This window comes from Tiliqua scincoides, chromosome 2 (genome assembly GCF_035046505.1).
Source record: "Tiliqua scincoides isolate rTilSci1 chromosome 2, rTilSci1.hap2, whole genome shotgun sequence".
In the NCBI taxonomy this organism is placed as follows: Eukaryota; Metazoa; Chordata; class Lepidosauria; order Squamata; family Scincidae; genus Tiliqua; species Tiliqua scincoides.
Genome location: NC_089822.1, coordinates 58,352,401 through 58,496,579, shown reverse-complemented (window position 1 = coordinate 58,496,579; position 144,179 = coordinate 58,352,401). Strand labels below are relative to the sequence as shown.

At 43.2% G+C, this 144,179-nt stretch overlaps 1 protein-coding gene across 2 annotated transcripts; it reads right to left on the bottom strand.

Moving 5' to 3' along the window:
• Positions 1 to 26,066: 26,066 nt before the first annotated feature.
• On the bottom strand, positions 26,067 to 136,653 carry CDC42SE2 (CDC42 small effector 2). Of its 2 annotated transcripts, none has more exons than XM_066615919.1 (5): positions 136,557 to 136,653; positions 61,954 to 62,279; positions 34,572 to 34,673; positions 30,045 to 30,161; positions 26,067 to 28,616 (listed from the first exon to the last, which is right to left on the bottom strand). In XM_066615919.1, exons 2-4 carry the CDS (start codon positions 62,005 to 62,007, stop codon positions 30,063 to 30,065), a joined length of 255 nt encoding a protein of 84 aa, XP_066472016.1. In that variant the 5' UTR covers positions 62,008 to 62,279; positions 136,557 to 136,653; the 3' UTR covers positions 26,067 to 28,616; positions 30,045 to 30,062. The 2 variants fall into 2 exon arrangements, with proteins under 2 accessions (XP_066472016.1, XP_066472015.1); XM_066615918.1 differs by lacking the exon at positions 136,557 to 136,653 and adding an exon at positions 74,482 to 74,591.
• Between the last annotated feature and the right edge of the window lie 7,526 nt (positions 136,654 to 144,179).

The following is a 144,179-nucleotide window of genomic DNA, read 5'->3' as shown; positions in this document are numbered from 1 at the left end:
AAACTGCATTAGGGTAGGCTAAGGGTGTCATCAAGTGTGACAGCTCTCCAGGATGTCCCCTAGAGCAGGAGCAGAGAAGTTGTCAAAATTTTATATTGCTCTGGGATGTGTTTGAATTTCATTTTTTCAGGATTTATGTATTTTATTTAAACCATTGCAATCTATTCTGAGAGTCTGGAATGCAAGGAGCTAGATCTTTAAATGAAGAATAATAAGTTTTAAAGTAGGACTATGTGTCGGGAGATGAAAACATCCTAATGAGGACGTTTAAAGTTGATTTTTGTGGTTGTTGGGCATAGTCATGAGAGTGTCCTGCACCTCAACATTTACCACTTACCATTTAAAACATTTTACCATTTACCACATTGGGGGGGGGGGGAACGATGAAGGACATGTGCAATGACGCAATAAGAGCGCAATCCTATCCTGCGCTGTGACAAGTAAGCCAGGAGGCTTGTGCTGTATCCAGCGCAGGATAGGGGCCAGAAGCAGCTCAGCCAGAGGCAAGGGGAAACATTTCTCCTTACCTCTGGGTAAGGGCTGCTGGCCCCAATGGGTCTCCTCAGACTTGTGCCACCTCTGGCTCAAGTCCAAGGAGAGCGGAGTGAGTTGAAGCTGCTCTGTTCACCCCGGGAACGGGGTTGGGATCCACCATAACTGCTGGATCCTGCTCCCCGCCTGCCCACCCCTGAGGCTGCCCACCACCTGCCCTTCCCCCATCCAGGAATGCCTCCCTCCTCCTCCTTCCTGCCTCCCCACTGCCTACCTTTTGTCCTTGCGTGGGCTCATGAGAGCCAATGCAAGGCGCTGGGAGGAAGCTAGTGCAGACGCTTCCATCAACCTCAGCAGGCTGGCACTTCTGAGAGCGCTGGCCTGGCTTCCTCCTGAGGAGGCGCAAACGTGGGACTTGGGCCGGCATAGGGCGCAGTTTGGATTGTGCCTTAAATGACAAGGGTCATCCAGAAAATTTTGGTAAAAGCTGCAGAGTCTTGTTGTGAGCCCATTTTATTTCACCATATGTTTCTGTGGACTACAATGCTCCACTTTTGTGCATCTGATAAAGTGGACTGTAGTTCACAAGCGTTCATGCTGATATTAAGGAGTAAGCACCCAATCCTATCCAATTTTCCAGTGCTGGGGTAGTTGTGCCAATAAGGAGTGCACTGCATCCTGTGGTGGGGAGGCAGTCACAGAGGTCTCCTTGAGGTATGGGAACACTCTTCCCTCACCTTGGGACTGCATTGTGTCTGCACCAGTGCTGAAATGTTGGATAGGATTGGGCCCCAAGTCTTTCTGTTGCGGCACAACTCTTTCTTGCTTTTTCTGCACACAGATTAACACAGCTACTCCTCTGGGGAGAAAGGGAAGGGATGGGAAGGAAGAGATGGCTTAACCAATTCCCTACCAGTCACTTTTCTCCTGAAACTTCAACCTCACCCCTGCAACTGCTTTTTTGCCTGATTCTTGCTCACAAATTAACACGTTTCTGGAACACTGATGAGGTAGAAACAGTCAGGATTTAAGTTTTGGGGAAACTGTGCAAATAAAGGATCAGCACTCCTGGTCCTTCTCCAGTGCAAATCACCTCTCCCAAGGGGTGCTGTGGAATAAAGAAGGGACATTCCAAGCTTTCTAACACCCAGTTAAGTGTAATGTGTTGCCCAAATAGGTGCCGCTCTTGACTGTCTTATGTATACAGACTTTTGGAGTTAAACAGATACTATGGAGAATTTTTTGGTCTTTCAGGGGAAGTCAGAGGAGAAATGATGGTGACCTCATCATATAGTGCAACCCCCAAGAAACACTTGTGCCTGAACACTTCAGTGCAGGGGTTCCCAAACTGTGGGTCGGGACTCACTGGTAGGTTGCAACCTGATTTTTGGTGGGTCACCAAAGGGTAATGGAAAGATCAGATAACTAATTGCCTTAAGCCCTATTGAAAAATCAGATACTGTAGCTTCTAATTACCCTGCAAAGAGCTCAACTCCTGAAGTTTGCAAGATAGCTGCTAACTGCCCTGCAAGAAGCTGAGCCCCTACAGTTTGCAAGCATGTGTAAATATAGAGAGATAAAGACTGAGGGTCTTTTTCTGGTTATCATTACTTATAAATAAACAAATTATAGATCTCCTTTTTAAAAAGTCTGGTAAATCTAGGTGGAGCCAATAGAGTGGGCCCTGGTGCTAAAAAGCTTGGGAATCACTGCTTTAGAGCCCAATCTTATGCCTATCTACTCAGAAGTAAGTCCCACTATAGTCAATGGGGCTTACTCCCAGGAAAATGTGGATAGGATTGTAGCCTTAGTGGCTCACAGTGAAGTAGTTGTGGATTGATTGGACTAAAGTTTCCCATTTCTCTCTGGTGTTGGTTGCAGTCTGTGGTCATGATCAAAAACAGCAACATGACCCAGTAAGAGTCACAAAGTATTTTGTATGCCGAATAGCACCTTGCAAAGAATGTGGATCTTGTTCTGCTGTTGCCATTCATCTTACCTGCATGTAAGCACAGACACTGCAGCACTTTGAAGAGCAGATTGTAGAGAAGGAGAGAATTCCAACTGAAGATATTCTTTGAGAAGAAAATGAGGTTAACATAATCAGACCAATTATCTTATTTGAGTTTTCCCCATTAACTTTCCCCCTAGTAGAGGGAGATCCTGCTGAATCTGCTGAATGAACACATTAATTTACTGCAGCTTGTCTAATTTGGAATAATGGGGGAGAAATGCAAATTAATTTGAGAGACTGTGCCAAAGTGTTTAACTAATGAGCAAATCAAGTTAAACTTATTTGAAGATCTGCCTTTTCCACACTCTGCCTCCCCTCATCATATGGCCACCATAATGAATATATTTCAGAACTCTTTCCTTAGTTTTTTATTTGTTCTTAAGGTAGAACTCTCACCAGTTCCACCTCTCTCCCATGCTACTATGTAAGCCCCCCATTCAAAAGCAAATAGGGCCCCAATCCTAACTAAACCCCCTTCCTACTGATGGAAGTGCACCAAGGAAGCAAGTGCTTAATTCTGTGGTGAAGAGGGAACAGTCTCAGAGTTCTCCTCAAGGCAAGGGAGCTTTCATTCCTTTACCATGGGGAGAGCTTCATTTTGCTGGCACAAAATGAGAATAAGGGAGAGAGAGGATAGGATATAGCCACATGTCAGTACCACCAATCCTGCTCCCTCCCTCCCCCACTTCCCTTCCCACCCAGAAACAACCCCATTCCTCCACCTCCCTTTCTTGTCCCTCCCACCACCAACTCACCTGGTGCCAGTGGATTTTGGCCTTGCTGCCTGCCCTGCTGAGTGCAATTGCCAGCAATTGCCCTAGTGGCCTTGTTGCGCTCACCAACTGCATCAGTGAGCTCATAGATACATACGCACCAAATTCAGGCACATCCTCCTTGATCCTGCCACTTCTGCCAGCGGAATGTCCACCAGTGGAACTGGTGGGGCAGTTAGGAGAAGATCGGGCAGTAGAGAAATGTCCACCAGTCACTACAAAACACACAAAAAAATCACAAAACAAATGCTGGTCTGCACATCAAACCAAGACACCAATGCAGCAAACCAAGGTCAAAATGAACCAAATATTAAGTGGCAGAAACGAACTGAGCAATGAATGAAATGAAAATATTGCACTCCCTTATTGGTCATCTAGTTCAATATTGTCTGCAGCTGACCAGCATTAACTTTCTGGGGTTCACACAGAGGTCTTTCCTGCCCCTGCTTGGAAATGCCAGAATTGAAATGGGGACCTTCTACGTGCAAATGTATTGTTGTTGTGTTAATATAGTCCCCCTTCCTCACCCATATCTTCTGCATACATTTCAGCTTATTTTTCCTGCTTATCTTGGTGTGTGTAAGGAAATATCCTAGACAAGGGAAAATAAGGTCTTGCTTTGCAGTACAATGCAAATTGTACATGTGTAAGCAATGATGCTAATTACCAGGAGGTACTGCAGTATTCCAAGCCAGAAATTATTCTAATTAAAGTCTGTCACTGTGAACATTTTGGGGCCCATTCAACATCTTGAATATGAAAGAGTTCAGATTTTAATCATCGTTTACCTCTCTGTACATACTATTCCAGGACTCCTTTGGGCAACTTGAAGGTGAAATGAAATTGTGCATCTCAGCTGCATGAGCTGGCTGCCCATGTGCTACCCACACTCTTCCTCATTCTTTGCTAGCAGAAAGAGCTGTTTCCTAAGTGTAGAAGTGTGATGGGAAGTATTTCAAGGTGAGAGGTGGCCTGAAGGAAGCATTGCTCTAAACACCTATCTGAAGAGTCCAGGACAAAGGGGATGGGTGAGAGCTGAGTTGGCTTCAGCCCCCTCAGCTGCACACCAGAATACAGGTTCTCTGCTAATGAATATGTAAGCTTCAAAGTCCTTTGATATTTCAAATCATCACCCTGTCATGGTATTAATTAGCAACTTCCTTTCAACTGGGGTGGGAGGGAATCAGAGGCATCCTTGAGGCATGCCAGCATCTGAGAGCATCAATTAGTCATAGGGGACCACAGCAGTTCAGAGGAGGAAAATGGGGGAAGATTGTGGCATGACAAGAAGATCAAAAATTTCCTTTACTGGTTAGTGTTGCAAGGGGGGAGGGAACACTGTTGATTTGTGGTGTTTCTGATCCTTGGAAGACAGTGTGTCCCTGGGGTTTATATACTGTATATATTTCACATTAAAGCATACACAAATGAAAACCAAATCCATACATTTTTAAAAAATAAATCTATAGCCAAAGTGAAAAGTGACAAAATTAAATGCTAATTTATAATCATGAGGAAAATAAGAAAGGGGCATCCCTACCCTGCTAGCCTGAGAAAGTCTGGTGGTGTTCAATCAGTGTGACTGTTCTCTTTAACTGTAAAACATCCTGCTGCTCTTTGTAGAAGGGAAGACGTTAAGAATGCTTAACATTTGCAGGCACTTTCTGACTGCTCAGCGTGCTTCACATGTCATCTCTTGACATAGTCCTTACAAAAGTCCTAAAAGGTTAACAAGTATTATTATCTCCATAGAGCAGCTGGGCCTGACTTGCCTCAGACCACTTGATGAGTTGATGGCAGGGGAAGATTCAAAGTGGGGAAGGCCTGCTTTGCAGCGCAGGCTCTTACAGCGCAATCCTTTGCATGTCTACTCAGAAGCAAGTCCCATTATGTTAAGTGGGGCTTACTCCTAGGAAGTATCACAATGGTTCTCAAACTTTTAGCACCAGGACAAACTTTTTAGAATGAGAATCTGTCAGGACCCACAAGCAGGAAAATTTTTAGCAATTCTAGGCTGCAATCCTACCCACAGTTACCCAGGAGTAAGCCCCATTGACTAACATTGTTAAAAGTACAGATCTGTAACATTTCTCCAAATGTAGTCACATATCATAGCAGCATCAAATCTAATATATTAAAAAGAAATATTGAAATGAATGGAGACCCACCTAAAATTGATTCGCGACCCACCTAGTGGGTCCCGACCCACAGTTTGAGAAACACAAGTGTATCGGATTGCTGCCTTGGTTCTTTTGCCACATCAGCCCATGTAGCAGAACTCTACTAGCAACTTATGCCACATCAGGTATATCTGCAAAGCCACCACCCATACATTTAGTATGGCTTTGCAATCATTATTTTATGCTGCTACCTGTATAATGTGTTTAGAGCTCTTCTCTGATTTGTTTTAATTTATTTTAGGCTTATTTTGTCATTAGCCATCTTAGGCTAACATTTGGAATGGAGGGATAGAAATCTCTAATGCGAGCAAGCAAACAAACAAATGAGTGGAATGGTAGAAACTGTCTCCAGAGAAGACAGGTACATTTTTCTTCCCAGGTTACCTCTGGGTCATTTATTATTTATTTATTTATTTGAGAAATGTATATCCCGCCTTTCCCATGCCGAAGCAAATGCCCAAGTGGCTTACCAAGCTCCATAATATATGTACACAGTGGCGTCGGTAGTGGGGGTGCAGGCTGCACTGGGTTCTAATCTAGGAATCAGAACCACTTGTGTGCTAGTAGCAGAGATCTAGCAAAAGGAGTTACGCACATTGAACTGAATGTAGAAGGGACGCTACATGCACAAGGCAGCATCCATAGGCAGATCACCATTGCTGGATAAGGTCATGTTTGTAAGCACACGCAGCAGATGCATTTGGTCTCTAGGAAAACGTGTGTAGCAACCCCTGTTTTTGCCAAGATCTTGTTATTTACCCTGCTCCCAGACTTGGTCTGGAGAAGTAGGCACTTCTGGCGAGGGCTTGATCTTTGTCCCACTGCCAAGGCCTAGCCCTAGACAGCTAGGATCACTGCTAGTTCTAAGGGGGGAGGGCATTCCATGAATAGTCGACAAGTGTATGGTGGGGCTGTGCTGGTTAGTCCTAGCATGGAAAAGCTATCTGTGGAAGCCTTCCTCTGAACAACTTTATTCACATAAATTTATAAGTTGGTTTGAAGAATACCTAATTGGTAGACCAACAAACTTAATCAGTAGACTATTGTAAATGCAGTACATATACTGTATTCTATTTCTGTAGTGCTCTCATACCACCAGCAGAGGGAGATCTAAAGACATTAGGAAGTCCTGAGCCAGCACTGTATGAACTTCCCAGTCTCCAGGCTTACATGAGCTAGAATCTAGGTGAGAGGAGAGGCTTTTGGGTTAATTGTAGGACTGTGGTGAAAAGAGTTAGTTAATGCAGTTGCCCAGTAAGTTAAGGTATATCGCCTTTGCAAAACAATACTTGATGTTAATATAGTTATATGCATTCTTACTTTTGTAGGTTACACTGGAACTTTTGGGCTTTAGACTTATGCAAGTTAACCTTTGGAGATTTCTCACTTTAAATGTACTCCTGAAATATTTAGGAATTAAAGTAATGGCTTAAGCCATTTCTGGCCAATGTTGCATATACACAACAGGGATCAAATGTGGGCTGGACTGAAATGGGTTAAACAGAATTCTCTCTCTCTCTCTCTCTCTCTCTGTGTGTGTGTGTGTGTGTGTGTGTGTGTGTGAAGCAGCAGTCAGCTGGAGATAAAGTTGTAGATTTCATGGGAAACAAACTACCCTTACACTATAGTATTTCCATTGTGTCCCTTGTTGAACAAATGTTCCCATCACAGAATAATCACTGTAGCTGACCCAAAATGAGGCTGGTGGGGAGCTGGTATCACAATTTGGTGAACTATGTAGACTGCTTCTTGTGCATTTTCCAGTTCCACTTTGGTGATTGCCTCCTTTCTCCCAGTACTTCTATAATTAAAGTGATTAGCAACTTAGAAGTTTAACTACATTTCCTGTCAAGGCACATCTCTTGTTTACATGTTTTGTCTGGCTTTCAAACATGATTCAGCATAAGTCTCCACTGTTCACCTGTGTTTCCACTCTGCTTAGGATGCTGAGGGTTTGTGGAAGAGCATGTCCAAACTTGGTACCATCCCGTAGTGGGGATGGGGGTGAGGCTTAGGTACTGCAGTCCTATGTCTTCCAGAGCCCAGTCCTCTGCATCAGCTGATTCTTGCAGTGTGCACATCTGGGAGGCTTGGCAAACAACCCAGGATGAGGGCATTCATCATCGCAGCCTGGAGCTTCAGAAGGGCTGTATTGTTCACAGAGAAGAAAATATCAGACTGTGCTTTCTAGACTACTGTTTGTTTAACCACACAACCATCTTCCGGGCGAGGAAAGGCACTAGCTCTCTGGAACCTATTAGGAAATACTTAGCGACTTGGGGGAGGAATAGCCATTGGGGGGCCATTTTGACACAAAAATGGTGCAGGAGAACAGTAGTAAACAACACTGCACCATGTGGCACAGTGCTAAGCCCCTCAGCTGACATTGTGATATGAGAGGACCACTTCCTAGTTGAACTCATTGACCAATGACAAGTGTACTTTGACTTCTTGGTAACACACAATAAGGAACATGGGAAACAGTTGTCTTGTTTTTTGTGCTATTGTTCACTTGGGCAATTCCTGGATTTTTTTTTCCAGTGAAGCAAATAAGCCTTACGTCCAGCATTGGGTGTGTGCGCACATATGACTTTTCATGCAAATTTGAATACATTCCTTGAGAATGTTTTCCTCAAATTTGATGGTCTGCTACCTTTTCCACAGTCCATAACATTGCAGTACACAACATTGCATAACTTGGCATTCAGCACCCATATTTTAAGTCAGAAATCTCCAAATCATCCAAGTCTATTTTGTGTAGCAGAGTCAGGCTCTATCTGTGCCTTACAGGGGAGGTGAATTATCACCAACACCTACAAGTGGTTTCACAAGAAAACTATCCAGCTATTTGAGACAAAGCCTGTGCTATCTGATCACTTTTGTATGCTCTATCTGCAAGTGCCGGTCAACAAGTTAAATGGCAGTTTGTGACAGACTGGGCTAAACAACATTATTGTCTCAGTTTGTATTTGAAAACCAGAAATATGTAGAGGTCAGGAAGTCAAAGGACTTGGGGAAACCGAATTTATTTCAATGCTTTTGTCAACAGAGCACTGGAAGTGTTTGGCCACTGAAGATTTATTATCACCCAGAAACTATTATAAGCTAGCAACCCAGGAGCTAGAGACCATCTCATCTGAAATGTGCAGCATTCTCAGTATGTCTGGCTATTTCCTGCATCTCTCATTACCCTGATCCAGTCCACACATGCTTCCTCCTCTTCCTATTGTAGGCTGTTTTGTTGATGATAGCGTTACTTTATTGAAAATCTTTTAACTATATACATATCTCTGTGCACCAAAATCAATTTTCAATGGGACTTAATGGAAAATGCCAGAAGGTATTGTACAAGTCCATGAGGTTCTGAAGTATTTAGATTTGAGGGAGTCAGCCGGAATAGTCTTTAGAGCCCAAGTCTACTGGCTCCCCATGCAGACCCACGTCTACCAGCCCGCACATCGGTAGCTAGATACAGTAATATGGAAAATCAATCACACTCCTAAATCTCTTTAAAAAGTAGAAAAGCATTGCAGAAAATGAGCACCAATGTATTTAGGCTCACACTAGATTGGAAAGTGTCCTGTGTGTATTAAAACGTATTTCTGTAGCAGCTGTAGTCCCGCAGCTGTATCCTTGCACTCCTATACAGGCATACCCCTGTATCCACGTGGGTTCCGATATGAGAACCTGCGGGTATGGAGGATACCTTCCCCCACCCTGAGAGAAGCCCCCCCACACACACACATAGAGGGCTTCCCTGGCCCCCATAATGCCTTTTAAATGCCTAAAGACATTTTTTTCTGCAAATGTTTAAATGTTTTAAAACATTTGCAGAAAAAAATCAGAAGTGACTTTTTTTCCTCTATTTTCAATAATTCTGAACCTAGCAGATGCTGTGGGTGGCCTTTGCTGGGCTCAGAAGACCCTCTGGAAAACCCTGTGCTCAGAAGACTCTTTGGAAGCCAAGGGAGCAGAGCTCCCCTTGCCTCCGGAGAGGGCGGGGTGCATGGGGGGCACAGATTCCCAATTTGCAGATAAATGAAATGACAGATACAGGATCTGCCGATATGGACCCCCTCTGTACATTCTTTCATGGTAAGCAGACCCACAAGCCAAAGAGCTGTTTTAGCAGGCCAGTTTACTCCCAGATGTGACACTGTGAAGGAATGTATGCATTCCTGGGCCCGATGTGTATGGCTTGTGGCAGTAGTCACTGCCATGTGCCCATGGTAGTGCCCCCAACATCCTGCGTGGGTAGCATGTCTGGGTGAGATCAGAAAATGTAAGTCTCCAGGAAATTTCTGGGTGCGTCCTTTGGCTCCTGGGCCCTTTTTAGACCCTGGGCCCAGGTACAAACTACCTTCTTTATCCCCCTCTCATAGGCCCTGATCCCAAGCTCTGTATGCACTCCCCTTTTTCCTAGTTCCCTCTCAAGGATGACACTGATTGTATGAGGTAAGAAAGTAAACCCCAAATAGCAGCATTCACCTGTGAATCTTGTTCAAACTTTTTTGCTGCTTAATGGGATAGTAACTTTTACATGAAGAGAATCAGCTCCAAACTAAAGTGCTCATCTGGAGAGATGATCTGATCAAGAGGAACTCTTGCAAACCATTTCCTGGCAGAAGCAACACACACACACACCAGCCAGTTTGAGCAAGCCGTAAGGATACAGTATCAGCATCAGTTTGACTCTTGAAAGTTTCCAGAAAACATAGAGCACAGGCAGCTGGTAATAAGAGAATGAAGCATAAAACAGGAAAAGCTCTCTCTTTTACAGACTTCTTCAGTACTTTAGATGTATGCAAAACTTTGGCGTTTCATTGAACACTTCATCAGGGAGTAAGTGTAACATGAAAATGTGCATATCCCTTCAGAGGCTGGCTACACTTAGACAGTGTTAGATGTGCTCAGTCTTAATGGGCCAGAGTGTGCCTAACTCCAAGCTACTTTTTAAACCATCTTCTTTTCCAGTTGTGGCAAAGATTTCCAGCTTTCTCACAGCTTTTTGTTAATCCAAAAATGAAGCACTGCTACTATAGAATTATGTGATTAAAAATACCCACCATGGAAGGAATGCGGTTTAGACTGATGAGCCATGAAGCAGACATTTTAAAGATAAGTACCTTGGAGGGACCTGGGCAATGTCTATTGCCCATTGTTGAACTAGGAGTCGTCTTATCCCATCTTGAGGAACAAGTCCTAGCCTGCTCAGCGACTCATTGCTTTGGCATGTCAGAAGAATTCCACCTTGTCAGCATCTCTGTTGATTCTTGTCAGGGTATCCCCAAGCCCTGCCTGGAATTTTGATAAAATACACTGACTTGAATCGGTTTTCTTTTGGACCTGTTGAGAAGGATGGCAAAACAACACATTTGCCAAAATGCATTTTTCAAGGGAACTTGCTTCAGACTGGAAGTGCCTCTTTCATACAAAGCATGCCCTCCCCTTCCAGTTCAGCCTGGGACCATGGAGTACAGGTTGGGAGAAGGTCAACTATTTGCTCTCATGTCCTTTTCCCACCCAAAATTGCCCCCCCCCCAGGCAGCTGTTTGCTGCAAAAACATTTTTACATCTCATTCCTGTACTACACGAGATGTAATTTGGCCAGAATAGTTGGTTTTGTTAAAAATAAAAATGAAAGTGTAAACACATACATCGAAGGGTGTATGCTACCTTTGCACTGACCTGTTTCTTCACACATCCACAAGTGGAGCCAGCACGACATGATAGAGAAGTAACTGCCCAGTCCTACCCCCTCCCCTCCCCTCCCCTCCCCTCCCCATGCTGACAGGGTGTTCACTGCATTCAATGGTGGATGGACAATTGGACAGCCAGCAGGAGGTAAGTAAAAATATTCTTTTACTTAGCACCTGATAGGCTGCCCAATTGCTTATATGTCTTCTTGGACATATACCAACCATATTGCTGGCATATGTCCATAGGGAGAAAAGGGGGAGGCAGCTTGAGAAAGAGGGGAAAAGGTCTGGTGCATGCCAGTGCTACTGAGATCCACCTCACTCTCCCCCTTCCCACTACATGACCTCCCCCAATCCTTTTCAAAACTCCTCCTGCCCCCCCTCCCCACTCATTACAAACCTTGGCTGCCAATTCACCAGTGCCAACAGAGGCCTCTGGAGCCACTGCAGTGCCCATTTGCAGGAGTGGCCTGCAAGCACATGAGAGCAGCCCAACATTTGCCCTACAGAAAGCAGCCTGCAGTGCTGGAACATGAGCTGACCATAGGATTGGGCCCCAAGTCTACAATAAGTTGTGGAAGATACTGCCTTGGGGTGTGGTGATGGCTGCTTCCCCAGTCAGGCTCTGAAAAATATAAAACAAAACTACAAATCCCAGACTTGGAAACTGGGTGCATCCATCGTTGCAGTCATGGTAGGGCTCAGCTTCAGGGAGGGGAGGAGCACGAGAGAACTGACCCTCTCTTCCAGTGCTTGCAAACCTATGAGTGGGAGGGGTGGGTGCTGGCAGCTGGCTGGATAGGATACTCAGCTTATTGACTAGGCAGCAACTGTTGACTCCATGTTAAAACCTAAAGCAAGTGTCGCTTTGTACAGTACAGGCATCCGCCGCTTAACAACAGTTCGCTTAATGATGGACCGCATATATGATGGTGGTCAAAGCACAATAAAGATGCTCTTAATGAGGCAATTGCGTCTCCCATAGCCTGCACCAGAGTGTCTGTTTACACAACAGAGAGGCTCTTAATGCAAAGAAGAGGCCATCTATCTCCAATAGCCTGTGCAGCCAGCTAGTGTCTGTTTACACAACAAAGGCAATAGATTGGACTGAATGCTCACTTAATGACCTAATTGCATAACAATGGGGATGGGAGAAAGTATCACAGTATCACAGTTGTTAAGTGGTGCACACCTGTGCTTGCTTACACCATCTAGATTTCAGAGCAAACCAGGGAAATCAACCCTCAGCTGTAAATTGAAACTGCTGAAGGAAATCTGTGGAACAGTTCCCTTTAATTTGTCTTTACCTTTCTTGTTCCCCAAAAACAGATTTGCTGTCTTATGTGGCTACTATTGTACTGAGATTTACAATTCAGACTACAATTCCCTTCCAGAGAGGAAACCATCTTCTCACTTTCAGATATTGTGGGTTTCTTTTAATTCCTAAGTGGGGGTTTGGATGTGTCCAGTGCAAACCAAAACAGGATAGCCTCACAATCCTCAGATTTGCAATGCCAGCAAATAAGTACTCCGGGCATTCACACAGACGCCTATGTCAGCTTGTACACTTAACTGCCCATTGCCCACAAACCACAAGGTTTCATTGGCACTGCAGAAAGTTAAGGGTTGCCCGGCAGGTCTCCTCATTCAAACACTCGGTATCGAGTTCTCCAAGCTTACCACATTGTAACTAGACATTTGTAACACTACTGAGCCTGTGTTTTGGTTTCGGGAGCTTTATTTTTGTAAGGATAAATGTGGTATTTTGACATTGTTAACAGGCTAGAGTGGTGCTGTCTGATCTGATTCAGACACAGATCTTCAGGCGGCAGAAACTAAACAAAGCATTAAAATAAAGGGTTGCTGTTTTTTCCACTTCCTGCACAAAATTCCACACCCTGATTTCTGCTCCTTAACTCAGTGTGATCATTTTCATGCAGCTGCTCCAAGACATGATGTGCTGCATGCTATGGGGGCAGTAATTGAGAGGGTAGGGAAAACATTTTCACCTTCACTAAGCCCTACGATCACCAAATGGGTTTCCTCTGACTTGCACCACCTCTTTAGCTGGCACAAGTCCGAGAAGAAAAAGGGGGCATGTTGGCTGGCTTGAGAGGATAGCATCCTGCACAAGTAGCTTGCATTAGATGCCACCCCCTCCAATCTCTGACCCCCCCCATTCTCCCCTGATTTGCCTTGATCCATCCCACTGACTTATCAATATCGATTGGGCTCTTTTTTGCTTCTGCCATGCACAGAATCCTCCTGTACCTGCAGCAGCAACCTGGAAGCAGACAGCTCTAGCCATTTCCAGAACCTCATTTACACCACTGTAAGAGCAGTCTCCCACTGGAATGCAAGTTGTGGCAGCAGAGCTCATGGTTAGGATTGGACCATAAGCCTATCCTTAGTTTTCAATCTGTCTCATAAATCTTCAATGACAATAGAAATTTGGGATGCCCTGCAGGTTAGCACTTAGTCACCAAGGCACACCTGATTGTCTGTAAGTGCTCTCCAAGTGAACAGTCCACGTTCCTTCCTAGCCCTTCACACAACACACGTAAGTACCCAATTTCAAAATAGGCCAGTTCAAATAAAACCTTTTTTTATTGTTTTATAAACAGGCAGGAGGTCTGGTCCAGAGGGTAGAGCCTCCATTAGCCCGAAGATGACATCAGAAGGTCGCCAGTTCGAGGACACCGGCAGCTCCCTGAACGGCTGAGAATGGCGAGACCTTGAAGCAGCTGACAAGCCCAGCTGAGTGATTCCACCTGCTCTTGGTGTGAGCAAGAAGCGTCTTGGCTGCCCTCCATGTGAGAGATGGAGCTGCTTGTCAGCCTGTGTGGGAGAACTGGAGGCCAGAAGTGAGAAATGTTGTTGGTTCTTGAAAGAGAGAACCTCTGTGATTGTAAAAATCCCCTTGAGTGATTTAGAAATGCCTGCCTATGTAAACCGTCTTGAAAAAAGTCAGAGGAGCAATCCGATGACCAGAAAAGTGGTATATACGTAAATACCTAGTTATTATTATTATTATTATTATTATTATTATTATTATTATTATTACCATCCCCTTGGTCCTATGTGTTAAAAGACATGCTCATCATGTCACACACATGCCCTGGTCTTTTCCCTCACACTACCTCCACTTCTCTGATAAATTATCCTAATCAGGTATGGTGGTGTATCAGCAGCAGTTGAATTTCGTTGAATTTAGGACCTTAGGGTCCTGACGGTGACACGACCCTGTCTACAGCATGCTGCATCCTGTGGTGGGGGGAGCAGTCATGGAAGCCTCCTTAAGGGGAGCTGAATTGCTGTTGCATTGGTGCTGGAAGGTTGGGTAGGACTGGGCCCTTAAGAACTTAAAAGTCCTAAGTACATGCTAGCTGTTTTCTGGAATGTGGCTTTGGCAATTATTTATTTCAAGTTCTATCCCTATCTAGCTCTTCAGGACTGGGGCATGTGAGCACAGCTATGAAAAAAAAAAAAACTACACAATTAACAAAAATGGCATGGCAACTAAATGTGAAAAATGTATTATATAGGAGCTCATTAGGATACCACAACCTAGCTCAATTATAGCTTCTAATCAGGCCCATCAAGATAGTCAGAAAGGAAAAACAAGTGTTCAGGCCTGAGGGAGTTTGTAACACCACTTCCTATAGAGATCAGCACTGGCTAGAGAGATTTATGACTGATTTGAACTTTTTCAAAATGTTGTAAACTACTTTGGAGGCCTCTTCAGAAGTAGGCAGAATATAAACATCTGGATGGATAAATAAAGGTCTTCTCACTCTTCCAGGAAGTAATGACTTTAGTAAACCTCGAGGGAGCATTTGGGGCCAACTACCCAAAATGTATCTCTACATAACTCTGAGTGTTTGAAGTTGGTGCCTGGATGATATCATCTCTAGAAGATACTCTTGTCTGAACTTGATACAACACAAGATAACATAGCAGGCTGGCAAAGTAATAGGAAACCGGTGGAGGTGGCTCTGACTTTTCCCCTGTGAATCTGATTGTAAGCCTGTGGGAAGAACTCTGTTGTCCTTTTTTCACATTTCTGACCCCAAACTGGGTCAGAAGTCAGACTGAAAGTGATCGAGACTATGATCAAATCCAAGAAATCCTGGAGCTGAACTGCCACTAGTCATCCCAACAACTTGCATACCTTTGGAAGACTGGTCAAAAGTGTTACAATCAGTTGAATTTTATTTTAAGAAATAGCTTCTTTAGGTGTGATCTGCCTGCATGCAAATACAACATGTGAAAATGCTTGTGCACCATGGGTTAGGAACCTTTTCAAAAAGATCCTGGGTGATGCATAATCAGGCACAGGAAGGAGTTTCTTATGCACTCTGCCTGCCTTACAAATCCACTACATGGTCCTGGACAAATCACCATGTATCAGCAAAGGTCCGGCCAACATGTTAAGGAACCATGTGAAAGCCACTTGCAATAACCTCCATGTGAGTGTTATAACAAGTGCAGTAGTTCACCATGCATCACCTCCATAGCATGGAGAGTTTCCATGGTACCAGCTGCCATCAGCAACATCTGACAGTGGCTAGATATGGCTAAGAGATCCATACGGTGAATTGTTTTGTACATTGTCGCCAATGCATGGAGCAGCAATACAGGCCAGCCTTGAATCTATCATCTGCCTTGAATCTACCAGCCTTGAATCTATCATTGAGGGAAAAAGAGTTTGGGACCTGTTCTGCCAAATTCTCAACTCCTGCCGACCACGGCAATTTGTCCCGTCCAAATATCTCAACTCCCTTCTAATGCCCGCTTTTTGGCTAATTAACACCCTCCTTTTCCAAGAAGCACAGCTGTGGTGTGCAAAGGAATAAACACAGAACTTCTTATCTATAGCAATTAACAAGAATTTATTGCTACAAACACAGACATTCCCTGCAAGTCCTCTTGTCCAGAGGCTTTCCCTCCCCAAAACTCCACTTAACTCCGGGGGTAACGTCTGAAGCCTCCAAGTCCAATCCGTCTCCAAAACACAGTCCAGTCTTCTGCAGTAGAGTTCCTCCTCTCCAGCAGTGTGTCTCCTCCAGCAGGGTCCTAGCAGTCCTCTCTTCCTGTAGGTCTGGGTCAGGTAGCCCTCTTGGTCAGCGTCCGGCTTCCGGCTGGGTCAGCGTCCTGCTTGGTCAGCCCTTTGCTCCTTCTGAAGTGGCCTTTTATCCTGCAGCCCCTTGTTAAATCCAAATCCAGCTCAGCTGTGAGAAGTCCAAGTTAGGCTCAGCTGAGCCATCTCTTCAGTCCACTCAAAGTCTCATCAAGGTCAAATGAAGCTCAGGTGTCCATCAGAGTCTCCATTGGCCTTGATTGATTACAGCTGTGGAGCCAGCCCTGCCCTTCCCAGAGCTGTCAAACAGCTGTCAAAACATGGGATCACTGTCAACACCACATCATCCACCTGATGATCTTCTGATCTTCCATTACAATCCACCCCTTGGTGTTCCAGTGATTCCTCTTGTTTTGGTCCATCGCCATTTTCCTTTTCCGAGGATGGTTTCCCTTCAGTCCTGCAAGAAAAAAAACTCACAAGTGGAGCATCACCAGTGTAATTTTCAGCACCCTGTCTGGAATGTGCCTCACAGATCCAGACCATACCACCCCTAGGAACTGGACTTTGATGAGCCAGTCCCTGAATCTTTGCAGGAGTAATTTCCCACCCTTGGGCCTTCATGTGCCTCACTAGGGTGACTAGCCCCTGCTGCACATCTTCCTCGGTGGGGCCCAAGATCAATCCCCAAGTTAATGCGATCCTCCTCCAGAGGGGTTAATGAGGTCTCATCTTCCATATCTGACCCTACACCAGTATTGGTGGGCATGGTTTGCCTCACCTGGGCCTTCCTCTTCCCTTCCCCCTCTTCCCAGAGTTTATACAACTCTGGAGTAGGGAGCCCATCTATCTTTTCCCTGGGCACCCCTCTATCTATCAGGTCTGCCCAGATCTTCCACCTGGGAACCTTCTGTCCAGGTGCATGCAGAGGTTTCTTAACCAGGGTCTTTCCTGCAGGCACCCTCTCCCCCGTCCTGGGGGTACCCATCCCTTCCTTACCATTCTGGGCTTTAGGCTTCAGGGTACCTTCACTGGGCATATCCTCCAGTTGCCCTAGTCCTCTTCCCTTTTTTGTTACAAGGGGGTGTGCCTGAACTACAGGCTGTGCCCCTTCACCTTTCCCTTGTCTGGCTGGAGCTTTCATACTAGCGTCCAGACCAGTGCTACTATCAGCCTGTAAGAGGCCTGCATACCGGCTAGGATGCTTGCGCTCCTCCCTTACCTCTGCCTTAAGTTCTTCCTTGAGCTCTGCCAACCAGGCTAAGAGAGCCTCATTAAGACAGTCCGCTACCCTTATCTGCTTTTGGGCATTTGCCAAGGCTTCAGCATAAGCTGAATTCTGTTCCTTTAAACAACAGATTAACCCATTCAGCCTATGCAATTCCCGTTTTAGATACTGCATCTCCGCCGAACAATCCCCACCTGGCACCCAGTGTTTCCTCAAATAGGAAAAAACAAACTTACCAAACTTACAGATATGGACAAGTGCCATTATTAATGTCCATATCATTCCCAGCAAACTCCATGCATTCAAAAACACAGCAGAAGTGTACATGTCTTTTACTAGGGGCTCTATATCCCAGACCCAAAAGAAGTTCATTCCTTTGCACACACCTGTGTCCTGTAGTATTAATTGCCTCAGGCTTCACACCCCACTTCTGGTACCAATTTGTTCTGCCAAATTCTCAACTCCTGCCGACCATGGCAATTTGTCCCGTCCAAATATCTCAACTCCCTTCTAATGCCCGCTTTTTGGCTAATTAACACCCTCCTTTTCCAAGAAGCACAGCTGTGGTGTGCAAAGGAATAAACACAGAACTTCTTATCTATAGCAATTAACAAGAATTTATTGCTACAAACACAGACATTCCCTGCAAGTCCTCTTGTCCAGAGGCTTTCCCTCCCCAAAACTCCACTTAACTCCGGGGGTAACGTCTGAAGCCTCCAAGTCCAAGCCGTCTCCAAAACACAGTCCAGTCTTCTGCAGTAGAGTTCCTCCTCTCCAACAGTGTGTCTCCTCCAGCAGGGTCCTAGCAGTCCTCTCTTCCTGTAGGTCTGGGTCAGGTAGCCCTCTTGGTCAGCGTCCGGCTTCCAGCTGGGTCAGCGTCCTGCTTGGTCAGCCCTTTGCTCCTTCTGAAGCTGCCTTTTATCCTGCAGCCCCTTGTTAAATCCAAATCCAGCTCAGCTGTGAGAAGTCCAAGTTAGGCTCAGCTGAGCCATCTCTTCAGTCCACTCAAAGTCTCATCAAGGTCAAATGAAGCTCAGGTGTCCATCAGAGTCTCCATTGGCCTTGATTGATTACAGCTGTGGAGCCAGCCCTGCCCTTCCCAGAGCTGTCAAACAGCTGTCAAAACATGGGATCACTGTCAACACCACATCATCCACCTGATGATCTTCTGATCTTCCATTACAGGACCAACTACCAAAAATGTATCTCTACATAACCCTTTAAGTGTTTGAAATTGGTGCCTGGATGATCTCATCTCTAGAAGATGATCTCTAGAAGATGTTATTGTCTGAACTTGATACAACTTGATAAAGTGAGAGTTGTGATGATCTCTCTCAGATTTATCATGAAAATGAAAAAAATAAGATTTAAGGGCCAGTAGTGTTGGGGGGGGGGGGAGAGTACAGAGCTAAGTTTTACAGGGCACCTCAACATGCCATGGAAACGGGCCCCCCCTCACCTTTGCAGCTATTTTGGACAGCAAAAGCAGAGGAGATGCTTCCGCATTGCTCTCATCACCCAGAATGACTCTGATAGTGAGGAGGAGGAAATGCTTCCATGGCATGTTGAAGTACCCTTCAAAACTTACTGCTGTGCCCCCCCCCCCCGGGAATGCTACAGTTAAGGGCTGTCGTTCCATAGAACTATGTATCTGCACAGTTCTATTCTGTGTTCTGTTTCTTGGCTGGTGAAACGTTCAGAGCTACCAGGTACAGATAGATTTATCTGATCTATCATATCAGATAAATATAGATATTTATAGATCTCTGTCACGTTCTCTTGTTCATAGCATCAAAGCCAAAACATATTCTTTTTTAATCTTCTGGAAAAAAAAAAACTTCAGGCACTTACACATAATTGACACACTCAAAGGTTTTAGAGATATCAAACAAAACATGTTGAGTAGGAAAAAATAGTATTGGAATGACATATCATGCAGGATCATCTTTCTATGGATGTCACATAAAAGAGGTTATCCATTTGATGAACTTGGCCTATTTGAGTGAGTTAGGGAAGAACAAGCTATAATACTAATTGAAAGTTGAACTCACACATTTTTTTTTCACTGAGTTGAATTTCATTCCTTTCCCTGCATTCAGGATGGCGGAGCTCATTTGCATGAAAAAAGGATCCTGAATCTTTAAATTCATTAGTTTCCCACTGCTTATTCCCTATAATCCCTTGTGAATATGATGCTGGTGGCATTCAGCATGAAAGGATTAGAGTAACCTCAGGTGGGAAACACAGTAGCAATGAACTTCTAAGGGAACCCTCCCTCCCCTCTCCCAGGCAGCTTTCACAAGGAATTAAATAAATAAATAAAACCAGGGGCCTAAAGACAGATAATGTGACACATCAGCAGAAATGACTGAGGCAAAAAAAAAAAAAAAAGCAGCTTTGCAGAATTTCCCATCTGTGTTAAAGCAGGCTACATTTCACAGGCTACTGTGAAATGCAGATTCAGAATAATGAATCAAAACTTTAATATCTTTTTTTTTTTTTTTGCAGCCTTCTCCTCCCACCTCTTTCCCCAAAACACATAAAAGCTTGACCTGGTTTTTCCCTCCTGCTAACTTCAACCCATATAATCTACTCTGTTGTGAGCATTGTCTCATACCAATGCCAGTTTATTCATGTTACTTCAATCATCAGAAAAAACACAAAAGAATTCAATGTTTTTACTGAACTGGAAACAGGAAGGGGACAAGTGGCATCTACTGAATCCTAACCCCCTACCCAGCCTTGATCCCCCAAGCCGGATCCATGTGGACTTGCTCTAGATAAATTTGTTGGTGCAGGTCTGAGTAGACCCAGTGGCCTGGCACAGGCTTATACCAGGGCAAGAAAACAAATATTGTGACCTACTCTTACACACTGTAGAAAATCCACTAGGATTGGTAGTATGATATAGGATTACATGGGAAGATGGTAGAAACCCCTAAAATAACTGTGAATAGACTGATGCATGCATGCAGTGGCAACCGCCTGTTTTCTTCCTCTCTTCTCTCAGTAGTATTAAATCTATCACAGGGGAACAATTCCAGGCACCTCAGGCTGCATAGATTTGCTAAACTCTCTCTTTCTTGTGGTAGCTGATACAGGTTGTCAGAAGTAGGCCAAGAGTCATGAAAATAGGCCAGAAATTTGCATTAGCCACAGATGCCTGCTGCGAATGTCAGTTAGGCAGATGATGTTCATATTATTAACAGTGAAAGTAGAAGTGACAGAGCCATTTCTTTCCTGCTTCTGATTGGATAGTTCTTATCAGAGCACCTGAGGAAAGAACCACAAAGAGTGTGCTGACCTTGGCCATGCTCAGGCACATAACCTGCCTGGCTGATGGTCAAAGCAGGTTCACACACACACAGAGGACATCATCCCATGCTTTATTTGTCACCTATATATATTGTGGAAACCTCCTAATGCTGGCATATTTTTCAGATGAACAGTGTACTTCTCTTCTAGTGGATGAAATATAGGTACAGCTCTTTAGGAACTTAGCAGTAAGCCTACAGGTTGATCTTTCTTTCTTTCTTTCTTTCTTTCTTTCTTTCTTTCTTTCTTTCTTTCTTTCTTTCTTTCTTTTACTTAAAAACCAAATAGCATAATATTAGACAAAGGTTTCTTCTGACATTGATGCCCACAAGAGAATTAAATCACAAATCTGTATCCTCATGATATTGCCTTGTTTTGAAAGAGGAGAAAACAATGAGAAATGGTTGTATGCCATCTTAACATCTTCCATTCCAATATAACTCATTTTTCTACAATTTGTCCAATACAGCAAATGTTCTAAATTAAATTTGACATAAAGGCAATCAGCCACATCATACAAAACCACTCATGTATGGCAGGCTCAAGCAAACCTGTTTACCTTTCCTTCTGTAGCCAAGGGAAGGGACTCTCTGATGAGTGACCTGCTGCTGTACAGGGTTATACTTTCCAGATTATTTTTTGGAAAGGAAGGACCCTGTGTCATGCAGAAGCCTAGGCAGAAGGATAGAGAAACCACCTCTTTTTTCCTTCTTGTACAACTTGGGGCTTCTCTTCCTCCGTAAGATTTTTTTGCTCCATTTGTTCAAACATCACATCAGCCTTCGCATGATTTGAGCACCAAGGCATGACCCAATTAGTCTCTCTCCAGCTTGTGCTGTTTCAGCATAGGGATAGCATATCAGCAGGAAACTTGCTCCATGATGTGCAAGTAGGTATAATGCTTTATTTTCCACCTCTCTTTTTCACCCTGATGTGGTCAGGCAATCCTAATATCTGCCTACCCCCAATTCTATTCCAAATGAACCACATTAGAGCAGTGGTTCTCAACCTTTTAGCACAGGATCCACTTTACAGAATAAGAATCAGTCAGGACCCACCGGAAGTGATATCATGATTGGAAGTGACATCATCAAGCAGGAAATTTTTTTTAACAATCCTATGCTGCAATTCTATCCACACTTACCCAGGAGTAAGTCCCATTACTTACTTAGTTAAAAGCATATACATAGTAGCCTGTTGTGACCAATGTACAGGTCTGTCACATTTCCCCAAATGCAGTCATATACCATGGCAGCATCAAGGCTAATATATTCAAAATAAAATATTGAATGGGGACCCACCAGAAATTGGCTCACGACCCACCTGGTGGGTCCCGACCCACAGTTTGATAAAAACTGCATTAAAGCAGTGGTTCTAAAACTGTAGGGCTGGGACCCAATTTTTGGTGGTTTGCAAAACTGACAGAGCAGAGTAGGTTGTATGCATCAAGGGTTAAACAGGCTGCTACTGTGGGAGGAGCACTGCTGCTCAATCACAGTTATAGCCACACCTCTGGGCATTTATAAATCAGGCAGCAGTCTCTTAGATGTGTGAGAACTACTCCACTAGAGAACATGTATGAAAGCAAAGCCAGTCAATAAAATGCCCTCATAGAAAGCCAAACTTAATTGCATAGCAAGAATTTTCTGTGAACTGGATCATATGAACCTCTCCAATTTAATTGTGAAATGCTGCAGAATGGGAGTTGGATAAAAAATCAGGTATAACTGTTATTGTGCAGGGACTAAGGCTTGCAGAAGAGCACTGCTTTCTGTTCTATAAGCCCTTCTCAAATCCATGTTAGATGGGCCAAGTTGCACATGCTCAGTGGAAACAAAATGGCATTTTCAGAACAGTAGTGTTGTTTATGCAGCATTTTGTGAGTGGGTTTGATAGATTCCAAGATCCTTGTAAGTGAGGACTGAGGACACTGTGGAGAAACCATGGCTCAAATCCACCTTCAGAAATGTCACTTTATATTTCTTATTTTTTTTTAGAAGAAACTATGATGTTGCTTCAACAAGTCCAAACACTAATATAAGAATGTATAAAAATTATGTCAGCCACTGCTAAGACAAGAGTGGCCAGTGTGTAGCATTCCTTAAGACTCTAATGAGAATTATATGATTGCATCATTCATCATCCTAAACATGCTTGCAGTTGTCATGGTTGCAGAATTCCCCATATTCCTATGTTAATGTCAGCTCTAAGATGTGTATCCAAGTGGCTGTCGGGAACATGAGCTGCAGGCAGACTTGAAATGCTGGTTTTTCAGGTGTCTGGTTGAAGCACAGCTCCTTGCACCATAGCATCACGGCTGAAAACCATATTAGTAGGCCTCTTTGGAGTCCAAGTAGCTTTTTAAACTTTGCCTTGCTTTATGCTTTCCCCTGGGGGCTGGGGATAAGAATAGGCCCTCAGTTTGGCTGTACTTGTCATAAGAGGCAACTAAACAGCCACCGGGTAGATGGGACTTGTTAGCCTGGGAAGGCAGCTCATCTGAGAGAAGGAAAACTCTGATCCCAAACCTCCACTGTCTTGTGGCTACATCCAGTTATGGAAAAGGCTTCAGGAGTCAACCTCGAGGCAAAATCCGGAGCCGGAGTCCCTGAGGCAGTTCATGGCTGAACACAGTCACGTTCTGGCAACTCCTGCGACGCCGCTGGAACCAACCGTATTGGCTTCTGCCTTTCCATTGGACCATTTCAGCGATGTGGAGAGGGGGGATTTGCTGCATGGGTAACAGTCTATCCTCCATATCTACTTTACCCAGGCTTCGCACACTGGAGAGGACACTCTGTTCCAGAACCACCATTCAGAGCACGATACCATAGTCTTCCGAGACTGAAGGATACCAACACAATGCTTCTACCAATAGAGTACTTGCTCACACAGCTATTTCATGTGCACTCCATCACTAATTAATGTACTTACCATGTGAAGATGGGCTAGTTGCATATGGAATTTGCATGCTAGCAAATGGTGGCACCACTGGGGTGCTAACTCTGCACAAACAATGGGTAACTCACATGGCAAGTGCATTTAAACATAGGGAATCCACATAGATTTTGTTCCTGCCCGTTCGTGCCTTAAACCATGCCTCTGTAAGCTTTTCCCTAGATTCCTGTTCCTACCAGTCTCATTTCCTGCTTGTCCGTCCCCCCCATACCTGCCTCATCTGCTTGGACTGCCTTTTTAGAATTGATCTTAGTTTGCCTCTTTGCTCTATTATTTTGTGTTGCTTCTTTGTTGAATGCTTTAGACAGGGTAAAGGCATCCCCGGTGCGGATGGAGCATACTGTTGCACCCAGGAGCCTCTCTGTCGCAGCACAGATTGCTCCTGACCTTTGCACTGGTCAGCCACGCATGCCTGGAAACCTGGGCACAAAGCCTGCTGGGGTGACAGCCCCCAGAAGCGGCTGGCCAGCATGAAGGTTGAGGTAATCTGCAACATGATAGAGAGGTCCCCGGGAGAAATGATAAGCTCTGTTTACCCAGGGAAGGAGCATGACGGGCACTGAATCCAGTCCATGGGCTGTGGTTTGGTACCCACTGCTTTAGACAGACTCTCTAGCTCTGTGATGATGCAGGTTGGAGCTCCCAATGCAACCCCCTGTGGAGTGGGCGGTATAAAGCCAATTCAGTTTATGCCATCATAAATGTGCAGCTTCTGATGTGGTATAATAGGAAGAATGCATGCATTGGTTTTATAGTTCATTCATGGGCTTTTCTGGCAAAAGAATCTCAGGTAGCAAGATTCAGAAAGATTTCTAAGCCCCTGCAAAGCAACTATCAGTCAAATACAATAGACAACATTAAGTTAGGGGATCCAATAGTCTGACTCATTAAGCAAGGGCCTTGTAAGGACAAGATGATATGCAACTACTGATGCAATCACCACTCCTAACTGCCCACAATTTGACCCAGGGATCAGTAGGGGGCAACAGGGGTGCAGCTCATGCAGTTGATTTGCATATCTCTGCAAATAAAGCTTTGGATGATTTCATACGCCTCACTGATAAACATTTGGATCTGCCTGAAATGCTGGTGTAAAATGAAGGTTGGTTTAGGATGACAGGCTGACAAAACTGCCAGCAAACCCTGTTTCTCCGCACTTACTTACATACATCCAAGTTCTACAATTTGGCTGTTATTGCTTAACAAGTTGGAGTTCCTGGAATAAATTTTACTTTGAATTAGAAATACTTCCAAGAAACATGTGCAAATTATCACTGAAGACAAATATTAGAATACTAAGTACCATGATCACCACTGAGGTGAGAGAGACCAACATTTTAAGGTGAAGACAGAAGAATTTTAATGCCAGTGGGAGCAGGTTTGTCAAATAGCCTATAATGTGCACACATAGGCTGAGAATAAGCATTATAGCAGTGTTTCTCAAACTGTGGGTTGGGACCCACGAGGAGAGCCAATTTCAGGTGGGTCCCCATTTATTTCAATATTTTATTTTTAATATGTTAGACTTGATGCTACCATGGTACGTGACTGCATTTGGGGAAATGTTACAGACCTGTACTTTTTACAAACTTCTATGTATATTCTTTTAACAATGATAGTAAATGGGACTTTCTCCTGGGTAAGTGCGGGCAGGATTGCAGCCCAGGATTGCTAAAAAAATTTCCTGCTTGATATCACTTCCAGTCATGATATCACTTCCGGTGGGTCCTGACAGATTCTCATTCTAAAAAGTGGGTCCTGGTGCAAAAAGTCTGAGAATTCCAACAAAATAGTATTCCAACAAAATCCTGACATGGGAACACTTATCCATTTTTAACCTAATGAAATTGTAATAGGATTAATGAAGTTCTGTACTAGATACTCTAAGAGCTGAGCCCAAGTGAATTTTGCCTCCACTTGTAATGGCCCTTCTTCTGCTGGTCCTTCTTCATTTACTAAACTTAGTCAATGAAGGAAATATGAGACTGCAGCTGAAACTAAGGTGAAGTCTGCTTCTAAGATGTTCCTGTAGACAAGGGCTTTGGATTGGTTTGTTTTAAATTACCCCTAGCAGAGTCCACAGATATAACCATGGAATCCGTTCTGAATGATAGAACTGTGCAGGTGTGTGTAAGAATTTAACAATGATGATATTCGAGAATCTAGAGATCTGCCCAAATATGGTTCCCTCCTTTGCAGTCAAATGTGCTAGAACTGCAAAGATGAAATGGTTCTTTACACCTGTTAAGTGTTTCCAAAGAAAACAGGTGAACAATAGTGTTATAACAGGTTTATAATATTAACAATAAAGAAATAGGTAAATCAGCAACTGAAAGAAAACATTTATTGAATCAAAAGTCAGTACTCTGTTTTTAATATCTACAAGACAACATTGAACTTACATTATTTAAGAATGAACACAATGTACAAAAAAAAGTATGTTTGTTATAAAAATATGTCTCTCTTCTCTGGCGACTGAGCTAGACTTCTTCTGGACAAAAAAAAAAGCTCCCTAAAATTGATTTTCAGTCAGTGAGGACAAAGGTAAAAGTAAGTTGGAAATCCTAGAACAATTTGAAAACTTACATATTTAAAATTCTGTCCTTAAATGACCACCATATTGCCCATGTATTTATACATCCCAGACAGTCAAAGATAGCTTGAGCTACATGTCAGAAGAACTTCCATTCATTGAAGGCATCTGAATGGATCCCCAAACCTGGTATTTTCTAATCAAGTTCATATAACAGTCATTACCCTGCTCCGTCCGGAAAGTCAATGGAAGAGGTGGTGTCAGGGATCAGACAGGTCAGGTTCAGGTCAAGGGCCCATGTTTATCGGAGTGTCTACTTGGCCAGGTAAGCCCACTACTGATGGCAATGGCAGTTCTTGAGTGTGTCATCAAGGTGGGAGGGGTTCCATGGAAAGCCCAGTGCAGAGCTTTACCCCAGTGCCAACACTCGCCAGTGGGCACAACAAACCAGATGCTTTTCATGAACTCAGTTTATAGAAAGCTATAGGAGTGAAAAAAACACTGTGCCCAGATGAGGTCAACCACTTGCTTATACTAATTTCAGAGATGTCTACCCAGATAAAATCCTCAGAGGACTGTGCCCAGCGATGGTCTTGGATAAGGATGTAATCTCATTACCTTTGGAAACACATTAATTTGAGAAGTATCAGGGAATTACTAAAAATTGCATACATGGGATTATCCCTCAACTCTGGTGTCTGTTCCTTACAAATCTTGAATGGGAGTGAAGAAAATACCAATAGGCATTAAGCTCCAAGCAATACTGCTGTGCAATCCCTATTAGCTTCAGTGAGGTTCCTGCACAATCCCCACTGAAATGGATGGAGCTTGCATAGCAAAATGGGTTTCCCCTTGCATGCTTGTAACTTTTGAGAACTTCTCCAATTAGCCTCAGTCACGCCACTTGCCAGTTAAGGTGTTAAAAAAATACAAGAGGAGGATTCTGAATGTGTTTTGAAAAAATATTTTGCTAGCATTCAATCGATTGACTTCCATATCTTGTGACCAAAAGGGTGGGTTGATGAGGGTGGGAAAGAGCAAAAGAAGAAAAGAAAAAAAAGGACCACTTACAGAAATGTTTCAGAAACAGTGCAATATTAAAAACACAATTTTCACACTTTGTGAAAGAGGAACATGCTTTGGAACCTGAGCAAAAGGCTTCTTTACCAATACAGCAAAAAAGCCACCCTGTATGTTGTTTTGGCTGGCACCCATTTCTGCCAGGTTACGACGCTGCTCTTAGCAACTTACATGGCCCCTAAATATTTAGTATGCGGAAACTGCCAACTACTTAGAGAGGTCAACTAAATTCCAGCTATAATATTGCAGGCAGTTCAACATGCTGCTACTGGAAATGCCGATATGGCCTAAAATTAAGCTTTAAAAAAAAAAAAAAAAAAAAGCAGCCAACATAACAATGACTCATTAACCAGACAAAAGCGCCACCACAACATTAAGTATGTACGTTACTACACTGGCTTACAATCTTGAGGTCAGCTCTTTTAAAATAAATATACTGAACATTTACAACAAAATGCCTTATGAATGCAAGCTCTCTGTTTATTATTTTAAGACCAGTTGAATCAAAACCTGACCATATATTTCCAAAGCAGCTAAAATGTTACAAGACATTTTTTTGTTTTTTTTTCCAGAGAGGTCGGCATGATCCGGTGCCATTGCAATCCTTTTAAAATCAGCAATAGTATCATCCATCTGCAAGAACAAGCATTAAAATTTTTTTTTTAAATTATTTTGGCACCACACAGGCCACCATACCAAGCAAATTCACGAAGCATGCGGTCAATATACTCTGCTGATTTGACTGTGTGAAATGATAATTGTGCTTGCAGGTCCCAGTTCTTTAAAAAAAAAAAATCTAGATTAGCAACGACAGGTTCAGTGTACAGGTATTAAGAGGAACTTGCTTGCTTCTAATTCACAGAGAAGAAAATAAAAATGATTTTTAAAAAACCCACAGATGAGAATGCCATAAACTAGGCCTTGCAGAAGAAGTTAAACAAAAATTCAATGTTGAACGGTATGTTTATGTCATTTAAAATGTTTTTAAAATGTTGAGAGCAGAAAGAAAAAGAAAAAAAAAATCCTCAACCAATACTATGTCCACAGATGTTTTGGTAGCAGGGAGATGTATGCATGCCACTGGAACGACATGACAAAACCAGTCTAATTAATGTCAGCCTCACAGCCGAACAGGAATGTTTCACCGGTGTAATCACAGGGGGTGGACGATGAGCCGTCACGTCTCTCGTCATGAGCACAGAAAGCAGTCACCAAGGCATAGAGGGGGGGACACAGGAAAGAAGATACAGAAATTCACAAGGACCTATGGAAAACAGAACGACGAATTAGTAAAGCATGCAAACAATATTATCAGAGATACGTGTTACAAGAAGCATGAGATTCCCAAAAAATATTATCTGAAGTTCTCTGACTTTGTAACTTCTAGTACAACTTACCTCGTGTACTGATATCGTTACAGTTGGTTTTGCCCCCTCCCCTGCAGCAGCCAATGATTTCTGGCATGGTGGCTAGAAGAATGAGGACATCTCTGCTCCAAAGTACACCTTTGAAGGTTTGCATTCAGCCATGAATTCTCTAGGCTAGTGTTTCTCAAACTGTGGGTTGGGACCCACTAGGTGGATTGTGAACCAATTTTAGGTGAGTCTAATTTTATTGTTAATACATTCAATTTGATGCTACCATGGTATGTGACTGCATTTGGGGAAATGTTACAGACTCGTTCTTTTAATAGGCTACTATATATATGCTTTTAACAATGATAAGTCAATGGAACTCACTGCTTGATGATGCCACTTCTGGTCATGACATCACTGCTGGTGGGTTCTGACAGATTCACATTCTAAACAGTGGGTCCTGGTGGTAAAAGTTTGAGAACCGCTGCTCTAGGCAGATTGAGGGCCCAATCCTATCCAACTGTCCAGCGATGAAGCAGCCATGCTAATGGGATATGCACTGCATCCTGTGGTGGGATGGCACTAACGGAGGCATCCTCAAGGTAAGAGAACATTTGTTCCCTCACCTAGGGGCTGCATCGGTACTGGAAAGCTGGAATAGGATTGGGGCAAGCCATTCTCTCTCAGCATCAACTACCCCAATTATAACATTGTTACAGGGAGAATTCTTACTTCCCTTACAGAGCTGTTGCCAGGATTACTTCAAAATAAAACATATGATATCTTTGCACAGAACTGCTATACAAATGTGGAGTGAGGGTGGGAATTATATTGCCTAACAGCATCTTAGTGGCCACAAGATAAAACCATTTGCTATTATCAGAGTGAATAAAGGCTGTCAAGTCCAGTTTACGCAACGGTGCAACACCAAAACCACCGTTAAGTGTTTACTTTTCCGACTGTGACATTGCTGAAAAATTCATGTGTAAATATCCCTCACAAGGATGACATGCCAAAGGTGCAAACATGCGTAAAGTGAACTCTTGATAGATGAGCGTGAGAAATCAGTTTAGGAAAAAATTCTTTCTGTAATTGGCACTGGAAAGTCTCATCACTGGGTGAATAATACAGAACAAATCACATCTCCACACATGTCTCTCTTGTATTCAGCTCCTTTCCTAGGAGAGCCAATGACTCAAAAGAGTTAGCTATTTGTAGAGAACTATTTAAAAGGTGCAAGTTTTAAACCCTTTAAATCCTATAAGGGAGAAAACAGAAATTCCCCTATCTGGGAATAGAAATAGTACACACTGATTGCAATCCTTACTCATACTCACTGGAAATATGCCCCATGGTTATCCTGCCTTTGTATCTACAAGCTGCATTTGGACATTTGCAGACATGCCTCCACCGTAGCCTCCTTTGGATTGCATTTGGTTCTGAATTGAGCTCACCTAAACAAACAGGAACAGAAAATGTCAGTTGCATTTATTTATTGATGTTGTTCAACATTTGGTATAAGCTTCTGCGCAGAAGTCTTTATTAGCTGAGTCTAGATTAATTGCACCTGTTTATTGCTTCAGTACTGTTGCCGAAAAGCCAGAGGCTCTTGCAGGGTGTCTCAGAGTCACTGTTGTGCACACAGTGAGTGCCTCTAACCATTTGCGTCAGTGGCCCTGCAACATACAACAGTGGTGTGGCTTTTGCTTCAGAGTCCTGGGTTTCATAGTTGGATTGTGAGATAGCAAAGATCTGCCACCATAAAGGCCCCCAAGGATCGGGCCAACAGTTTTCTGAGTTTAGATAAAATGAGAAGTTGTAGTTTATTCTAAACTGAAAATTGAAAGCTTCCATCTCCTGTCCTTACACACAAAGGATAGGGGAGGGGGAAGTGTGTGGGATCAGTGCTGGGCTTTCCTCAAGCATGAGCACGTAACGCTAACATATGATTCACTGTTATATCTGCAAGAAGCTATAAATACGGCTTTAAGGCAGGGAAGGATACTTTGTGCTAACAAGAGGCAAAAACACTCCCCCATGAAAGAGAGACCCAGACTATATTATACAATATACATGTACTGAAGTTAGGTCTAAGAAACAGTTTTGTAAAACTAAGCTGACGTACAAAACACCACATGAATGAATTGCTCCCTGAACAGATAGGCGAGATTCATTTTGTTAACGGGTAGTCTGGTGCAGAGATTTATTTTTCCTTCAGCTGATCCAGCTCCTTTTCCCAACAGGGGATTTATTTAAGTGGAACGTTAACATATCAATTCTACAGGATTTATTTGAAAGTACTTCTAGGACAAAATAAATAAATAAAACACAAAAGGTTTTGCGGCTTTTATCCATAAAAACCTAGCATGGCTACATTTCTTACTGAGGCTCACACACCATGAATCAAAACAGCTATTTCTTTTGGAGCGGTAGGGAGGACAACTGTGATATTAAAAAAAAACCTGGGAAAAAACTCTCTCTATGCAATAAGAATGCAAAAAAGCTAGAGAATGAAGTTGCTTTGTTATGCCAGGATAACATGGTTCAAAAAACACCCCCCCCCCTCTTCTTCACCAAATGACAATGCAGCTTTATTACTCCGGCCTTAGAATCTCACCTTAGCAACGTTGTCTTCTATGAATAGTGAACTTTGAAATTCTGTATAATTTTGTAATTTTTAATTCAAATGTATATTCTGGACCTACTACATACAGCAGACAGACAAGGAGATTGCTATTTATTTCAGCTATTTTTATTACATCTGTTGTGTTCTACACTGCTTTGCATACTTTTTAAAAGGAGTGGCTTTAAAGTATCTTACATAAATAGAAATAAACCTCCCAATGTCTACATGTAAACTTGCACATGATCGTCTTGTGTTTATATACTTGTCCATACACACATACTGGGTAGCAGCTCATGTGCTCTTCATGCAGAAGGCCCCAGATTCAACACCCCCCCCCCCACATCACCAGGTAAGGACGGGACTGGGAAAGACCTCTGCCTGAAACTCTAGAGAACTTCAGCTGGTCACTGTGGATGCTGTTAGTGCTAGATGGCAACCTGATCCTTTGCCAGGGCAGTGCTGGCAGCATATGTGGTTTCCTGGCAATGGTTGTCGCAAATGTGCCATGGGGCATATTGTGGTAGCCAGAAGGGGAAAGGTGCTGGTGTGGAGGACAGAGCCAATTGATGCTGGGCCTTTGCGCTGGTGGGAAGAGCAGCAGGAGCCGCAGACAGTGAGCTCTCTGCTAGCTGGCGGAGAGGTGTTCCTGAGTGGGGGCAAGGGCAGGGAGAAGGTGGGGAGAGACAAACTGGGCGGGGGAGGGTAGCCGTGGTTCAGGCCCTGGTCAGGGATGGCGGCAGAGGCTGTTGCTGGATCATAACCCTGTGCGTGAAAGTCCTACATGGGTTATTCAGCTTTGTGCCAGCAATTGTGCTGCGGGTGTTCTACACAGAACCAGTTCCCTTACCCCAAGGAGACCTCTGGCTGCTTCTCCCGCTCTGCAGGATACAGCGGCGGCTGTTTCAGCATCGCTGTACCACTTGGCAGGTAAGCAGCAAAGGACTGGGTCCTAAAAATCTCACTTGCTATGAGGCAGCTTTATATGTTCATCAATGTCTTTATAGAAAACAAGAGTAATGTGAGGGCTTGGTCAATCACCCCACAAAACCTCAGACCAGGAAGCCCAGATCTACCTCAACCCTGAACCAGCTGTTTCTTTTCAAAGGTTGCATTTTGGTCATGATGATGCTGTGGAACAATGGAAAGAACAGGTAACTTGCTTACCCTGCTCCCTCTGCAACAAGGTCACCTCCAAGCTGCTCTTAGGTATATGCAATCAAAGTGTAGCTTAAGAAATTTTATCTTCAAAAATGACAGTCACATATATATATGCATATACATTCACTCTCTCCTACGCCAATGAAGATATGCAGCATTTTGCATTCTTTCTTTCAGCAAACTACCTTGACATAGGAATGTGTGCTTTTGGGCTTTTCCACCTTAAGGCTATATAAATTCTCAGAAGGGTTCAAAGGTCATTTCATTAAATGGAATACTAGATTGCAACTATAGGATTCATTCACTCTTCTTTTCAAGGGTTTAAAAAAAACTCCTTCCTTTCTGAGAAGCACCTGTGTTCTCTTTTTATCTGGTAGCTCTAGGCAATTGTGCCTTTTGGACTTTCTGCTCAGGTTTATACAAGTTCCTAGGGTCACTGTATCAGATAATCCAGTGTAAAACGACTTAAGTACTCCTCTGATGAAAAAGTTCAGATTCTTTTGTTTTTACATATTGGATGATTTTAATGGACTCATGAGAGTTTTCTAATTAAAGGGATATAAAGAAAGAGGATTCAGACAAAGGAGAAGCCAGAGTTTATTAACATTATTGTTATTATTTTTAATTATAAATCAGGGTGGTCCAACTTTCACTGCTAAGGGGGGCGCAGTACCCTGGCCCCACCACTAGTTGAGCAAATGTGATGACATCACTGCCAATTACATTTGGGTTCTGAACTCCCCGAAGTCATTCCAGGGGCAGCAAGAGAAGCAGATGGAGGAGAAGGAAGAGGTTGGCGCAGCAGGGTTTTTCAGTCTCCCTGCTGCGCTGTTCTTCTGTCTCCTTCAAAGAAGAAGCCAGAATGGTGTGGCAGGGAGATTGAAAACCTGCTGAAACAGGAGGGGTGGGTGCAGCAGGGTTCTTGAGGGCTGCCAAAAGAGGCCTCACAGGCTCCATGCGGCCCATGGGCCTCATGTTGGACTACCTATTACAGACTATAATGTATGTGTCTTTCAAAAGAAAAGTGCTCTATATTATCTGTTTACTGGTACATACAGAGCAAGAGAAATAAGACCACAAGCCCAATCCTATTCATGTTTACTTAGAACTAAGTCCCAATATAGTCAATGCAGCTTACTCCCAGGTAAGTGTGGATAGTGTGCACCCTACTTCATACAGTGTTTTTCCTTAACTTTGCAACAATTTATATGCTGTTTAGTTTGCCCAGTGGCTCTGTTATATTACTCATCTGAATGAACCATATACAACAAGTTGACTTGAGGAATCTCTTGTTACTATCATCAAAATATTTTGAATAGCGCCCCAACTAGCACTTCCGCACTGGACACTCAACTTGGTGAATGGAAGGAGTGTTCCTCTTGTACAAGAGGACATTGCATGAGAGGAATTCCCCATCCATACCCCTTCATTTCATGAAGGGAGCTCCTGATGGCAAAAGCATTACTCAGAATGCTGCTCAATACTGATCCCATTTTCATGTTAAAATATGTAAAGTGGTTTGCAACTTTTTAAAAATCATAGAAGTGTAAATTACACAACTAAAAAAGCAACAGCATTAAATAGTTTCATCATCGGGAGGAGTCTGAAATTAGACACAAGGCCCTGAGGCACAATCTCATTACTACATACGTGTTTTGGGCCTCTGTATCTTTGGCTTACCTTTTTTTTTTTTTTTTTTTGTACTAGTCTATTCCCTCTCTCCACCTCTTCATTTTAAAGAAATACAAACTGGCTTGTTCTTCAGTTCACAATTAGAACCACAGAATTACCCAGCCAAAAACAATCACAGAAAGCATCTAACCTAACCTAATCTTGGCTCCATCACAATAAAACTCTTGATGATTTATGGCACCAGTAAATAAAACTATTTTAACTTTAGAATGTGAGCCATTCTGTTTTGGGGTCTTTTAAAAACAATGTAAAGTCATAAATATTGGGCACTTGCCTCTGACCTTTGGGATACAGTAAGCTATAAATTGAAAATGTTTGTGCTTTGAAATACAGGCCTATTGAGGGATACAGTTTAAGATGCTACAGGATTCCTGGCAAAAACACTTACCGAATTCATTCCACTAAAGAGGTCTCCTGAACCTACATGAGCTGTGTGAACAAAGTTTGTTGGCTCACCAATCATACTTCGATCAATCCGCCGCCTTCTTTTCTGTAAAGGAAAAAATGAGACATTAGTTCCATCTAATTGGAAACAAGGTTTAAAATGGTAACAATGCATTAGATATAAAATACACTTGGAAAGCTGACTGCATTTTTAGTCCATACCAAAAATCTTGGTTAAAAGGACAATCTCTGTGTTAACCTTCTTCTTTAAACCTTCTGTGTTAGCCTTCTTTAAAAAGCACACATCAGGTCATTTTGCATGTATGGGCAATCTAAGGATGCAAAATCCTTACTGACGGTTCCATTCCTCAGGTTTTGTTTGAATAATTGACCTTTCTTTCATCCAAAGTCTGTAGCTTTAGAAGCATGTTAATGGATATAAGTGCAGCTAAAACAGGGGTGTACAGGACAGCAGAAACACTTTTAGGAGAAGTCAGTTTTGAACATATTGTAACATGCTTGTACCCCACTTCAATGAGCGATTAAAAATTCAGGGGTGCAGATGGGCCATTCCTAGAAGTATACAGTGTCTGGGTGACTCAACCAGTGCAGCCCCTCCATTATGGTTGTGTGGGTGGGTGTGAGTGAGGCATAAAAATATAAACAAGTTTTTAATTAAGATTAACTTTAACAATAAATTTGAGCTCATTAATTCCCTAATAATAATTAAACCACTCTTTTATTGAAATTTTAAATATATATTCAAATAATTAACCTAGCCAATAAAACAAACAAACAAACAAACAAAACTAAAAATGGAACTATAAAATGCCGATTAAAACATTCTAAATTAAACTCAACTCACTCCCAAAAAGGGGGGGGGGTTCCCTCTTCTCTCTCTCTCTTATGTATATCCTGTATTCTGCATGGAAGAAAGCTGCTGGTCAGCTAACAGTCATTATCACAAGCCCAACCCATTACTTAGTTCCATTAAGTAGGAATACAATATAATAGTGGTTCTCACACATTTAGTACTGGGACCCACTTGATGTCATGACCGGAAGTGACATCATCAAGCAGGGAATTTTTTTTACAATAATAGGCTGCAATCCTGCCCACACTTACCCAGTAGTAAGTCCCATTGACTATCATTGTTAAAAGAATATACATAGTAGCTTGTTAAAAGTACAGGTCTGTAACATTTCCCCAAATGCAGTAACATACCATGGGAGCATCAAGTCTAATATATTAAAAATAAAATATTGAAATGAATGGGGACCCACCTGAAATTGGCTCGTGACCCACCTAGTGGGTACCGACCCACAGCTTGAGAAACACTGCAGTATAACAAAGCTACCTTTTATTGAAACAGATCATTGGTCTGTCCAACTCCTTACTGCCTCCTTTGACTGGCAAGGGCTCTCCTGGTTTTCAGAGAGAGATCTTTCCCAGCCCTATCTGGACAAGCTGGGAACTGAACCTGGCATTTTCTAAATCAAAAGAATATGTTCTAGCATTGAATGATGGCCCCATCATCCTCCACCTCCCTGCTTGTATCTGTTCATAATCTAGCTGATGCGTTTCCTCTTGCCTAGTCACTCTCTTCTCTCTTCAATACATATCCCTATTCAAAAGGAACAATGAAAAGAAGTCCACAATCACTTAGTACAGAGTTGTTTTTCAAATTTATTTAATCATACGTTTCTATGCATGCATGTAATGAATCGTATGTATCTTGCAAGCACTTGTTTGGAAAAGGTTGCTGTGTATGTTTACATTTGCTTTCACTGCATTTAATCATTTGTTCCTCACTGTAATATCCTTATCTAATACACCTGTTTGAACAGCTTGTCCTCTCATACTCTATGGGAGAACATGGCATATTAGCCCTTCAGTTCCTGTCATGCTCAAGAGATTAAGAGCGGTTATAGAGTGTCCTAACCTATGATATCTTGGTGTGGTACGGAAATTGCTCTGCAGAGGACAAAAAAGCTCTGCAGAGAATTATTAAGATCGTGCAGCACATCATCAACCTTCATCTACCAGCTTTGGAGGACATCTATACATCTCACTGTCTGCAGAAGTCACATAGTATTCTGAGAGACCCCTTCCATCCAGCTGATAAGTTCTTTGAACTGTTGCCTTCGGGTAGACGATACAGAACTATTAGAACAGCACCACACGATTCCTGAACAGTTTTTATCCCACAGCCTTAATTACGTTGAATAAGGCGATATAGTTGTTACCATGCTCCTGGGCATTATGGTCTGTTACACTGTTTTTATATTATGATGCATGTTGTATAGAATGTGTGAGTGAGTGTGTAGAGTGTGATTGTTGGAACTGTAGTACATATTTATGCTTGTATCCCAAAGGTGCATAAATTTCATTGTGCTGTAGCACAATGACAATAAAGTTACTACTACTTCATTTTTCTTAAGTTGGAATCAAACACTGCTATGGCCATCTCTAAATAGATAGATAGCAAATTCAGACTCATGCTGCTTTGTATAGGGCCACCCTCCTGATTTAAAACACAGAAGGGAGCCAGACACTGGACTTCAACTAAAGAGACATGCCCAAATGAAATAGAATATTACACAATTGCCCTGGAGAGGTTATGCAACCCCAGTCACTGCTATCCCTATAAAATGTTCGCTATCATCTATCTTAAAGGGATCAGCATCCTCCTACTCATGGTATGCAATGAGATGGTAAGACCACCTAGAGTTCTGAGTGGGAGTTTATACGCATCTCATCAGCAGGACTTCTGCTGTCCAAATACTGACCCAGTTGAGTCACAGCAAATCAAAGCTGCAGCTGAGAATACATCATGGGCCACAGCCTATAAAAGCACGAAATGTTTGGAATGAACTCAAGCCCACAACAGACATGTCCTTGTCATAGACCTCCTGCTTTTCTGGATAACTAACACACCAGGATTGCTGAACTCTATTACAAAAATGCTAAATATCTAAAAGTATGCCATGCCCATGAAAAAAAAAACTGCTGACACAATATTCCTATGCACTTGGATGCAGGCTCCATTGATTCAAATGGTATTTGCTTCTACAAGTGCTTATACAGTAGTTACAGACCAGTCCTATCATCCACTTTAGCCACTGCAGTAGAATGCTGTCAAGAAACAGCTGTTAATGTGGGGTAGGTTGGTGGTGGAGGAAACATGGCTTATTACAAAACTAACACAGTTCTGTATTAGACAAACAAGGTTAAATTCCTGAGAACAAGTCTTGAAACATCAACGAAACCAATAGGTGCAAGGGAGACAAGACTGGAGACTTTTATAGCATCATGAAGGACAAACACAAACCTCGTTATTATAACACCTGCAGCGCAATCCAACCTCCCGCCCCAGCCATTTCAAGTCCCTTGTGCCTGCTCCCAGCCGTCGCGAATGTGCCATAAAGAATGTTCCTTGACAACTCGAGAGTAGGATAGACCAGTTCATGGATGTCCATTGGCATCACGGAGCCAGCCCTGCACCCAAAGCCGGCAGGTTTGTGCTGGCTCAGGCAGACCAGTACAGGGGGTGGGAGAAGTTGGTGGGAGGAAGGAACGGAGAAGGGAGAGGGCTGCCTAAGTTGGGGGGTGGTGGTGGCAGGCGGTGCAGGCCAGATTCCAACCCCCATCCCTAGCAGCCTTACTTCCGCCACTTGGATTTGTGCTGCAGAAGTGCTAGTGCAGATTCTAATAGCCCCGTAGGGCAGCCTGGGGGGTTTCTCAGGGTAAGGGGAAAGAAATCCCCTAACTCCGATTTGCGGCCCAGGCTACACCAAACCTGCACTGGAAACAGTGTAAGCCAGTCAGCCTGCCTGTTCCAGTACAGGTTAGGATTGCGCCTTTAATGACCTTCGCTGGAGGGGTCCCCTGGATCTTTTTCTTATGAAAAATCCCTGGACATTTCACCAACAATAACCACTAACTTACTGGGAAGAAAGATTTCATATACAACCTGTCTCCTAATTGGAGTAGGTTATCATTAGGATCCTATAGAATCTAGTTCACATGTTAGAAGCCTGTTCCTTCTACCACCACTGAATGTTGTAATTTTAAATTCTTACTCGAGTCATTTCCTTCATGTCATGGAGACCTTATGTATTATCTCAGTGGTCTCAGACAGCTAGATTTTATTTCTTCAGTATTGTTCCATCTCTCAGAGGTGGATTTCTACTTCATACAATGGCTCTTTTGCACCACATTAGTGAAAACCTGGTCCTTCAGCCACTCATTCTCAATCACTAGAACGCTTGAGTAAATGCACTGCTGTTGAAAGACTGCTTCTCAGAGTGATCTTGGACTAGTAATTTAAAACACATCAACATTCTAAACAACACGCAGAACATGGATAATGGGCAGCTATGCTAGTAATTGTGTGTGTGTGAAACCATAATCTTGAATGGTATTATGCAGATGGAATGATGAAAAGGAGACTTACCTACTGCTTATAGACCCAAATCAGACAGATAGTTAAATACTGTACATATATTTGCTTAATGATATTAATTAGCAGACAGGAAGGAGGTCACCAGAGAAAATGTATTATCTTTAATGCAGGCATTAACCCAGTAACACATTATTTTTACAAAGAATTATTCATTACTCTAAGAATTACTCCTGGAATAAGAACATACTGGTTCACTATATGGTTTTCCATATAAAAAGGGTCATTAAGGGTTTAGATGAGAATATGAATGAGCTGTACCTAGTATAGACCAAGAGTATCCTTAGCATCTATCTGTGGACAAGCAAGTATTCACTGTTAGATGTCTAAGGGCGCAATCCTAGAAAGGACTTCGGCCGGCGCAAGTCCCTTGTGTCGGCCCAGGAGGGTCGCAAACATGCTCTAAGGCACACTTGTGCCTCTTCAGGAGGAAGCCGCATCGGCGCATGGCAGTGCACCAACACAAGGAGGCTGAATCCAGCCTCCGTGGCAGCTTCCCCACGGAATCCTGTGATGGCCTGGCTGGGCCGATACAAGCAGCAAAGGTAGGTGGGGCAGAGGCGGGGAGGAGGTGGGACGGAGGCGTTCCTGGGCAGCGAGAGGGAGGCGGGTTCCTGAGGAGACCCGTAGGCGCCAATGGCCCTTACCCAGGGGTAAGGGGGAAAAGTTTACCTTTGCCTCTGGCTAAGCCATTGTGGCCACAATCCTGCGCTGGTTACAGCGCAAGCCTCTTGGCTTGCCTATTCCAGCGCAGGATAGGATTGCGCCCTAAAAATCATACCATTGGCTCACATGGAGGCAGCTTGTAGGGAGACCTGCAGAGAATATCACACCTTTAATCCTCCTCTGTCTCCCCTATGATCCCTATGTAAAAACTATTCATATAGTCAGTTGTCTGGGATCAACTCTGGCCAAACAAACAAAAGAGGTTGTCCACATGAAAAGTCTTTTTTTTTTTTTAAATGAAATGAAAGCACACTGCAGGCATTTTTTTTTCCATTTCCCTGCACATTCACAGGTTCATCTCTTGAAAACAGCACACTCCCATTGCCATGGCAACTGAGACACTAGTTGAAATTGTTTTTGTTTTAAAGCTGCTAAGCACAAACTTCACACCCACACACTAACAGTATATGTATAGGATCTGTATTTTTTCAAATGTGCCTCTGTGTCCTCTCCATCCATAAGCTGTTCCTTTTCCTCCAGGGCTGGCTCTTAGAAAACAAATTGCCTGCCCACAGATCTTTCATACCTATAAGAAACTACAAGTGCCACCAAGACAGATCATTCTTCCTACCTATGTAGGGAATTCACCACGTATGTGCAACTTTCAGAGTGGTAGTGCACTGTGATGTGAAAGGGAAAACTCACCACCTTGTGAGTCATACTGCGCCTTTATCAAAAAATAAGATATTTTTCATGTCAGTGTGGCAAACACCAACCCAGGGCTTTTCAGCCTTAGCCTTCCTCAAGTACCACCATTTCATGTACCACTTCTTCAAGTACCACTGTCACTAGAAGTGGCTGCTGCAGCCCACAAGTGAGCAGCTTGCCCCATTGTTGTCTCTGCAGCAAGGGTAAGTCTCCTGTGGATGCTGATGCTTCCTGATCTTTCCTTGCCCCACAACCACAACCTGCTGCCAGTACTCCATTTCCAGCATCCTCAGGCCAGGCAGAGCCATGTTATGTGGTCCATACAGCAGCAAGTCCAACTACTGCCTGACAAACTGTGCAGTACCACCACCAGCAGTCATACTATTGGTTAAACAGCATTGCGAACTAACAAAGCCAAGTCTTCTGGCTTCCCCAAATGCGTACTGAGTGGAACAGTCTGGAAATATCAAATATAAGTGTTTAGTGATTCGTCAAGAAACAAGTTACAAACAACTGAAAGAAATATATCCCATAATCCTAGATACTGATCAAAGAGAAGTGGAACAAACTAAATAGGCTGCCAAGCAGCAGGCAATAGGAGAAAGAAAGGGTGAGAGAAGGAAGAGAAATTCAAGGTTCAGCCACAGTGGCGACCAAATGAAATTGAGGCATGCGTTACATCAGTGGTTCTCAAACTTTTAGAACCAAGACCCACTTTTTAGAATGAGAATCTGTGAGGACCCACCAGAAGTGATGTCATGACCAGAAGTGACATCATCAAGCAGGGAAATTTTTAACCATCCTAGGCTGCAATCCTTCCCAAACTTATCCAGGAATAAGTCCCATTTACTACCATTTTTAGGGCGCAATCCTAACCAGCTGTGTCCATGTGGTGTGCACTGCATCCTGCAGTGGAGAGGCAGTCAAGGGGGCCTCCTCAAGGTAAGGGTATGCTTGTCATCCTACCTTGGGGCTGCATTGCTGCTAGGTCAGTGCTGGAAAGTTGATTAAGATTGTGCCCTTAAAAGCATATACATAGGAGCTTGTTAAAAGCACAGATATGTAACATTTCCCCAAATGCTGTCACATACCATGGTAATATCAAGGCTACTATAATAAAAATAAAATATTGAAATGAATGGGAACCCACCTGAAATGGGCTCATGACCCACCTAGTGGATCCCAATCCATAGTTTGAGAAACACTGCATTACATCATAGCACAAACAACCAAATCCTAACCAGCACTGGTGCAGTGGGGCTGCTCAGCCCACACTGTATCCAGTGCTGGGAAAGGGCAAGCTGCAGGTCTCCATGAGGTAAGGGGACATTCATTCCTTATCCCGTGTAAAGCTCCAGTCTGCGCAATGGGGCTACTCGGAACTGCGTCTTTCAAATGGCCAATGCAGGTCTGAGAAGCCCCGTGGCTGGCTTTCAAGCCCAGAAGGGGGAATAGGATTTAGCATCTGCCAGCACCACCAATCTTGACCCTTCTTGGGCCTGATTTGCCCCAACTCTGCTCCACCCGGTTACACCCCCTGCACACCCTCCAAACAGGCAGGTGTTGACCTGCTTTGTCGGGTGCTCCTTTAGGATCCAGAGCCAGCAGGATGGTGCATGCCTTCCACTGGTGCTGCTCATTTGCTGGGTGTTGCAGTGTGCTTTACAGCACTTTTGCAACATGTCAGGCCAGCACAGTAGTCACTGCACTGGTATACCTCAAGCTTAGAATTGTGCCAAAAGATATACAGAAAGTGAAATGGAAGTGATTGTTTTAGAAGTGTCCCTTCTGTTATATTTTTTTGTCTGAATTTTTTTTATTAAACAGATTAAAAATCAAGGTTATTGATCATGGGAAAGATACACCAGATTTTTCCTGGTTTAAAACCTGGTTTAATTCTCAGGCTGCAACGCAGCCTTTTACAGCCAGGCCCTTTTCACCTCCCACTCAGGTTGCACTGACCCCAGTTTTATATCAAATCAATCACTGTATCTTAGAAGCGAAGCCCTCACACAGTGATGATGTTGCACTTCTAGGTTGGGAAGTTCCTTTCTTTTTAGTTAGCTCAGCAAACCTTCACCTCAGCATCTTCAAAGTAAGCAGCCTTTAAACTGTTTACACAATATGCCATTATATTATGGTGGTGTTACTCATTTCATGAGTAAACTGGCAATTTAAGGCCATGCTTCTAAAACAAACAGGAACATTTGTCAGATGATCCCCCAAAACAATCGTTCTTTCAAGAAACATTTTTCGATTAGATGGGAAGGGGAGACGCTTCTTCCATTCTAAACTTTGCACAAATAGAGAAGCAACAGCTATTGTTATTATATGCAGAAGAGAAGTTAAAAAGCTTGTCTCAGCATGAGGCACAGTGTTTTGCCATTATTACAACCAATAAGGACCAACTCTGTACTGTGCAGAGTGCCCCATTCATGTGTTACTGGGGCTCTCAGGTCTGCCTGGGGTAAAATCAGGAAAAGTCTCTGACTTATTCTCTACTTCCTTCACTGCAAATAAAAGATTTCGGCTGAAATGGGAGATCCCATATTCTGAATGCAGATTTTCCCTGATCCTGGCCCAGCCCAAAAGGAAATGGCATCTGAGGGAATATGGAAATTTTGCTTCCCCCATACCTGCCAACTGGGTAAGAGGCACTTTTTCAAGTGGGTGCTCCTCTTTTATTTAGCAGGGGGAGAGTAACTGGCCCTCCACACCCCTGCAGTGTCTTTTCTAGTGGCTGTCTGCTGGTGTTCTTTTGCATCTTTTTAGATTGTGAGCCCTAATGGGACAGGGAGTCATTAGTTATCTGATTTTTCTCTGTAAACTTTGTGAACTGTTTGTTGAAAAGCAGTATATAAATGCTATTGTAATAATAATAATAGCCCCCATCTCTGCTGCCATCATTGCTGCCAACCCACCCAAAGAGGAAAGCAATTCTCTTTGCCTGCCACCACAACACCTCCAGAGGAAGCAATCATATCTGCTTCATTACCCCCCCCCCGCCCACTGCTATATGGTTTTAAACCAAGCAGCAAAGTCAGAACAAGAAAGCAAGGCAAGTAGATGTCAGGTGGAGATTATCCTGACTTTCTTGTTTTGCTCCCCTCTGCTTCTCTATTTAATGATGCATATCCTCAGTGTACGGTAAAATAGGAAGAGATAGCAGGAAAATGGGGGGGGAGAGAGGTGGGGTCCCAGCATGCATCCTGTAGCCTGGCCTCATGGCTGGGTCGGACCAAGGCAGATCTTGACAGAAAAGCCTGAGGCCTTCTCCTGATCACATCCCAAGTAGAATCTTGGAGACCAACTCACAAATGAAAAAGCCCACAAGTGACTGCTACTAGAAAAATATTCTACATTCCTGTGCTTAAAATTGTACTTAAAAACAAAACATATTATCTTAAGAGAAATAAAAGAACAGGAGTAGTTTGGTAGTTGCTAAATTGATAACTACTTAGATAGCAAGCAAGCAAGTGGGGGAAGTCTATTTTCACTTTCGGAGTCTCTTGAAACTAACACAGGAAATATTTGAAGAGAGGTCAACTAACATGATGAAACATTACAGCTCCATGACAGGATGTGTGTCAGTAGGTACAACATGAAACCCTTCCTATTCAACCAAATAAATGTCACATCCAATTGAGAAGGAAAAAAGCAGAAAGTTATTCTTCAGAAAACTGACCTAAAGAAAAAAAATTCTCAGCTGGAACCTGTAGTCTACCGGAGAGAATGTCAAAATAGGCTTTGCTTTAATTTTCACGTAATTTCCTTTTGTTGGGATAATCAAACCTGCAATTTGGTGGTTGCATAATCAGCTGCCCATATTATTTTCAGTTAATAGATACAGTACATATGCACAGAAAATAGGGATATATAACTTACAGGAAATGGAATAGCCAAAATGTAATGCATTATGTGTGTCCTATATGTCTTCAAAATGAAACAACCCCAGGCAGTTCGACTTGCAGGTTCTACCTGCAGGCAGTTCTACTAGATAGGGAGTATTCAAAAGTGGTATCTCCCATTTTGGGAGCCTAAAGGTACAGTACTTTCTTACCACTTCATTCTGCTGCATGCATAGATCAGGGTTTATCTCCTGAACCAGTCCTAAGCATGGTCAAAATAGACGGCAAACATGGTACAGTGCTGAACTGAAAATCTGCATCATTCAGACTACAGGCATGGGATTTTGCTTTTAAACATTTCCCTGTAAAAAGCTCCATGCAAGTAGAACACTAATACAGCAAGGAAAAATATTCTAACCTGCTTTTTCCTCTGTTGTACTACATATTTTTTAGCCTTAGAATTTTTTTAAAAATGTAGATCATTCAGGGCGCAATCCTAACCAACTTTTCAGCACTGACATAGCTGCTCCAGTGTGGCGTGCACTGCATCCTGCAGTGGGGAAGCAGTCAAGGGGGCCTCCTCAAGGTAAGGGCATGATTGTTACCTTACCTTGGGGCTGCAATGCAGCTAAGTCAGTGCTGGAAAGTTGGTTAGGATTGCTCCCTTAAAATATGATTGCCTACCTGTTGTCTCAAGCAGTATAGTCCACTATCACTTCAATGTTTTGTCAGAGCATCTTGACCAGGTCTTAGGGCTGGTTCAAACAGTACTGTACTGCCTTATTACACGAGGCACATGTTTCTTCACCCACCCATCACCATCACATGTGTGGGGAACCTGAGTGTCATATAAACTGGCCCTCATTGTTACTTGAATACTAAGAGGTATCTAAATTGTGCATGGAGGGAAGGTTTAGAGCAGACCCCCCAAGATTGTATGGTGGCTGGAAAGTGCAGTGGGACACAGGATAGCATGCACACATGCCTCATCATGTGATTAGATGGACATCAGGTAATACTGCCCAATCTTTTCCACACCACCTGAGAGGGGAAGAATTTGCCCTTTCTTTAAGTCTTTTGCTGCACATCTTTTAAAGAAAGTGGTCCAGTTTAATGTTCTCAGTACACTACAGAGAACAGTAATACTTTTTTATCTTTTCTAAGAAAAATAACAAACATATTTCACAGGAAAATATCAGACACTGTATCTACCAAAGAAAACATATGGTTGCCCAATAGCCTCATATAGCAGCCATGAAACACAGATGTTTTTTCTCCTTCAAACAAATCAAAATAAATTGTTTTCAGACTGACAACCACAATCCTATTATTTTCAGTTGTGATCTGACACTTCACAAGATATTAAGCTCCATAAATCTGTGGCTGTTTTCAGCTGACTGAAGCACTGAAAGAGAAACACAATAATGTACCAAGTTGAAAACTGGCTTTGAGAGAGCTCTTTTTCATTCCTGGATGACACACTGCAAGGGTGCAATTCCTGCAAGGGACACACTGGTATGCCTCTTCTGGCACTGTAGTCATAGCTATATGCCCTTTACTGGAAATCACACATGGCTTTCTGAATGAGCCCCACAGAAGAATACACACCAGATTTGGTAAGTTATATTTATGTGCAAATCCATTCCAAACTAGAATGGAGCTAGATGGATGGACTGCTTCTCAGGTAAATCTGTTGACCAACACACTGATTTGCGAATTTAAATAGACAAGTTATATTTTTTACAAACATTTAGGTCACTTCATGAACCAGACTTCAAATCAGAATAAGTAAAATGGGAAACCACGCTTTGTGAAGAACATTCACTCTCATATCCCGTGATGAGCACATAAGGAAATGTTAAGGAATCAAGGCCACTTTGAGCTGATAATTTTTAATTTACCTCTGGAAAGACTCCTTCCGTAATGGACTCTTACAAAGTCCATTACAAGTCCCTTGTTAATACCTGCCAACAAATGATGCAGACTTCTGTGAGCAGAGAGGTAGAAGTGGACAACTTTCTCCATGATGAACAACAAAGAATATAAAGCGTCATTATACGATTTGACTAGTTAGTTGGCAACCTTCAGTCTCGAAAGACTATGGGATCGTGCTCTGAATGGTGGTTATGGAACAGCGTCTAGTGTGGCTGAAAAGGCCGATTCGGGAGTGACAATCCCTTCCACACCGGGAGCAAGTGCAGTCTGTCCCTGGTCTGTCTCCCTGGCTACGGGTCTTCCTTCTTTGCCTCAGTCTGTTGGCCAAGTGTCTCTTCAAACTGGGAAAGGCCATGCTGCACAGCCTGCCTCCAAGCGGGCTGCTCAGAGGCCAGGGTTTCCCACTTGTTGAGGTCCACTCCTAAGGCCTTCAGATCCCTCTTGCAGATGTCCTTGTATCGCAGCTGTGGTCTACCTGTAGGGTGCTTTCTTTGCATGAGTTCTCCATAGAGGAGATCCTTTGGGATCCGGCCATCATCCATTCTCACGACATGACCGAGCCGACGCAGTCGTCTCTGTTTCAGCAGTGCATACATGCTAGGGATTCCAGCACGTTCCAGGACTGTGTTGTTTGGAACTTTGTCCTGCCAGGTGATGCCAAGGATGCGTCGGAGGCAGCGCATGTGGAAAACATTCAGTTTCATCTCCTGTTGTGAGCGAAGAGTCCATGACTTGCTGCAGTAAAGAAGTGTACTCAGGACGCAAGTTCTGTAGACCTGGATCTTGGTATGTTCCGTCAGCTTCTTGTTGGACCAGACTCTCTTTGTGAGTTTGGAAAATATGGTAGCTGCTTTACCGATGGGTTTGTTTAGCTCAGTATTGAGAGAAAGAGTGTCAGAGATCATTGAGCCAAGGTACACAAAGTCATGGACAACCCCCAGTTCATGCGCAGAGATTGTGATGCAGGGAGGTGAGTCCACATCCTGAACCATGACCTGTGTTTTCTTCAGGCTGATCGTCAGTCCAAAATCTTGGCAGGCCTTGCTAAAATGATCCATGAGCTGCTGGAGATCTTTGGCAGAGTGGGTAGTGACAGATGCATCATCGGCAAAGAGGAAGTCATGCAGACATTTCAGCTGGACTTTGGACTTTGCTGTCAGACTGGAGAGGTTGAAGAGCTTTCCGTCTGATCTGGTCCGGAGATAGATGCCTTCTGTTGCAGTTCCAAAGGCATGCTTCAGCAGGACGGTGAAGAAAATCCCAAACAAGGCTGGCACAAGAACACAGCCCTGCTTCACTCCGCTTCGGATGTCAAAGGGGTCTGATGTGGAGCCATCGAAGACAACAGTGCCCTTCATGTCCTTGTGGAAAGATCTGATGATGCTGATTATAGTCAAATCATAGCACAATAGTACAATTGTGTTTCAATTTTCAACATACTGTGCTTAGTGTACTGTGCACATACTGTGTATTACGCTATAAGCAAAAATGTTCCTATTGGTTTAAATGATTCATTGTGGATCTGTGAGATTTTAGCTATCTAGAAAGAAATCTTCAATTTTTCAAAATGGTGGCCTTCTCTTCCCCTCCTCATTGAGTTTTTGGGAACTTTTGGTATCTGTGTCACTGCTATCAAGTGAACACATTCTGAAATAGTCAGTTTTTTTTATTCTAAGTGTCTGTGTTTGCTCTGCACTAGATACAAGGTGTACTCCAGGAATCATTTTACTAGCTGACTAAAAAAAGATGAAATGAGAACTTGAGACACTGACAGACAGTACCCAAGAACTCATATTTCTTCACTGCTAGCACAATGCCCAAGTACTGGTGTCAGCTGCTAAGTAAGACTCAAGAAATGTTGCCTATCTAGAGCAGTCTTGGAAATCGATTTTGTGGTCTGTGCCTAAGGGGGCTTTAATGCTCCACTTTAGAACTGGTTTATCACTCACATCATTTTAGCAGACAAGGAATTGCTTTAATTTGCTAGAAAGGTGGGTACAACACATTTAGAACATCATTTGTTCAAAGTGACTGGCTAGATGACATATACTTGTCTATTTTAATTCTACAGAAAGGATATCAAACACAATAGTTCCCATGACTGGGGAATTCCTTCTCCCCTTAGGGAAGAGCAGCAAGTTAGAAAGCTTTGTAATGCATGGTGGAACAGCAACACATCTGTGAAGTGGCTTTGTCTACATGAATTCACATTGCTTTTGGTCTCTAGTACAGAAGTCAACTCTCTTCTGGCTTTGACTTTTAATGATGAAGAGATCTAAACAACAAAGTATATGGATGCTCCCAGGAAGGGGGTTAAGAGACAAGAAAGATTTCAATGAGCAGTTTTGAGGTCCAGCCTGGTGCACCCACAAAAGATTTTCAGTTTTGCTTCCTGAAATGTGTTGCAGTGCCTTTCTTGGTCTACTTAGCCATCTCCCATGTTACCTATCCTACTTGATAGATCTGTCTGGAGACGTTTAGATGCCAATGCCCTAATTAGCACATTTCTAATCAGCTCATTCCACTGTCAAGTGGCCTAGATGATTCTAGAAATAAATATAATGAACAGGAATAAATTCAATGAATAGGGTTTATTTTAAAAATTGCATATGAACTGTATGATAAAATAGCAATTTAAGCTGTAGTCAAGAATGCATCTGGCATATCATATGGCATCATTCAAAGCTGTTGATTCTCAAGAAAACCTGTGATATTCAACACTTCTCACATGAAATTTTGTTCTTGAATGCAACGTCCTGAAAATGTCTCTCACATATTTAAATAGCTAGCATCTCTGAGCAAATGACATTGAAAACGGTGCTATTTACTTTACTCAGAAGTAAGCCCACTGTGTTCAGTAAGACTTGGGAAGTAAACCTATCCTACTCACCAGAAACAAAACACCTCTAATTATTATTATTAAGAATACTTATATACAACCAAAAAAGGTCCCAAAGCAGTGAACAAAGTCAAATAATTAAATGGCTCCCTGTCTCAAAAGAGCTCACAACACAATCTAAAAATATGCAGAACACCACCAATAAATAGCCACTAGAAAAGACACTTTGCTGGGTTGAAGAGGGACAGTTACTTTTCTCCTTCTAATATGAGGGGCACCACTTTGCCACACTTTGCCCCATTACTAGGATCCTTTTCTAGATTCAGTTTTTCTAGATTGCTACTTTGTATATTTTTCTCAAAATAGTATCAATACAGGCATGCGTACACTATGCAGAAATAATGTGAAAGCTCTCTATTAGTCCGCTTGTTATGTTCTCTCTTTACTTCTCAGGTCCAGGCATTGCTGTGAAAACACTTTTGATCAAGCAAGGTGCCTAAAGTGTGACAATCCTACCATTTTGGTTACTCTGCACCTGCAGGGAATACAAGGACTCCTTCTCTCTATAGAATGATCATATGTATTTTATTATTTTACATTGCTAATTATTTCAAAATGAATCAAAGGTGAATTAAAAATCTCAAATTATTTGGGCTATTCTTGCTCTGTTGCACTACCCACCTAACCCTGTCTTGTTTACCATCATGGTAGAGAAGGAAGTTCTCTGTCGACAATTTGGGGGGCACTGAAATGGCCTCAGACAGAAGGCAAGGGGTTACAATCACTCTTATACTACCGCTTCCCCTTCCCCTTTGTGATACCCTGCTGAGTAATGCAGAAACATTTTTCCTAACCTGCAGTTTCCCAGTCCTTATGGCAGACAGAGGGCAAACTTTGAGTCATGGCTCCCTAGGGAGCTGTGAAAACCAGCCAGGGGAGCTGCGGAATCCTCAAGAAAAACCTGCCACCCTATATAATGTATAGGATTATAGCTCTATTAGGGAGCTACAGCCAATGGCCCAGTCAGTCAAGGGAGCCACCAAAGTTTGGGAACCACTGCCTCAAGGGCAGGTACAAGGGCTTGTCATGAATACGTACAGTTTAGGCCTAGTAGCATGTAGGGCTTGAACCAAAGTAAACCAGTAACAGTGGTTTGCAGTTCCTAGCTGCAAGGATGTGAGTAACAACAGCCAACAGAAATAACAACTCAATGGAAGGTGATAATGTAGCACCTAAGGTGCCCATCAAAGATGGAATGCAGCTGTAGATCTCCAGTGGGGAGGGGAAGAACTAAGAGGACTAGCATCCAGCCCCACTTCAGGAAGATTCTGTCCCCAAGAGTTCTGATTGGACAGTTTAAATGAGTACAGAGTCACCCGAGTCCTGTCAGCATGAGAAGTATAAGAACAAAGCCCAAAGGGGGTGTTGGGTCTTTGTCTGTTTGGTGGAAAAGGTTGTAGGTGTAACATCCTGCAGGGAGAGCCTGGTCCACCAGGGCCATGCGGCCTCATAGGTAAAGGAGCTGAAAGATCTACAAAAGGAAGCTGATCAGGTGAGAGTTAGGGAATAAGAGAGATAGCCAGCTAGCTTTGTTATTTTAATGCTGAGATGTTTCCTATAAGTTTTATGCCTCTAGCATTTGCTGCCTTTTGTAACTTTATGTAACCCTATGCATTTATTAAAGTAAAAATCCTTTTACTAAGTTGTTCATTTTCTGTTGGGGACAAAGATTCAGAATCCTGCCTAGCCGTTCAGCAAGCTACCAAATACTCATTGAGTACTAGTAACTTGAGGACTGAGGCTTTGCTCAGTGCCTGCAAGGGATAGAATTAAGCCTAGAGGGTCTCAATGTCCCTGGACTGAGACACTGGCACATACAGGGCGGTGGCAGTACTACCGAACAGGGGTCCTTGAGGGCTCTAGGGTTTGAGAACCAAGAACTCTGAGCACCCCAAAACCCTGGGAGTGTACGACAGGGCTGTGCATGTTTTCTCTTCCTTCCTGAAAGTCCAAGAGACATCTAGATCTGGGACCAGATCTCCATTGCAAGACCAATTGGGTTACCATGTCCCAGCCCTGCCTGCAGTTTACTTCAAACCGAAATTAGAGCTTTTGCTTTTTTTGTCCTGTGCACAGAGAGAAGGGGTAGTGCAGGAGCCCATGGTTTTCTTCAGCTTATTCTCATAGTGGAAATTCATGGTTTCCCACTACATCAAACCCAGCCTAAGCCCTAGTTAAGACATAAGAGAATGGGAAACTTTCTATCAATGGCTAGAAATTGTCAACGCCTTGTGGGTTTATACTGTGCTCCCCAACAACTAGATAATTCTTTCTCTCTTCCCTGTCAGCATTCAACCATAGAACAGCGTTACACTGAGGTTACATTAACGATTTAAAGAAAAGCTTTGGGCTATAGTCTTCTGCAAATCTCTGGCTTCATAGTGACTCAAAGAACTCATTGGACAATCACATTTAATGAAGGCAGATATTCCTCTAATTGCAAGCAGGCTTTAGGTCTCAACAATGTGTTTTGGTGATAAATAATTTATGATGAAGAATAATTAGGAGGATTTAAAAAAACTCTAGAAGTTATTTATGAAAGACATCAGTGTCCAATAAATTAGTTGTTTGCTTTTTTTTTAAAGACATTGTTTATTTAAGACAGAACTTAATGCAACTCAGCCAATTTGCCTGTTTGCAATTACAGAACTCCACATAGACTGCATGCAGTTTTCAGTGGATAGATAAATTTTTCCTGTAAACAGAGCAGTATATGATTACCAATTTCCCCATCTACCTATTCATAGTCTAATAATAAAAAGAAATTTTCAAGACTATTTCAGGGCTGTGTGAAGACTGATAAATACAGTTTGTGTGAGGCATTTTCAGTTTGAGTCCTCAAGAAACATCATATTTACATAGCTTTGCAGCCCATATCGCACGCATTAGAAATCTTTACAACTAATCTATAGGGTAGGTTAGTATTATCCCCAAATTTCAATGGAGAGCTGTTACAAAGAGACACTGTCAGCCCAGTTCTAACTGAATCCCCATGCTACAATGCAGTGGCACCAGTGTAGGTTACACTGTATCCATGGGGGAATTTTGGGTGCTTGGGTCTTCTTGGGGGGAAGGGAACATGTTGCCCCTTGCCCCTTTGTAAGCCGCAGCAGCTGCAATGGGTCAACTTGGACCTACACCAGTGATATTGCAGGGACGTCCACCGGCATGTCTTCCAGGAGCGCTGTCACAAAGCGCATTACAGATTCCAGTGGTGACACTTTACTTGACATAGTACTTGGCCCAGCTGCCACAGGGACCATATGACACTGCACTGCCTGGACTGATCCTGATGGAAGGGGAGTGACAATGCATCAGTAGCAAGGTGTGGCTGTGTGGCAGCCTCGTATTTCAAAAGAGGTGCAGACTGGACAAGCAGAATGCAAAGCAGAGGCCAGATCAGGCAACAGCAGCAATTACAGAAGTATCTTCTTACTGCAGAGTCCCTTGTGCAGCAAGTCACCCACTTCTGGTGTATGCAAAGGTGATATTCAGGAAAGTGGTACTTGCACACATAAGCATGTGTGCACATGAAAACAGCTACACCAACAAATCTTAAAAAGGTCTGATAAGTACATTTTTTAAAACTCAAACAATATATTTTAAAAGACCTTGCACAAGAAACGTTTAATGTAAAATCAACATAATCTTACTTTAAAAAACAAAACACAAAATGTGTATTCACATGTTGGGCAGCATTTACCCATTAATTATTGGCCACTAAAGGACAGACACTTGAGAAAGGAAATACCTTTAATCAACTGACATCGCGATGAATAAAATCACAGTTTAAAAATTGAGAAGCTACATGTACAAACATGCTCCTTTAATGATCTCACTAAATACAGTAGTCAAACTGAATTACTGGAAGGTGTAGTTTCAACTAACTGAACTGCAGTGGCCTCAGAGGAGTAAAAAAAAACACATTATCTGACTCTACATAAAGAAAGAAAGAGCAAGCAAGCACACATTTCTCAGCAGAAACACATAACTGCAAATTTTTATTCTGTAGTGTAAAAGTGTAGTTCAGATCTATAGTTGAAAATCTCTCAGTTCTATCAGTTGAAAATGGTCTCAGGAACTCATCTTTTGAGACCTTGATTTGTTAGAAGACTGGATGTCCAAGTACTAGAACTGTATCTAAATGGAACAATGGTCAAATTGTAGTACAGATGAATGGAATAGATACATTAAAATGATTCAGTGCATTCTTTGCCTGATGGTGAAAGTAGCAATTCAACCTTCCTTCTCGGAGTCATAGCCACCTAGAAACACAAATCATTCAGAGGAATCTTAATGCCATTTCAATCACTGACAGGGACAGGCGGTCATCAGATGCCCTTGGACACCCCCCCCCCCAAGAAGAGGACCCAGCAAGTCAGGTCTGGAGGCATTCTGATGGCCAGAGAGGCCATGAGCAGCCTCTCCAGCCCTCAGAAGGCCTCCAGAGCACCTCAGAAAGGTACTTCTAGTTTTTTATAAAACTGGAAGTACCTTTAAAAGACCTTCTGGAGGGCCTCCTGAAGGCCAGAGAGGCTATGTGAGGCTTTTCTGGCCCTCAAGAACAACTCTGGACACAACCAGAGGGATTGCAACCGGAGGTGAACCGAAAGTGACGTCACTTCTAGGTAACAGGGGCCATGACGTTCTGTGCCTCATGAGCGCATCCCTGTGATGCAATCATTATAATTCAGAATGATTACAACATATGAACAACTGTTTCTAACACAAACATTAGACTTCTTGACATTAGTGTGTCAGGCTACAATCCTAGTTTCCAGGGAGTAAGCTCCATTAAACACAATGGGACTGCCTTCTAAGTAGACGTGCATAGGATTGACCTGTTATTTAAAAGTTATTTATTCGTACTGGCTAGCATAAACTATTCCTATAGCTACATGTGTGCACAGCATACATTTTATAAAAGAGTTAAGAACTCCTACACCTCTGCTATAGTGTATGTATAGGAACTCCTTTGAATAAACCATATAACTGCTAAGTGTAAATACAAATAGAGGCAAACACAAAATGCATATCTCAATTCAGTAAACATGACCCTACTTAACTGACTTATGTGCACCTGCACTGTGCATGCCTCGCTAAGAAGCTATCACTGCTGCTGACTTTATACTTAAAAAAAATTGCACCTGCTTCACTTTATAAAAAATAACTAAAAACAATTTGCAATTCAATTGACAAGCAAGGATTAAAACACACACAGAAGCAACCACAATGCATTAAACAAAAGAACACATTTCAGCAGGATAAAAAACAACCCTGGTAGATCAAAACCAGGGGGTACTACTTGCACAGGTCAATAGTACTTGTGGCCAAAGGCCTTCTTGACATGGAGCAAGGTCTTAGGTGCAGTGTGAAAGGGTACATGAGTGTGAATGGGCTTTAAAGATCAAGATGAGCACCTTGAACAGACAACCAGTTCAGATCAAGTGAAACAGATGTTAAAATGCTCTGATTATCAGCTTTGTTCAAAGCAACAAGTCAGCGGTGACATTTTTCACTAACTGAAGTTCCTGAAAGCAATTCAAGGGCAGCCCCGTGTAGTGTGTGTTACAGTGGTCATGTTTAGAGGCCACCAAAGCATGTATGAATGAGGCAAGGTCTGGCAACTTTGACAGTGCCCATCAGTTGCTAGGCAGAGGGGGAAAAAACCAAATGTCAGACTCTCAGTCTAATCTCAAGCACCTGTCCATCATCTTGAACACACAAATAAGTCAGAGAACTATGCTCACTGAACTGAAATTTCATTGGGATGAGGTACACAGGGGTGGGGGGAGGCTCTTCCTGATGTTTTCTCCTTTCTGGATCACTAAAATTCCAGAGTCTGCTTACATCTTGCAAGATGATTAAAGAACAAAAGGCGAATCAATGTCAGGAAAGCAGAGCACTGAGATGAAGTTCTGCCACTTTCTTCCTATCCTAAGATGCATTCTAATGGTGGCCATCACATAAATTTTTAGAAATATCGTAATCCTATATTTAGAGGTGAGAGAAAACTTTTCTTTTTGGTTTTGGTAGATTTTGGTGTTTTCCAAAAGTTAGGAGTACAGAAAGTGGTGGTATGCATTTTGATTCAACATTTACATTATAATTATAAATTAGTAGTAGTAGTTGGCAACCTTCAGTCTCGAAAGACTATGGTATCGCGCTCTGAAAGGTGGTTCTGGAACAGCGTCTAGTGTGGCTGAAAAGGCCGATTCGGGAGTGACAATCCCTTCCACACTGGGAGCAAGTGCAGTCTGTCCCTGGCCTGTCTCCCTGGCTATGGGCCTTCCTTCTTTGCCTGTTTGCCTCAGACTGTTGGCCAAGTGTCTCTTCAAACTGGGAAAGGCCATGTTGCACAGCCTGCCTCCAAGCGGGCCGCTCAGAGGCCAGGGTTTCCCACTTGTTGAGGTCCACTCCTAAGGCCTTCAGATCCCTCTTGCAGATGTCCTTGTATCTCAATTATAAATTATAATCACTTTAAAAGTGTACTAGTTAGGTCAGCAGATGCAGCCACAGTCATTACCCATGCACCTTCTGTTAAATAATAAATAACCAAATAAAACGGTTCTATTTTTTAACAGATTTTGGGGATTTGTTTTCTTTACAAAAATGAGAAGTACAGAAAGCGGTGTTATGCTTTTTTATTTTATCACATTTTTCTCCCACCTCTACCTATATTATAGGATTACAGTATGTCTTGCATTCCTGTAATTACATCTTGCATTCCCAAGCAAGGGCATTCATTTTACTGAGTTATAATCCAAGGCACAAACTATGGAATCAGGGAAAACATTTTCAACATTCCTTTGTGTGAATTACTTTGGATTTTTCTCAAGAAATCTCCATGAGTTTACCTTTATTCTTACATCAAAAAACTTTGCTTCAAAGCTTCAGGTGCTAATTTATCACCAAGTCATCTAGGAATTGATTCAAGCATGAAAATGATACAAGGAATTGGTTCAAGCTCAAGCATGAAATACTACCACAATAGGGCAAATATGGCTGCAGAAAAAAGCATGTGGCATTGCCCTCCCGAAACCAAACCACTTCATACTGCAGACACAGAAGAGTCTTTTTTTTTGTTTTGTTACTCTGGTTAAAATGATTTCCTCCTATCACTGTCCTATTTACTGGTTGGGACCTTTATAGCACCTCATCCTAAATGGTCTGCAGAGTCATTTGAAGACAGCAGCCATAATTGTGCTATGGGTGGTGTTTCATGCTTGAACATCTTTCTTCCTTAATTGACAAAAAAGGTCCTGGGTTTAAGCCAGCTCATTCACTGTGAAGTCAACCAAATTTCCAGCAGTGGGAAATTCAAGTAGCTTAGGTGCTTGAACTAGTATCCTTTAAATGCCTTGTAACAAGGAAAAAAGCACCAGAATCAAATCTCCCACCTTTGTGCTGTTAAATAATTATAATTTCATTACACTAGATTCTATTACTCATCCCATCTAGTGACTGAATGCAGTATAGCACCTATAGCAATGCATTCTGGGGCAAAAATGGAGAAGTAAGTGTCATGAATATGTACAGTTCAGGCCTAGTAGCATTGCAAGGCCTGAACCAAGCTAAAACAGTAACACAGAAGTGGCTTGCATTTCCTAGCTGCTAGGATTTACAACTCAATGGAAGGTGATTATGTAGCACCTAGGCAGCCAGAAAGACGCCCATCAAGGATGGAATGCAGCTGCAGATCTCCAGGGGGGAGGGAAGAGCTGAGAGGGCGAGCTTCCAGCCCCACTTCTGGAGGACAGGGGCTTTTGTTCCTTGTCTCTTGGTGAGAGAGGTGGTGGGTGCACATCCTGCCCCACCAGGACCATGTGGCCTCTTAGGTAACTGAGGATCTACAAAAGAAGCTGACCCAGGTGAGAGTCAGAGATTAATAGAGTTAGCCAGTTAGCTTTGTTGTTTTATGCTGATATGTTTCCTAGAAGTTTTATGCCTCTAGCAATTACTGCCTTTTGTAACTTTTAGTAACCCTATGTACTTAATAAAGTAGAAAATCCTTTTAACATGTTGGTTCATTGTCTGTTGGGAACAAAGGTTCAGAATCCTGCCTAGCCGTTCAGCAAGCTACCAAAAATCCTCATTGTGGACTAGTAACTTGAGGACTGAGACTTTAAGTAAAGAAAGTGCTCAGTGCCTACAAGGGATACAAGGGTTAAGCCTAGAGGGTCTCGGTTTCCCTGGGAGTGTGAGACCAAGTGTACAACAGTAAGAAACTTGGAAGTGGGTCTTTAAAGCTATTTTTCCACTGATTTGGTACACACTGATTTCTTTTTTTAATCCACTGAGGGTTCTGGAACGGAACCCCAATGGATAACGAGGCACGACCTGTATTGCACCACTATTTAAATAAACTTCTGGCCTTTTTACAGTTCCTCCTGAGTGAGTGAAGACTGAACAAGAGAAAGTGGGTTGCCACATCTCTCAGACTATATCACATTCTGCTATTTTTTGGTTTTAAGAGAGTTCTTGGCTTTTGGGGTTCTCAGTCCTACTGGGTGGGAGGCTTTTCCCAGGATGCCACCTGCTGCCTGACTTTCTAACCTGAGGTGGTGACAGCAATAAACCTCTTTCAGTTATTCCCATATTGTTCCCGCTCAAGGTCTAACGCAGGGGTCCGCAACCTTAAACACTCAAAGAGCCATTTGGACCCATTTTCTGGAGGAAAAAAAACCTCAGGAGCCACAAAACCCTTTTGACATCTAAAATGAAGATAATACTGCATATATAGTTTTTTTTCACCTTTATGCTCTTATAGGTCCCATTTTTATAATGTAGCCCCCTCTTGTAGCTTTTAGTTAGTTTTGTCATACATTCTTGTCCTGTGTTTTCAGACACCTGGTCCTCTATGGTGTTTTGCCTGATTCCAAGGCCATTCTCTGCCTGGAGAATTAGGTCCACTTTAAGCAAATTAGCTCCCCTTCTTTCCCCCAACAAATGACCCTGGTTCTGCCCTGCAGTCCTGCTGGACCCCACCTCCAGGGTAGCTCCCCTGTTCAACCTGAAGAGGTCCTCTCTCCTGCCAGCAGCCTCCCACCACTACAGCAGACCCTGGGTCCTCAGCAGGTCTTGGGCACAGCAGCCACACACCAAACTCCAGTGTCCAGCAGTCCATTAGTCACAAAGTCAGTCAGAGCATCCAGGGCAGAGTCCAAAGTCAATAAGCCAAGTCAGTCTCCTCTTCTCTCCTACCTCCAACCTGCACTCCTTCTACAACCCACACCCCCTTTCTCAGGTACTCCTTATATCCCTGAGGGCCCTACTGCCTTCAAGTGGCTGCAGCTGTGCAGCACACTCTGCTGGTTGCCCAGGCCTTACCCTTAAAGGGGCCACTGCTGACACCACATCTACCTCCTCACCAGATCTTCCAGGATTCCAATATATATGGTGGTTATGACATCTGCTTATCTTACATGGATACTAAAGAACTCCCCCCACCTTCCAGAGGCACCCTGCTGGAAGGAAAAAAGGACACAGACTCCAGAGGTGGGGAAGAGAAGAAGCCAGAGCTGGGGGGGGGGAAGGTGGGGGGGCAACCACAGGCCAGCTTCTGCCCTGCCTGCCTGCCCTCCCTCCCTCCCTCAGGCTGCAACCCTCTCCACACTATCCTGGGAGTAAGCCCCATTTGCTACAATGGGACTTCTTAGCAGACAAGTTGGTTGGAGCTCTCAGGCTGCAGTCCTCTCCACACTTTCCTGGGAGGACGCCTCACTGGCTACTTGTGAGTAGATCTGCATCAGAGGGGGCTGAGGCTGCAGCCCTCCACACCTTCCTGGGTGGAAGCCCCACTGACTACAGTGGGGCTTACTTGTAAGTAGACCTGCACAGGAGGAGGCTGAGGATACAGCCCTCCACACCTTCCTGGTGTGTAGCCCAGGGACTACAACGGGGCTTACTCTGGACCAGACCTTCACGGGCTCCCACTCACCAGTCCTTGCGCTTGGCCTTGAGCAGGCTTCAAGGCTGCAATCCCAGGCACCCTTTCCTGGGAGCAAGCTTCATCCACTGTAATGGGGCTTACTACTGATTAGACACACAGGCTGTCTCCTCTACTGTAGAGGAAAAGCCTCTCCTTGCACTGAGTGGGGACCTGCTCTAGAGCCGCAGGTTGCCGACCCCTGGTCTAACGCAAGAGCAGGGAGGCAGGTGCTAGTCACTAACAGCTAAGCACTGCGCCTGGTCTGCCCTTTGTCTTCCCTTACAGTTATGTCAAGGATCTGCATGAGTTCAGTTATAACAATTCCCCACCTTATCTGAAACAGCCCAGTTCAAGATGACTACTCTATAGCAGCGTTTCTCAAACTATGGGTTGGGACCCACTAGCTGGGTCGCGAGTCAATTTCAGGTGGGTCCCAATTCATTTCAATATTTTATTTTTAATATAATAGACTTGATGCTACCATGGTATGTTATTGCATTTGGGGAAATGTCACAGATCTGTACTTTTAACAACCTACTATGTATATTCTTTTAACAATGATAGTATATGGGACTTACTCCTGGGTAAGTGTGGGTAGGACTGCAGCCTAGGATTGTTAAAAATTTTCCTGCTTGATGATGTCACTTCTGGTCATGACATCACTTCTGGTGGGTCCTGACAAATTCTCATTCTAAAAAAGTGGGTCCTGGTGCTAAATGTGTGAGAACTGCTGCTCTATAGTACTGTACAGTTATTCTAGAATGGACTACTTCAGATACTTTACAAGCATTAAATCAAATTTCAAAACATGCACTCTACTTTAAAAGTATTAACTCCCCACTCAACTACCCACAATACCAAATCCTCCCAAACTCTGTTAATCAAAGCTGGCATTTGGTCACCCTACACTGTGAACTGTGGAGGAGTATTTAATGGGCACCAAATACTCCTATCATTTTTAGAATATTTTTTTTTTGAAGCTTCAAAATTACATTCTTTGGCAGTCACAGCAGTGTAACTAAGCTTTGAGTTTTCAAATGTTTGGGACTTCCCTAACAACTGTTCATAGTCATTTTGATATGGCACTGTATATCACACCACTCAGTTTGTGATTATGTACTACTTTACAGCCTTGACTTGGTCTACATGAGTGGCAAATACTTCAGGGGTGGCAAATACTTCAAAGCTTCCAGTGACCTATTTAACTCTTACATTTAAAGAGAGTTGTTTAAAAAACAGATGCTTCTCAAATATCACACAGTAACCACCTCTGGTCTAGAAATGAAATATATGAACCTGCATGTTATGCAAATTTTCCCTTCCTGTCACTAAAAGAGATGGGTGTATACCTATTGTCATATTGAGACCTAGTTGACAATGTTGGGAGTGTGTTGTGCACTAAGCAAATCAAGTATCTATAGCAGCCATTTTTAACCACTGTGCCATGGCACACTGGTGTGCCGCGAATGGTCCCCAGGTGTGCCGCGGGAGTTTGGTGGAGGGTCATTTATTTATTTATAGGACTATTGGGGATATGCACCCCCCACCAACAGAAATGTGTGCCTTGACAATTGTCCAAAAACTAATGGTGTGCCTTGACAATTTTAGTACCTTGTCGGTGTGCCATGAGACGAAAAAGGTTGAAAATCACTGATCTACAGTATTAAGTGTTCAGAACTCAAGCATCCAACGACAGAAAAAACAATTTCAGCTACACCTACCAGGCTGATAACATGTGTACTCGATTACTATGCAGAATTCTCATAAACAAGAGACAAAGGGAGCAATCCTAACCCCTTATGTCAGCACAGACATAAGGGCAATGCAGCTCTGAGGTAAGGGAACAAACATTCCCTTACTTTGAGGAGGCCTCCATGAGTGACACCCAACTGCAGGATGCAGCACATGTCCCATTGGTACTGCTACGCCAGTGCTGGAAAGCACTGACATAAGAGGTTAGGATTGTGCCCTAAATGGCATAATGAAAAATTAGGTATTGTAACTTATGGGGCCCAACAATTGGGCCCCAACACCAGCAGAACATGTGTTATGCTGGCAGTGACTGATGAAATGTGCCCATAAAGCACGCTCTGGCAGAGCACTGAGTAGTGCACTGCCTGAGCGCTGGCAGGAAGACCAGAGCCTTCCCACCAGTGTCAGAAGACCCTGGCTCCCCTTTGGTGCAGGTAGGCCAATGGGGGAGGTAGAAGGGGTGGGAGAGGGCAGAATGAGGTGGGGAGGCTGCAGGAGGAGGTGGGTCCAGCAACAATGGTGCACACCAGATCCTATCCCTTCTGTGGTCAGCCTCCCAGCCCCTCTTTCTCCTTGGACTTGTGCCAGCAAGATCGCTGGCATAGGTTCGAGGAAACTCATTGTGAAGTTGGAGGCTTACGGAGGTGTGTGGGGATTTAAATCTCTTTCCATTCTGAAGCCTCCAGTTACATTCCCCCCACTGATACAGTATGCCCATTTTTTAGTGCAGCTGCACCAGTGCGGGGGGGAGGGGGAGGGGGAAGGATAAGATTGGGTTGTTAAATGGTTAAAGTTGGAAGATATGAGTTTATAATACATTAAAGGTGAAACATATGAACACACTAACTTGATAGTATATTTTCAAACTGAAAGTACACGACAAACTGAAAGAGGTGTGAGCAAACTTCTGTCAGCTCCTGAAAGCTGAGAGGGCAAGTGTCACTTGCTTCATCTCAGATGGCTGCCTTAAGGTCAACCAGCTTAATCAAAAGGGATCTCTTTCATAGCATTTGCAGAAACAAGGCATAACAGATGACGAGGACCTATAACACGCAGAGCAGAAGACAGACTACTTCTGACTTCTGCAAGTCAACAGTTTGATAACATGTCCAGTAAAATACAAGAGTTCCCATGCTAAATATAGTAAACATTATTACTCGATTGTAAAACAAAACTCATACTTACAGGCTGAGGTTGTTCTGCAATACAGCAGTTGAAACACAACCAGAATTCACTCATGTTGGTTTACAGTTCAAAGTGCAAACACCAAGATCAGGAGCAAGGATAATGCTCCCAAACTGTGCGTAAGTAACTCCTCCAGGAACTTAGTCAATGAGCAGGAGTCCTACAGTGAAGAAACACAATGTGTCCTTTATGCTTTCCCCTCCACAACACAAATTCAAGCTGGCATCAAAGTAGCTGTCTTCTTTTTTCCCCTCCTTTCTCAACGCATTAGCCCCAGCATCACAAAAAGAGGTCTTCTTTCCACTTGTAAGTTTGCAGGTAGTCACCTGGAAAATAAAAGAAAAACATGCATTACATTGCTTGCTAGGTAACCTCAGAAATAATTGGTCCAAATCCTGGTGCTTAATATTCAGGATCTTGAGAAGAACTCTACTTTCAGATATTCTAGGTTGCACATTATTATATACCCAACAGAACTGAAAATAAAGGGCTTCCTTTTTACCTAAATCAGGAAAACAGGAATAAATTTCAATTTTGTGGAGAACGACACATGTGAATTACCTTCCTTTCCCTTTTCTCTCTTAAGCATTTCACGTTCGGTAATAACCCCTTTGTACAGTATTCCATTTGCACATTTCCTATATAGTATTGGTAGGGAAATGAAGTCACTCCAGTGCTTTAAAATCAACCACTGATGCAAACAAGGAGCTTAGAGGGTCCCCCTCAACATCACTGTTTGTTCATATTGCAAGCTTATTAAATAACACAGCCCCACTTAAGTACGTTTCAACAACCTGGGGTGTTCAAAGCATGCTTGTTGCCAGAGTAAAATAATTTACTACTGTTGCCCTGCTGCTCCAAGTAATATCGTTTTCAAAGCAAAAAACAGTATTTGAAGTAAGAAATGTTACCTTAAAAGGTTTTAGGCTCCTGGAGTGGAAAAACTGACACATGCAAGATTCCATCCATTCTTTTGCCAGACTGAAGGGCTAGTTAATCTCTAACTAGAAGCTATATAACTGTTATACTTTGAAAGGGTAATGAAGCACTGTCCTGGTGTATTTTCAGTTTGCTCATTTGGCATATCACCTATTTTCTCAGTCTTAACTTCTAAAACAAGGCCAAAGTATACTAGCAAGATATACAGAACACTATCACACAAAAGCAGAAGCCCTTTGTGAAAGTAAGTAAAAGTGTTACTCTGACTCCAGAATCCTCAAGTATGAGGGGTCCCAGGGCTAACTAATGACTGAGGGCTCAATCCTATCCAATGTTTCAGCACTGGTGCAACTGCAATGCAGCCCTGAGATAAGGGAACAAAGGTTCCCATACCTTGAGCAGGCCTCTGTTACTGTCTCCCCACCACAGGATGGTACACGCCCCATTGGCACAGCTGCATCAGCATAGGAAAATTGGATAGGATTGGACCCTAAAGTAATTGACTGTGGCCGAGACAGTGGGTTGTTGGGGCTGGGCAGGTGGTGGCAGCAACAGCACTACAAAGAGCCATTATACGTTATCTTTCATCTCCTCAGCATACTGGGTTGGAAAAAAGAGAACGGGAACAGAGCTGAAGAGGAACTGTGGAGGTGGTCAGAATGTTGGGGTAAAGCATCTTTCTGTATCTCTCTTTGAAACACAGCATACCAAGGAGGGCTCAGACCAGCTCTTTGCACTTTCACGAAACAGCAGTGGATGCAGACAAGTATAGTGGCAGAAGCATTTTGTATTTTGCGTCAGGGTTGCCCCTGAGGAGTGCTTCCTTAAACCACCTTCCTTCATCCTCCTTCTCCCCAAAGTTATGATTATAGGTGACTACAGAGCACCACTGAACAAGCAACAGCCTATGGCAATGGCATACAATCAAGTGAGGTGCCATTTGCCTGTAGCATCTACCCACGAGGAACGGACATTTTTAAAAAATTCATATTCACACCTGAGAATCGGGAGAGTGAAACCATCTTCTTCACACAGATGGGGAAAACTTTTTTGTGTGAGGAGGAAACTATGAAAATCTTTTATATGAGGAGGAGCAAGGTTGGAGAAAGAAGCTACACAAACGTCCCGCTCGCTAGATATACAGTACTGTACTTGCAATTCTGAAGGCTGTAAAAGTTTCTGCCTCCTTTCCTTGCCCAGGAGTGACAACCAAGTCAGTCTGTTGACACTGGATGGTAAAGAAAGTCTGTTTCTGTCTTCCAATCGGCTTCGTACCATTCACACGTCAGATGGCTGAAGTACCCACAACTACTGAGTGTGCAACCAGTCACTTTTTTTCCTGGCCCAGCCTGCAGTTTGCTTTCAGTGGATGGATTGAAAACTGTGAAATCTCATGCAAGAGCTGAAAATCCGGTCTACCCTGTATGTTTTTCCATCTTCAGGTCCTAACATCTGACAGTTGGGCACTCCAATTTCTTTCTAAAATTTCCTGTATAAATACTGCTATAAAAACATGAGTTTATTGCATGGAGTATAATTAAGCTAGGTCAGGTATAAAATTATTACTGGATTTTGAACAAGGGATCATATGACAGTACAGCAAGTTCTGCTAGTTAAAAATTAATCTTTATTGTTTCGGGGAATTCAAAAAGCAATAACTTGAAATTTTCTGGTTATGAGAAAGCAAAAAATTATGGTGGCTGCAAAGAGAGAAGAAGAGGAGGTGGCAACACATTTAGGGAACAATTTCTAAAGGTCATACTTATCCAGTGCTATGTCAAGTCTAAAGCAACTGATGACTGTACTGTACTTTTCTATGGCATGTTTTGATCTCTCTGAAATAATGTAGTAGGGCCATTAAACCTGCATTACAGAAAAGGAGCTGGTTGGGTTGCAGCTGCCCTTTCTATATTATCTCCTTAATATTCAGGTATATTTCTCCACAATATCTTCTTACAGTTGTGGGGGGGGGGGAGAGGAAACCCCCTTGCCAAAAGTAAGTCCATCCAATAAAAATTTACAAGTAACATAAAATAAAAAAAGATTTTTTCCGCTTGAAACAAAGATGCATTGATAACTTCTTAAAGGTTGTTAAATGCAGTATATTATCTAGTTTGGCATTTATTTTGAGGTAGAAGTAGCAGCAGGATGTGGGCCCTGTCTCAAACAGGACCACAGTGCAGTGGTAGGGGTGTTTTAACTGCTTACCTCTGCTCCAATTTCTCCCTGCCATGCCCACAGATCTTCAAAAGGTGTCATTTATCTCTATTTTTCAGTGGTCAATTTCACTGAGGCTCATTCACAGAGGGGGCCATGGTGGCTTGCTTTGCCCTAGAGCTCCAGAAGCTTGGAGCTAGCACTGTTGTGGCGAGTACAAATATAATTCAGAAAGGCAGTAAAAAAAGACACCAGCTGTATAAACAGCAATCCTATTGGGCTGTACTCTTTGGGTGTCTTCCAGGCTGTTCAGATAAATGAGGTGGCAATGGACTCTGGTACACAATTCCATTGTTCCTTTTGTCCTGCCTTTCATGACAGAGCAGTATTTCACCCAGACCTCTTCATCAGCTATAGTCAAGTGTGCCACAAGTCCAAAGTTTCTCACTGGTCAATTTCACTGAGGCTTGTTCACACAGGGGTCTACGATGGCTCAGTGCAGGACAGGTATGACATCTGGCACATAATATAGTACAATTACAGCCCCTCATATGCCTAGAAAGGATTTTGTCATAAGTTCACCAAGCTGTGGATAACAGAGCAGACAACACTGGAAATGTGGGCAGGCCTAAATCTTTGTCTTACTTCAGGCACATGAATGTCAGGCACAGAAATGTCACACTGTTGCTGCTCTGCCGTTCATTCCACACACTGTTCAATCTTAAGAAGTTTAACACACTATTTTTTTTCTCTTGACAGCAGTTATAGTATATGAAATACCATAAGATAGACATATGCAAGGTAGTGTTCCACACCAAGAATGTTCTGGCCATAACCCACCCCCAGTTGGGAAAGATGGTTCATTTTACTGAGTTAAATATCCTATTGCATAGCTGAAGATTACATGTATGGCTCATCTTTGCTGCTTAGTTTATCTGAGCAACAACTGCATACAGAGTGAAGGGATTGTGTTCTAAAAGCGTAGAAAGCAGCAGTCACCAGGGCTTGGTACAGTCAGCAGCATCATTGCTCCGGCAGCTGTACCATTCAAATCCGAGCCCAATTTAGTCAGAGTGTTGGTAATGATTTTTAAAGCATTATAAAGCATAGGACCGGAATATCTTAGGGACCACCCTCTTACATGTCTCCTAGGATAGTCAGATAAGGTTACAGGTAGGTTAATAGGCACAATGCTCCTAGAGACCACTTTTTAAATCAGCATGTATAGGCTTTATTATGTGCTTTTTAATGTTTATCGCTGTTTATATAATCTGCTCCTATATTGTTCTTAATTGTTTTTATTTATTTTATTGTTTTTATGTATTTTATTGTTATTGTTTTTATTTAATTTTTGTTATATTGTTCACCATTTTGAGCTCTGGGAAAAATGGCATATGAAACTTTTAAATAAATACTTTATATAATAAAATGGCTATCCTGGGCTTTCTTTAGAAGCATGATTCAAAAAGTTAAACAGGAGAGCAAAAACAGGCAAGGACCTATGCTCATTACATAAAATTTATTCCAATGCATTCATTCATCTCTCTCTCTCTCATAGCTCAGCATTTGAAAAGTACAATGCTGAAGTCTTCTCACCATTTGTCAGTTTCGACCTGCCCACACACACACAGGCTCTATGTCTTTAATAACTGCATGGTAGGAGAAATTAAGGCAGAATCTGATGGAAATACTCCTTAAAAATAACTAAATACATCTGAACACAGCAGACAAGTGGAACTTAAATGACACATGGCTTCAGTCTTACTCCTCTTCCCCCCCCCTCCATTACCTTGGGCAGCAGCCTAACACAGAGGAAATTTAGCAGCTGAAGTTTTTCCTAGCAGAAAGAGAAGTGGAGGGATGAAATATTGCCTGTTATGCATTGCATCAGGCTGCTTTTAAAGGCATAGGAGCAGGACCCTTTAAGAAGATGGCAACTACAGTTTCAAGTGATAGGACATGTTGCTGGGGAAAGAGTACATAATCCAGTGATACAGGTGGGGATTCTGGAGGGGGGGCGGAGAGGGAGTGAATAGTCATCAAAGAAAAGAATGAAGCATGAGGAAGATGTTCTGAAATGCTGGCACATTACAGCAGGAAATCAACTTTGCTCTAGTTCAACTTGCTTTTGCTTTAAAGGGTTATATGCTTCAGTAGAGCAGACAAGTGTGCAGCCCAGGAAGCACTAACTCCTCCCCATCTCTCAAATAAAGAATAGCTGAAATCTTTTTACTAAGTCACAAATTTGCACTCTGAAAGTGTTGCGTGTCATCAGTTATGTCAGAAGCAAAACTGCCAGCAGATGTCCATGACATTGATGTCAGAGACAGCATTGCAGCCACACTATCCGATAGTCACCCATGACAGTCGCACAATTCACATATCAACAATGATGTTTGTGAGGGAGGAAAGGCAACTGCATTCCATCAGCAGACTCTACGCACAATTACTGTACAGAGAAAATCTTCAGACAAAAGACTTACACCACAATCTCTTAAAATAAGTGAATCTACAGAAGTCCCCATACTGACTGGGACAAATACTTTTGAAGCAGATCTTGTTTTAGTACATTAATATGGTTTTCTCCTGCATGAAATTTTTGAAAGGACTCCAGTTTTTTAACCATGGAAGTGCCAATGCATAGCTCTAACAGGGCTATGCTAAACAAAGAGTATAATTTTGTTGATCCTAAGGTAAAAATATAATTAATGTGTTTTTCACATTTTTATACCACCCTTCCTCCAAGGAGCACAGCATGATGTAGAATAGTTCCTCTCCAACTTTTATCCTCACAACAACCCTGCAGGGTAGGCGAAACTCAGCGATTTATTTATTTACTTTTATTTGTATCCTGCCTTTCTCCCAAAGGGTCAAAGGCGGCTTACAACATAAGTAAAAATACAAAAACATAAACACAATTAAAACAGATTAAAAACACTTCACAAATATATTTAAAAACAGCACTCAGAATATTAAAAGAATAAAAAGGGCAACAGCAGCAATTTTATAAAAGCTTGTGAAACAGATGTTAAAACACCATGGCCAAGGTGAGCTTCATGGTTCAACAGGGTTCATCCAGTGAGCTTCATGGTTCAACAGGGATTTGAACCTGGATCTTCCAGGTCTAAGTCCAACACTAGAACCACTACACTAGTGCTTCCCAACTTTTTAGTACCAGGACCCACTTATTAAAATGACAGTCTATTGGGATCCACCTAGCTTTATGAGACTAAGAAAAAAGTTTCACTTTACCAGCCACTAAAGCCTCTGCTTTTATCCTTTTTACTATGATGGGGGGGGGGGCAACCATCTGGAGTATTTGTTGCTTTCCACATTCATTGGATTGGGACTTTTCTGGTGGTCCTTTGCAGTGGACTGAGGCATGGCTGCTTACTCATGAATAGCATGTGGCTCGGTTTCACTTTCCATAGGGCTTAATACATTTCCTCGTCAGTTATCAGCTTGTCAGTTTTGCAGCCCACCAAAAATAAGATCTTGACCCACCAGTGGGTCTCGACTCACAGTTTGGGAACCACTATACTACACCATCCTGGCTTTCAGCAATAAGAATTTTGAGAAGCACAGTAATGAAAGAAAAAGGTACAAGTATTTAACACTGCATTATAAGAAACCATTTTACACATAGTAAAATGTGTAATATCGCCTGTCTAGACTTTGTAAATTAATGAGGGTCCACTGGATTATCCTCTTAAACAAGACTTTAGCATAGTTGCAGACAACCAATTTTTTCTTATTGGCTAAATTTTACTGTTACATAATTCAGTCATAGAATTCAAAGTAAAGGAGACCCGTATAATGCATTTCTAATCATATTATATCCCTAACCTTATCAGGCTGAGTGGGGAATTTATTAACTTAGATTTATAGCCAATACTAAAAGCACTTGGTGGGAGAATTTTTAATCTTCTTTACCCACCACCATAAGCAGAAGAATGTTATTCTTATTTTATAAATAGGAACCCAAGGCTGAAGTGCATGCTAATTCCCTACTATTTACTTCTGCTTGCCATTATTTGTGACTGCCACCAAACCCCTATCTTCAAGATCTTTTGTTTCATGCGCAGAGACCTTGGGAGAGTGATAGGGTCTTCTTATTTGTGCTCATATGGACAGAATAAAACACAGTAGGAGCCTTTCCCACTTCTGATGAAGGACTCCTGTGATTGTCAACAATGGCAGTGAAAAATAAGGGCCCAATCCTACGCAATGTGTGCTGGCACACCACCTGCGTGCACCTGCAGGCCCTAGTGCTGGTGGAGCGCTGGCCAGAGCTCTGCTGCTCAGCGGTCACATGGACCACTGGGCAGTGGAGAGGTAGATGGGGGCTTGGGGGGAGACAGGGAGCTCCACCACTCAGTAGTCGTGTGGACCACTGGGCAGTGAAGAGGTAGGTGGGGGCATGGGCAGAGGTGGGGAAGGGGCATTCCGGGGTGGGGAGGACAAGGAGAGGGTGGGGAAGAGTGCTGGGGGAGGGATGGAGCGAGGCGGGACCGGTGGAGCTTTGCTCCACTGGATCCTGAGTCTCCGTGTTGGGCTGTCCGCCCGGCACGGAGACTCTGAATTCTACGCCAATCCTCGGGTCGTCGTAGAATCGAGTAGCTCCATTGCAGGGTTACTCACTTCACCCAAGAAAGTGGTGGTGACGGCTGCCTGTGGCACGCTAGATGCAGCAGCAGCCATTTTTGGCGCTGCTGCAGCCCCACGTGCCAGGCAGCTCAGGATTGGGCTTTAAGTGCTCTGAGGAGGGAATCTGTGTGATTCTGGGTGTCTTGCTCACCACACGGCAGGGTGGTAAATGCATCTGTGGATATCTCCTAGCTGTGGCCAATAAAATAACTTGGTTCACTTGGGAAATGCACAGCACAGCTAATCAATGCTATAAAATGCTCAAAAGAATAGGGTGACTGGCACCAAAAAGATAGCAATGAGTGCGCCCAGTGCACCTATCTCAGGAGGGACTTCCACAATTTAGGAACCATTACTAAAGAAGTCCCAACTAAGCACAGATTTGAAGGAAACAAAAGGAGAGCAAATATTCCTAGAGCAGTCTTATTATAAATTATAATATTATAAATTATAATCACTTTAAAAGTGTACTAAGTAGGTAATATAGTGTCAGCAGATGCAACCACAATCATTACCCACGCACCCTCCCATTAAATAAAAAATGGGTTTCATTTTTTCACAGATTTCAGGGTTTTTTGTTTAAAAAAATGAGAAGCACAGAAAGTGGTGTTATGTATTTTTTTTAATCATCTCTAGTCATGATGTCTATGTGGACCTTCCACATTCAGATGCAGTATAGTTCTGAATACCAGATGCTGGGGAGGGGGAGAGACAACTACCTTCATGCCCTTATTCTTAGCTTTTCAGAGGTGTGGCTGGCCACTGCAAGAAACAGAATTCTGAACGTAATGAAACTTTGGCCTAATCCAAGAAGATTCTTCTCACTGTTCTTAAGTGGGGATGTTCATTGACATAAACAGCAAGCAGAGGTCACCCAGGAGTAGACATAAAATATGCACAAGCTAAGAATTGTAACTAACTATGCAGTTGCATAGCCATTTATCTTTAAATTCTAACTGTGCTGCCACCAGCAGAAGTGAAGGAGATAATGGTGAGAAACAGGGCCTTCTTGGTCATGGTGCCCCACCTGTGAAAGTCCCTCTCCCTGGAACTGAGAACAGCTCCCTCTCTGGAGTCCTTGCAGCACAATCTTAAGAACTTTTTATTCAGGGAAGCTTTTGTATGCTAACACTGGGGGGCTGATACTTTAAAATATGTTTCATAAAATGTTTCATAATCATGATCTGAGTTTTTTTCTGTTTAATTGTTTTAGGCCACAATCCTAACCACACTTTCCTGAGAGTAAGCCCCATTGAACAAAATAGTACTTACTTCTGAGTAGACCTGGTTAGGATTGTGCCCTTAATTGTATTTATATCAGCATTTTAGTATTATTTGTAAGCTGCCTTTAGTGCCCATTGCACTATACATGCTAGAAAAAAATTAAATGTAGAATGTAACATTTTAATTGAAACTCCCATGCAGAGATAACCCCCAGGCGTCCTTCCCATAAGGAAGGATGGGAATACTGCCTCTCAAGAAATGCAATTTTTCACTCTTAATCAAAACCCTCAATGAAATACCAGAATACAGAGAGCCAAGTTACTAACTGATAAATGACCATTTTTCAATTACCCACCTGAAGCAGGAGAAAGTAAAAGCAATGAATGAACTAGGGTAGAGTGGAATTTTTTTATCATGAATGCTTTTAAACCCAAAATAAGAAGCTTAGAAAATAAGCTTTTTTCTCAGAATCTAGGTCTCTTTCATAGCTTGGATCCGACAATGAAGTACACATTTGGATGAATTTAAAGTGCTTAGTAGTTACAATCCAAGGGTAGCATTCTTCATTTAAAAATATTTAACAGGCTCTCTTGAAGGGTCATCCTTACTGTTTTCTAGCTGCCTGGATCTTTGCTGCAACTTCAGAAAGGTCAAGGTAAGGAGGCTGTTCAACTATTGTGCATAGCGGATAAGAACACAGGAAGCCACCAGAAGACAAATGACCGCAGGTGCTAAGACATCATTTGAACTTAACTGCTCCATCTCCAGAGTTCTACTTGTCTAGACTCAGAATATTGTTTTTCAGAAGAAAAAAATGTGTGTTTGGTAGGGAGAGGAGGAGGTGGTGTTATGTGTAAAATTGCTAACTGGATTTTAGTAGCTATTTCATAGCCAAACTCATATTTCTAACTGTTTGCTTCGACAGCACATATACAAACTCAAATTTCTGATAGGAAATTATGTTATAGAAAGTACTGAGTTTATTTCAGATAAACAGAGGGAGAATCTTTGAAAATGGAACATGCTAAATGCAAGTGCTTCTGCCACAAGTCATTGTGCATCAACATCTCTGGTTGGATAGTGGATCTGGATTTCACAATTCTCACAATCATCCTAGCAAATGCCACATAGCCATTTTGAAAGTCCCAGGCAAGAACAGGGTGTGCTAGAAAGTACTTCTGAAACACAGATGTATTTTGAGTGCAAATGCTTAGGACGGGGTGCCCAAACCCCGGCCTGAGGGCCATCGTGGCCCGAGGGGACTCCTAAATTGACCCGTGGGGAGCCCCAGTCTCAATGAGCTTCTGGTCCTCCAGAGACTTGCTGGAGCCCGTGCTGGCCTGACGCAACAGCTCCCAGTATGAGGGTGACTGCTCGACCTCTGGTGTGAACTGTGGGACAAGGGCTCCTCCACTGCTTGCTGTTTCATGTCTGTGATGCAGCAGTGGTAGCAAAGGAAAGGCCAGCCTTGCTTTGTGCAAGGCCTTTTATAGGCCTTGAGCTATTGCAGACCTTTATTCATTCATATAAGTCCCATCTCTAATATATTCATTTATGTAAATTTATTCAAATTTGAATTGTAAATTAATTCTATTTTTCCTAGCCCCTGACACAATGTCAGAGAGATGATGTAGACCTCCTGCCAAAAAGTTTGGACATCCCTGGTAGGAGCAATGCTGCCACAACTTCAGAGAAAGTTATAGTGTGCTTCACTATGTATCTTGATCCATGCAGGTAGCAGGCTGGGCAATTTTTATCTATCCAAAACAGAAGCACAACTGACAGCAGAATCCTGGTAGCAGGTCATAACCCCAGACAACTCTGAAGAGAACTAAAGGAATGCAGTTGGATGTGTGATGTGAAGGGCTTAGATGTTGTTCCAGCAAGAACTGAAGGGCTCAAGATCTTAGTCTATGTGCCCGCTACTTAGGCAGACTGGCTCTGTCCAAGGAGCCTTTAGTCTCAGAGGGCCCTCACCTGACTGTGGAAGTGCTAGCTCTAATGGCATGGTGGGGATATTGATTCCACACAGGGCCCTCAAAGTCTGAGGAGAGGAGTACAACAACATCCTCAGAGCAGAAGGGGGGGTGGGCTTTTGGGATTCCTCCCCTACAGAAAATTCAGGCAGGCTGAGGAGGACACCAGGGCTTGCTCCAAGGGAATTCCCTTTTCCCAATTTGTCTTCTTCTTTGGATCCTTCACCCCCATCCTTGGACTGAGGTTCTTAGGTCATGACCCAATGAGGTACAGTACCTGGTATACAGGGTTATGCAAATTTTCATCAGTATCATTCGCATTTTTTTCATTTCTGCATATGTAAATAAAGCTCTGTTTACCATCTACAAGATATATTCTACTCTATTTTTAATGATTCTGTTCTGCTATTGCTCTCATTCACATCCAAATGCACCACATTCCAGACTTTAAAAAGCCTTGTGAAAATGTCCTATATTTTGCTATCAATCTGAAAGGTCAAAGAGTTGAGCAAACAGGCCACTACCAACCATCATGGTGTTGCAGAAATGTATGAGTTACCCCTGCATTTTAATGGAAGTCCCTCTCCCATTCTTTTCTCGATGAGGCTGAGCAGTCTGCAAAAACAGGTGGTTTATCAAATAGTTGACAAGCTGCAGTACATAGTCTGTCTGGCTGCCTGTGGCTGTTTCCACCCACATCGTACACTGCACAGGTCTGCTCTAGTTCCCACTGCAGTACCAAAAGTTCTACCTACACAATTGTGAGCCATTACTCTCATATGGGGGCAGGGGCGGAAGAGGTGAATGTGCCTTTGCATACATAATACAACATGCTTCAGTCCAAATCTCATTTAAAATAGATTAGAAACATTTCTAGGTACAACTGACTATTAACAATACAATTATGTTGCACAGCTGGTTTATCACTACTGGCTGTACAAGACTAGCTCCTGAACTTTAGTGTATAATAAACTGAACTCTTAATACCCCACATTGTTATTTAGAAGTATACATTTAATTTGTGTGCGCACGCATATGTGTGAGAATATATTCTCTTTTACAAAGTACATCAAGCCGCAGTTACTCCCACACAACTTCCTCTTACAGCTGAGAGGGCAGATGACTATTTAAGGTCTTGTAAGTAATGCAGTTATTTTTGGATTTTAGTTGCTTTGCAAGCTTTAAAACACTAGCTGAGGTCTGACAATATAGAGAGTTGGTCTGATAGGCACAGACTAAAATGATTTTACTTTTTTCTCCTTCTGGCCCTAGCCTAGTTTAAAATTTGTGCCAGAACACAGAATATGATTTCAATGTCATAATGAAAGAAAACTCCCCCACCCACACACATATTTTGAAAAATATAAAAACTTTAAAAGAAATGCATCAATTGATACAAACTTTGCACTAGTTTTTACTTCTCAAGTTTTTCTTCTCTACCTTATAATCTTCTTACAACAGCTCCTCACTGGTAACTGTGCATAATTTATTTAGATTAAGGCAATGTTAAGTCAGTCCCATCCCACCTCCTGAACACTGTTCACCCAAGCAGCTCAACACACCTATTCTTGTCTTACAGACTCACCAAATGCCATCAGCACAAGTGAACAGGAAAAAATAATTCTTTGCTTTAAAGTGAAGTTAAAATATGGGTGAAAAAAAGCTGAAATTTATACTGGAGAAGGAATAGCAAGAGAAGCTGCTGGTGCTATGTGAAGCATGGCACACAGAAGTGGGTGGTAGTGATGTGATGATGTCATTGCCAACTGTTTCTGGGTAGCCTGTTTTTGCCAATCAGATCCTCAGGCAGGCAAGCTTCAATTGTAGCAGCTGGAGCTCCACTTGCTGCTCCAGTGAGAGACCCTGACACACACAAGGCCCAATTGAGCGAAATTGGTTGAATCACCCTAAGGCCAGCCCTGAATGCAAGAACCCATTTTCTTTGTACAAATTAATTTCAGCTCTAATTTTCATAAGCCAACATTTCTTTCAAAGAGCAGGGTATGAGTGAAGTCCTAAATTCAGGTCTGTGGGAATTTTATTAAGACAACTAACAGATAACCAATAGGTTCCTACAGCTGTATGTCTTACAGGTGAACAATTGGTAAAGATATTCTTATAAATCATAAGGTTTATGGTCCTATCCTACTGAGCCCAGCTATTGACAAAATGCATGTTCCAATGTTGGTAACTGCTAAAAAGCAGCTGTAAAGAGCTCTCTGGCAGTAAGGAGAGTAGCATGCTGCAGGAGCACCAGCAGTAAGTCAGGAACCTACCTGCCTGCTTCAGTGGATCCCAGAGGATTCACCAAGGCAGGTAAGACGGCAGGGTAAAGTGGAACAGGGGAGGGAAGGGGCATAACTGGGCAAAGAGGAAATGGAATGGGGGTGGGGAGCCTGTGGGGGTATAGATTGGGCAGCAACGGCATGCACTGGATCCTATCCATCCCCTTTGTCTCCGTGGACTTACACCAGCAAAATTGGTGGTGCAGTGTCTCCAGGATCCAAGGAAAACCACTGTACAGTGGGAGGCTTAGGGAAGTGTAAGGGGATTTAAATCCCCTTTCCCCTCCAAAACCTCCTGGTCCTCCATCACCAACACCCCTGATGGATACAGCACACTCCATTTAGGCATGGCAGCACCAGCGGGGGGGGGGGGTAGAACTGAGCTGTAAATGGGTAACAAAAGAACCCTGCAAGTGGTTTTTCACTCAGAAGTCACACATTATAGCAGTACTCAAAGTTAGAGTAAGACAACAACTAAACCCTACATAAAAAGTAAAACAATATTATCAGAAAGACACTATAAAAAGTGCAATAAACAAATGAAACAATGTGATCTGCTTCAGTTGTCTGTACCTAATTTCATTGTCTGCAACTTTCCCAATTGGACAGAAAAGGGTTAAAGAGAACAAAGAAAAATGCTTTTACATCTAGACACCTTGCACCCATGCAGCGTTTTTTCTTCTATGAGATCAATTTCATTGTTGAGTTCCATGCAGCCCCTGTATTCTGCATGAACTATGTCTATGGAAAACAGATTAGTTTCAAAGGATTTATTGCTCTGCAAATAATCAATTTATATAGCAACTTGTTTATTATTTCACATTTGTATGCTCTTCCTTTTTCTAAGGTCTGTCTAGAAGTATTACAAGGCCCCAAACAGGCCAACTGGTGGTTTCAAACTGGCACAGGAAAGGAGTCTCATGTCCTAGACTTATAAAAGCAATATAACTGTGCTAACATTTGCATTTAAAAACCCACTGCAAGAGTATTCTCAGAGGAATGGGCAACCCAAACCTTTAACTTAGAAACGTCATTCTGAGCAGCACAGGATGTGGCACATGCCTTTGGAAGCTGGTGAAATGACAACTCTGTCAGCGCTGCTGCAGTTCTGCTATTGTAGCCCCCATGCCCCACAGATGTCCCACAAACACCAGCATAACACAACATACTTCCAACACTGCTGCAGCTACAGCCACATAAACCTAAAAACAGGGTTGTGACATGGGCAAAATGTGGAGGAATAGACTTATGACATATCCTAAACTCCTTTCTGACACACCAGAAACATCAGGGCAACATTACACCAGTGTTGGAGCTGTTGTAGAAATCAAAAATCCTATGGGCGGGGAAAACACTAGAAAATCTTAACTCCCTCCAACCCCTTTCCTAGACCAGAACTCAGATGACTGAGTGGCCAGCTGTGACTTGCTCCAGTGTGGGGGGGGGAGCAGATTGCTGGGCACAAGTTGGTCTGCTGCCATGATGTACAAAGGCAGGCAGTTGGGAGGGAGAGACAGAAGTCTGCACAATGACAGCTACGGCAGGGCTACTGTGCAACAGGCACCAGCACTGATGCAAAGGGAACAGTGTGTGCGTGCGCTGTCGCAATAGGGTGCCTAAGGCTGCAATCCTATCTACACCTTCCTGGGAGTAAGTCCCACTGAACGCAACAGGGCTTACTTCTCAGTAGACATGCATAGGATTGTGCCCCAAGTCACCTCCAAGCGATTGGCCCTTCAAGTGCTCTTTCTGTCTGCTCAATATGCTACAGACTCATAGCCAAGTGTACCACTTTGTGGTGCTGCAGGAAGCTCAATGTCCCATGAGGTACTCTTTGGATATCTCCTGTTGTGGGTGAATGGTTACAGAGCAGCTCTATAGACTGGCCAGTGTGGGTTCTGGAACTATTGCCACCACTCTCTGCCATGACTGATCTTGAGAAAGATGAATGTGATGTTCCAGTAATCCCTGTGGTTGCAGTTGAATGTGTCAGCAGGTGCCATGAATGCTATTTGGTCTGCTCTACGAAACAAGTTTGACATCCCTACTCCAGGAGAATTTCCTGCTACAGGCAAAGGTTGGATTGGATGACCTTGTGGGTATCTTCCAACTCTGATTCTATAAGATGTGGGCTGCCTATAATGGAAAACAACATGGTATACATTTTTATGGCATTATAGTCTTGTTACAATGAAGTAACAGAACACCATAATAATTCTTTATTAGAATATTTTGCCTTTTAAACAATTAAACCAGTTGTTTTTTATTCATATCTATAATAGATAATTCCATAACAGAAAGAAGCATCAGGCAAATCTGAACAGCTTATAACAAAGTGTCCTTTATGTTCTATAATAGAGAACACAAAGCACACAATGAAGGAACTACAGCCAAATATCTTTAGTAAAGCAATACTGTATTACATTCACTGTCTACTTTCGGAATCTAAAAGCCATCTCAACAAATCACTAGGTAAAGGACCCCCCCCCCCCCCGGCGTTAAGCCTAGTCATGTCCAAATCTAGGGGTGGTGCTAATCTTGTTTTTAAGCCAAAGAGCCAGAAAGTTTCCATGGTCATGTGGCCAGCATGACTAGACACCTAAGTGCACAGAACGCTGTTACCTTCCCACCGAGGTGGTACCTATTTATCTACTCACATTTTTACATGCTTTCGAATGCTAGGCTGGCAGGAGATGGGACAAGCAATGGAAGCTCACCCTGTCTCACGGTTTGGAACTGCCAACCTTGCAGTCAACAGGCTCGTTGGCTCAGTGGTTTAACCCACCATGCAGTGCCACCACATCCCTCTACACCAGTGTTTCTCACACACTTAGCACCAGGATCCACTTTTTAGAAAGAGAATCTGTGAGGACCCACCAGAAGTGATATCATGACCAGAAATGACACCATCAAGCAGGAAAATTTAACAGTCCTACCCACACTTACCCAGGAGTAAGTCCCATGGACTAACATTGTAAAAAAAAAAAAAATACATATCAGCTTCTTAAAAGCACAGGTCTGTAACATTTCCCCAAATGTCATTTTTACCACGGGTTACATCAGGGGTGTCCAAAGTTTTTGGCAGGAGGGCCACATTGTCTCTCAGACACTGTGTCAGGGGCCGGGGGGGAAAAATTCATTTACATTTAAAATTTGAATAAATTTACATAAGTTTACATAAATGAATGTATTAAAGATGAACTTGTATGAATGAATGAAAGTCTTGCAATAGCTCAAGGCCTATAAAAGGCCTTGCACAAAGCAAGGCTGGCCTTTCCTTTGGTGCCGCTACTGCATCACAGATGTGAAACAGCAAGCAGTGGAAGGAGCCCTCATCCCACAGCTCACGTGAGAGGTCAAACTGTCTCCCTCAAACTGAGAGCAGTTGCGTCAGGCCAGTGTGGGCTCCAACAAATCTCTGGAGGGCCAGAGGCTCACTGGAGACTGGGAGCTCCCTGAGGGCCGCATTGAGAGGCCTTGAGGGCCGCAAGTGGCCCCAGGGCCAGGGCCAGGCCCCAGGTTGGGCACTCCTGGGTTACATGAAAGGCTACGGCATTTTTTTACACTAATACATTATTCTAATCATAAGTACATTAGCTGGGAAGCTCACTTAATTCATGGAATTTGTTTAAGACTTAGGGCTGTGATCCAAATGTAAACTTGAGGGCTCTGTCTTCATGCAGTGGGATTTTTCTCCTAGTACAGAAGACACAAATCATGTCATATCACAAACTGCACTTGAAATATCACTCAGAGAGAACCACTGATTAAGAAACACAATTCTAGGGCTCACACACCTGAAAGTTATCCCCACCGAAATTGAAGGGACTCACTCCCATTAGGATCAGGGTGCAAGCCAGGCAAAACGTCTAATTAGTATTGACAGTGTGCACAACCTGCTCTAACAATAGTTCTCTGGCACGGTGCTTCCAATGTACGAGGGTCGCCCAGAAAGTAATGCACCACATTTTTTTTCTCAGCCTACAGTAATGGTACGAATGCGAAACTTTAGATATACATTATTTGAATTTTCAGGAGTGCACACACAAATTTTTGGTTTCTTCAGACAGATAGCGTAGCTGCAGCAGTGTTTCGAAATGGCGTCTGTAAGTGATGTACGTTACAAGCAGCGTGTCGTCATTGAATTTCTCACTGCGGAGAAAGAAACTGTTGGGAACATTCCCAAACGTTTGTGTACAGTTTATGGAGAATCTGCAGTCGACAGAAGTACGCTTAGTCGCTGGGCACAGAGGGTGAGGCCATTAGAAGGCGGTTCGGCAGAGCTCCAAGATTTGCAGCGTTCGGGGAGGCCATCCACGGCTGTCACACCTGACAAGATGCAGCTTGCTGATGTGCTCATTCGCGAGGACCGACGCATAATGACTAGGCAGTTGGCGCTGAAGCTGTCAATCAGCAAAGGAAGTGTGGATGCAATCATCCGTGCTCTTGATTACTCAAAAGTGTGTGCACGATGGGTTCCGCGCTGTCTTACGGTGGACCACAAATCTCTCAGAAAAAACATTTCTTCTGAGTTGCTGAAACATTTTGAAGATGAGGGGGAAGCGTTCTTGTCCAGGATTGTGACAGGTGATGAAACCTGGGTTCACCATTTTGAGCCCGAAACAAAACGACAGTCGATGGAATGGCGTCATCCTCAATCTCCACAGAAGAAAAAATTCAAAGCAACTGCTTCCGCCGGTAAGGTCATGATCACTGGTTTTGGGACTGTGAGGGCATCATACTCATTGATGTGATGCCAAGAGGCAGCACCATTAATTCTGAAGCTTATGTGAAGACATTAACCAAACTCAAGAAACGCTTCCAGCGACTTTGGCGCCATAACAACCCAGGTGAATGTTTGATTCAACATGATAACACTCGGCCTCACACAAGTTTGAGGACTTCGGAATACATCACTAAACAGGGTTGGACTGTGTTACCCCATCCACCCTACAGCCCTGACCTAGCTCCCTCAGACTTCCACTTGTTTGGGCCATTAAAGGATGCCATTCGCGGAAGACATTTTGAGGATGATGAAGAGGTGATTCGCACAGTGCAGAAATGGCTTCGTGACCAGAACAAGGAGTGGTACCGACAGGGCATACATGCCCTTGTGTCTCGCTGGAGGAAGGCCATAGAACTGGACGGAGATTACGTGGAAAAATAGGGAGTGTAGAAGAAACATCATTCTTTCTTGTGTGTAAGTTTCATTGTGTTCAATAAATAATTGTTGAAGAGAAAAAATGTGGTGCATTACTTTCTGGGCGTCCCTCGTAATCTAAGCTTTTTTTTTTGTCGGCATCCTTCAGTCTCAGAAGACTATGGTATCGCACTCTGAGTAGTGTTCTGGAACAGAATGTCCTCTCCAGTGCGCGAAGCCTGGGTAAAGTAGATATGGAGGATAGACTGTTACCCATGCAGCAAATCCCCCCTCTCCACGTCACTGAAATGGTCCAATGGAAAGGCAGAAGCCAATATGGTTGGTTCCAGCGGCGTCGCAGGAGTTGCCAGAACGTGACTGTGTTCAGCCATGAACTGCCTCAGGGACTCCGGCTCCGGATTTTGCCTCGAGGTTGACTCCTGAAACCTTTTCCATAACTGGATGTAGCCGCAAGGCAGCGGAGGTTTGGGATCAGAGTTTTCCTTCTCTCAGATGAGCTGCCTTCCCAGGCTAACGAGTCCCATCTACCCGGTGGCTGTTCAGTCGCCTCTTACGACAAGTACAGCCAAGCTGATTCCAATGTAAATTCTAAATTGATTCCAATGTAATCAAATGAACACATACTGAGGATGGCTTCAGACACTGCCTAAAGAACCAAAAGAGGAAGAGTGAGTGATCCTTGCTTCTAAAGTAATGCTTTGTCTGCAGCCCCAGGTACAGAAGAAAATTCTCATATGTCTCCCTGCAGGATTCTCCCTTAACATCATGCCTCAGCACAAAAAGAGGAAGCACAACCCACTTCCTTTTGGCACTTTCTGATAATGTGCAGATTCATCCTCAGATTGATTCATACTGCAGGGGAAAAAAAAAAAGACCAGAACAAAACAGCAAGAGCAGGTTCCTTTCACTAGCACACTTGGGACTCTATCTTTCCCTTCTTCCAAGTTGGTTGCTAGAAAATTTAGTGGGTACCTAAGTTCTGCACCACTGTCTTTAATAAAAAGAGACACTGACTAGTTTTAAGCATACAAGAAGCCCTCAATTTAATGGACTAATGGGGAGAAGGGACATCCATTAATGCCAAAATCCATCAAATCAGAATGTATTGAAGTCAATGGAGATGTGCAAGTCAATGGAGATGTGCAAGTGCAAAATGTATGTGGTTAATTTTTAATGAAACAGAAAGTGTCTATTGCTTCCAAAGTCTCTTAAATTGAGGGTTCACTGTACAAGTCATGCCTTGTTATCCACTGCCTTGTTCCAGAATGGAACCCCAGAGGATAAAAAAAAAAATCAGTGGATACCAAATCAGTGGAAAAATAGCTTTAAAGACCTATTTCTAGGTTGCTTGCTCCTCCATTGCCACTCCAAAATCAATGGTATAGATGCTATACCACATTCAGTCACTAGATTGGGTGAATAATAGAATCTAATGGAATGAAATTATAATTATTTAACAGTGCAAAGGTAGGAAATGGGATTTTGGTGCTTTTTCCCCCTTGCTACAAGGCATTTAAAGGTGGACTCCAACAGTGGTGAGTCAAATCAGTGGATATTGATGTCCTATCTGTAATTGAAAACCAAGGTTTGTGTTAACCAGTTAAGAACTCACATCAGTTGAGTTTCCAGCTGTGTAACAGGCAACCCATGGTTTAAATGTGCTGGTCTGCTTTACTTTCCCATCTGCTCAGGCTTCAGGAGAGGATCAAATCCTATCTAACTTTCCAGTGCTGGTGGAGTCACAACGCAGCCCTGAGGTAAGGGAACAAATGTTTCCTTTCCATGGAGTAGGAGGCCTGTGTGACTTTCCCTCCCCCACAGCAAAGCATTCCCTGGGCACAGCTGTATCAGCACTGGAAAGTTGGATAGGACTGGGCACCACTTCTATAGTGCCCACTCAAGAGGTGGGGCAGTGGCCATGGATCTGGTTGATCCATGGTTTGCAAATTCAGACATAATGGGAAATTGCACAAAACAAACTTGTGGTTTACAGTCCAACTTCCAATCATAGTTTCAGCTCCTGCTTTTTTTGGCATGAAATAAACCACTATTTATGGTAGGCTGCGGTTCAGATATTAGTTAAACCATGACTTAATGTTAACCATACAGTCAGTTCACTATATATGAGAATTTGATTATCTGTGAATGGCAGAACTGCCACCTATTTCTTGTTATCTGCAACTCTGTTCTCATTATCTGTGAATACTGTACCAGTGTAAGCTAAAAGCTGTCTGGATAGGGTCAATTTTTCCACATCAAATGGGCACTGGTATTGGCACATGGAGAATGTTGGACACATTTGTGTCCACTTCCAGACTTGTACCACCATCTTGGGGACTCCAGTTGAACCTTCACAATCCTAATGATGATGACAGGTCAATGATAGGTAGTCTGGAAGACCACCTGAGGGCTGCCCTGGGGCTGGGACAAGCCCAGAGAAGGAGCCAAGAAACAGGTGGAGGAGGAGAATGGGTGAAGCAATCTCCTCCCCACAGCTGAACTCTGAGGCCTTGTTGTTTGGCCAGCAACCTTCAACCTTGCAGTTTTTGAGGGATAGCTAGCAGGGAGAAATCACCATTGCCACAACCTTCAAGGCATCAAGGAATATCCAAAACAGAGGAAGAAGCACCAGATGTTGATGAGCCCTTGCTATCATCCAGGGCCATAAACTTTGACTTAAGATTCAGGTTCATAAAGTTCATAGAATGTATGGTGAAGAGGATCCCCTGGAACCTAACCCCATTTTCCCCTTAGGCTCAATAATTCAGCATCCACTAGGTTTTCCAGGAACCTAACCCTAGCAGATACTGAGGTTGCAGTTTCACATTATGTCTGAACACAGTCTGTTAAAGGAACCATAACAGAATTTCTATAAACCAACCACGGCTGCAGTGCATGCGGTTCTTCACTGCATTAATTCCAGTTATCGCAATAGCATTTTCATATGCTGTAGTGTTGACATGTTTTCAGCATTTGACCTCAGCATGTACATGGGAGTCCAAATTCCTAGAAAGCCCTTCTGATTTATAAAAAAGTAAATGTGTCAGTGTGAGATTAGCAGGCTCACACTAGGTGCTATTCTATCAAATGTAAGTAAGATTGAGCTCTTCACTTCCACTATCAGTACAACTCACACACAGCACTGCCAGTCATCATTTACTTTTAAAAACTGTTTCTTTTCTATGCATGCTGCCATTTTCCTCAGATACACAATCAATCACTGAAAGAGTCTACTGTCATACCTACTGCTTCCAAAGAAGCAAAACCACAGGATCATCCAGAAACATTATTGAATTCTCAGATTCTGGCGTTTGTTTCTGTTGTATATTGTTTCAGCATTAAATAAAAAAATTGTTTCAAACAATACACACAGTAACATTTCATGCTTCTGTTTTAGCTTTCAGCTCCACTGCCTACAAAACCATCATACAAAAAACAGATCACCTGCCCATGAAGGAACAGCAATATCACATGAGCAGATTTTTCTTATCTTGGCTTTCCATCCACCAGAACATCTTATATTTTCTTCCTGCTCTTTCAATCAGTCTTGTCTATTAGTAATTGCTTCAAGTGTTTCAAAAAATTCAGAAAAAAACAGCCAAGAAAGCTGTATGTCAAGTTTCAGTTGGACATAATGTAACCAATTCGAAAGTTCATATTTTCCAACTCCAAACTGCGACATCTTAAAAGGAGTTCTATATTATCCCAATCCTGAAACATATTTAAAAACCTTTCTACAAGAGCTTACACAATTTCTCTCTTTCTTCAGAGGTTGTAACTTTACTGGAGAGATGATAAAGCTGCAATGGTTTTCCTTGCACACTCTGCCTTATAACATCCTAGCACCTACTGCAAGAGATGATTACAATTTTGTCCACAGTCATACACAGGAACATTTACAATATAGGCCTCAATTATGAACTAAGGGCCCACTCCTATCCAACTTTCCAGTGCTGGTGCAGCTGCAATGTAGCCCTGAGGTACGAGAACAAACATTCCCTTACCTTGAAGAGGCTTCCATGACTGCCTCTCCACCGCAGGATGCTGTGTATGCCCCACTGGCACAGCTGCATCAGTGCTGGCAGGTTGGATACTATGGGGCCCTAGCGTAGACCCCACTGAAGTTAAACAATCTTGCAGGATTTTCTGTCTTTGGATTTAAAATACTTTTGTCCAGAACTCACCACTCTGGACTAGCATTCTGAAAACCACAAGGCTATCAAGGTGTACATTTTACATGTACATCAGTAATACCGACAGTTGCGCTTTTATGCTGTTTACCAATTGCAGTATTTATCCGGGCAAGACACCTTGAGTCAACAGATAAAAGAGTACCAAACTCATACTTAGAAATATTCACTCTCTAAAAGTATGGCATCCATTTATAAGGGCACATATGGAATGCATGCTTAATTCAGTAAGCACAGAAAGCAAAAAAGACTAAACTTACACACTGTGTTCAGGTACAGTGAATAATGTATGGAAAGAGAACACACATTTAAACCTTCAAAAGGTTGGCAACCCAATCCTATGGTTTTTCCCACCACAGCATGCAGCTGCGCCAAAAAAGGTTGTGCTGCATGCTGCAGTGGTGGGGAGAGACTGATCAGGAGACATATTTTCCCTTACCTGCACATAAGCCTCCTAATCACCAGTAGGTCTCCTTGGAGCAACTTGCACTTACGCCAGCTCTTTAGCTAGAGCAAGTCCAGAGAGACAAAAGAGATATATCAGCTTCCACCAGAGGTGATAGAATTTGGTGCAAGTCACTCATGCTGGGTGCTGGGTGCCATCCCCTCCTTCCTTCCATCCTTCCCCCATTCCACCCTCCCACCCACCACATTATGCCCCTGTCACCAACTCATCTTCATCAGCAAGTGCTCTGCTTCCTGTCATTGCAGGCTGAGTCGCCATGGACTATCTGGCAGGGGTCCAGAAGCTCGAGGCTATGTGCATTTCCAGATTGCAGTTTATGATGGCTATAAAGCGGACCAGCTGCTGGATTGCTAGTTGCAGTGGTAGCCCACATTACTAGGATTGGCCTGCTAATGGGATATACTGACATCCCAATCCTATCTATATGGTATGCTGTTGTGGCAGCCTCTCTGCCAGTCTGTGGAGTGCTGCCAGTACAAAGGCTGGAAGACTGTGTGCCACTAGTGGTGCCCTGCAGACTAGTCACCAGCATGGTTTTGCTAACAGTGGGGTAGAGATTGGGCTTGGGATTGGGCCAGGATGGCGTAATCTTGGTGGTACTAGTAGCCACTGAATCCTACATCCCTGTCCCGAGCCTGTCATACATCCTGCAGTGGTACAGATCTATGCCAGAAAAAGAGCTCATGTAGATCTGAATAGGACCATAGGGGACCCTGCACTGGCTGTAGAGGTAAATAAAATTTCTTTTTACTTACCTCTCCTGGCTGGCCTGGTCCCCTTCTGGTACACAGGATGCAGCAGGCACTGCACCAGCAGTCCTGCATCTTGTGCACCAGAAAATGATAGGTTTGGGCCATAAGATTCATAAGGAAAAACATGTTAAGAGTGCACTTTTGGATTAATGTAAATTGAGTGATTGTGGGTGAGAATTAAAGCAACGTTCTGCTGTTTGTTGTTTGCACGCAATTCTTTCACTTCCCCGTTTGACTCTTAAATCCATGTGAAACTGCTTTTTTAAAGAAAAAGTTGAACCAAAAAAAAAAAGTACAGACTTGCCTATAAGACATGCAAAAATAATAAGAAAGGGAACGGTATTCCACTCCTACATCTTGTAATGAACACATTCATTTCTAAGGTACTGATAATTTCTGTCCCTGGAATTATTTGGTGTAAATTCTTAAACTTTTCAGTTAAACTCTCCTCCACAGCACGTCAACCCACAGTTTGGGTCTGTAGGAACAAAAAGTGGATTACTACCCCTATTTGGTATTTTTATGGTTTGTACATAGTATACATGACACAGAATATAGAACTCGCATATAAAGGTTAGGCAGCATATGAAAGACAGAAATAGTTCAACCAAACCCTGCTACTGTCATATTCATACTTCAATAAACAAAAACCAGACCACACACAATTTTGTTTCTTGTCTCTATGCATTGTTGATGCCTTTACTGTTCTTTAACAGGGGTTACAATACCTAAACTTTCACTTTAAGGGAAATCATCCCTTTCCATCTCTTTTCCTATCTTCGAAAACAACAAAAACTTGTACCTCCTCATGCTGATGTAATTCTCCTGTTGTAGAGGATGTGAACAAATCAGCAGATTAAAACCTGCTTTGAGAACTGCCTAGCAGGAAGTCTGATAATTCAGCCGCACTCATCACAATATATTTTCACAAGGAGGGGTCACACCACCATTGCAAAACTGCTGTGTGCACACATGTGAGGTCAGTAGAGATTTAAACATGACATCTTTACTGCTTGTACTCTACAATTTACTTAATAACCAAGCAGCCCATTTTATATACTTTTACTAAACAAATTTAACTCTAAACAAAGCTAAGTGTTCCACATGCTAATATGATACTTACATTCAGGTGAATTACAATACATTATATTTGTACTTTCATGCTAGACACCTGCTGGAGTAGGTAAGACAGCACAGAGGTTGGGAGGCAGGCAGGTAGGTGGAATGAGGATGAGATGGAGCAGGGAGGAAGACAGATTGGGCCCAGGTAGGGGGATAGTTTCAGCAGTAGTGGCACCCACAGAATTCTAACCCCCTTCCCCAGTCTGATCCACCTTCATGGGTCAACACAGACTTACACAACTATAGAGCTGGTGCAGGCCTGAGCCAACCCAGGGTGGCTGCTTACCTCTAAGCGGTTTCAACATGCCAAATCTCAACCATGGGATACAGCAGAAGTTGCGTTACCACTGCGACATTGCCGCACAGGGAGTTACAACTGGGCTGTTTCAGTCCCTTCTGAGTAGGCGAGGGGCTTCATGTGAATTATCTTGATGTCCTTACAACAACAAGTAAAGTAAGTAATATTATCCCCATTCTTGCAAGAGGGCTGAGGCTCTGAGCGGTTGGCTTCTCCAAGGCCACAATGCATTTATGATAGAGGTAAAATCTGAACTGGGGGCTTCCTGATTCATAACTTGGTCTCTCAGGCACTGTGCTGTACAAGTTCTCCATAGTACAAGACAGTGTAATGCAGGACAAGGCTGTCAGTTTCAGCAACTTGTTTTTCACTTCCCTCCTAAATGCATGAGAAAATAATCAGCTGTAAAGGAAGGTCGTTAATTTTAGTCAGATCAGCACCTGCTAACAATTTCTAACTTGTACAAAGTGGCAACATACAGGTGTTTTAAGAAAATATAACAACACTGATAGGGTTACACATAAATACCTTTCTCCACCTTAACGAGGCAGGTTTCAGGAGTACCTGAAATTAGCTTCAGAATTAGGAAGCTATCAGCTAAATTGGTCCTTCTAGCTCCCTGTTTTCTCCACACTGCCTGGAAATGGTTCTTCAGGGTTTCAGGCAAGAGTATTTTCCAGCCCAACCAAGCAATGCCAGGGATTGACCTAGAATCTTCTGCTGCAAAATATTTACCACTGAATTACAGCCCTCCTTGAACAGCAGAGTGCCCTCTGGTAACAGACAGTGATACCTAAACCCAACATGCTTTCCAAGGACAAGTAGAACCTTTAGGAAACACACCCAATTTCACAATATTTATATTTGATAAAACAAACATTCCTAGTTATGTAATGCCAAATGGAATTGAACTCTTCAGTGTGTTCAATGCAAGTTCCAACCAGAAGCACACTGCAAACTTTAAGTGAAGGTTCCTTCAGAGGCCGAGCACCTGCATTTCACCTCCAAACCACATGTCTGACATGGCAATTCTAACATCAACCAAACACACTTTCTCCAGGTCAGCTCTGGTTAAAAACAAGCCTGGAAGAAAAACAAAATTTCCCACAATGCATATCTACTCTGCCCCCCCCCCGCCCCAAAATGAATATGTCCACACAACCCTCTCTACCATCCTCAAGCAGATGAGGAAAGAAACGTGAAGTGACTACTTCTGCGTACCTCTGGGTTGGGCTGCAGGTTAGCCCAGCTGGTCTCTGTCACATGACCTTTGTGCATTCATATCACTGCATCACATCACACGAGAACAAAGGACTTTTGTTTTCAGTCAGCTATCTGAAGTCCAGTCCCACCAATGACACCTCTCGTTCTTAACTGATATTAACACTGGAAATGCATTAAAAACTACCTAAAGTGCTGCAGGAGCAAATAGCAGGAGGTTTTTCATAATGCTACTTCAATCCTCTGTCTCTGCTGGAGAGAAGGTGGAGTACCTCAAGACATGAGGGATGCAAACATCATCACGCTGTACAAGAACAAAGGTGACAGGGGTGACTGCAACAACTACCGTGGCATCTCTCTCCTTAGCACTGTAGGAAAGCTGTTTGCCTGAGTTGCACTAAAGAGGCTCCAGGTACTTGCAGAGAGCATTTATACAGAATCGCAGTGCGGATTCCGAGCCAACAGGTCCACCACTGATATGGTATTCTCCCTTAGACAACTGCAGGAGAAATGCAGGGAACAACGACAGCCACTCTTTATAGCCTTCATAGATCTCACGAAGGCTTTCGACCTGGTCAGCAGAGACGGCCTCTTCAAGATTCTCCCCAAGATCGGATGTCCACCCAGGCTCCTCAGCATCATCAGATCTTTCCATAAGGATATGAAGGGCACTGTTGTCTTTGATGGCTCCACATCAGACCCCTTTGACATCCGAAGCGGAGTGAAGCAGGGTTGTGTTCTTGCACCAACCTTGTTTGGGATTTTCTTCACTGTCCTGCTGAAGCATGCCTTTGGAACTGCAACAGAAGGCATCTATCTCCTGACCAGATCAGACGGAAAGCTCTTCAACCTCTCCAGACTGAGAGCAAAGTCCAAAGTCCAGCTGAAATGTCTGCGTGACTTCCTCTTTGCCGACGATGCAGCTGTCACTACCCACTCTGCCAAAGATCTCCAGCAGCTCATGGATCGTTTTAGCAAGGCCTGCCAAGATTTTGGACTGACAATCAGCCTGAAGAAAACACAGGTCATGGTTCAGGATGTGGACTCACCTCCCTGCATTACAATCTCTGTGCATGAACTGGAGGTTGTCCATGACTTTGTGTACCTTGGCTCAACGATCTCCGACACTCTTTCTCTTGATACCGAGCTAAACAAACGCATCGGTAAAGCAGCTATCACATTTTCCAGACTCACAAAGAGAGTCTGGTCCAACAAGAAGCTGACGGAACATACCAAGATCCAGGTCTACAGAGCTTGCATCCTGAGTACACTTCTGTACTGCAGTGAGTCATGGACTCTTCGCTCACAACAGGAGAGGAAACTGAACGCTTTCCACATGCGCTGCCTCCGACGCATCCTCGGCATCACCTGGCAGGACAAAGTTCCAAACAACACAGTCCTGGAACGTGCTGGAATCCCTAGCATGTACACACTGCTGAAACAGAGACGACTGCGTCGGCTCGGTCATGTTGTGAGAATGGATGATGGCCGGATCCCAAAGGATCTTCTCTACGGAGAACTCGTGCAAGGAAAGTGCCCTACAGGTAGACCACAGCTGCGATACATCTGCAAGAGGGATCTGAAGGCCTTAGGAGTGGACCTCAACAAGTGGGAAACCTTGGCCTCTGAGCAGCCCGCTTGGAGACAGGCTGTGCTGCATGGCCTTTCCCAGTTTGAAGAGACACTTGGCCAACAGACTGAGGCAAAGAGGTAAAGAAGGAAGGCCCATAGCCAGGAAGACAGACCAGGGACAGACTGCACTTGCTCCCGGTGTGGAAGGGATTGTCACTCCCGAATTGGCCTTTTCAGCCACACTAGACGCTGTTCCAGAACTACCATTCAGAGTGCGATACCATAGTCTTTCGAGACTGAAGGTTGCCAACATACTTCAATCTGTGAATAACTGCATGGTGCCTTGCTGTTTAAAATACATCATAGTGCACAAGCCAGAATATAATAAACATTTATTTAAGATACTATTGCAACATTTATAATCTCGAAAAGAAGAATACAGGTGGCCCTTGGCTGCGGGTGTTCCGTTCCCAGAACCTGGGTAGATGTTGAAATTTGTGGATAACCAAATCCGTGGATTTGGGCCCTCACCTGACCTCCCGGCATGACGAGAATCGCCTTCCACTCACATCCTGAGGTCTTCTGAGGTCCCCCAGAGGAGTCTGAAAGGCACTTCTGGTTTTTGGAAATATGGGAAGTGTCTTTCCGACTCCTCTGGGGGTGTACTGAGGCCTGCAGAGACCACATGCGGTCTCCTTGGACCTCAGAAAGCCACCCAGGTACAACCAGAACACACTTCTGGATGCATCTGGGAAGTCAGGTGGGGTCCTCCACTGTGGCTTTCGAACCCACGATGAGTTAAATCTGCAGGTTCCAAACCCACAGATAAAAAGGGCCCACCTGTAATGAATCAAAGTCCTTTCCTACAAGAAAGGTTAGAGGAAAAATAGTAGTAGTAGCTAAGGAATGAAGGAGAAGGTTGACCACAACAAATGCATTTGGAAGGCAGCCATCAGGTATTAGACAGCCATTAAAATAAAATTTGCAAAATCTGTGTTGGGATATTTGTAAGGCACAGGAGAGCTTCGCAGTATTAGGTATTGGCAACCTTCAGGCTCGAAAGACTATGGTATTGCGCTCTGAAAGGTGGTACTGGCACAGTGTCTAGTATGGCTGAAAAGGCCAATCTGGGAGTGACAATCCCTTCCACACCGGGAGGAAGTGCAGTCTGTCCCTGGTCTGTCTCCCTGGCTATGGGCCTTCCTTCTTTGCCTCTTAGCCTCAGACTGTTGGCCAAGTGTCTCTTCAAACTGGGAAAGGCCATGCTGCACAGCCTGCCTCCAAGCAGGCCGCTCAGAGGCCAAGGTTTCCCACTTGTTGAGGTCCACTCGTAAGGCCTTCAGATCCCTCTTGCAGATGTATCGCAGCTGTGGTCTACCTGTAGGGTGCTTTCCTTGCACAAGTTCACCATAGAGGAGATCCTTTGGGATCCGCCCATCATCCATTCTCACACTGAACGCCTGCTAGGATCAAAGTCAGCCCCCCAAAATCCTGGAACAATCACTCTTATTAATAAGGGCCCAGAGTTACCATGGCAAGCAGCAGTGCTGACCAGGGATCTGATATTGCTTTAGCTACAGTGAAGCAAACCACATAGCTAAACAAGATCTATTACAATGTGATGTAAGCTTTAGCATATAAGATTTCAATGTCAAGGCTGAGAAATCTGTAACTTGAGAAATAAGTGTTTGACTTCATGACATTCCACATAATTTTTATTTGAAGCAAAACACCACTTTTCCAGGGAGCAAACTGCAGCGTAATTATTAGTCTTCTTTGGGCGTCTCTACACCTTAAAACTGTTATGGGAAACACCGGGGTAATACCAGCATTTCCAATATGATACACAACTTTAATCACCAATGTGATAATGTCTGAGAAAACTGACTGGATCAGACCTTTGCAGATGTGTATATATGCTACATATTATATGTTTCCCACTGAAATACAACTGTTACACAGGCTATTCCCCCACAGCAATTATGTGGAGTAGAGCTGCCTGTATTTCCTCAGTTGTTCAATACAACTCCACAATGAAAAGTGCTGGGTTTGTTTCAAGAGATAATCAATATAATATAACAAAATAAACAGATAGTTTAAAATAAAGAAATTAGTACAAGAAGCATTCAACAAAGACCACATCTTTGATCTGCAATATATGTTAAATGGGAAGCATGTCATAAATAGTTTAACAACTACCTTGAAACCTTCTCACCTTTTCCACTATTTGGCCTCTTTTACATACTAACCAAATTCAAACATCACATTTCCAGTTCAACAAACTATGATTTGTTCGATCAGGAGCTAACAAAGCAAATGGGTACTACCTCTTTCACTTGCACATTCAGCTTTGATAAAGGATGTACTGTATTGACTTATTAAAACTACAGCTTGCTGTGACATCCAAACAGGAAAGCTGTGGTTTGAGTTAGCCCTACAAACCAAGATTGCACCTGACAACCAAACTAAGGGTTGTGATCCTGGTTTGTAGGACACACTCAACCACAGCTTTCCAGTTTGGTTGCTGTAGTAAAATGTTGCTCAATAAACAAGGAAGTCTTCTATGAAGTGGTATGAGATGGCAGGAGAGAGCTTGAACTTCTTCCTGGTCCAAAAAATTAACAGGAACTTTGTTGGACTAGGAGTGCGATATTTGAACCAGGCTGTAATATCTTCAGTGACCTGCATGCCTCCCAAAGAAATAGTCAAGTTGTACTGCAGGTTGTCCCACAGCCTGGGGGAACTTGGTTTCATGCACTCCCTTCTCATAGCTTTCTTCTCCCCTCCTTCCCTATAGCTTCTTTTCCTCCCTTCCCAGTCATGTGCCAAGTCATTGTTGCAGGTAGGGACTTTTGCTACCTATTGCCCCTGCTTGTTCCTAGGGCCCTATATGCAGTCTTATAGGCTGGGGGGAGCAACTACCCATGTGAGACTTGTGTGAGCACTTCCTCCTCCTCAAGCCATGCTCAAAGAATGAAATTTTTGCACCCCAAGCAGCACCAAGAATGAATTAGGACCAAGTGAATCAAGGAGCGCAGGGGTCAAAATATACCTGCAATTCACACAGTACAGAAGAAACCAAGAGATAAATAATAAGACCACTGAAATATATTGCCAGAATCCCAAGATACTTTTATACATGCAAAAGCCAATTCACGAAGAAACTCAAGAGATGAGCACAAAGAAGAGCACTCAACCTAAGTGTGGAATGGCATAAATTGAAGTGTTTTTTCCGCTGGTGTCTCCTATGGATCTCAGCCTATACACCTTTGGGTTAGTATGACAGATATTTAAGTCAGACAGTTCCATCCAACCAGTTTTGTGCTATTCTGCTTTTACGCCCTAAGCAAAAGAAGGACCTGTACAACTACTTCTGGTTCCCATCACACCTTGCAAAAGGTCCTATAAAGGGCACTGTAATTTGGTCTTCTGTGTTCATGTGCAAAAGCAGCATTCCTGTTAAAACTGTGGAGAGGATTCAGAGAATGTATTTTCCACTGCATTGCAAGGAGAGAGGAAAATCAGAACATTTATAGACTGCTATTGATCTGAATTATTTTTCCAGGCACAATGACAAGAAATACCAGAAGGTTAGTTGCATTAAACCAGGTTTCTAAAAATTCTTTTCAGCTACATACATAAGAGACAAAATGTAGCTTTGCAATACACAACAAAATTCATGTCCCCTTGTTAGAAGAACAGTCTGTGACATTTTCTGTTTTAAAGCTGCTACCTACCCTTACATGCACATTAGACAGCAATGTCCCTGCAAATTCCCACTTGCATACCACTCAGTCACAGATCTTGACATAAAGTATTAATCATTCAGCTCCTGCTCTGAAAAAAAGTGTCACATCCAACCCCCTCCACCAAGCCTATCCTTTTACTCTGCTTGTTGAATCACATTAAACAGCTGGGTAATTTATGAAGCCGATTGTATTCACATCAGCACTGTTACCCTGATTGAATCAGAGCCTATGCAAACAGCAAATCATATGGCTGAAGACACACATCTCTTTCCCAGTGAAACACTTCTATAGTTCATTCTTTCATACAACTATGATATAAGTGCCACTTAACAGCAAGGGTTAAAAAAAATCATTAAAATGTATATAAAAATAGGAGGGGGGAGGAGAAATTAAAACTCATTAAAGCATTAAACTGATATTTTAAACGTCATTTCTGTCAAATGAGTGCAATTCACACACAGATGAGAATATTTTCTGTGCTTCCCAGTGAAATTGAGAAACAATACTGAAACATGTTAGGGTCTTTAAAGTTTCACTTGCATGAAAATCCACTTTACCAGGCAGTTTCAGTTCTCAGGCTCCACTTCACAATGTCTCACAAGTGGATTAACTTCCCCACCCCTTCAACGTAGCAACAATAATTACAAAGTTATTATTTTGTCATTTTAAATAAAGAAAACAAATATTGTATCTAGCCTTCTCTATAGAAGGTAGTACTCTTGCTTATCCTAGAAGCTTGCTATCTCACTCATCTCAAATGCAACCGCTCTCTGTCTTGCATTTTGGACAACTGTCCTAATTCTTTTCTGCTGTGTCTTGTTGCCAGGGCTGCAGCTGCACTGCCAATTCTTGTTGAAATGCAGGTCTTTGGAGGAGGTACAAAGGATTTCATTATCTTTTCTCAGCGCACACAAACAGAGAGAATAGTGCCCTTGCTGTTCCCTCCCACTTGAACAATCCCAGCCACTCAATCATGACTATTTACATATGAAGAGTCATGCAGGGAATCCAGGCCAAGCCTCACAAGTCACATGTGTCTACAAGAAGTTGCTCCAAGTTAGCAAAATGCTCTTCAGGTCAATTCATTTAGAAATCAATAACCTTAACACAGGTAATTCTGAACTATATCTAATGATTTGAAGTTAGGTTTACTGTGGGGGAAAAAACAAAGACAACGATTTACACTGTTACTTTTAAGACCATTTCTCAAGTTCCCCAGGACTTTCTCAATCAGGATTCAGAGGGATAGTTAAGATACAGCTTTTTTCATCAACAAAATAGTTCTTGACGTAGTTGCCAAACTATGTACTGGAAAACATTTTATCAAAGGAAATAAATCATGAAACTTAGTAGTAGACAGTTAATGAACTGGAATTCTCCAGAAATTCACTTGAATTTCTGTCATTCACATCATCATTCACAGATGATGGAATCAAGGATTTTTACTAGACAATTGGTTGGAACTCTCATGCAAAAACAAAACAAAACAGTGATCTGCATTAAAAGAAAAAAATACACATACCTAGAGAGGATAGTACCACAATAGAAACTGAACATGAAGCTAATGGAATCTAATGGAATGAAACTATAATTATTCAACAGCGTGAAGGTAGGAAATTGGTGCTTTTTTCCCTTGTTACAAAGCATTTAAAGGTGTACCTTGGTATCAGAAGTAAGTCAAATCAGTGGATACCAAATCAGGGGATACAGAAATTCCACCTGGTATTGGTATCTGAAATGTTTCTGCATTATAAAAAGATAACTTTCTAACAAGTTGCTGTTTTGTGCCCACTCAAGTTAACAGCTCAACCCTACCTGCACTGGCACAGTGGGCCAAGTGGCCTACGCTGTATCCAGTGCTAGTTAAGGGGAGGCTGAAGGTCTATTCAGAGTAAGGGGATATTTTTCCCCTTACTCCATGTAGTACTCCAGCCTGCACAATGGGGCTACCAATGAGGCTACTCAGATCTGTGCCAACTAAATTGCTGGCAGCAATCCAAGCAGTCCCATGTAGCCTATCAGGCCCGGTATGGGGGTTAGGATATGGTGGAGACCTACTCCATCATCCCTGCCTCCTCCCAGGCATGGAGTGACTCCTTCCCACCCTCTCGCACTCCAAAACATACCCTCTTGGCTCTGTTCAAACCCCCTGCCACCTTTCCTGGCTCTCAGTTGAGTACTCATCTTTGCTGGCAGGTAGCAGTGGAGATGCATAAACTGGCAGGCTGGTGCAGGCCCTGCTTGCTCCAGAGTAGACCAACTTGCTTTACAGCACTTTTGTGACACTCTAGGCTGGTGCAGCGGTGCTATGCTAGCAAAGCCTTACACTAGGACTGCACTGTGAAAATCAGTAAGCTGACATGAAGGTTTCCCAGACCGCACAAACAGCATGAAAGTAGGTATGGAAAAATCCGACAACTGCTTTTAATCAGACACTGAGGAAGATGCACTGCAAAGTTGATTATGGATTGAGAAAATTTTGGATCAGCTTTAATATGAATTTTAATGCTTCAAAAACAGTGGCAAAGGTCACTAAAGCACACTGGCTCATGATGGGGAAAAATAGCAGATCCCATCCAGTAATTTCACCGTTGTGAAGAAATCTCTCTCGTTGTTGGTTTCTGGGACAGCTTTCAGCTTAATGCTTATTTGTACTTCTGCTGTACCCTATATATTTAACGTTAGTGTCAGTCAATAACAAACTTTGGTTGGAAGAAACATACAACATAACGTGAAGGAAGGCCAATGAGTAATGCTATCTACAAAAAGCAGAATACTGAGACAACTTCTATTTAATTGTACATACTGCAGAGGACTTACCACAAGACACCACTCCAATGCCTATTTTCAGCATCAAAACAAGCTAATGAAACAATTTCATAAGCCACTTCCAACTATAAAAAGAGCAAGCTACAATTTTTTTCTTAAGAAACGAAACACAGAATTGCAATGGTGTGGTTTTTTACAACCAAATTATATATACTGGTTCTCAAATTTAAACATCTACGGAGGCAATAGATTAGGTCCCTTGGCAGTTTTTTATTTGTTTCTTTGGATTCTTTGCTCTAAACTTTTCAGTACAAGAGCCACATCTTATATTTTACACTTTTTGCAGGATGATAAAAAAAATCAGTTTTATATATGAACAAAATCTATTTTAAATGAATAAGTTTTACTTGGATCTTTTTTGTAAACAGCATGATATGATTCATATTAAAAGAGAAATGTGACAGTTGCCAAGCTAGAGAAATGATACAAAATGAGTAAGAAAATGAAATGTTAGCAAAAAAAATAGCAACAGAAGTATTTTAAGTTGCTGTAGACCAGATAAAATCTTGCGGGGGGGGGGCAGATCTAGCCTTCTGGTCATAGTTTGGAGACCCCGTCTAAAAGTAAAATACTGAGCATTATAAATGATTAATGAATGATTGATTGAGGGCCTTATTAGCAACCTTGAGGGTTATTAGCAACCTAATGGTCCTTCAACAAAAATCAAACAATTGGTTAAGACCAGCTGAAATGCACATGATTTCTGTCCTTCAAAATTCATTACACTATTGCAGGGGTGCCCAAACCCCGGCCCTGGGGCCACTTGCGGCCCTCGAGGCCTTTCAGTGCGGCCCTCAGGGAGCCCCCAATCTCCAATGAGCCTCTGGCCCTCCGGAGATTTGTTGGAGCCCATGCTGGCCCAATGCAACTGCTCTCAGCTTGAGGGAGAATGTTTGACCTCGCGCGTGAGCTGTGGGATGAGGGCTCCCTTTACTGCTTGTTGTTTCACGTCTGTGATGCAGCAGAAGCAGCAAAGGAAAGGTCAGCCTTGCTTTGTGCAAGGTCTTTTATAGGCCTTGAGCTATTGCAAGACCTTCATTTATTCATTCATTCATTCATATAAGTTTATCTTTAATATATTCATTTATGTAAACTTATGTAAATTTATTCAAATTTAAACTATAAATTAATTTTTTTTCCCCTGGCCCCCGACACAGTGTCTGAGAGACTAAGTGGCCCTCCTGCCAAAAACTTTCGACACCCCTGCACTATTGTATCATTGCACTGCATATCTAAAACTTTTCGAAATGTTTCTTTGCTCTTGTTTTTAATCTGACCTCTCAAAAAGTTTCTTTTTTGTTAAGTTTGACCAACCCATGTTTTTTTTTCTAACAATCATAAATTGTACATTTGGTTTTTATTTCAGTCTCTTCTCATTCATTCTGTCTCATGGGACCATGCACCTAAATCTTCAATCAATTCCCAATTGAACTTATAGCAAAATATGGGCTTAAGTTGACAGCCCCAGGCTAATGCTACCTACCAGATTGCTGCAGGCAGACACCTCTATACTGCAAGCATGCAAATGCTACCAAGGAATTCAGAAGGAAAAGCTCTCCTGTTTGTTTGGGTTGTTCTAGACCAGGGGTGTCCAAAGTTTTTGGCAGGAGGGCCACATCATCTCTCTGACACCGTGTCGGGGGCCGAATTAATTTACATTTCAAATTTGAATAAATTTACATAAATGAATATATTAAAGATGAACTTATATGAATGAATGAAGGTCATGCAGTAGTTCAAGGCCTATAAAAGACCTTGCACAAAGCAAGGCTGGCCTTTCCTTTCTTGCTGCTACTGCATCACAGACGTGAAACACAAGCAGTGGAGGGAGCCCTCGTCCCACAGCTCACTCAAGAGGCCAAACAGTTGCCCTCACGCTGAGAGCAGTTGCATCGGGCCAGTGTGGGCTCCAACAAATCTATGGAGGGCCAGAGGCTCATTGGAGGCTAGGGGCTCCCTGAGGGCCAAATAGAGAGACCTCGAGGGCCGCAAGTGGCCCCCGGGCCGGGGTTTGGGCACCCCTGTTCTAGACTGTGCCTGGCTGCTCAGTGTTGCAGGTTCTCTTTTTTCTTGTAACACCTTCATTTGTTTAACCAATTGTTCTTGTACCAAATACCATGCTGCACACTTCCATCCCTCCGCTTATATATTGCTGAAGGTTTGCTTATTTACTTTGCAAAAGTTGATAGCACTTTTAAACCCAGAAGAAAAAGTTATGTGATTAGAGAAGTATTAGAAAAGCATATGTGTTCTAAAAAGAAGTATGTCATTAACAGTTCAAGTACACCACAGCAGCTGCAGTATGCAAAATAGCAGGATGTGTTATGCATGGTTGGTGCCTTGCTGTTCATGTGTCTGCACTGGCACAAGATGCATCCATTCATTCCCCATTCAGATGACAATCATATGCACAATTACATGGAAGTTGATCCCACTGACCACAATGGAATCTACTTCTAAGTAAAAATACACAGAACAGAATTGCCAGAAGTTTAAGCTCCAAAGCATCACAAACACAATTTTAACAAGGTATCCTCAAAAGACAAGAACAGATCAGCCCTGGGAAGGGGGCATGACTGGCAGCATTGACATGCATCATATTATAGCCCCCTTCCCAGACCTGATCTGCCAACTTCGGTAAATGCAGACTTGAACCAGAAGTGTTGGTAGTGTAGGTCTAAGTTGACCCATTGTTTGCTGGGGCTTACCACCTAGGGCAAGGGAACAAATGTCCCATTACCCTAAGGCAGTGATTTTCAACCTTTTCCTTCTCATGGCACATTGGGAAGGCACTAAAGTGTTCAAGGCACACCACCAGTCTTTTGACAACTCGCAAGGCACACAACACTGCTGGTGGGGGGCTCACATCCCCTAATGGACCTACTAATAAATACCCTTCTCCCAAATTCCTGCGGCACACCTGGAGACCATTCACGGCACACCAATGTGCCAAGGCACAGTGGCTGAAAATGGCTGCCCTAAGGAAACCTCATGCAAATGAAATTCCCCCGCAGGATGCAGCAGAAGCCACACTGGCGCTGCTGCATCATCATGGGGAAATTACCACATAAACTTGTGTATAAATCGATCTTGTAGATAAATCAAGGGCAAGTTTAGAACCAAAAATCCAGACATTTTCTATGACCAATGGATAAATTGAGTTTGGGGGAGGTTATTGCCTCCATGGAGTCAATTCCAGCTGGGTTACTTGATGCGGCTGCAATAAAATGGAACATTCCATTCTGTACAGGCTTACCTCCTCAACTCACCCAGACCAGTGCTGCAGCAAACATACTCTATGCAGCTCAGACAAATACAAGTGGGTACGTATGTCATCTCTCTCCCTCCCCACTAAGGACTGCTCTAAGAGCAAGTCTGTGACCAGATTTACCATATACACTTATGTATACAGGTTTATAGGATTAATTTTAAGGCCTAAATTTCTTGACTTATACACAAATATATACAGTAGGTAGGATTGAGCTGCCCAACTTTAAATTGATTAAGAAGGCTTAACAATTCAATCTATTCGTCCTTCATGTATGACAAGACTCTTCACAAAATATCTCTCCCAAAATAAGGCCAGACGCGTTGGCCTCTCCAGACGTGTGTGGCCTCTGGGAACCCTAAGTGCCTCTGGGACCCCAAGTGTCAGGTAAACTGAGACTTTAGCATCTGGGCAAGGAGAAGGCAAGTAGACCTCTGAGTTTTGGAGAAGGAGAGGAGGAAGACGACGAGAGGGTAAGTGTACTCTTTCTAACTCTTTGTCTTTCTAACTCCCTGTCTTCTAACCTTAACTTTAACTTTAAATCAACCTTAAAGCAAAATTGAAAGTTAGCACCTAAGGGAGGTACGTAGGTCTAAGTTAGCACCTAAGGGAGGTACGTAGGCCTCTGGGAACCCTAAGTGCCACTGGGACCCCAAGTGCCAGGTAAACTGAGAGTTTACCATCTGGGCGAGTTCAGCAGCAGGGTGAGGAGGCCAGGGCCCCATACACTGCCCTTCCTCTTCCCTTGAGAAGAGGGCTGCTATCCAGTGTAGGGTTTTTAAAAGGACCCCTAAATAAAACAACAACAACAAAAAAGCTATGCAGTCAGACAGCCAGCAGCAGGGTGGGGGCTATCCAGTGTTCTGCATTGAGTGCCACATGTATGATTATATGCCTCTGGGGCATAAGTCATGGGTGTGTCCTCGGTGCAAGGAGCTCCAGGGTCTCAGGGAATACGTCCGCTCCCTTGAAGCCTTGGTGGCCAACCTGGAGAAGCGCAGGCAGGCAGAGGAGGACCGTGGGGAGACTTCCGGGGACGATCAGGCTTCGTCCCAACCTCAGGCGTGCAGCTCCTCAGCTGCCCGGGTGGGAAGTCTCGGGACTGGAGAACGTCATCCTGGAGAGGAGGGAAACAATCCCCTAGGGGATTGGCCCGTATCCCTTCTCCAGAGGATGGGCCCGTATCCGAACGCACTCAGGATACTCCTCGGCGGGAGGGGGGTTGGGGGCTTCTTGTAGTGGGGGATTCGATTATTAGAAACATAGAGAGGGGGGTTTGCGACGGATGTGAGGACCGCATGGTGACTTGCCTGCCTGGTGCGAAGGTTGAGGACATCACTTCTCGTCTAGACAGGCTGGTAGACAGTGCTGGGGGAGAGGTAGCGGCTGTGGTGCATGTCGGCACCAACGACGTGGCCAAGTGTAGCTGGGAGGTCCTGGAGGCCAAATTTAGGCTTTTAGGCAGGAAGCTGAAAACCAGGACCTCAAAGGTAGTGTTCTCTGAAGTGCTACCTGTTACACGCGCAGGGCCAGCTAGGCAGGCGGAGATCAGGGGTCTCAATGCGTGGATGAGACGGTGGAGTAGGGAGGAGGGCTTTAGATTCGTTAGGCACTGGGGAACGTTTTGGAACAAGCGGGGCCTGTACAAGAGGGACAGGCTCCACTTGAACCAGAATGGAACCAGACTGCTGGTGCATAACATTAAAAAGGTGGCAGAGCAGCTTTTAAACTGATCCCTGGGGGAAGGCCGACAGGAGCCGAAGGGCATCCGGTTCGGGACTCCTCATCCCTATGGGATGAGGATGGGGAGGTTAGAGAACAACAAGACAAAGGCAGAGTAGGAGAAGAAATTGGGAAAGGTAGGGTGATGGGATGTGATAGACGGTTTGGCACAATGAGAGGATGCGGGGACAAAGGAGCGAATAAGCAGCCCATCCTAGGGCATTCCATGTACAAATGCTTTTATGCGAATGCCCGAAGTCTACGAGCAAAGGTGGGAGAACTGGAATGTCTGGTGACAAGGGAAAACATTGACATAGTGGGCATAACGGAAACCTGGTGGAATGCGGAGAATCAGTGGGATACCGCAATCCCGGGCTATAAACTCTATAGGAGGGACAGGCAGGGGCGTGTTGGAGGTGGGGTGGCCCTTTATGTTAAGGAAGGGATAGAATCCAGCAAAGTAGAGATTGAAGGTGGGTCCGACTCCACCGTAGAATCTCTGTGGGTTAAATTACCAGGCTTGTGCAGCGATGTAATACTGGGGACGTGCTATCGTCCTCCAGACCAGAAATCGGATGGGGACCTTGAAATGAGGAAACAGATCAGGGAGGTGGCAAGGAGGGACAGGGTTATAATCATGGGGGACTTCAATTATCCTCCTATTGACTGGGTCAATTTGTGTTCTGGTCACGATAAGGAAACCGGATTTCTTGACGTGCTAAATGACTGTGGCTTAGAGCAGCTAGTCACGGAGCCCACCAGAGGAGAGGTGACTCTGGATTTAATATTGTGCGGTATGCAGGACCTGGTTAGAGATGTAAACGTTACTGAGCCATTGGGGAACAGTGATCATGCTGCGATCCGTTTTGACGTGCACGTTGGGGGAAGAATACCAGGCAAATCTCTAACAAATACCCTTGACTTCCGACGGGCAGACTTCCCCCAAATGAGGAGGCTGGTTAGAAGGAGGTTGAAAGGGAGGGTAAAAAGAGTCCAATCTCTTCAGAGTGCATGGAGGCTGCTTAAAACAACAGTAATAGAGGCCCAGCAGAGGTGTATACCACAAAGAAAGAAGGGTTCCACTAAATCCAGGAGGGTGCCCGCATGGCTAACCAGCCAAGTTAGAGAGGCTGTGAAGGGCAAGGAAGCTTCCTTCCGTAAATGGAAGTCTTGCCCTAATGAGGAGAGTAAAAAGGAACATAAACTGTGGCAAAAGAAATGTAAGAAGGTGATACGGGAGGCCAAGCGAGACTATGAGGAACGCATGGCCAGCAACATTAAGGGGAATAATAAAAGCTTCTTCAAATATGTTAGAAGCAGGAAACCCACCAGAGAAGCGGTTGGTCCTCTGGATGGTGAGGGAGGGAAAGGGGAGATAAAAGGAGACTTAGAGATGGCAGAGAAATTAAATGAGTTCTTTGCATCTGTCTTCACGGCAGAAGACCTCGGGCAGATACCGCTGCCCGAACGGCCCCTCCTAACCGAGGAGTTAAGTCAGATAGAGGTTAAAAGAGAAGATGTTTCAGACCTCATTGATAAATTAAAGATCAATAAGTCACCGGGCCCTGATGGCATCCACCCAAGAGTTATTAAGGAATTGAAGAATGAAGTTGCAGATCTCTTGACTAAGGTATGCAACTTGTCCCTCAAAACAGCCACGGTGCCAGAAAATTGGAGGATAGCAAATGTCACGCTTATTTTTAAAAAGGGAAAGAGGGGGGACCCGGGAAACTATAGGCCGGTCAGCCTAACATCCATACCGGGTAAGATGGTGGAATGCCTTATCAAAGATAGGATCTCAAAACACATAGACAAACAGGCCTTGCTGAGGGAGAGTCAGCATGGCTTCTGTAAGGGTAAGTCTTGCCTCACCAACCTTATAGAATGCTTTGAAAAGGTTAACAGGCATGTGGATGTGGGAGAACCCGTGGACATTATATATCTGGACTTTCAGAAGGCGTTTGACACGGTCCCTCACCAAAAGCTACTGAAAAAACTTCACAGTCAGGGAATTAGAGGACAGGTCCTCTCATAGATTGAGAACTGGTTGGAGGCCAGGAAGCAGAGAGTGGGTGCCAATGGGCAATTTTCACAATGGAGAGAGGTGAAAAGCGGTGTGCCCCAAGGATCTGTCCTGGGACCGGTGCTTTTCAACCTCTTCATAAATGACCTGGAGACAGGGTTGAGCAGTGAAGTGGCTAAGTTTGCAGATGACACCAAACTTTTCCGAGTGGTGAAGACCAGAAGTGATTGTGAGGAGCTCCAGAAGGATCTCCCCAGACTGGCAGAATGGGCAGCAAAATGGCAGATGCGCTTCAATGTCAGTAAGTGTAAAGTCATGCACATTGGGGCAAAAAATCAAAACTTTAGATATAGGCTGATGGGTTCTGAGCTGTCTGTGACAGATCAGGAGAGAGATCTTGGGGTGGTGGTGGACAGGTCGATGAAAGTGTCGACCCAATGTGCGGCGGCAGTGAAGAAGGCCAATTCTGTGCTTGGGATCATTAGGAAGGGTATTGAGAACAAAACGGCTAGTATTATAATGCTGTTGTACAAATCTATGGTAAGGCCACACCTGGAGTATTGTGTCCAGTTCTGGTCGCCGCATCTCAAAAAAGACATAGTGGAAATGGAAATGGTGCAAAAGAGAGCGACTAAGATTATTACGGGGCTGGGCACCTTCCTTATGAGGAAAGGCTATGACGTTTGGGCCTCTTCAGCCTAGAAAAGAGACGCCTGAGGGGGGACATGATTGAGACATACAAAATTATGCAGGGAATGGACAGAGTGGATAGGGAGATGCTCTTTACACTCTCACATAATACCAGAACCAGGGGACATCCACTAAAATTGAGTGTTGGGCGGGTTAGGAGAGACAAAAGAAAATATTTCTTTACTCAGCGTGTGGTTGGTCTGTGGAACTCCTTGCCACAGGATGTGGTGCTGGCATCTAGCCTAGATGCCTTTAAAAGGGGATTGGACAAGTTTCTGGAGGAAAAATCCATTATGGGGTACAAGCCATGATGTGTATGCGCAACCTCCTGATTTTAGAAATGGGTTATGTCAGAATGCCAGATGCAAGGGAGGGCACCAGGACGAGGTCTCTTTTTATCTGGTGTGCTCCCTGGGGCATTTGGTGGGCCGCTGTGAGATACAGGACTAGATGGGCCTATGGCCTGATCCAGTGGGGCTGTTCTTATGTTCTTACGTAAGGCCACAGAACCCAGACCAGCATACCATAAAGGAGACCAGAGCAAAACCCTGTGGAGAAAATGATTTTAAAATTCCTTAAGAACTGATACATAATGGTTTTATCCTTATGAGAAGTCACTGCCAATCAAAATCACATCATCCTAAGTCTCCTTCCACCAGAATGTTGCCAACTAGAGAGTTGATGTTTGCTGTGCAACTGGCCAGTGTCTCTCACTTATTATCTATGGAGCATGCTTTTCTTCTTACTAAGCAACTGGGAAGTGTACTACCTATTCATTCTCCCCTTATAATCTCCAGAACTACAGAGTTAGGCACTTCATTTTTTGAGAAGTAAGCTTGGTCAATGAATGCCTCCAATGGACACTGGTACCGTGCCTGCAATCTGGGCAAAATTCAGTTTTCCAAGACATCCAGCAGTTCTCAGCAAAGCGTATGACTTTTATGTTAACTCTATGTTCTAATAAAATGCAAAGGGGACGATTGAAAATTGTGCTTTTGTATGTGTGTATCTATCTATACATTATATATATAGATACACACATTATATATATATATATATATATATATATATATATATATATATATATATATATATATATATATACCATATATATATATACCATATATATATATACCATATATATATAGATATACACATTATATATATAGATACATTATATATATAGATACATTATATATATAGATATATATATCTATATCTATATCTATATCTATATATCTATATATCTATATATCTATATATATATATATATATATATATATATATATATATATATAGACTTAATTTCTTCAAGGAATTTCTTCTTCCTTGAAACCTAAATTAACTATGCATATTCTGTTTAAATTTCAGTGCTGTTATGTAGAGCTATGATATATATTGTTCTAGGCATATAATGAAAAAGAAAGCATGATTGGGAAAATATTTAAGCAATGTAAATTTAGAGTAAGCACGTGCATATTTAAAAATACAGTTTTTTTTCAAGCAGCTCAATCCAAACTGCACCAGGTCCGAGTTTTGCAAATGTGCAATAAAGCATGTTTGTGCCAATTCAGGAGCCAGCTGGGCTGGCATGGAGGCTTGTGCTAGATTGGCCAGGCCAGACCCCAGCCCTGCTGGCTCCAGCCAGGCTGTCAGGAGCAGGTAAGATTGCACCGGGTGGCACAGGGCACAGAGACAATGGCAGGAGAGCAATTCAAAGGTGTGGAAAGGGCGTTTTTGGGCAAGGGGAGGACTGAACACGGTCAAACTGGGTGCAGGATGGGATGAGATAGGCAGCGGCAGCTGACATGGATCCAAGAAGCCCCAAAGGGATGGCTGGGCATTACACGGGGTAAGGGGAAAAATAGCCCCTTACCTCGAGGTGACCTTCATCCGCCTTCTACTTTGTGTTGGATATAGCACAGGCTACACAACTTGGTTGTGCTGGAGCTGGGTACGGATTGCGCTGCTAGTTGATGATATACTGTACATACTGTTACATAACATAAGAACATAAGAACAGCCCCACTGGATCAGGCCATAGGCCCATCTAGTCCAGCTTCCTGTATCTCACAGCGGCCCACCAAATGCCCCAGGGAGCACACCAGATAACAAGAGACCTCATCCTGGTGCTCTCCCCTACATCTGGCATTCTGACTTAACCCATTCCTAAAATCAGGAGGTTGCGCATACACATCATGGCTTGTACCCCATAATGGATTTTTCCTCCAGAAACTCGTCCAATCCCCTTTTAAAGGCGTCTAGGCTAGACGCCAGCACCACATCCTGTGGCAAGGAGTTCCACAGACCGACCACGCGCTGAGTAAAGAAATATTTTCTTTTGTCTGTCCTAACCCGCCCAACACTCAATTTTAGTGGATGTCCCCTGGTTCTGGTATTATGTGAGAGTGTAAAGAGCATCTCCCTATCCACTCTGTCCATCCCCTGCATAATTTTGTATGTCTCAAATCCCCTGCATAATTTTGTATGTCTCAAATTTTGTCTGTTACAGAACATTTGCATTTTGTAGGTATAAGAAAAACTTTCTTAGGTGCACCATGACCTGATTTCAAACCTAGAAAAAAAAACACCACATCTTTTTGCCCTTTGTAAACACTAAACTTGATCCCACAAAGGAGTTGTTTAACAGGGGGATGAACACTTTTCTTTTAAAGCAAATTTGAGAATAACCACAGCCTCTTCATATTGACTAATGAATCACTGTTTCCACTCCAGAAAAAACAGAATATAGCAAAGAGTCCATTTCTAGATTAAATGTAAACTAGATATCATAAATGTCAGCAGGGGCAACAGGGGCAACAAGAGAATTAGTTACTGTCAAAAATAATTGACTCAGTTAATTGATGGTCGTGAAGCACCTGGACCTACTATCAAAATTAGTTTAAATTATATATGAATATTAATAAATCTGCTTTTATTGAGGAAACAAAAGATATTTGCATATTATAATTCCAGTGGACTGCTCTGCAGAGTGTCATTACCAAAGGAGTACTTCAAATGTGGTTTAAAAATTCATGAAAGTGTCATGAAACCAGATCCAATCTATTTTAGGTTAAATTCCTTGCCAAGCTTCAATGAGTACAGTACCATGATGAATTTCCTTCCCCATCTGTTCTTGCTATTTCGCCTAACAATCTGTGAGGTTAAAAGCAAATAGATTTGTAATTGCTTTGCTCCCTAATCAAAGGCATTCCCCCCTCCCTACACACACACACACACACACACACACACACACACACACACACACACACAAATATCCAACTCACAGCAAAGTTTAATAAATGGGAAAATTCCAAAATTCCTCCTTCATCAAGCAGTCAACTCTGAGGAAGTACTACAAAAAACAGCATTGTTTAAATCAGCACTGCCAAGAGCCCACCTGAAGAGTGACAGAACAGATTTTGATTTCAATCCTATGGACATGTGAAGATGCGTTATACTGAGTCAAACTATCAGTTCATTGGGGCTTCAGACAGGAGACTTTTCTAGCCTTACCTGGTGGTGCCAGGAAACCTTTGCATGCAAGACATTTTTATAAGTATTCATTTATTGCATACATTTTTTCTCCTGCAAAATGGTAGATATGTAATCTAATATCTGAGTTTTCAGATCAGTGCAGAAATATGATATGTTGCTCCATTTTTATGGCTGAACCGGTACCGGGGAAGCCTTCAGAATAGTACAAGACCATCCCATGTAGAGAGTAGAGGTTGACTATGACAATCCTTTCCTGACTCCACCTACCTTTGATTACCACATGTGTGAGCACCTACTGTTATACAGCCAGTGCAGTTCTGGCACCAAAGAAATAATTACCCAAATGAAAACTCAAAAACAAAGGCTATCTCATTGCATGTCTTTAAAAATTCTCATTTTGGGACTGGGATATTTAGAAGGATAGAGGCTCTAAAACACAGGACATATGGCAACTCTGAACACCAGAGGCTACCTTAGGGCACTTCCAGATGGAAAGCTTTGTGACTGACAAGCATGATGAATGTATAATTCACATATCACATAGGGTAGCCTCATTATTATTCTGAGGGATGCTAAGGCCATCTGATTAAGATACTAAGTACAATTATGCCTTGCTCACACTTGTAATCAAGCTCATGGTCAAAGGGCAAGAAAAGGGAAACTCATTTGTTGTCCCGTCCCCCCACTCATTTCACAAAGAACAGAACATCTGACCCAGCTGATGTTATCGTAGGATAATGCTCACTTATGAGAGGACAATGAAAATAGCACCAAGCCACACACTCATTCTCAGTTTCAGAACAAACAACTTGAAGTACAATTTCCATGCATGTGATTTTTGCCTACATCCCTAAAATAACTAAGAAGTTGAATGAATGAGATATGCATACATGAACATACAGGTCCAGCCTATTTATACATGGATTTTTTATACACGGATTTGACTCAACCTGAATGGCCCCTGCAAATGAGAAGGAACATGCTGATTCCTGGAAAAGGGAAAAATGCACCCCTTTAAAATCAGTTTAAAAAGCTGAACAGTCCTTTAACAATAGCCTCCTTAATGAGAGAGAGAGAGAGAGAGAGAGAGAGAGAGAAGGCAGCTGGCTGACAATCCATCAGTCCTTCTCTCTCCAGGCTACCCCTCCCCTCCCCACCTGAGAAGGTGATCACTTTGCATTGGTGAAGGGAACGGGTGAGTGAAGCGCCTTTCTAAGTGCCTGGAGGATGACTGAATGATGGATTGTCTTCTTAATGACTTTTATCTTACAGCACAAAGGTCAACAAGGCTGTTTTTAAATCACTGGAGCAAAGAAACTTTGTTTTTTAAATTGATTTACTATAGTGCATTTTTTTTGCCATCCATATAAGTGCTTGGAATGGAACCCATGCGAATAATGAGGCTCAACCTGTACTTCTGTAGTCACAGCTCCTATAATGTCAGTGCCCTCTTTTAAGAACTATCTTACTTGATCAAGAAAGCAAAGGGCTTGCAAGGGTCAAGTTACTTAGTTCATCTACTAACAGTAGCTTGATAGCTCCTTAGCAGGTTATTCTTACTCTGCAGGTATGATCTAAGTTCCCAGTATACACTCAGAAAAAAACTTTGAAAGGAAGTTTTGAATTCATGCATGCTCTCAAAGATACAGTAGAATTTGAAAATGAAGACAGAATTTGCACCACCATTGCAACAACATAAGGACAAAGATTCGCTGTTGTGATTTCAGGTTCATCTCTCACACAGAACCATATGCACAGATGAAAAGCAATGTTAATGCATTACTGAGCTCGATGACTATTGCCCTGAACCTCCAGGGCTATAACTGGATAAAGAGGAAATGTGCCTATTTTCAGAAACATTGCATATTGGGGGTGATGTATGCAGGGTTCAGAAACATCCCTGACATCTACATGTCATGGCATCAATAGGCAACTGCAAAGAGACAATGCTATTAATAGCAGATTTGAGAGAGAAGCATCTTGAAGGCAATGCAAAGGGGAAATCAAAATCATCCAGACACTGACACACACAAAAACAGTCTAACTTTCATGTACTGAGTTAAAATTAGTTTTTCACAAAAAGAAAAATTATGCTATGAAAGCAATACAATTCCCACAACTAAGACAATGGGTTGCTTAAAGTTTTGTTTTAAAGAAGCTGGCTTTTTTTTTTTTTTTGTTCCAGTCATTTGTCTAGCAATCTTACCCAGACATCTTCAAAGAAAAATACTGCAAAGCAATACAGTTCAAGTGTGTATAAACAGATTTTGGGCCAGTTCTGATACAACTCACACGAAATGCAGGAGAGAAAGGCATACTTCTCTTCCAGCTTTGCTCTCTTGCAACTGCTATTCAGAAGCACACTGCTACTGAATCTGGAAGGAGTGCATAGCCATCATAGCTAGTAGCCATTAATAGAGCTGGCCTCCATTAATTCACCCAATTCCCTTTTGAAGCCCTTCAAATCGGTGGACATAACCACATCTTGTGGCAATGAATTTCAGAGATTAATTATCTGCTGTGTGAAGAAGTACAGGTGTTCGGCTTATCCATGCTTCCCTGCAAACCCCGGACCCGCACCCATTACCTTTGTTTATGTTCATAATGGTCATGCAAACCGTCTCTAGCTTTAACCAAACAAGCAGGCAGGCAGTCTCTTGCAACTGCTGTATGTCTCTTGCTTTAACTGACAAGCAAGCAGACAGGCTACAAGGGAGAGTGAATGTTAACTTCCTGTCAACACACATCAGCCTGAACAGAGAAAAACACTGTAATTTAACATTATTAATATAGTACTTTATTGCTGTGCAATGCAATGTGGGATGCACATAAGAGATGTAATGTGAACACTTTCTGAACAGAGGCTGGTACAAGAGCAATGGACTATTTAGTTACCAAATGCCTAACAACAATTTCTTCAAATGGCAGCTGTCAGTGATTTTCAAGAGGTTGCTCTATATGCAAGAGTCCTCTTACAAAATGAGGTATGGTAAATTCAAGAACAGCACTCTCTTTCTCCATGCTGGAGCTAGATCTACACAGGACCACGAAGCAGCACTTGAGTCCCTGCTTTCAGAAGGCGGTTCTAACATTAGCAAAAGCAGCACAGATGCAGACTATAACTTAACAGAAGTAATGGAAATTGAACGCCTGCTGCTAGAACAGTAGCAAACATTCTACCATTTCTGCAGGAAACACCTATTTGGCAGCACCCTTAAGGTGCTGAGTACATATATGAAAATATTCTGTGTTGATTCGGCTAATCAGTGCTGATTGAATGCAAGCCCCTCTCCCCCCCTTGGCCCTCTTTCAAGCTTCACTCAACATTCCATTCCAGGAAGACTCTTGCTTCTGTTAGTGAAACCAGTGATACTGAATGTGAATTTTATTATCGTTCATACCAAGACACCTGACAATAGACTGGACTGAGTGTTCACTTAATGACCTAATTGCATAACAACAGGGATAGGAGAATGTATTTGCACACCTGTAGTTCTCTTGGAAAAGAAACAGGCTTATGGATAGTGTACGTCAAGGGACCCATACAACATTCTTTCCTAAGGTTACAAGCCATAGAAACTGAACTTCTTTTGTTGCAATTGGTCCTTAGCTCAGTTTTCTAAACAGCCTACAGTTCCAGATATTCTACCTAGGTCATTTTGCCTCAGGCTCTTGCTCTAGTTGCCAATACTGATCATCCTGGTCTTTAGTTGCTCTTGAGCAGCCAGGTTTTGTTCCTATACCACAATAAGGAATGTCATCTTGCTTGTCTTCCTAAGAGCAGAATTTGCTTAATCCTTCAAACTGCCAGTAGAATAAATTCCCTTCACTACGCAAATGCAGTTATTTTACAGTACTTCATTCAAAATAATCCCAAGGTGGGGGGAAAAAAGCCTAAAGAACTAGTTTTTAAAATGCAGTAACTGCAAAAATTTAACTTGCTACTAAGGGTATTGTGTGCTATGATTAACAAAAATCACCCAACCCTTTTATGTCTGAACTATTAGACAGATCACAAGGGCCAAAAAAACCCCTATTTTTTAAAACATTTAGATATTTTATGTAGGATAAATGTCTTTGATGAAACAGATGCGATAGAAACTAAGTGGCAAGTCATAGATTGCCTTTAAGGGTTAAAACAACTGCCAGTTAGCATGCAGCAGAAAGTTTTTAGAAACTTGGAAAAGGGAACTTTGCTATTGTTGCAGGGTAGAAAGAAGGCAACTCAAGAAATCTCTGTACTCAGGAGTGAAAGTTTGCAGGCTTTATTTCATTGCAAGCAATGGACATCTCAAGGGACTCATGTCCAAATCATTGAGAGCAATTTCCCAATATTAACTGGACCCTTTATAGCATTCTGGGTTTTTTGTTTGAAAATTTTGACTTCCCAATGGCTGAAGTTTGACATCATAGATGGGGCTAACTCTTAATAGGCCATAGCTAACTGTAGAGACACCTGATAGGCTTGTTTAAGGTTACAGTTCCCATAAAAGGTAAAATTAAACAATTAAACATATTGAATTACAAAATTTTCAAGAACCAGTAGAGTGTGCTATAACATCATCTATCCAGTGTTGACCCATTGTTGACCCTTTTTCACATCCATCAATTCAATTAAAAATTGTTTTGACAAGGTTTAGACTACCCTCATTAAAGAGATGACACAATGCTCAAAGACAGGTGTGAAGACCTCACCTTTGGCAGAACTTCAGACCCATTTCTTGGCATACATCCCCTTCAGACTCATCCTAATTAGGATGGCCTTGCTTGAGCCACCTCTTATCTCTTCTGCATTTCTTCTCCTGGGTTTAGTAAAACACTGTGGGGCCCTCCGCAAACCTCTACGAAGCAAAGACCTTTAAACTTCCTTTAACAGTTTCACTAAAATCAAACATTTTGACTTCTGTGTCTTAATTCTATATAACTATTGTGACCGGTTACCTTGAGTACATTGGTATTAAGGGATATGTCTTTTGCCCTAAAAAGCATGAAAGATATTGGCAGGCATAGTGGTATATATCCTTGCTAAGAAGTGACTTCATTCCTCTTCAGTGGTTGCCTAGCACCTGCTAAAGTGTAATCTCTCTGAACTAAGGCTTCAGCCAGCTTCTATGCTCTCTTAAACTTTTCAAGTAACTTTTAGTCCCCTATGGCCTGCCTCTATTTCAGTTGCAATTCAAACAAAGAGTCTCCAAAAGCAGAAGTTTCCTGATGCTTTCCACTCTGTCCCTTTCATCTTCTCACCTTCTCATTACTTTCAAAGAGGGAGTAGCCTTGTCTCACTTTAACTTGTTCAAGGATGCTTGCTTATCTAATTAAAATGTATGCTGTCTTCTAAAGTTCATCTCTTGCAGGTGTCTGTGGTTAGCTAGCTAGACCACAGCTGCGATGCAAGGACATCTGCAAGAGGGATCTGAAGGCCTTAGGAGTGGACCTCAACAAGTGGGAAACCTTGGCCTCTGAGCGGCCCGCTTGGAGGCAGACTGTGCAGCATGGCCTTTCCCAGTTTGAAGAGACACTTGGCCAACAGACTGAGGCAAAGAGGCAAAGAAGGAAGGCCCATAGCCAGGGAGACAGACCAGGGACAGACTGCACTTGCTCCCGGTGTGGAAGGGATTGTCACTCCCGAATTGGCCTTTTCAGCCACACTAGACGCTGTTCCAGAACCACCATTCAGAGCGCGAAACCATAGTCTTTCGAGACTGAAGGTTGCCAACGTGCATCCAACATGCATGTCTTCTAAAGTTCATCTCTCGCAGGTGGCTGTGGTTAGCTAGCTAGACGCTTTGTTCGTTTGCCATGAAACATTGCCAACTGATAGCAGAGCTGTTAATGAGCAGAGAAGCTTTCTCCTAAGTTCATGCTTTTCTGTCTTCTTCTTGCCTTCTCCTATGATAATATCAACATAGAAACACCTGTGAAGCCTTCTTGCAATGTTAAAGCTTTTGTCTGTTCTTAAGACTTTTCTAAAATCAAGCAGCAAAGGTTGCTTCAGACTTCTAATGACTACTATGCTCCCACACACCGCAGACACCTGCCCATAAGTTGATCTCACAGATAAGACGAGGGCACGTTTTGAGTCCAAAATCATGGAATTTGCTATGACCCTCGGATAAGTCAGGGGTTTAACTTAGGCAGGTGTCTGACTATAATTTTGTCTGACTTTACCTGAGGCCATTTTGCCTGCATTCCATGATCCAATCATTCAGATCCTTCTCCATGGCCGGAAAAGGTGAAGATGCAAAACGCATAGCTTTCTTAGACTGTGGCATCGCTTGCAGTTCAGTCTCTTTTTTTCTCCAGTCTCGAACAAGTTTTTCAGTTACGCCAAACTGCCTTGCAGCCACAGAATTATTGCTTTCCTTGGCATGTTTAATAACTTTTAGTTTGAAAGATGCCCTGTAAGAAGCTCTCCTTTGGATACTAGAACTCATTTTTAGGACTGGAGTGGACAAAGTTGAACTGGTCTGGAGACATCTAGTCACTAGGGACCTGGAGCTCTGCTGGTCAGAATAGCTCCTAACTGGCCTCCTGTATCCTCTCTGCACAAGTTGCCAGAAAAATTCATTTCTCCCACAATGATGTTAGGAGTAAATCACTGCAGTGAGGGGAAAATGAGAGAAATGCTGCTTGTGAGGAAGAGATGCAACTTGCCCTTTCACACTAAGAACACACACATGAAAGTGGGGGGTGGGGGAGAGATCTCTATACATACCAGAACAAAAACAGGGAGAAGGTGTGGGGGAGATCTCTATATAGACATCACAGCAACACCAGTGCAAAACCCCTTGCACACAGAACCAACAGATGGAGGTTGGGGGGGCAGATCGCCATACGTACCAGTGCAATACCCTTAAACCACCCAAGCTCGTTAGTGACCCGGAGATAAGATGAAGGGGCAATCCAGGCTGGATTTCAAGGCATGAATTTTTCGCCTTATAGGCAAATATCTACGGTATGTTGGTTACACTTTAGGGCAAAGACTATTTTACCTATATGTGTCTTTTCCTTTGAAAGCATGGAAGAATAACAATTTAAAACTATAAACGAACACAGGCAGACTGTCCTACTTCTGTCAAGTTGGGGCCTACCTGCTCCTTACCTAGCAATCTTATCTATTTCCATTCCAAGGTGTTCATGCCTAAGCAGCTCTGTCACAATACAATTTTGCCTTTAAATGAAGTCAAACAGCTTCTTCTAATCTGTGTTTTTCCATGCTTTAGTCAGACTTTTTAAATGATTCTTTCTTTGCTTATACTTGTACTGGGCTATCCAGTGACTTTACAGTCTAGGATCAAGGGTCACCGTGCCTCACTATGACACACAGTAATCTAAGCAAACTGTTAAAGCAATTTTGCATTCTGAGAATAACAAAGTTATTTCAGCACATCAGAAAAATAATTACAAAAAGTTTTCTAAAACAAAAAAGTCTATCTAGGATACACCAACCTCGTATGGGGGGGGGGGGAAAGCAACTTATCACTTAACACATTACAGTAATTTAAAAGTTTATTTGTGGAAAGATTATTAACAGTGTATCATAAGTAAAAAAAGGGAAGTTCAGTCAGAACTGAAATCATACACCCTTTTAGACTCTTCTCTTAAATAACCACCTCAAGACAACTAAAGGGAGAATCTCTTAGATATCTTCTATTTTAAGCCTGTAATGATGAATAAAGGTATGCACATACAGACACATTAGGAAAATGTTGTGAGTTTTGTAGGAGTTTCTTATTCCTACATACAGGTAGACCCTCTTTATTCTCGAGGGTTTCATTCAATATCAAATCACACGGATTTTGGAGCCCCTGAGCTCCACAACAAGACCGGCGCTTTGCTCTGGCTGTGTCCAGAGCTGTTCTGAGGCCCGTGGAGGCTGTGTTGCAGCCTCCATGGAATGGTCTCCGGAGTCCTAGAAGGGCACTTCCCGCTGCATGCAGCCTCCACGGGTCTCACAAGAGCCTCTGGAGACAATTGGAGCACAGCTTCAGTTACCTCCAGAGGGCTCAGGTGGGGCCAAATCTGGCTCCATGGAGGTCCAAGGGACCTCCACTATTTAGAATAAGGAGAAATGTACAAGGGAGCAAACAGTGAGTTTGCTAAAGGCACCCTAAAGGTTAACAGATTTATGCCTTTAGACCAGTCATCAACATAGAGAGCTGTGCATCTGGACACAGATATGTATGAAACCACTGAGCTGATAATAGCTTTCCAGAGTCAAAGTAAGGATAATTGATGAATAGCAGATTTTAAACTAAACTTTGCCAGCACTTCTATTATGAAAAGTGCTATTAAACTTGAGCCATCCCCTCCATAGGGGCTCAGACTCCAAAGTGCTTTGACTAAGAGATCTCTCTTCAATTTGGCAGTTAAAAGCACAACACATTATCTAAATGAAAGTGACTTCAGTACACTTTATGGGCCGAGATAACTTTCCAACTAGATATCAGCACTGAAAAATAGAGAGTTCTTAAAGTTCCTCAAAATGATACCTGCCCAAATTTATACAAGTCAGATGAATGAATCATATTACAACCAGACAACAGATGCATGAAAAGGTACAACCAACATCTGAAGAAAATATATATCATGTTTAATCTTTATGACAGTAGGTTAGGTACCTGAGGCACTGCTTCCATAAATCATGTTAAATGACATTCTGAAAAGAACCATAAGAAAATATTTACAAATGTATTTTCTTACTGATGTACATGAACTGCATAGTTTTTCCTCTCAACAAGAAAACAAGCACCCTCATTTTATGGCACAAGATTTGAAATATGTACCATTGGTTGGGGGATTAACTCAGGGACTGCATGTTACTAGAAGAATCAAGTCAGCAGCTTGACAGTAACCCTTCATTCTGCTTGGAACTGTCCTTTATGGAAATGCTGCTGCCAGGTTGTTGTTTGGACTGTGGGTACTAGAACATATATCACAGCTAACTGATCTCCAACAGCTAATTATAGTAGCTACTGGTCTCAATTTAAGGTGCTGGTGCTTAAAGCCCTAAATGGATTGGGACCTGAATACCTTAGGGAGCACTTTCTTCTACATCTGAGCCTCTGCTCTAGATTTCCTCACCAGTTAAGGCATGGCAGGTGCCCCATAAGGGGCACAGCCTTCATGGATGTGCCATTAACTCAGTTGAATGCCTTCCCTAGGGAAGGCTACATAGCCATTATAGCCAATGCCTTCAGGTGCTAAATGAAGACATCTCTTCAGAATGGCTTTTGCTACATAGGAAGGTACTGTAATTTCTTTTCCTCAGCTGCTATGTGGGATGCCTGTTCTTTCTCTTTTTTTGACCTACAGCTGTCCCTATGGTTTAATATCTGCTTCTTTCCAGTGTTCTATTATGCTGCTGGTCCATTGTTTTTTTTAATTGGTTGCTTTCAGATTGTGTTTGGATTTCTATTTCTATGCTGCTCTGGTTACTGTTGCAAAAGAGCAGGATATCAAGGGTGTTTTTAACTAACCAAATCTTCCTTTGGTTTCTTCCTTAACTAACCTAGTCTATATACAGGTATGTAATACTGAAGAGCCACACTGGACCCTGTGCAGTCATTAACTACACATGTTAGTGTGTGCAATTCTCATCCAATTATACTTTCAATCTGGGTATGCAGATACAGTTTCCATTCAGCAAGCATATACAAGTTCTTGGCTGTCATTGGAAGACTCCCCTTCCATCAACCTTGCTTCAAGAACACTAAGGGGAAACTCAAACATTTCCATCTTAGGGGTGCATGGGTGCGGGTTTGCTGTGTGCTGAAACCTATTTTATGGTAGGTTCTAAGTTCTGAATGAGAGATATAAGAGCATTTAGAATTTTCTGTTAACTACTGTCCACCAAAATGCATACTAAGCTTCAGCATTAGGAATATAGGAAGCTGCCTTAAACTGAGCCGGACCACTGATCCATCTAGTTGTATTATTACACTGACTGGTGGCATTTTACCAGTTTCAGACTGGAACTTCTCTCTGCCCTACCTGGAGGTGTCAGGGCTTGAACCTGGAACTTTCTACATGCAAAGCATGTGGTTTACCACTGACTTACAGTCCCTCCCACTGTAGCTAGCCTAGAGACAGAATACTATCTCTTGAGGAAATATATATAATTTGACACTGCCTGCTCTCTTGAATGTCTGAAGCAGCAGTACAATAGCTTGTTTATACAAATGAGGATAATGCTGCAGTATACATGATGACAATGCAAGTACTATACCTATAGCAATTTTAATGTTAAGAGCTATGAAGTCCGAGTGAGTTATTTTGTTTTTTTCCCCAATGCTAGGGCAGCAAGAATGACTAGAAGGGCAGTTATGCTACATACAGGAAGTAGTAATTACCAAGTGGTCAATAGCCTTAAAAAAATACACACATACTGAGCATAAAACAGTATAGTCTTAAAATTGTGATATCTTAAAGCTACATGTATTTCTAAAGGATAGGAAGAAACTGTCTTAGAACTAAGCTATCAGCCTTACAGTACTCCAATACTTAAACTATCAACATGTTTGCTTTACATATATTATGGTAAGCAAGTGTCCTGGGAAATGTATGAAAATGCATAAATAAGTAGATTTGAGATCTATCTGTTCAGCTAATCTTCAAACTCCCAATTTCTTTTGCCCAAATAGGTAGGCCCACAGGTACAATAAATGAAAAACCAGAGAAGTAAAATATAAATTACCATACCAACCTTCAAAAATATTTACCAATTTCTCTCACCTGCACATACCTCTAGCATGAGCAGCTGGTCTAGCAAGCAAGTAGAGGATACAATCACTCGCTGCCATCATTGCCATGGCAATTTATCATGTCTATAACAGGGTTTTTTTTTCAAATTTGCAAAGTGCCTAGTACTCACCATCACTATTATGTGAGATTTCTTACTGTTACACTTCCTATTTTATAGATGGGGAACTGAAGCCAACACCACAAATTCATGGCAAAGATGCAGTTTAAATCCATGCCTCTAAGATCCAGAACTAATTCCTGGACCACATGGGCTCATTCTCCCTAATTGCAGAGTTGGAAAACAGCCACTGTTAAAAACCAGCTGCAGTATCCTCCTCCAAACTGCAAACCTACCCTTACCTTTTACTGCAACAGGGAAAAAATACAAATGGAAATTACCCAGCCTGTTTTTACAAAACAAACCAAAAACAAAATGTGTACAGTATTTTTAAAAGCTGTGATTAACTGAAATTCAGCAGATACAAAATCAGGGGGGATAGAACTTTCACACAAAACCAGTTATTTCTGATACTGCAGGAGTTACTGACTTAGGGCCCAATCCCAACTTTCCAGCACTGGTGCAGCCACAATGCAGCCCCAAGGTAAGGGAGCAAAAGTTCCGATAGCTTGAGGAGGCCTCTCTGACTGTCTCCCCACCACAGGATGCAGTGCACAACACACTTGCGTGGCTGCACCGGCACTGGAAAACTGGATAGGACTGGGGCCTTAGAGGTTACAATCTTCCAGTACAAATGGTTAAAATGTTCTTTAACTGACACAAAAATACATTTTTGTCTGCAATCACCTTCCAATTCAAGACACTATACATAAAGCAATATATGTTTGGAATGCCACTCTAATAGTAATTTTTCCACATGTGATTAAAAATGCAGGTATTTAAAACAAGTTTGTTTTAATTTTCCATCTTCCTCTGGCATATCAATATCTCCACAGTTCACTTGATGCCAGATGATCCACTAAGCGAGACACCTGAACACCTCTAGTGGAAAACACCTAAGAATCAGGCAATCGTAAAAGTAGTTCCTTGGAAGTATTTATTCATTAATTTGCCTTATTATGGGTTTTAAAAAAAACTTTTTCAAACTTGGATCACATAGTAAAGCTGTTTTCCAAACAGTCATTTGGATGAACTTAGACATGAGGTTCTCAAACTGAGGTGTTGCAACGCCTCAGCCTGAGAACCTCAATGTTTGGCCCTTAAGGGGCAGGGGAAAGCAGCGACTTGATCCCCAGGAATGCGCTGCCACTGCAGACACAAGGGCTGTTTCCAAACTTACCAGTGTCCCTGCTAGCCTCCCTAGGTGCAAGGAGTCCCATGGAATCCTCTGCAGGGCTCCCCGCAGCTTGTAAAAAGTAAAAAAGCAATCATGACCCACTTCAGGAAGTGGATCACAATTGCTTTTTACAAGCCATGGGGAGTCCTGCAGAGGGCTCCACAGGGCTCCCCACAACCCAGGAAAGCCGGCAGGGACACAGATAACATTGAAAACAGTCCTTGTGTCCCCGGCAGCAACACAATCCTGGGGATCGCATTGCCACCATTCCCCACACCCACAAATACTTAGAGAGGTTCTCGAAATCCAGGAGAGTTTGAGAACCGCTAACTTAGACAATGAAAACTCTTGGTCAGGATCATTTCAGTACATAAACACTGAAATAGTATCCTCCACCAGTAAAAGATATAAGAATAAATGAAATATGACAACCTTTAACTACTGTCCAACCTCTTCTGAAAAAAACTTCACTGTATCTCATATTAGGGCTGTTCCTGTCTCTACCCACAGTGATTTCATGTAGCTACATGAGAATTGAGGCATGGAGAAGTGACACACAAAATAATGCAAAAGAGAGAGCTGAATATAAGAAACATAATTATTGCCACTTTGAGTGCCCAGCAGGGAGAGAAAGCAGAATATACATTTTGTAAATAAATTTGTAAATAGTAATTATCGGATATCATAGTGTCCATTAAACAGTCAATTCCTGAATATAAGGCAAGAGGGCTGATGGAAAATTCAAACCACTATATTTTGCAGTAACATCTACCTTCACGTGACCCAAGGGATTGGGGCAAAATACCAGCCCTATGCCAAAATTCTGTCTGTCATTAGAGGCTACAGAAACTCCTTGGACAGAGGGGAATAAAAGGGGGGAAGGTAAAAAGAGTCCAATCTCTCCAGAGTGCATGGAGGCTGCTTAAAACAACAGTAATAGAGGCCCAGCAGAGGTGTATACCGCAAAGAAAGAAGGGTTCCACTAAATCCAGGCGAGTGCCGGCATGGCTAACCAGCCAAGTTAGAGAGGCTGTAAAGGGCAAGGAAGCTTCCTTCCGTAAATGGAAGTCTTGCCCTAATGAGGAGAATAAAAAGGAACATAAACTGTGGCAAAAGAAATGTAAGAAGGTGATATGGGAGGCCAAGCAAGACTATGAGGAACGCATGGCCAGCAACATTAAGGGGAATAATAAAAGCTTCTTCAAATATGTTAGAAGCAGGAAACCCGCCAGAGAAGCAGTTGGCCCTCTGGATGGTGAAGGAGGGAAAGGAGAGATAAAAGGAGACTTAGAGATGGCAGAGAAATTAAATGAGTTCTTTGCACCTGTCTTCATGGCAGAAGACCTCGGGCAGATACCGCTGCCCGAACAGCCCCTCCTGACTGAGGAATTAAGTCAGATAGAAGTTGAAAGAGAAGATGTTTCAGACCTCATTGATAAATTAAAGATCAATAAGTCACCGGGCCCTGATGGCATCCAACCAAGAGTTATTAAGGAATTGAAGAATGAAGTTGCTGATCTCTTGACTAAGATATGCAACTTGTCCCTCAAAACGGCCACGGTGCCAGAGGATTGGAGGATAGCAAATGTCACGCCGATCTTTAAAAAGGGAAAGAGGGGGGACCCGGGAAACTATAGGCCAGTCAGCCTAACATCTATACCGGGTAAGATGGTGGAATGCCTCATCAAAGATAGAATCTCAAAACACATAGACGAACAGGCCTTGCTGAGGGAGAATAAGCATGGCTTCTGTAAGGGTAAGTCTTTCCTCACAAACCTTATAGAATTCTTTTAAAAGGTCAACAGGCATCTGGATACGGGAGAACCCATAGACGTTATATACCTGGACTTTCAAAAGGCGTTTGACACGGCCCCTCACCGAAGGTTACTGAAAAAACTCCACAGTCAGGGAATTAGAGGACAGGTCCTCTCATGGATTGAGAACTGGTTGGAGGCCAGGAAGCAGAGAGTGGGTGTCAATGGGCAATTTTCACAATGGAGATAAGTGAAAAGCAGTGTGCCCCAAGGATCTGTCCTGGGACCGGTGCTTTTCAATCTCTTCATAAATGACCTGGAGACAGGGCTGAGCAGTGAGGTGGCTAAGTTTGCAGACGACACCAATCTTTGCCAAGTGGTGAAGACCAGACGTGATTGTGAGGAGCTCCAGAAGGATCTCTCCAGACTGGCAGAATGGGCAGCAAAATGGCAGATGCGCTTCAATGTCAGTAAGTGTAAAGTCATGCATATTGGGGCAAAAAATCAAAACTTCACATATAGGCTGATGGGTTCTGAGCTGTCTGTGACAGATCAGGAGAGAGATCTTGGGGTGGTGGTGGACAGGTCGATGAAAGTGTCGACTCAATGCGCGGCAGCAGTAAAGAAGGCCAATTCTATGCTTGGGATCATTAGAAAATATATTGAGAACAAAACAGCTAATATTATAATGCCACTGTACAAATCGATGGTAAGGCCACACCTGGAGTATTGTGTTCAGTTCTGGTCGTCGCATCTCAAAAAAGACATAGTGGAAATGGAAAAGGTGCAAAAGAGAACGACTAAGATGATTACGGGGCTGGGGCACCTTCCTTATGAGGAAAGGCTACGGCGTTTGGGTCTCTTCAGCCTAGAAAAGAGGCGCCTCAGGGGGGACATGATTGAGACATACAAAATTATGCAAGGGGTGGACAGAGTGGATAGAGAGATGCTCTTTACATTCTCACATAACACCAGAACCAGGGGATATCCACTAAAATTGAGTGTTGGGAGAGTTCAGACAGACAAAAGAAAATATTTCTTTACTCAGCGTGTGGTTGGTCTGTGGAACTCCTTGCCACAGGATGTGGTGATGGCGTCTGGCCTGGACGCCTTTAAAAGGGGATTGGACAAGTTTCTGGAGGAAAAATCCATTATGGGTTACAAGCCATGATGTGCATGTACAACCTCCTGATTTTAGAAATGGGCTGTGCCACAATGCCAGATGCAAGGGAGGCAACCAGGATGAGGTCTCTTGTTATCTGGTGTGCTCCCTGGGGCATTTGGTGGGCCACGGTGAGATACAGGAAGCTGGACTAGATGGGCCCATGGCCTGATCCAGTGGGGCTGTCCTTATGTTCTTATGAATAGAAACTTTATCCACTTAATTGATAATATGCTACCAATTTCCTTTCAGAAAGTTCTTATTGGGTTTTCAGACAGGAATACTAATTCAAATGCAGATAGCAACATGGATATAACAGGAAAGATGAAGTGCTCAGGAATTGGTTATTCTTACTTAGTTCTGTTCTTCTTAAAGAAATGTTTATTTTAATATTAACATTTGGGAGGATTATGGCACAGTGTTTATGAAGCTAAAATTTTTTACTTTATTTAGACTATCTCTAACCCAATCATTTCAAAGAATTTCATGCATTTGTTCTAGGTTGAAGGACTAGAAGAAATGAACAAGAGACACAGTTAGCATTGTCTTGCACATTTGTAACTTTTGCCTACATTGAAAACTTTTAATCCATATCAAGGTTGATTCATACTCAAAATGACCTACATCAGTGCAAGACCTCTTTAGTCATTTGCACGTTAAATATAAGGTTTAAACTAGACCTTTATGACTAAACAATGGTTTTAACGGGATTGAATTTCTTGAATCTATAGAGGGAAGTTGTCATATCAACTGGGGAATGCAGAGCACAAAGAGATTTGTGGGTTTGGGATGAGAAATTCTCTTTTATAAAACAGTAAAATTTATAACCAATATAGAAAATACTGAACAAATACAATGACTTCATGGGCAAGCTAGTTTTCATATAACAGCTGAAAAAGAAGACTATGCTCAATAAATACAAACTGTTAATAAACATGCACAACAATTAATCGTTTAACCAAGGGGTGTCAAACATAACAAGACTCTGGAAGGCCTCAAAAGGCAAGGAACGCTATGGGGGGACACATAACGAGAGTGCAATTATCACACAGACTGCCCTTTCAACTGCACTGCTTCAGTCAAGGTATTGCTTTCCAGAGCACCTCTCAGCTGCTGAACTGCAAATTGACACCTTTGCAAAAGTGGCGCTGCTGAAAGGATGGCATATGTCAGGGCTTCTCAAACTGGAGTGTTGCGATGCCCCAGCCTGAAGGCCCTGGACTCTTTCCCCTTAAGGAGTGAGGGTAAGGCAGAGACGCAATCCCCAGGATCACGTCACTAAGGGGGCTGCAGGGACTGGCATTTGCTTACCAGTTCCTGCAGCAGCCTCCCAGGGGTGCAGGGAGCCCTGTGCGACCTTCCACAGGGCTCCCCAGCCTTCAAAAAGTGAAAGCAGAGCAATCATGCTCAACTTTTGGTTTTGCGGAGGCAGGGCGCAATCGCTTTGCTTTCACTTCCTGAAGGTCGGTGAGCCCTGCAGAGGGTCATGCAGGGCTCCCCGCACCCGCAGGAGGCTGCTGCAGGGACTGGTAAGTAAATGCCAGTCCCTGCAGCCCACTTAGCGACGCAATCCTGGGGATTGTGTCGCTGCCTTCCCTGCTCCCACACAGGCACTTACTGCGGTCCTCAAACCCCTGAGAGTTTGAGAACCGCAGGTATATGTGATAACTGGGTTCTCACAGTATGATAATTAGGCTCGCCGATTTCTTGAAAATATTGTCAGGATGTACTTATTTTCGCTCTGTCGCTTGCAGCTAATTGGTTCCTACATGAGACAAAGCATTTATTTCTGACCATCATCTGTGTAATGATACCACTTTCTGCTAAATGATGTCACTTCTGGTCCACTTCTGAATGCTATTCAGCCCACTGTATGAAGCGAGTTGACACCCCTGGACTAACCCAATGGTTTCTAAGATGTCAATTTGGGAAATAATTTCCAATTTCATTTGACATATACATGATAGACTCACATCTGTATGAAAATGGGTGTCATAGAATATTAAACTCCTTCCACACACCTTGTGACACTTATCATAGCTATCATCACCCTTTCTCCTTCTCTGAAGCATTTTGCACTTCACAGATCTGAGGTACTAAGAAAACTGAAGCTGGAAAGGTGAGGGGAGAAAGCAATTCATCCTCAAAGAGGATTTGTAAAATAATCATATCTTTATAATGCTTTAGTATGTTTAGAAGGCACATGCAACATCCACTTATTCAATGAACAAATGGCTTGCTGTCTTTGGATTCTGTTTTATACACAGAGAAAACAAATGTCTCATTGTTCTGCCCTAAAATAGTTGCAGCGATTTAAATATTTTATCCCTACTTGTGTCTTAAAGCACCACTACAAGTACAGTACTTTACTGTGAAGATAGATAAGATTTAGAACAAGTGATAACCAGTCATCTTGAAGCCTATGGAACCTCCCAGGCCAGGGGTCGGCAACCCGCGGCTCTGGAGCCGCATGTGGCTCTTTCAGCTGTCTGCTGCGGCTCCTCGGGTGAAAGTGGCAAAGAGGGTGACAAGAGGCACCTGTGTTGGGAGGGCAGGCTGCTTCCCTCCACACCCTGAGCTCACTGCCCTCCTCTCCCTTCACCCCCACCTGCCTGGCATTGGTTTCCCTTTTCAATTTTGCCCACTCTGCAGGCTTAAGCTCCCTGTTTTTCCCTTCCCCAACTCTCCAGCAGGACGCCCTCCTCCTCAGCCATTGCGAGCCCTTGCAGCCTGCCTTTCCCTGAGCAGGTCCCCACTCAGTGCAAGGGGAGGCTTTTCCTCCATAGCAGAGGAGACATCCTGTGTGTCTACTCAGTAGTAAGCCCCATTACAGCAGATGAAGCTTACGCCAGGAAAGGGTGCCTGGGATTGCAGCCTTGGAGCCTGCTCCCATGTGTGTCTACTCAGTTGTAAGCCCCATTACAGCAGATGAAGCTTACTCCCAGGAAAGGGCGCCTGGGATGGCAGCCTTAAAGCCTGCTCAAGGGGTGGGAGCCCGGCAGGTCTGTTCTCGAGCAAGCCCTGCTGTAGTCCCTGGGCTACTCCCAGGAAGGCATGGAGGGCTGTAGCCTCAGCCTTGTCCTGTGCAGGTCTACTCACAAGTAGTCAGTGAGGCTTCCTCCCAGGAAAGTGTGGAGAGGACTGCAGTCTGAGAGCTCCAACCAACTTGTCTGCTCAGAAGTCCTATTGTAGTCAATGGGGCTTACTCCCAGGATATTGTGGAGAGGGTTGCAGCCTGAGGGAGGGATGGAGGAAAGGCAGGCAGGGCAGAAGCTGGCCTGTGGCTGCCCCAGCTCTGGCTTCTTCTCTTCCCCAGCTCTGGAGTCTGTGTCCTTTTTTCCTTCCAGCAGGTTGCCTCTGGAAGGTGGGGGGAGTTCTTTAGTATCCATAAGCAGATGTCATAACCGCCATATGTATTGGAATCCTGGAAGATCTGGTGAGGAGGTAGATGTGGTGTCAGCAGTGGCCCCTTTAAGGATCAGGCCTGGGCATCCCGCAGAGTGTGCTGCACAGCTGCAGCCACTTGAAGGCAATAGAGCCCTCAGGGATATAAGGAACACCTGAGGCAGGAAGGGGGTGTGGGTTGGAGAAGGAGTGCAGGCTGACTGGGTTTATTGACTTTGACACTCTGATTTGACTGACTTACTTTGGAATCTGACCTTGGACTGTGACTTGGCTTATTGACTTTGGACTCTGCCCTGGATGCTCTGACTGACTTTATGACTAATGGACTGCTGGAGACACTGGAGTTTGAAGTGTGGCTGCTGTGCCCAAGACCTGCTGAGGACCAAGGGTCTGCTGTAGTGGTGGGAGGCTGCTGGCAGGAGAGAGGACCTCTGCAGGTTGAACAGGGGAGCTACCCTGGAGGTGGGATCCAGCAGGACGGAACCAGGGTCATTTGTTGGGGGAAAGAAGGGGAGCTAATTTGCTTAAAGTGGGCCTAGTTCTCCAGGCAGAGAATGGCCTTGGAATCAGGCAAAACACCATAGAGGACCAGGTGTCTGAAAACACAGGACAAGAATGTATGACAAAACTAACTAAAAGCTACAAGAGGGGGCTACATTATAAAAATGAGACCTATAAGAGCATAAAAGTTAAAAAAAACTACATATGCAGTGTTATCTTCATTTTAGATGTCAAAAGGGTTTTGTGGCTCCTGAGGTTTTTTTTCTCCAGAAAATGGGTCCAAATGGCTCCTTGAGTGTTTAAGGTTGCCGATCCCTGTCACAGGCTATCTAATCCTGAAAAATAACTACGTTAGTATGTAGCAGCAACCTGTACAAACAAATGTTTGGGCACCTCAAAGACTGTTCTATTTGCAGATGGAGGTTTTGCATAAAACTTACATCAACAGATGCATGAAGTAGCTAGAGAAGGTGGCAAGTTATATATAAATGTGGCTGGTCCCAGTCAAATTGAGGAAACAAAGTGAGAACTGAAGTCAACAGTACTACAATACAGTGTAAAAGAACGTTAATTGCCAGTGCATTAAAGTGTCACATGGATGCAGTATATAAAACTATGAAAATAATTACATATATTTTAGTCCATCCATAATCTATAATCAATTTCTGGTAAATGTGATCAAATGTGTTAATTTGAGTTCTAAATACAGATACTTCTGTTTCAATTGCCTCTTCAAATGATTCTGTTCAATCACCATAACTCCAGGCTGGTTCACATTTGAAAGCTTGTCCCCATGGAGTAAGCTCAGGGTGTGGCTGCACACAGGAAACAATTTCTGTCCCAGGACATTCACAGTCACAACTATCAATTATTTTCTTCTAGTGATAATTTGTATGAACATGGAAGCATAGGTATGAATTCATGAATTGCTGCTAGGAAACAGCAGAGGCAGCTAGCCCTTTAGCTTGAACCAATCTTTAAGACTAGTACTGCTTCTTTCACAGATTTAGCATATGGCTGGTACATATATTACCATTCTTGGCTAGCTCAGAAATGGATCGTGCATACAGGTTATACATCTGGTAGATAGCAAGACAGTATTATACTCATGTGCTCTTTCCACTGCATTTATTAGCCTTTAAAGAGAACCAAGGCTTAAACACCTATGCAAATATGCTCACACAATCCATAGAACACAGAAAGAGCTGAATGGATGAGTCTAGCCACATAACCACTTACATGTGTATTCTCTGGTTCTCATTCAAAGTTACATGCATGACAGGAGACTGCTGAATGCATGGGTGGGCTCAGAGTTTAACATATGCAGAACACACAGCTAGAAGAATTCTATAAAAGAAGCAATAACTGTACAATATGGAAATTTCTGCATGTGTGCGTGTATTGTAGAAGATTGATGTGTCAGACAAATAATTCAGATTTCAAATTCAAGTGAGAAGTTTGATTTCATGTTCACACTTGGAAGTTTTAAACAATGGGCATAATGTTCAAACATAGTTTTAAAAATTTAAATTGTTCAAATTTTAATATCTTGCAGGTTTTGTTCAAGGGTATCATAGTAAAACACACATGAAATCAAACTTAATTTTAGTTCTTCCAAATTTGAAGCCGCTTTTGAAACAGTTTTAGCAATCATTCACTTCAAGTCAAAAGAGATCCCAAACATTATTACTTTGCACCGACTTTTGCAGATGGCATAAACAGAACAAGAGACTTGCATTGCTTTGGCCTTCTGCAATAACTCCGTGCAAAAGGAAGTGGAACCCAGGCTCTCTACCAAGTCTCGTGGCATATGCAGAGAACTCAGGGGTAGTGAGAAGTCAGTGACAACCAGCTGATGAGTAAGCCAAGCCAAGATGCATAGACTCTGTCTACAAGATTCCATTAGGTTTTCATAACTAGTCTGAGTGTACAACTAGCAATAAGCCTAGAAATCTGTTGTGGGTCATATAAGGAACAGCATAAACTGTGAGCAACTGCCACCATGATAAGTGGCCCCCAATTCAGCCCAAAAAAATTCAGTATGAAGAAAGGGGTGTGTGTGAATAACATTAAGCAACATTATCAACTGTGTGTAAGTGCACACTGGAACTAATTGTTTATATTCTTCAAGACATATCATTGAAGCATCAACCTCAGACCAAACTTCCAAGTCTGATGTGTTAATCACTTCCACTGAAAAGCAGCCATCCTGCTTAAGATGTCAATGCAATTCTCATTTAAAATTCTAATACAAATAAGGTTAATAGAGTACTGAAGAAGTCATTGATCTGGTCTCAAAATGATTAAATGAAGCCATCTTTGGGCTTTGGATTGTAACAACAAACCAAGGTAGGAAAGAATGACGGGACAGTGATGGAGATCACATCTTAAAATGAAGCCAAATGCTATCATCCTAAGCAACAGCCCCTATCACAATTAGTTGTTCATTTGCAAGGCAGAGGTTAATTTATTTGTCTTCACAATCTATTTCCCATGACATGCTCCCAGTGCTTATTATGGTCTCTATTTGTGTAAATGCTGTGTAGTTGTACTCACCATGACACTTGCACATGATCTACCATTAAGGACTCTCTATGGCAGCAAGAAAAGCATACCGTTTTAAGAAATGCCAAAAATTAGAGGAATGAGAAGACTGTTACTGTTTCTCCTCTTATTATTAGCCTGCCCTTTCCCCTCTGCTAAAGTCAATTAGCTTTTTTACTTGTCATAAACAAAAAATACCATGTCAAGATGTTGAAAAAGCTCCTGCTGACTTGCTGTCATGACAAGATGCAGCCTTTGCTCACAAAATGACAGTTCAAGCAAAGCAGGCTATAGCAGAGCTCTGACAAGCAATGTGGGGTCAGAATTACTGAAATGCCACAAGACCGCTTGTTTTCTCTAGCTGTGGGGTGTGCTATGAAATTACTTACAAGCCTCAGAATCAAGGCAAAGTTGCTTGTACTGCATTTTGCACATTGCTACAGATAGATGGCTAGCTGAGAATCTCAAGTGGTTCCCCCCCCCTTTTTTTTAAGACAGCAACTTTCTGCTTAGCTATTTTTGCTTAGGTCCTAATGAAATCAATAGGATTTCCCAACAGCTAACTACTGTCAGATTCAACGCCTAAGTTTTTAGATTTCATAGCTGTGAAAAGAAATTTGAAGATGTTATACTGCAATACCTGTTGAAGGTTGAGAAAGCGTGACACAAGTTTTTAGAAATCAAGAGGTTGGATTTCAGGGACTAGCACATCTTTCTTATCTAGTTCTTACAAAATACTTTAACTTCAACAATATGTATTATATTGGGAACAGACAATGCACACTAAGCAAATACGTGCAAAATTGCATGATCTGATTCATTTCTGATCATTGGGGTTTTCTTGGCATAGGACTGTATTTTTTTGGTAAAAGGAATGGCCAGCTTTGGTTGTAACTAAACCCTTGTAATGCTGACAAAGCTATTCACTAGAAGTGGACCAGATTTCAGAGGGAAGATTCACATTTACTTTTCTTTTCAGGGCAATTCCCTTCCTATAATCTGTCTGCTTCTGTATTTTTCCCAGATGAAATTAAGAAGAAAAGAGGCAGTCTCATAAAGGGCAGAAGTTAAGTCACTCAACTATCTGTACTGGGACCACTACTATTTTTAATTTGTTCATAAACCAGGAGTGTCAAACTCATTTCATACAGAGGGCCGAATAGCATTCATGATGCTTTCTGAGGGCTGGAAATGATGTCATTAGGCAAGAAGTGATGTCATTAAACTGGTTATAACCAAAAATATGCACCACTTTTTCTCACTTAGGAACTCATTAGTTGCAAATGACAGAAGCGAAAATACACAAATCTTGATAATCTTTCAAGATACGGCAAAGCCCAATTTTCATGTAGGCTGCCCTTTCAGCAGTAACACCTCAGCACTGCTCAGCAGCTGAGAGCCTAAGCGACAGATAAAAAGCTTCTGTGGGCCGCATCCAGCCCCTGGGCCTTATGTTTGACACCTCTCTCATAAAACATCTGAATCAGGGGGAGTGGTGACCAAGTTTGAGGAGGTCATCAAATTATCCAGGATGGTGAAAACTCAATTGGACTGTGAAGAGCTTTAAAAGGATCTAGGTAATCTGGCAACAATGTGGCAGATGCATTCAATGTAAACAAGCACTGGGGCCAGAAGTCTGGACTTCCACATACACTCAGACAAGTCTGAACCGACAAAGACTAGAAGGAAAGAGAGCTAGGTATTGTGGACAGTTCAGTGAAGACAACAACTCAGTGTGCAGCAAAGATGAAAAAGGCAAATTCTGTACTAGAGCTTGTTAGGAAAGGAATTGAATATAAGAATGCTGATACAGGTGGCCCCATGCAATCCCTGGGTTCGTTAACAGTAGATTCCATCATCCATGGGCTCCAAACCTGCAGGGGAGCACCTGGACCCTCCAAACTTGGACGAAGCTGCACTCCAGTCATATCCAGAGGGTTTTCTGAGGGTTGGGGAGGTTGTGTGTGGCCTCCCCCACCCTCAGAATGCCCATTTTGGGCAAAAAAAAAAAAAAAAAAAAGCTACTTCTTAGGAAACAGGAAGTGACGTTTTTATGCCCTTATAAGGCAATCTGAGGCCTGGGGATGCCACACAGAAAGTCACACGGGCAGCAGGGAAGCCAGGAAAGAGCTTTTTGTCTCACAAAAATTTGCCACTAAAGCAATACATATATCCATCATTTATTGATCGAAATAGGACAACATCCTATTTTGGACTCAAGTATCGAACTGTACATAGGAAGAGACCTGCTGGGTCAGGCCAAGAGCCCATGTAGTTCGGTTTCCTGTATCGGACCACCAGATGCCTCTGGGAGCACTCAAAACAACATGATACCTGTATCCTGTTACCACTACCTTGCATCTGGCATTCAGAGATTGGCTACCTCTAAAACCCAAAGGTTACATCGAGTCATCACAGCTTGTAACTTGTGATTGACTTTTTCTCTATTAATCTGTCCAATCTCCTAGGTCAGGTGCCATCACCACATCCTACGGCAAAAAGTTCCACAGATTAATATGCTACTTTGGACTGTGGATTGTTCTTCTAATAGCCACTTACAATATCGCATGTCAATGGCATACATAATTCTTAATCAAAGAGACAAGTTACTGTCAATAATAATAATAATTCAAAAAGCTACCCTGCTTGATTCAGCACACATAATTTGTAAATACATTACGACGTCCTAGGCCCCTGGATGCGGCCCGACTAATTAATGCCAACCCTAATTAATGCCAAGTCAAGCTAAACAATGGGCAGCTGTGATAAGCAAGTAATAATAATATTAATAATAATTGACCTAGTCCTAGAAATATTTGGTTACATTTTCAAGTGAATACTACTACTGTTTAGAGAGATTAAAAAACTACTTAGGGACCAACCCTATTCAACGTTCCAGCACCAATGCAATCACAATGCAGCTCCAAAGTAAGCAAATAAATGTTCCCTTACCTTAAGGAGGTCTCCAGGACTGCCCCCCCCAACATAGAATACAGCGTTCAACCCATTGGCATGGCTGCATCAATGCTGGAAAGTTGAATAGGATTGGGCTGTCAGTTATGTAAATATTTCACAACCTGAGGCCTTATCACACCTCAACACTTATCTTCAACAACGGTAGCCTGTTTGGGCAAAGGAGGAAGTGGCAGTAAAAACCTAGTAAGATAACAAGACAGATGCTAAAAGCAAAAGTTTGTAGAATAATTAAGATCTGGAGAATACTTAGAATCTCAGCAGCATTTTTAATAATAGATACTGAGCAACAGAAATTAAGGAGAAACAGACCAACATGTAAGTGCATAACTTTGAATAATTAAAATTTAAACAAGACTATATGGATGTATGGAGAGTTATAAAATATTGATTATCTGCTTATAAGCTTCCATTAACTGAATAAGAATTGAACTGGTAAAATATGCCGAGCAGTAAATTTATGACAACATCCTACGACTACTATTTTATACAGCAACATAACTGTGTGTGGCATTTTGCAGAAAATTAAAAAAGGTCCTTCAGAAATTTACAATCTGCAGTTCACTATAATGGAGAAACTAGTGTCAGGGAAAACAGCGAAAGAATACGCTTTCGGTTAAGTGACACAAACACAGGCTTAGGCTGCAATCCTATACACACTTTTCTGAGAATAAGACCCTTGAACACAATGGGATTTATTTCTGGGGGACATGGATAGGATTGTGCTGCTAGTTTATTAGGATTAAGGTATTGTGTCACAGGCTTGACAGAGAAGGTGCTTTCCGAGAAGGAATTTGAATGGGGGGAGGTGGCATCTAGCAAACGTTCTAGGTGTGGGTTCCAGGAATAAGGGACAGTAAGAGAGGAATGACCTGGCTATTAAAAATAGCAGAAGACCTTTGGATCGCTGAGAATGATAGCCCTGGGTGAGCAAAGGTCACCGGCAAGGATACATCAAGACCCAAAAGCAGACAAATGCAGGCCTTTGAAAGTAAGACAGACTGTTCTTGTTTCAGGTGCTATGCAACTAAGCAATAAGAGAGGTGAATTGTTTTGGTGGCTGTTTTGGTGGCAGAATGTGAGATAACAGGAAGGCAAAACATCTTGCCCTTAAAGCTCAAAACAAACCAGAACCTAAGGTTGACTATTAATATTCTACACTCTTCCAGTCACAAGCCGGGCTGCTGAAGAACCATGCTGGGAACATTTAAGACAGGTGCTGCATCAGTGCAGCACCCTGACTTGTTAGCCTTCCTTCAAATTCATATAATTGAAACCAGGATGTTAAGAACATAAGAACAGCCCCACTGGATCAGGCCATAGGCCCATCTAGTCCAGCTTCCTGTATCTCACAGCGGCCCACCAAATGCCCCAGGGAGCACACCAGATAACAAGAGACCTCATCCTGGTGCCCTCCCTTGCATCTGGCATTCTGACATAACCCATTTCTAAAATCAGGAGGTTGTGCATACACATCATGGCTTGTACCCCATAATGGATTTTTTCTCCAGAAACTTTCCTCCAGAAACTTGTCCAATCCCCTTTTAAAGGCGGATGTTGCACCACTGTGAAAGCATACATTAATATTTCTGTGTTAGCTACAGAGGCAGTGCATCCATTCTATACAAAGCATAGGAGAGAAAAGAACACACAGTTGGAAACAGTGCAGCAACATGGTAAGTTGAAGGTGTAGCTGCCACAAAGTCAGGTGCACAAGCACAGCACAGCACAACTAATATTTAGAAGCAAGTTTTTATACATTAAAATTGATAGGACAGGCTTTTTTTTTTTTGCCTCTCTGGTGTTCATTTTGAGGATTTAATACCCAAAGTGAGCCTATCAAGCTCCTTCTTTAAAGCTTTGCTTGGTCCCAGGATAAGAGAAGAACAACAGACATCATGTCTTAATTACTCTGTGGAAGCTCATGGGGGGGGGGGGCAGGACTTTAAAACACCTTATTCTAGTGTAACTAATATAGTGCTACCTGATGAGTTACTTAAGTTGAGGGTCAATTCCTAGGTTTCATTTCTGAGTACATAAGGTCCAATGTGTGAGATCAGCCACATCAATATATTTTTCTTATCTTTGGTATAAGCACTGAGAAATAAATGCAGGATAACACACCTTCCTGGTGGGTATATTGGGAATCAATAAGTACACATATATTTGTACAGCTAAGTTCATGTTCAAAAGTACATCTGCCCTGAAACTTTGTATGGATCCACATATATAGAAACATAATCAGGGAATGAGTCTTAAAATTGGTATAATCAAGATATTCAGAACTGCCCAAGCCCTTTCAAGATAAAAAGTTGCTTCTTTCAAACATAAATTCACCACTTAGAAATATCTAGATCAATACCATTCACAGTAATTGCTTTTAGTTCTTAAAATCAGAGCAACATGTATCTTCTCATTAATTCTTTGAAGTTTTCCTGTATCTTTATTATTTTTTTAATGTAGATACCACTTTAAAGAAAGTCAGCCATTAAAATCACATTCAGTTCAAAGCATGCATCACCCTAATATTTACTGCAAATTGACCATTTCCAAAACATACACATTTTACAGTCTGGAGGAAATCAACAGTCTAAGCAAAATTCAGAATATTAAAGAATTTCCAGTACAATCAGATTTGCTTTAAAGTGTGGTGGTATGCTAATGGTTTAAAACCACCTATAGGGAGGAAAAAAAAAAAAAGCACCATGGTTTATAATTAACATATTTAACCTAAGCAAACTCAATCTATGAAATACTACAATCACAGTGCACCCTAGTTCATCAATGAATTTTATGGAGAGGATTGATGAATTCTGGTAAGCAATTTCCCTGTAATTTTTTTTAACAATCTGAGTGCAGATGTTTTGACAACAGAAGCTTCCAAATAAACACAAATTAACAATTCCCTTCCCCCTGCAACGTACAGAAAGCAGGATTGAGATTTTTTTCTCTCTCTACATACACTGAGAGAAGCATGTACTGCATTACTGAGCCACCACCACACCCTCTCTCCCAAGGAAAAAAACACACACAAGTAAAGAAGCCTCCATTTGTCCTTCAGCACAAGAAATACTAGCACTGAACAACCTGTTAATAACTACTTGCCTTCTCTTTCCTTCTCATCTATCACGTTTAACCAGAGCCAGCAATTTTTAAATTATTCACAACTGCTAAGAGCAAGATGCTCCTTGCAAAAAGACTGTTCTGTCCATTTTTTAGGTAGCAATGGACAGCATGCAATACAAGAGCAATGCATCTTGTAGGAGCATCTGTATCCTAGCAAGGAAACCTGTACTGTAGTGGGAGGGAGCAAATCTGGCATCTTGAGCCATCATAAATAAGGAGGGAGGGAAAAGAAGAGAAAATAAAATGCAATGATGTTCTTGCTCGTTCTCCAATCACATGAGAAAAAGCCATGGCCTTGATTTGTTAATATTCTGATTTGCTGTTGTAAGGGGAAGAGGACTGAGGAATAAAAAGGGGGGCCCCTCTTGATTGAATATTTGCCAGCCAATTGCAGGATTTAAAGATTGCACAAACCACTTTCTTAACACACACACACAACTCATCATATGTAATGATCCCATTTTTAGGGTCTTGGTTCCTGTAGGTACAGCCACTATTTCTAATCCATGCCACTGAGAGACCTTTCCTTGCTCCTGATGACATTACCTCACTAGTTAGACAACCTAGTTAGACGACCTCACTCTCTCTCTCTCACACACACACACCCCTCAACATATGTAAAGAGCTCATTTTTAGGGTCTTGGTTCCTGTAGGCAGTGGCAGAGGTACAGCCACTATTCCTAATCCGTGCCACTGAGAGACCTTTCCTTGCTCCTGACAACATTACTGGCTAGTCAGACAACCCCAGACACAAACATAGACAGTCACAACCACACACACACCCCTCAACATTTTTAGGGTCTTGGTTCATGTCGGTGATGGCTGAGGTGCAGCCACTCCTCCTAATGCATGCCCCTGAGAGACCCTTCCTTGCTCCTGACGACATTACTGGCTAGTCAGTCAGTCACACTCTCTCTGTCTCACACACACTCACAAAATCAATCCACCCTTCTTCTTGCCGAGGCTGTGCCCTGCCGCAGGTTCCTTCCAGGAAGGGGGGACGCCTGCAGCAAGCCACGCGTTCCCCCAGCAGCCTCCCCCTTCCCCCAGGCTGGCACAGGACAGCCTCTGCTGCATTGCCACACACGCCCGGGCAGGCCTTGGCTTCCCCCCCGCCGAGCCCCCCTTCCCTCAGGCGGCGACTGGGGCCAGCCCGGACCCCCCCTTGCCGGCTCGCCTTGCGAGGAGGCTCCCGGCCGCGCCTGCTGCAGCAGCCTTGGGGGTGATGGGAGCGCAGCGGCGGCGCGGGGGAGCGAAGGGCTCCCTCCCGGGCAGCCACGGAGAAGGCAGCCCTGGCCCCCCGCGGCTCACCTCCCTCGGCGGCGAGAGCGCGGAGAGTCCCTCTCCTCCTTTGTCTGGCTCCTGCTGCACCGTCTTGCCGTCCTCCGTTCCGGCTGCTGCACGGAGGGCGAGTCCCCTCCCCGCAGCTCGGGGGATGGCTGTGCGGAGCCTACGCCGGCTGGGAGGGAGGGCGGTGACGACGACGCGCGGCTCGCAGCCCCTTCCTTCCCCTGCGCGGGGTGCCCAAGCGCGGCGGCGCTGCCCGGGTGGCAGCAGAGCAGATGGATGCAGCACGAGCAGCAGCCTCCCGTCCCCCGCAGCCGGAGGGCAGGGGCGGACCTGCCCAGGCCCAGGACACCGAGCGCAATCTGCCCCTAGAGGGGCGGGCGGGCTCCTGGGGACGAGGAGCAGCCCTGCACCCCGAGGGCAGAGAGCGCACCACCAACAGGAGCCGCAGGCGAGGGTGCTGTCAAGCCGGCAAGGGGGAGGCAGGCTGGAAAGAAGGAGGGGTCGTCGCGTGTCTGCACTGCGAGCCTCACAGCCCAATCCTGTCTACACTTTCCTAGGAGTAAGCCCCATGGACTCTAATGGGGCTTACTTCTGAGTAGACATGCATAGGAGGGGGCTCTAAGGCTGCAATCCCATCCACACTTTCCTGGGAGTAAGGCCCATTGACTCTAAGGGGACTCACTTCTGAGTAGACATGCATAAGATGAGGCTCCAAGGCTGCAATCCTAGACACACCTTCCTGGGAGTAGCCCCGTTGACTCTAATGGGACCTACTTCTGAGTACACATGCCTAGGATTGCCCTGCTAATTTGTCATAGCTGCCTTCAGCTTCCCCAGGAATTGCCATGTACTGGGAGAGGGGGCTTGTGCCCCAGAAGCCTTCCTCCTCTCATATCGTCAGCTTGCCACACGACCCAAGAGCCATAACAACCAGTTTAGGTTGATTGGGGGACATACATTTATATGCCCAAATGGGTTTCTTGTGGCGAAGGCTGCCATTTATTGCTTCATCAACTGCAACCTTAGAAGCCTCCAGCTGAGGAACTGGCTCGCTATTTCAAATCAACATGTGACACATGCAGCCATTTCTTCTCCCCCACTCCCACTGATTTTTTTTTTTAAACTCTCCTTGTCCATTTAGGGTTATCAAGTAGCAAAATGCTGCAGAGAGTAGAAGCCACAGCTGTGGCAGAATTTCCCCATCTGGGTCTAGTCTGGTAGCAAGCAACCACTTCCTCGAGCAACCCTGTTTCTTAGCTAGAACCTTCCACAGCAATACAGCCTGTCCTGTCCTTTAGCCCCCTGAAGGCTAAGGCCCCCCCCCCCGTTTAGCCTACAGGGGGCTCTTCAGAGGCCCCTCTCTGGTGAGCTCCTTATTACCTACATCCTCTACCCTGTTCCACAAGCCACCAGTGGATTCCTCTCTTTCAGCTCATTCCCTACTCCAGGGGTGTCCAAACTTTTTGCAGGAAGGCTACATCATCTCTCTGACACTGTGTGTGGGGACCAGGAATAAAAAGAATTAACTTACATTTCAAATTTGAATAAATTTACATAAATGAATGTATTAGAGATGGACCTTATATGAATGAAAGAAGGTCTTGCAATAGCACAAGGCCTATAAAAGGGCTTGCACAAAGCAAGGCCAGCCTTTCCTTCACTGCTGCTGCAGCATCACAGAGCAGAAACAGCAAGCAGTGGAGGGAGCCCTCATCACACAACTCACATGAGAGGTTGAACAGTCGCCCTCATGCTGACAGCAGTTTGTCACACCAGTGTGGGCTCAGCAAAACTTCGGAGGGCCAGAGGCTCGTTGGAGACCGGGGGCTCTCTGCGGGCCACATTGGGAGTCCTTGAAGGCTGCAAGTAGCCCCCAGGCTGGGGTTTGGGCACCCCTGCCCTACTCTGCACCCTTCATTCAGTCTCCTTGTCTCTCAGCCCTCTGAGTGGGCCCAATCCTATCCAACTTTCCAGCACCGGTGCAGCCGCAACACAACCCCAAGGTAAGGGAACAAATGTTCCCATACCTTAAGGAAGCCTCTGTGACTACTGCCCACCCCCATCACAGGATGTAGTGCTTGCCCCATTGGTGTGGCTGCACCAGCACTGGAAAATTGGATAGGATTGGGCCCTGAGTTTCCAGATACACTGGAACCTATTCCCCATGCTCAGTTTGCACCTGTGGGAGGTTTTAATCCCAGCCAAACCAACAACTTTTCTTCCCTCACAGAAATTTAGCAGCAAACTGTTTAGTCCCTGATCAACTGAAGATTCCATATCACCATCCAGCTCAGAGTGTATGGTGTCAGAGACCTTGCTCAGAGACTCATCAGTGTCAGAGACTTTGATGCTAAAGCACAGTACAGCTGTCTACACAAATTAGAGCAGGAGATATATGGAGGTGAAACAGAAACACATGAAAGGAAACATTTTTCCCCCCAGACAAAAATGGATTGAGAGGTATAGTTTGCACAGGTAGAAGCATCAAAGAAAGTACAGTACTGTAATTGCTTCTGTTTTCCCTTGGTTAGGTGACTAAGGGCCCAATCCAATCCAACTTTCCAGCTCTGATGCAGCTGCAGTGCAGCCTGGAGGTAAGGGAACAAACATTCCCTTACTTTGAGGATGCCTCCATAACTACCCTTCCACCACAGGATGCAGCACACTCCACATTGGCACAGCTACACCAGGGCTGGAAAGTTGGATAGGATTTGGCCCTGAGGCTGCAATTCTATACAAACTTTCCTGCGGACAAGACCTATTGACTACAAAGGGACTTACTATTGAGTAGGCATGCATAGGATTGGGTTCTTTGGCTACAATCCTATCAGCACTCATCTGGGAGTAAATCTCACTGACTATAATAGGACTTCTTTCTTAGTAGACATGCATGGGATGGGACTGTAAATGGATTAACTATGTATTAACATGGGATTAACTATGTATTAACTATGTTAATATGTTAACATATATTAACATATATGTTAATATGTTAATATAGTTAACATGTATTAACTATGTATTATGCATGGGATGGGACTGTAAATGGATTAACTATGTATTAACTATAACATTTATATCTACTGTACATGTATTTTGGAAACAAATCTATCACAGGTGACTATATGCATAGTATTTCTTCATGGAGAACATAAAAATGCTACTAGGACCATTTTTAACATAAGAACATAAGAACAGCCCCACTGGATCAGGCCATAGGCCCATCTAGTCCAGCTTCCTGTATCTCACAGCAGCCCACCAAATGCCCCAGGGAGCACACCAGTAAAAAGAGACCTCATCCTTGCATCTGGCATTCTGACATAACCCATTTCTAAAATCAGGAGGTTGCGCATACACATCATGGCTTGTACCCCATAATGGATTTTTCCTCCAGAAACTTGTCCAATCCCCTTTTAAAGGCATCTAGGCTAGACGCCAGCACCACATCCTGTGGCAAGGAGTTCCACAGACCGACCACACGCTGAGTAAAGAAATATTTTCTTTTGTCTGTCCTAACCCGCCCAACACTCAATTTTAGTGGATGTCCCCTGGTTCTGGTATTATGTGAGATTTTGATGGTCCTGTGCTTCCCATCCCTGGCCTCAAATCTCTTTTCATTGCTCCCCCATCTCCTTTTGAGGATGTTCAGATGGGCATGTAGGGAATTGAACTTGGGATTTTCTGTATGCAGGGAAGATGTTCTACTTCTGGAGCCCAAGCCCCAACCCTATAAGGCCTAGGTAGCTGAATGCTCAGGGAGGCTTAATAAGACCTTAACATTGGTATCTTAAGGTCAAAGAGCAACATGCATGTCATTAACCCATTTTTGCCTGGCCCACAGATGTAAACATTTGGTCCCTGTTTGGTATGCAACGTTGGGCAGAAACAGCTTAAGGACCCAATCCTATCTAACTTTCCAGTGCTGATGTAGCCATGCCAATGGAGCATGTGCTGCATCCTCCAGTGGAAGGGCAGTCAAGGAAGCCTCCTCAAAGTAAGGGAATAAATGTTCCCTTTTCTCTGGGAAGGGAACTGACACATTTCTGTGTCAGTGCTGGAAAGTTGGATACAATTGGGCCCTGTATTGAATAGGTATCACCTATTGTGCATCTTGTTTAGATGCATCTAAAGAAGATGCATCTAAACCCAGAAGATGCAAACAAGATAGTGCATCTGGTTTAGATGCACTATCCCTAAAGCAGAATTGTTTCTCCAAGACAGATCTCAAGGCCCTTAATAGTTGTTTCTTATCACTTTTGCATCCCTACTTTTGCTAACTCACAGCCAGTCCTGAGCTGTCTGGCTCCCAAGGCTGCAGCAGTGATGAAATGGTTGCTGCTGTATCCTATGGATGTTGAGCAACTCCTGATGTCTCCTCAGGGGAAGGGACATTCATGTTTTGGCGGTAAGTGTTGCAGGCATGTCTGTGACACGGTGTACCGGCACTGGGCCAGCGCAGATCCTATAGGATCAAGCCCTCAAAGTGATGGATGAGGAAAGCAGAATTTCTTCCAATCCCAGTTTGAGAATGCAATGTTTCTGGGCATTTTTTATAATCCTTTTAGTTTCCAGCATCAGGTAATTCAGTGCATTCTCACAATAGTAGATACTGGTAGGGATAAGGTAGTATTCTACTTCTTAGAAGCCTGTGCCTATGGCAAATCCAAAGGCATTTGAGAAAGAGTTGTTCATTACATGCTACAGTTAAAGATTCTTTGGAGAAGTGGGGAAAACAACATTTACATACTCAGATTACTATGTTAACAAAATGGATCATTCACTTCAGCTGCAATCCTAACCACACTTTCCTGAGAGTAAGCCCCATTGAACAAAATAGGACTTACTTCTGAGTAGACCTGGTTAAGATTGTGCCCTTCGTGAGTTAAGGCAAAGGGCAGCTAATCTGAATTATGTTATACCATCTCCCTCATAACCCTAAAAACAAATAATACTGCTCTTTCCCAGAACAACAGTGGACAGATAATTTAAGAAATGTTGGGTTCTAGGGAAGGCAATGCTTGTGGACCATTATTCTCACTCACTTGAGAGAAAATGGGGTAGATTTCACTGGAAATGGAGGAACTGAGATCCCACATTGTTGCTAAGCAAGATAGTCAGGTTCCTGACCATTACCGCGCATATGGAAAGTCACAGACACAGCCACAATTACTTCCCTATAATTTCCTCAGCTTGTTGTTTTCTTCCTCTCATCTAGCACCACGCCTCTTCATTCTTCACTGTAATAATATCTTAGAAAAGTGAACTATTTGCTTGATCCCAAGAATGGAAGTTTGGGACAGGTAGACAGCTTCTCTGGAGATGCTAAAATGTGCCTTTGTACCTGTCCCCTGTTTGTACCACATGTTGTATTTTATGCACAGCTATTAATATCCTCACATAACTGAGTTACTGTGAAAGGCCAGGTCCCTGCAAGGAGGTGCTGCTTACAATCTAAAATTCAACATGGCAGGAGGTGAAATGCCTGTTCAGTTCAAGTTTGTTTTCCGCTCAAGGTAATTCCACCTTCTCCTAACTTAGCACATGGATCAGCCTGTCTGACTGATTCATAGGAGAGAAGTTCTTGTCCAAAGCAGTGAGGAATCATTGATCAGTGAGGTGATCATTGGAACAAAATGTGAAAGAGAAAATGAATGTGCCTTCTCATTAAAAAAAAAAATAGTTTTTACAGATGCACTGTAGACAGTGCATCTACAGTCCATCTGCAAGAGGGATCTGAAGGCCTTAGGAGTAGACCTCAACAGGTGGGAAACCCTGGCCTCTGAGTGGCCCGCTTGGAGGCAGGCTGTACAGCATGGCTTTCCCAGTTTGAAGAGACACTTGGCCAACAGTCTGAGGCAAAGAGGCAAAGAAGGAAGGCCCATAGCCAGGGAGACAGACCAGGGACAGACTGCACTTGCTCCCAGTGTGGAAGGGATTGTTACTCCCCACACTAGACGCTGTTCCAGAACCACCATTCAGAGCGCGATACCATAGTCTTTCGAGACTGAAGGTTGCCTACAGAACCGTAGACAGATTTAAGGCAATGACAAATAAGCCTCCTGCTTCAATCACCTTTTGCATTCATGACCCTGCCATTTCACCCAGGGTGACTAGATGCAATGGAGGACACAGTGCCTATACCTTTAACCACTGGAGAGAGGAGGGGATTTTGGCATGGTCAGCTTTTTAACCCATTTCATGCTGAGCTGCCATCTGACAAAATTCCTTCTTCTCTCCAGTGGTTAAAGGTATAGGCACTTTGGCTTTGGTCACCTTGATTTCATTCACTAAGAGTGTTGCCGCATGACATTAAGAGCCCAATTCTATGCAGAACTAAGTTTCATTACAGTCACTGAGGCTGACTCCCAGGTAAGTGTGGATAGGATTGCAGCCTTAAAGTGGAGGAGTACCACGGTTAACTTTTGCAGACAAAAAGTGTGGGGGTTTTATTCTCGAATTATTCAATGCCAGCACCGCCAGCACCCCAAAAAACCTCATCCCTAAACGGTTTGCATCTCACATGAGCAACAACAGGGCATGCCCAAGCGAGAATCAAAGGTGCTACTTTTAGCATCACCTGAAAACGTGGTGTGGTCCCAGCCTTTGAAGAGGCAGGCAGAGCTGCAGAGAAGTTGCCTGACAAAGGGCACAATCCTAACCAGGTCTACTCAGAAGTAAGTCCTATTTTATTCAATGGGGCTTACTCTCAGGAAAGTGTGGTTAGGCTTGCAGCCAGTAAGGAAGGATGGCTAGCTCTGTAGCCAGTGCAGGAAACCAGGTGAGCATAATGCTAACGCAAGTTCATGCTTGCCAGATCAGAACGTGGGGGGATCAGAAAAGCAGCTCAATTGCAACGCAGAAGCTTTCCCCTCCTATGTCGCGCAGCGTCCTGCATCCCTGGTCGCTGGAGCTCTCCAATTGCAGACCCCGTCGCCGAATAGAGAGAAGTGAAGCGCCCCCTGGCGCCCAAACCAGGGACTAAACTGGGTGATACCATCCTAATTTTTTGACTGTAGCTCCTCATGTAGGCAGGATGGCTCTTTCTTATTCTGGAAGGGGATGACTCCCTTTGTGCCCACAACCCCCATCAGAAATCACCACCCATTAAAAGGGTAATTAAAAGGCTAATTATAGGAGTTTAGCTGTGCTTATATCATATGCATCTGGGGAAGTGAAGTCTAGTCTACCATTTCAAGAAGAAACAAGTTGGAAAGTTGAAAAAAACCCAAATCCAAATAGTTTCTCCTACTGCTCCTCTAGTCTAGCGCAGGATTGTGCACCATCATCATGCCCTAGAGCAGTGATTTTCAACGTTTTTCATCTCACAGCACACTGGCAAGGCACTAAAATGGCCAAGGCACACCATCAGTTTTTTGACAACTGACAAGGCACACTGTGCTGTCAGTGGCAGGCTCACATCCCCCAATGGTCCTCTTGATAAATGACCCTCTCCCAAATTCCCGTGGCACACCTGAGGACCATTCGCAGCACACCAGTGTGCCACGGCACAGTGGTTGAAAATGGTTGCCCCAGATGATTCCAAGGGCCCAATCTATCCAGCACTGATGCAGCTGTGCCAACAAGGTGTGTACTGCATCTTGTGGTGGGGAAGCAGTCAGGGGGGGACAGTGCGCTCGTCAAGGT

Excerpts from the sequence above, each read along its gene's own strand:
- CDC42SE2 (XM_066615919.1), bottom strand. The coding sequence starts at position 62,007 with ATGAGTGAATTCTGGTTGTGTTTCAACTGCTGTATTGCAGAACAACCT. Across the intron at positions 34,674-61,953 it reads TTGCAGAACAACCTCAGCCT|AAAAGAAGGCGGCGGATTGA; the intron begins GTAAGTATGAGT and ends TTTCCTTTACAG. Across the intron at positions 30,162-34,571 it reads TCTTTAGTGGAATGAATTCG|GTGAGCTCAATTCAGAACCA; the intron begins GTAAGTGTTTTT and ends CTGTTTGTTTAG.